The sequence below is a fragment of the Toxotes jaculatrix genome, chromosome 1 (assembly GCF_017976425.1).
Source record: "Toxotes jaculatrix isolate fToxJac2 chromosome 1, fToxJac2.pri, whole genome shotgun sequence".
Classification (NCBI taxonomy): Eukaryota; Metazoa; Chordata; class Actinopteri; family Toxotidae; genus Toxotes; species Toxotes jaculatrix.
The window spans coordinates 5,367,745-5,511,923 of record NC_054394.1 but is presented as its reverse complement, the minus strand read 5'-3'; positions in this window follow the sequence as shown (position 1 = coordinate 5,511,923).

Here is a 144,179-nt window from a genome sequence, read left to right as displayed (position 1 = left end):
AGCAGTGTTACAGGTAAGGGTGCTTGTGCACACACCTCTTGCACTGTATAATTACAGCACACTGCTAGGCCCTTAAATGTGTTGATACTTGACCACAGCAGAGGCAATCTGCGATCAGCCAGCTGAGAGGCTTGACCGACCACTCTATATGTTGATGAATGCATAGACACACAGCGGATGATAGAACACATATAACTCTGTCACAAACCCTCCATTTCTCCCTGCTCCTACTTTTGAAATATTTCCCCTGCTCGCCTCCTTTTCCCGGCGTGTCTCTTATTACAAATTCACGCCTGCTGCACAAGCCCGCCCTCGCTGCCTTCCAAAACTGTGGGCTTTTCCCTCAGCCACAGAGCAAAGGGAACAGGAGTGAAGGGCGGGGGGGAGGAGAGCAAGGAGAGAGAGAGAGATGGGGGAGTTCTCAGGATTGAACAAGGCTTTATAACCTTCAACACCATTTGCATAATTGTATGCATGTCGTGTAGCGTGAGTACACAGTGCCAGCATGGATGATCAGTTCTTATCTCCAAACTGCACCATAAAGATAAGAGAAATACATGCAGATATAAAGTAATCTCACTTCCTACTGCCCATGTCAAATTATTTAGGAGGACTCGACAGACCAGGAGCTACTGCAGCTGCATGAATGGGCACATCATTGCGTCATGATTTCTCAAGGCCGAGAGTCAATAATTCTAATTGAAGTGGGAAGTTTATTGTTGCAAGTTGACTGCTGTGAACATATTGTGCAACAGTTCTGTGTTTTTTTTTTTTTTTGACTTAGTGTTTTTGGTGTATAAACACATTAGAAGTTATGGTTTTACATAACATGTATTAATGAATAATATTTCTACAAGTGTTTATCTGTTGTCATAAAGCTTAAGGTTTTATTAAGCCACACATCAGTGATTCTGTGTGTCTGTATAGTTCCACATTATGCTCACAAAAGGTTCTGGAGAAATTCATGTTGTTTAAAAAAACTACATGACAATAACAAAAAAAAAAGTTAAATAATGCCTGGAGGGTGGAGTCTGGTACTGGTGCTCAACAAAGCCAGAAATTTGCCTCTACTCGAACAAGTTCCCAGCCAGAGGTGCCATTTCTGTTTCAGTCTCACGGCCAATTGAATGGCTCACTCAGCGTTCACACGTCTCACTGTCCCAACTTAGATTTACTCCAAACCTCTGTGAGCATGATTTGATTTACAGGTAGGATCTTTCTTGGAAAGAGATTTGTGGCAATGGACAGTATAAATAAATGAACATGACATAGTTTGACTCCATAACCCGATAGATGCCGTTTTCCAGTGGAAGGTGTGTGATCACAGACACATTACAATTGGTTGAATCATTTCTCTAAACCGAACGTCTAACGTGTATAACACTAGTGAGAGAAAGAGATCAAATAGAGCAGCGTAGCATCACTGCACCACAGTCGGCTTAGCAGTACATTTGTCATGGTTGTTGTAGGAGCATAGGCAGGGAGGCTAATGCAATGAATGAATGTTAATAGAGTAACTGGTGAGGACCAGGCCCACAGACAGACGGATGGACTGACAACAGGCAACTGAATACATGTAGCAGATACATGTATGAGCAGCATAAAGGGAAATACATAGAGACATTAGCAAACAATCTGGAAACAGGGAGCAAACGAGGGAACAGGTATGTCGGTAGGCGGAGACATTCCAGTGATTGGAAACTGGAAAACAGGTGAGCAGGTGAAACTAGACACAGGTGGAGAATCCGGGGACATCTGGTGGGCGGGTGGAGTATGAGAGGAAACCAATAAACAAGGCTGAGGCAGGAATCATGACAACGTTTGTGATGAAAGCAGAAGTTTTGCCGCACGACCAGTTAAAATAAGAGCTAAGACGACAAAGCAACACCGACTACAAACCAGTAACCAACCACATATGCAGTCGAACCGTTGCATTTAAGCTACTCCAAAGAAAGCAGCTATCCCTGAGGCTGATCTGCACGTAACCCTCCTGTCACTCCTTGCCAGCCTCCTGCCAGTCCTCTGCCTCTCTGACAGTGCCCTCTTGTCTCTCCTCGGTCTCTGCCTTGCCATTTTGCTGCTCCAGGCAGGAGAGCAGTGCGTGAAGTGCTGGTCATCATCACCATGATACTGATGATACTGTCAGAGTACAGTGTTTGGTGAGCTGGCTGGCTGCGTGTGTGGAGAAAAAAAAAAGAAGCATACCCTGTTTCAGCTACCAGAGGTGTTTGATTATGGCTGACCTCTAAGTTCTCAGATAATCAAAATGAATGTTGCTTTGTTTATATATGATTGACGATAATAGTAATAATATAATAATAATAATGTATGTATAGCATGTGCAGTGTTTATGGGGACAATTTATTTGCACCACAAATAAAGGAGAAGAAATCAAAAAATGAATTATCTCCATTGGTTAACAGGGTTATACTCCCTTAATTCAGTTAAGACAACCTTATATTATTTTTCCCACAACAATTGCATTATTTTAAGATTTGATTACAATCATTTATTTATTCTGTGTGTTTTCCATGTGTGCCTTATCCAGTGAAGGCCTGCCAGGTGCTTTTTATCTTGGGGAAGCTGGTTCTGGAAGACAGGGTTCACTGGAGAGCACCAAAGCTGAGCGTCATGGGTGAAGCCACTTCACAAAAGGTTCCCTGCCCTTTTATTGGGCAGGATTTATTAAAACAGCCAGCTTCTGACAATTCAATTGAAAATCCACTGCTGGGTCTGTTTTCCCTCTAACTGCAGTGACTCCTACAGAACAGATGTAGGGAGGGGGAGCAGAGGAGAGATGAGGAGGAGTAGCAGGCTTTTGGAGAGCTTGAGATGAGTGGCAGGTAGAACAGACTGACTGATAGGAAAAAGCAGTAGGAATACGAGTCAGCGGTGAGAAATTAGTCCGGTCTGTAAATGCCTGCAGTTCAGAGCAACGTTGTCATATGATGAATAGGTGGCGTTTCAAATAGTAACAGTACTTTCTCAGTGTGTGCGTTTCCCCATAAAGCTGCCTGTTCCCCAGTGGAAAGCAACACGTGTCAAATTTTGCCCTTTTGCCATGTCTGTCACCGTTCCTCTGATGGTATTTGTGTTCGTGGCCAGTTTTCATTTGCCTTTTCTGCTTTGCTCACACACTTTGTGCCAAGCGCTCCAGCATGTGACATTCACAGAGGCTCGCGAAAAGGACAGTGGTCTACACTTTGTCTGGATTCTCCATCCTAAAAACCAATTTGAGCCATGAAGCTTTGGCATAATCCTCATAAAGCTCCCATGTTATTCACAGAATGGTAACCAAGTGAGCCTTAAGCTTTGCCAAACAATGAGCTGAACACAAGCATGGTAGCAAATGCCATATGAAAGTCAAGCACTGTTAGGTCAGCTGGTGCATGGAAGACATTTTTATTGAGTGACTTGCTATTTTAATCCAGTTGTTTACAAAAATAAACAGCATTTTTTAAACATTGGAACAGATGATCAGTATCACTTCCTTGGTGACTCTCCTTTTGTTTTTAGTGTAACAAGGCAAAGATAAACCATCTCAGGTCGGAAAATAATATTTTGTCTGTTTATGTTATTTAACCAAACATCAAATGACAAAATCATCTAACAACACAATGACTGTAAAGGCCTCTGAGTAAGATTTGTGAGTTGGCCTATATAAAAGTCTACTAATATCTATACATGCCAAGACAACACTGGCATATCATTGTTCAAGTTGAATTGGCAAAGTTGTTAGCAACTGATTTAGCAAACCTGTCTCCTAGAAGCTGTACAACTAAAGTGCAACTGCAATTATGTTTTGTAGGAAGCGTAACCACTGTCTGGATTATGTTGAGATGAATGGATTATGTTGTTGTCATTGATAACACTATGGGAACCGTGAGAGTGAATCGAAACAGGAGCTGTGGGCTGTAAAATCCAAAACAATGAGCTGAAAGTCACTATTAAGCTTCACAGAGCTGAGAGGAACTGTAAAGCTGAGTAATCATTTTTCTGTGGGTTCATTACTACAAGTCAGGCCCATTCACATTGTGCAAAGTCATCAGGTCTATTATTAATGTAAAATGATTGATTATAATTTCTTTAAATAGTGGTTTAAGTTGGGCAACTAATGCCACATGGTCATGATACAGTAAGGGAAAGACCACAGGCATTGTTATATAAATAAAAAGAAACAATGACTAGTGTACCATATGACACAGGGCGTGACCCTGAGCTGTGACCTGGAGCCTCCACACACACTGTGATTCCTGCTCTATATGAATATCTCACTGCTTCCAGCAAAGGCACAAGTTGTTGCTACTGGACATAAATCACTGCTGCAGAACAGCTTCATATGAACATTATTCACTGGACACACGTTTGACTAACTTTTATACTATTCACTAAACTGACAAAAGACAGCTATTGAATCAGGGTCTCAGTTTAAGTGGTTTGGTTGTTTTTGTCTACTTTAAGTGGACCAGCTGCAGCAGGTCAGTGCTGTGATTTATTTTTTCTTGTCTAGTTACCAGAGCATTTACATCTGCAAACACCTGCCAAACTAATTTTTTCACCCAGTGAACCACTGTCTCAAAAGCCTAATGAATTTATTTTGGTCTTCATGTTAATGTCAGCTTCATGTGGTCCCTGTTTGTCCATTATCTTTTTGTAGCGCCAGAGTGTCTCAGCTTTGTATTTTTCAGCATGCAGTAGTTCTTTAAATTGCCTTTCACTTCAAGTTAAGGTATGATAGAAAATTGCTCACATTATCTAAGTCTCACATCTACCACGAAGAAAAAAAAAAAAACCCTAGCGTAAGCTATTTCTCTCGTGATCTTTCCAGATACATACTGTGCTTACAAGGCAAGCAAGGAAGCGAAGGCCAAATTGGCCTGCAGATTACCATGCCACCAAATGAACACTCAAGGTGCTGTGATTGCACCAGTGTGTATTTATTCAGGCCAGCTCTCATCCATTCGATGCTGTTTGTACGCTCTCTGGTATGATAGCTCCTCAAGGCCATCGTCTGAGATGCACAGCAGGTCTTGGGGCTCCTGAGAGGAGCAGAGGTGGAGTCAGCGGAGGCCAAGGGGTTCTTGCTCGTGGGTTCATGGTTCAATGGTCTGTTTTTGAATGCTAAAAGTAGAAGTGTCTCTGGGCAGAGTGAGAGAACGGGAGAAGTCAAAGAGCTGCACTTAGTCATACAAGCCTCTCTTTTTGTGAGACTGCTGAGGTTAGCAACCTCTCACACAGTCAACACATCACTAAACATGTGGTCCCATGTTGTGTTACTGAACGGAAATGCCATTACCAGGGCTTTTTCTTTTTTTGCTTCCTCCTGCTTCTCTCTTCAGTTTCCTCATTAATTTAGATCTCCTGCGCCTGCACCATTTCCCACAGCATCCTCACTACTGATGTTCAGGACTCCATTCACTTAGACATTCAGACATATTCATTTGTCCAGAGCTAAAATTCAGCAGAGTGAGCCTGAAGCTCTAAGTTTTCAGTTTTGCTGCGACTGAACTATTCTCAGTGGACCACTTTGTATAGCTATAGCTATAGACTATATAGCTGTATATAGTCTATATAGAAATATCTCACCAGCTATCGGATGCATTGCCATGAAATTTGGTAAATACATTCACCTCTTTTAGATAAACTAGAATAAAACTTCTCCTCCCTGATCCCTTGACTTCTCCTCTACCGCTGTCATTAAGTCAAAATTATAATTTGCCCAATACTTTGGTTTAGGACCAAATATCTGCAAAACAAATTCCCATCAGCCTCAGCTGAACTAATCATAACCACATCCTCTGCTAACCACATTTTATTTAAACCGCACTTTTCAAAACAAAGTTTCAAAGTGATTTACATATAAGACTCTTCTCACCTACATCTTCTCTAAATGTTACGGATTGTTGTGTTATGTTGGTCTTTGGTCGTTGTTTTTGCGCTGTACCCTCATTGCCATTGTTATCCCTATATGTAGTCGATTTCCTGTTTTATTGTTTTATTCTGGTAAAACGTCTTAGCATCAACATGTTAACATTGTCATTGTGAGGATACTAGCATGCTGATGTTAGATTTGACATCTCCTTTCTCTTCTCCTTTCCCCTCTGCTGAACATAGTCAGCCAAGGATTTGTCTCTGATGTCGTAATTTTACATCAAATCAAAACACTTATCATCAGTTGAAGGGAAGGAACGGATTTAAAAAATGAATTGACTTTCTTTTTTTTTTTTGTTACTTTCCACAAGTTAAAGTAAAATAAAAAAAAGAATGTAGTAATTGAGACATAAAAAGATCCACAGCCAAAGAGTCCCATATCTGTTCTCCACAGACAGCACATATTGGTTGTTGACAATTTCACATAGAGATGATGTGAATGTATATTTCAATTCACAGCTCATAATTACTCTGCCATTATGCTTCCTTTACACTGGTGTTTATAATAATGCAGAGCTGCAATAATCTGTTTTAGTGCGATAGAAAGGTTCATTAAAATGGAGAGGACACAGCGGAGTGGTATCATTGCCAGCAAACAGAAGCACGAATATCAAATGTTCTGTTTTCTTGGACTTTGCACTCCCCTGCAATAACCAGCATTAACTCGCTTTGGTTAATATTTTGTTTTATTCAGAAAAGGCTGGTGTGAATTTTCGCCATCGGGTGCAAAGCATCCAGCTCTGATCAAGGTTACTCCCCGATGTTTAACAATTATCAGCGTGTTCATGATCAAAGATTAACCTCCAGTATTTTCTCCCAAAACATAAAAACTAGCTCACACAGTGAATCCATGTCATTAGGTTAAAAATATCTAAACCCCACCAAGGTCACTCTCCATTCTGTCCTTCCTCAAGTACAAAACAGGTATAATTATTCAACACCCTTTAAGTCCTTTATATTTTCTTCCAAAGGTCCATGTGTAGGAAAAAAAAAAAAACCCATTCACCCATTCTCCGTCAGTCTGAGCTAAATAAACAGACTCCATGTCACAAGCAGCACAGTAAGACAGAGTAATGATGGCAGTGTTGAGGAATATGCAATCGGCAAACGTGTCAGCAGACAACAACAGGCAGCCGTGCTTCATCTGGAGCTTTAACCCACAGATATGGTGCAAAAGAGCTGATGTTAAGGCTCTGGGAATGTGCAAGGGGAAAAAAACAGGAGTTAGATGAATATGCCTTTCACTATTGTTGCAATGTTATGACCACTCTAATGAGCTCTATGGAGAGTTGGGCCTCTCATTTCGTTGTATCACCCATACACTCTCCTGCACAAGAAATCCAGTGTGGAATTGTCCTCAGACACATCCACTCAGATGGATGGATGCATTTGCTGATGTTCCAGACAACAGAGCATCATTCAGTGCCCTTTTTTTTTATGGTTTACACATAAACACGCTGGAGTCCTGTGATGACAGCACTTTTTTTGTATTCCCATATGCTGTATAGAAAGAGAAATGTATGATTTCAGTCCTCTAGGAATATAAATGACTTTGTTTTTCCTATATTCATGTAATGCAATAAATCACATCCCCAGACAGTTTTTCTAAAAATCTCATCAAAGTAGGGATGAAATAATACCTGATCTCTCACCTCAGGAAAACCACAGCCTACTCCTCCGTCTCTCTCTACACACATGCAGGTGCACACTTGTCACACAATGCTTTTGCACTTCACTACAATGCAGTGGCCATCTCTCCTCACTCAGAGGCAGCAAAACAATAGAGGAGCTTGACAACAGCACAGCGGCTGCCACCGAGGTCACATCCACAGCGCTACCTGCATATTTGTTAGCAGTTTCATTTTAGCGATGCCAGACCATCTGCTCAGTATTTGTAGATGGCGAGTGAGCAGTGATTAATCAGTCAAACCATTGCTTCCAATACTCCAGCTCTTCATTTCTACTTAAAAAAAAAAAAAAAAAAGGGTGCATTCATTTCCCCTTCATCAGTCATAGGTAAACGAATCACATGGAGGTCTGGTATGGAAATAAAAATCCAGATGATTCTGTGACCTTCTTGGTGGAAAGAAATAAACAGTGGGGTCAAATTCACAGGTCAAATGGAGAAAAAAAAAGAAAAAGAAGTGTAGCCACAAGAAATCACATCCTCGTTTGAAAACTTTAAGGTCTATTAAAATCGGAGCAAAAAAAAAAAATCAGTGGAGCCTCATAGTTTGAAAGCTTGAAAATATCCAGCATGTGAGTTTCCACCACAATTTAAAGTGGCCAAGAAAAGCTACGTACAGTGAGGCCCAGAGCCGCAGCGAAGATTAGTTATTTGCATTTTCCATGTTTTGTATATGTTATTAACATAAATTAACATGAAGTGGTTTTGCCAGCACGTTTTGGAGAAATGATAAAAGCAGTATGGATTATATTCAGAGCAGAGGCGTATTGGTGTGTATGTACGTGTATTTGCTGTATACCCACCTCAGGACAGGGGGCCACAGATACCCATCAATGCAAAAAAATAGTCTTTCACGTAATCTGTGTTGTTAACCGTGGAGACTTTTGTTTGACGTACATTACACCAGCAGCACTGTGGGGATGGATGTGGATTAGGAGTATTCAGATCCTTTACTTCACTAAAAGCAAGCATGAGAACTTCCTTCAGAGAGTCAGAAAAGCGGCACAAAGATTTGGCTTGTGTCTCCCCTGCAGTCGTGGTAAACCACCTTGTGCAGGAACAAAGTCTGGGCAGGTAGAGGACACTTACTTCACCTGGCAGAACACTTAATGCAACCTGAGCCATCACAGACCAGAGAGTCTCACAACACACTGCAGCAGGCTGAGTTTCAGCAGGTTCTGTATATCAGAGCACCCCTTATAGGACTTTACCTGATTTCCCTAATGCAAATTACACACCGGGAAGAACTACCTTGAATTAATTAAAGCACTCATGCACCGTACATAACAATGTCATACTACCACAACTATTATGGCCAATGTGTAATAGGCCTGCCTGTGGGACCTGTACAAGCCAGTACATGTGCTCACATGAGCATATGGCAAATACAGTTACTAGAACCTGAAGTAGCAGTGGTGCAATTTGAAATGCTCTCAAATACAAGTCCTGCAATGAAAATATAGTGTTATTAAGAAAATATACTATGTATATTAAAGTATCAAAAGTAAAAGTTCCCATAATTCAGTGCAATGGCCTGTGTATGGCCACCTGCCAAGACACTGCTACTGTACCTGTTCAAAGGCAAAGTTTAGTTGCTGCCTACCCTGAGGACTGGGGTTCACATCCCATGTCCCCTGTCGACGCCAACAAATAAAATAGTATATTAGCTGTATATGAACATAATTTTTTGTTTAACATAAAGATTTAAATGCTTGGATGAAGCTTTGGTGAGAAATACTGAAAATCAGCATATAACACATCCACCGACTGTGGTTTTTATTGTAGGTAAATTCCCCTCAGGTTTCTAAACCTCCCAAATTACCAGAAAAAGGAACATGACCTCAATATGTTTCCTCACTGGCAGCTACAGGCCTGGTTAGAACATGAGGATATGTGCTTAGCAAAACTGCAGTTGTCAGTCTGCCCGGGCTCAATAACCGTGTCCGCTTAATGTCTTACAGAAGACTGAGTCAATCACTCAAGTTGCACCCCTGATTGCAATGAACTTTCCCACTAGAACTTCCATTCTCCGTGTTTTAATCAGCCCATTCTTCAGATGAAAAGGGGTGCGGGGAATAAAAAGAAGCCTTTCATATTCCGTTCCGAAAAGGAACTCAATTAAGAGGTCCCAAAAGGGCCCTTTAATGGCTTATGAGGAAAGCAGTGATGAAAGAGACAGAGGTTATAAATATTTCAGGTAATTTTGTTATCTATTCATCTCTTCCTCCATATCTAGTCAGCGATCTGTCTCATTATCTCGCAGCCGGATTGTTTTACTTACTTGCTCACATATCTGTTGTTCCACGACACAGTGTGTGTTTCTAGACAATGCTTTTTGTGCAGTCTTTTATTGACATTATTTCACATTTTTGTGTGGCTAATGTAATAATTTCCAATACTTTCTCTTACATAAATGTGGGTTTTGCTCCCCCCTGCCACAGATTGATATCAGAGATTACATGTACGTAACCCGAGCTTGATTTCTTTTGCAGTTCACTGATTTTTCACAGTGGGCCTTAAATGGAAATAGACGCACCTCTAATCAGCTTATTTCTGTGGACTTCATCAGTTGTTACCCATGGCAGGATTTTACCAAATGTCTGTTGAACTCTCAAGAATCTCAAACAGCACCAGAGCAGCCATTTCTGAAGGTTGTTATAGTTATTTCTAAAGCGTGTCATCACTTCATCATGAATGTATTCTACATGCAAACTTCTCAATCATCATCAAAAGGTTAGAAAGGGAATCAGTGGTATTTAGTTAATGGCATTTATATTGAAACAGTTTTAATGGGCTAAAAAAGGAGAAAGGAAAAAAAAGAGGCAACATGAAACAACAAATGCAAACAAAGGCCAGACATACGAGGGGTGATTGATACGTTTTTGGCTGAAGGTAGAAGGAGCTCAGTCATCGCACATCCAATTCAAATCATTGATACAGAAAGTCTGAAGTTATTAACCTCTGTGGTATTTCTGTTGCGGGTAACTGAAACTGCTGCTTCAGGACAGATGATGCTGATGATTTCAATACTTTTGCAGGTAACTGGTCATAAACTAAAGTCATGGATGCATTGAAACTTTGACCTGGTAGTGGCATCAGATGAAGAAGTTCCAGATCCAGATTTATCAGAATTCATCCAGAGAGAAACATGAACGTCTGAGCAAAGCTGTTATTGAAACATTCCACTGAAAACCTCAGTGTGTAGAATCTGCTCCATAAACGCCAGTAACCAACAACATATGGCAGATTAGTTCCTGAAACACTCTGAATGCTGCACAGTGTGGTGTCGATTCTTAAACCCTGCTGGGATTTGTAAGAAGGAGGAGTACTCGTACTTGGAGGGTGGGTGTCTACAGGGGAACGCTCATCCTGCCATCACTCATCTTTCTATCCTCTGCTGTTATCACACCCTCACTCACTCACTACTGAATAATATATAACACAATAATACAACATATGACAATGAGGAAGAGAGTGTGAACATTCCTTAAGAATGATGAAATATACTTAGAGTAATACAAAGTTCAGGCTTTGTGAATGATAGTCATAATCCAGACATACATATTTACATCATGATGTAAAAAAATCTGAAATGCTCATTATCCAGACAGAATCACAGCGACTTCTCTCTCTGCAGTCTTATCAGCATACCACTGCTGCTGCTGGTAAGCCCCTCCTAGCAAAATTACGAGGTGATTTTACAGTGTGTTTGTTATGTAAAACAAATCACAATCTTTCTTCAGCAATTTAAAGTTCTTTATTTTGTTGATTTAAATATTCTACCTCCTCTAGTTGCCATTCAGAGCATGAGACACAGAACAAATAAATAAGCTCCTGCACAGTTATTCTCAGTAGGCAGAGGAAATAGCAAAAGCCTAAAACACTCAGAGAGGAAGCTTGATGTGAATAACACTTTATCTCTGAACATACCCACTGTTTTCAGTTGCCCGTTATGTAATGGCGGTGTTTGTAGCAGGTCAAACCACCTGGAGACTCCGGATATGTGTTGATTTTCTGATTGCCTTATAAGAAGCAACCGGATATGAGCAGCTGTTCTCCCAAAGTAAACAGGCTTTGTCTCAGACCAGCCGTGCTGAATGACAATGAAGCTGTTTAGTTTTATTTATTTATTTATTTAAATTAAATTAAGAAGATAAACTTTCATAAAGCACGTGAAAGTAAACTAGCCAGGACTTTGTATAGAAGTCCTCCAACCTGAACAATCATATACGTCGTTTGTCCCTACCCTCTGACATGGCAAGCATATGGGACCTTCATTGTCGTGGTTACAATAATAAACATGCACTTAAGGTTGTGGAACAGTTATGGATAAAACAAACAACTATTGTTTAAAATTGGAAATAAAACTGTGTCATAGTCCTGTGTTTTGGATGGGTTACATCCATGTCTGATTATGTCTCACTTGACTTCCTCTTTTTTGGGCTCTTCCAAATCCAGTGGTAAATATCTGGCTCTTTAGCTGCTAAATACTCAGTCTTGTTCACTAGCTAATTGCTAAGTTTAGTGCTGGGCAGGTTTAAAGATGCTAACAAGCTAAAGACAGAGCTGAGGGAAACTGTAAAGTTGAATAATAGCTCTCTGTGTGTTTGTCACTATGAAAACCACCTTTCACACACAACATTTGAAACAAAGATGCAGACTAACACTCTAATGTCCACTGCATTTGGAAGGCCTCGACGTTCAGAAAATGAGAATGGAAAATGCACACATCCAACAGGAATCATGAGTAAATCTTTACTTTTGTGATCCCGACACTGTGCCTATGAAACAAATGAGCACTTTTAAACAATGAACCCCTTTATAACAGCTAAAATTGATTGCTCTCATAGAAGAAAAAAAGCCACACTAATTATTGGGAAAAATATGATCACTGAAGGGAGCAGTTATGCTTTGGGCTCTTTTCTGAATTAGTGTGATGCACAGTGGAAAGTATGCTTAATCACTGCTCACAGTGCCAGGCTCCTCAGGAAGGTGAGCCAGGCTAATGGAGGATGGTTCATCACTCAGCACACACCCAGTGACGATGGGGGGAAGGAAGGAAGGAGAAGAGGTTATGAGGCCAAGGAGTGAATAGATAGATAGATAGATCATCGATAAAATGTGTGAGGTACTGACTGAAAGATTTTGACAGAAACCCCATCCAGGAGACAAAGAATGACCCTTTGCTTTTGTGTAATGTGGTTCTTAACATCTCATAATGGAGTGGATTATCCCGCTTATACCCTGGTGACTTGCCAGAAAGTTTACATAAAACCCTTCACTCATTTTGTTGTATATTTTTGGCTGAATTAAAAGATTATGAAGCAAACAACTTCCATCCAAATGCCCATTATGTTCCAAACAGGCATTGTTTAGCCAAAATATGGACAGCAGAGAACTGGATTACGCTGCAGTATTTGCTTGAGAAATTTCAATAGCTGTTTTAATGCCTTTTTTTCCTGCATGAAAAACTTGTTACTATTGTAATCCATTGTAACTGACATTAAAGTAAACAGACCACAAACACGGTTTTATGGAGCAAACTTCAAACTTTTAACATCCACATATTAAGACATCAGGGTGAGAATTGGATACTTGAAAATCACTATTTTTTCCTGTACCTTTTACTTTTAGTTTAATACCAAAACATTTGCTTATTCATGTTTAGTGTATGCTATAACCTGGAGAAGTTGATTAAAACACCTTTTAAAGCTACTTCTACATGCCATTATTGTCTTGTCACATTTTTTTTTTCATTTTTTTGATTCATTATTATGAAAATATATAAAATAGCCGTAAAGAAATTCATTTATTCACTTTGCGTTTACAATAAATTACAGTTATGTTTACATTATGTATTTGATCAGGTTTTCAGTAAACATACAGTATCTGAGTGATTCTTATAGATGTCCTGATTCTTTCTGTCTGGGTCATGTTGTTGTAATATCACAAGTCATTAAACAATTCTTCACAGGCCTTACCCAGCAAAGTGTGAAAAGTAAAACTAATCTGTGTAGAGAATGTTCCTGCTGCTTTCACGTGACATAAATGATGGACATTATGTTTCTGAATGCCACCCACATGCAATGATAAGGCACAATTTTAACAGCAAGCACTTCTGGGAGTCTTGCGATGGTGATGGTGCGGGGTTATGACTATGGAACGGATACAGTACACCACAACAGTTTTGAACTAACTGCTCTGATTTAACGTCCGCTCCTCCGTCTCTCAGCCTCTATTTGATTGATCTTTATGTCTGTCTATGCATACTATGTGACACAGAACTGTATTTACTGGTTAATAAAATCACAATGTCTTCATAAAAATTGGGTGGAGGAAATTGAAAGTAATCTACAAAGGCCATGGTGTGTAAAATTGGATTTTCCATAGGAGCCACAGAGAGGAACAGTTGTCGATAGAGGTGGATGCACACTGGTGTGTTTATCATTTGGCTTTTTTAATGCAGAGGGAAAAAAAGTTCATGAAGAATAATAGTCCTATATACTTTGTCATTTGCATCCATTGTTTGGGGATCATAGTTATTGGGTAACATAGCACCAAGACAATAACCCATTTGTCTGACTCAGCATTTTCCTGCAATTCAAATAGGTGCATTCATTCTGAACAAATGTGGCAGAGTGATGATCACGAAGTAGACCTGTCGCAAATAAGTGTGCATTTCACAGTACATTACCGTTACATTAATGCAACACCTAGTCACTTCCATCTGGAATCAAACACTGCAACACAGTCTCTTCAAATAAATCTGAGATTACATCTGGACATAAATTCTATTAAGACTCAACCACAAATTAGATTGTGACAACAGCAAAAATTGGAAACAGTGTTCAAGTTTTGTCGAGTCAAAAGTTGAGGAAATGGTCAAATTTTGGGCAAAGAACTTTGTTACGCTGTGTCTCCCTCATAAGGATGGTTTTCTATTAAATACTGTACGTCCTCTCTTCTGTGTGCAGATGTTAAAGGTGGAGAGAGTTTCTTTAGTGTGTATGTTGCTGGGCTAAATTACATACTGGGAACTATATGTAAATTCCTGTGAAATCCTGTGTGGATTTAAGGTTTTTTTGTGACAGGTACAGGTTAACAAGTTAACATATGACAGAATTTTTTGCTATAAATTATTTCTTTTTTTTTTGTGTGTAATTGTGTCAAGGCGTCATGGATTCATCAGCCAATCACATCTGAAGCATCTACACACACACACATACACACAAAGCAAAAGCAAACTTGTCGTTTCCACTATAACTCAGCCAAGTGCAAGTTCTCCCACGGGAACCAGTCAGGTAGCTGCATTTCTTTGAACATTTCTTTTTATATACAGTGTTTATAAAAACACCTCAGTTCAACTTTATTTTAGTTAAAGATCACTAAAACATAAAACACCCATTTCTGAATGGAAATTCAAACAATAAAACCAATTAAAAAAACATGCACAAGGATTAATATGTTTTTATAGGAGAAAATATGTTTTCATTTAGACTTTAAACACTTTCTACCATGAAATGTGCTTTATTTGGAACAAGATATCTGTCTATCTATCTTTTTATTGTAACTATGTGTAACACTTCAGCTGACTCTCTTTGCTCTAAACTTTTTACTGGGAACATATACATTTTCTTTGCTCGGTTTATGTTATTGTTTTAAGCTATGCTAGCCACAGGGCACTTGGATCACACGGTTCGTGATGTTGTTCTGTCTGTTGGTCAGTCCACTAACTGTAGTAATGGTGATGATCCCCTGACTTTTCATCAAGCGCGATCATTAGGCCAGACATTTCATTTGTCCAGTTCTTTGGATATGGCAGTGGTTCTTAGGGCGTGTGCCTAAGTACAAACTCAGAGGGCTGATAGCATGGCTGTACTCTGTGCCTTGTTGGTATACAGTGTTTGTGACAAGTGTAAAGTTAATGTAGTGGTATTTTCCAACTTGGAACTAAAGTTTTATTCGTTTTCATGTATCAGTTGGTTGTTAGAGAAGTTTGTTCATAGTTTTACACATGGATATGCCAGATGAATTTATACAGGACAGGCCCTGTGAATTCTTTCTTTCTAAACAGTTTCAGCAGAGCTACAATGGTGCTTGGTGCCTGATGGTCACCTTGCCCTTGTCCAGTGAACACAACTCAGAGTTAGACCCACTACACTTACTTGAATGGTTATTGCTGAAGCCCCACCTGTTGAAAATGTAAACCTCCAATTAACAACGTCAAGTCTCTTAAGTCAAAGGTGTGCTGTGTCAGGACTGCGCTTGTGTATCTGGTCACCAAAAATTAGTTGACTACACCCTTGTAACGTTGTGGCCAGGGTTTGTGTCTGCAGCTTTTGGAAAATTCGACTCAGAGAGATAAATAGCCAAAAGGAGAAAGAGGCAGATGATAAAAGCCTTGTCTCTGGTGTAACTCATCAGTAATTGTGACAGTTTGCTCTGTTACTGACCCTCTACCCTCTCTCCCCACACCCCCAACTGGCCTCTGCTATCACTGATTGGGTCGCCATGCACAGTTTATGAAATGTGAGAGCACGGTCACTGCCTGTCTGCTTGTTCAAACAGATGCCCTTTCAGTCTCATTAAGTTGTAATTGCTGTGACAAAATATCATCCCCACTTTTCCCTTCAAAGTATCATGTCTCTGTTTTTTTGTTTTCAAAAAGGGATACAAATGAGATCTCCTGTACAAAGGAATGAAATGTGGAGACTTAATAGGGCACATGTACGCAGACAGAGGTCCAGCTGGTGCAGGGACCATCTGTCCAGGTTCCCTTTTTCTTGCAAACTAAATCATTTTTCAAGACTGCCCAACACACAGTATGCATAAAATAATGACTTTAATTCTGCCCAGAAAAGACACATTTTGTCTATATTTAAAACCAGCATCTTAATGACTCTGTAGGTCTCCCCACGGAGGGAATTTACTGACTGAAGCTGTTTCAACAAGGTTGATAGAGATTGTTTATGACCCTCTGTTTTATTCATGCAGTAATAATTCAGACACAACCAGAAACTGTATGTGAAAAGTAATGACTTAACATCTGAGCTATTTTTAACTTTTGTTTTTATTCATGAAAATGTGCTATGACACTGGCTGACAGGGTATTTTCATGATCACAAAGGCTTATTTCTTCAACTAGTGGCCTAATTACCCTGTAATCTTTCTCCTTTGTGCCAGGGCAAAGGATCAAACATACCCCATTAAGGCAGACCTCAGTGAGCCATGCCTCCACTTCAGTCCCACAAACAAATGTTCTTCTGGCACACAGTGATAGTAATAACATGTCAGCCTGAATTGCGACAAAAATTATCACTGAGATCTGACACAATCATAACTAAGATGTTTTGAGGTTAGTGAATTTCTACTGTATGACCCTTAAGGCGACATCACAAATCTGTCTTTTCAGTCTCTTAAACTCAAAATGGAGCTCTCAGCGGTGCCTTTTGAATTTCAGTCTTAGCTAAAGAAATTTTCACAACATTTTAACAAAGCCCTTAAAGAACAATTTGAAACAGGAAGCTACTGTGAACATGAGGGCTTTGACCTGATCTTTAACTTATCAAATACTCTCTCGAACATAGTGCATAGAGAAATGGATTTTCCCTTTTTGTTGCCACTTTATTTAGCTGTTACTACAACTGAAGAAATGAATGTTGTAACCAACTTCAGCTAATACTGTTAGTAATGAAAGTGTATTATATTATATATATATATATATATATATATATATATATATATATATATATATATATATATATAAAACTGTGTTTTTCTATTGAATACCATCTATTTTTCAACAATTTCACTCCTGTGCTAGTGGGATCACCACAGCTGAATAATGACTGGGAAATATTCTCACAGGAAACTCCGCAGTATTGATAGACATCACATCTTTGCTGACGCCTGCGATGCCCGAGCCACGTAGTTTGACATTCAGTGCTCTGTGTTGGCAGTATGTTTACGGTCAGTAATAAAACATTAATGTCTTTGTCAACCATTTCTTTGGACACGAAAATTGGGAGCAATGCTAAAACAACACTGTGCAGCAGCTCTTGTCATGCTTAGTTGTTTAGCTAGGAAAGAATTCAGCTAACATCGCAAGAAGGTTATTTATCTTGGCTAGGCACTGCCCCGGGCTGGAAACGGCAAAGCACTTAATAGCAAACAAGTGACATCTTTTTTCAAATGATTCAACAGTCATCTAAAAACAGAGCTGACCAGTGGCCTGTGGCTATTGTTAGTGTCTAGTGTGACTTATAGCATTATGTCACTGCACCCGCAGAGGGGCAAATACGGGCTTAGCATAAATTAAAGTCTCCCAAAATAACAATGTAGAACTTCTTGAAAAACAAAGCAGGCCAAGCAAGACAAACTCTGTCTGCCCAGTATGAAGTGATCTATTTTCATTCTCTGTGCTGATAGTCGTGAACAGATCAATGTAAATCAACAAAATGGGTACAGCACAGCACAGTTTTAAATGAGAAAAATTAATGAGTTTAAATTTTTCTTTCATGGCTTCGTCTGTAATGAGCAATAAGTAGTTCAAATGTTTGATTTAGAATGTATTATTATAAATGAAAACTGCAGCACAATACTCAAATTAAATGTTTAATATATTAACATATATTTGCTCTAAGCTTTGGTCAAATAAAGTGTCCATATTCTTGTGCGTGCGTGTGTGCGTGCGTGCGTGGTGTGGGGGGGTATGTCTCGTGTCTGTGCCTATGACTAACTGTGCTATACTTTATTAATGACTTTCCTCTTTCTATGCATTTTAATACCGTACAATACTGCAGTATGGTGAAAAATTAAACAGGATCTTCCTGGCCAGTTGGTCCAGTGCCTGCTGACACAATCTGCCATTGGGAAGGGGAGCAGCCCATGACCCACTTTATGTTTTAGAACTTCAGTGAAGTCCAGCACAACACAGAAACTGTGATCTAGAACTAAAGGAATAACATTGGTCCTCATTCAGAGAGATATACAGCACTACTTTATTTTATAAAAGGGGTTTCAGACTACAGAATGTACCTCAAAGAAATATACAAAGGATGTGGCGTGTTCTTTTTTCTTTCGGTTTTTCACTGGGCTTCAGTTTTGAGTGTATTGAGGTCTAACTCAGCCACTAAGCAGGGATGCACTGCAGTAAAGAAGACTAAAAAAAGCTGTGGTTGTTGTGAAAAGCCAGATTTTATTTTAGGTTTAGGTTTAGGTTTAGGTTAGGTTTGTGTTGCACAAAACCGTATTCAGTGGATTGGGTTAATTTTAGCCTGGTTTATACAGTCAATATACGTAATTTTAACTGCTTAATAAATATATCACTGACTCAAGACTGAAATTCTCAGAGTTGAGAATTTACAGACTTGAGGAGAAAGCTATGATATTGATGCTGAACAGAAAGAGAAAAACAAACAAAGAAATAAACCCAAAGACAACTAGTCACAACACAAGTTTGCATTTTCTAGTAGACAGAAAAATGTTCCTGTACAAGTATTCAGTGAGTTAAATCTGTAGTTGCAAGATGATTAAGAGATTAGAAAAGCAATTAATATAATAATTAATAATAATTATAATAATAATAATAATTATTCAAGTCATCTAGAGAAAACAAAGAAAACACACATGCAGTCACTGATGAGGGGTCACAAAGTCACACTGGGAATCAGTGAGTTAAATTAGTTTTAATTAATTAATTAGTATTAGTAAACTTAACAGACATTGTTTCAGTTCTTTAATATAATTTAACATACCGAGCATAGTTACTGGGTAATTGATGAAAATAAGAGCTGGCGAACAAACAAGCTGACAAACAACCCTTTGCACCTAAAATGACCAAAAATGATCATAAAACAGAAACATTAATTGCAATTCAATTAAATTTTGCAAATAATGATTTAAAATGTATTTGTCCTGTACATTTAAAAAGGCAAATCTATGGAGCAATATGCTTTCAGAGGTTTTCAATTGACAGAAATGTTCCTTTTTTTAGAAGACGACAGCTAGTTGGGCTTTCTCATATTCACTCAGCTCACAATAACGTTCACAGATTGTAGGTGTGAAAAAGGTAATAAACGCAGAGCAGAGGCAGGCCCTCACATCAACCCAGGGAAAAGTGTAATGAAGCCACTGCAGCATGATAGTCACTCTTATCCTGTGCCAAACCACCACGTAGTTCTTGTAAAGGATGCTCAGTATTCCTGGCAAAGATTCATGAAGACAGATTTTTGTTGAAGCCTGTTGAAATCCAAAGGCCTCCACTGTAGAGATAAGAGACCTCCTGTCACAGCAAGGTGAGCCACTGAGTGAGTTTCACACGCTCTTACTGAAGGAATTATGCATAGAGGCCTGGAGAGGCTGGGTAAAAAAAGAGAAAAGATCTATGCGTGTTTCTGACTGTAGCAATCTGCAAGTCTATGTTATCTGATTGTCTTACTTAAATTTTTATGATCATGTTTAACTTGCATTCATCCATATTTGTCTTTCTGCGTGGAGTGTGTGGACCCGTTGGGGTGCTTGGATGGGTTTTAATATGGATTTTACTGTAGGGCTGAGAAGGGAAAACAAGGTGCAGTGGTGCAGTGAGTAAACGGATGGATACCGTATGTTTGTTCTGATGCAGGAAGCAAAGGGATGAAGGAAAAGTGTGTGTGATAAATGGAACATTTTTCTGCCTTCTTGATCTAAATTGATTTGTATTAAATAGAATCCATTTCCACCACATTTAGGAAAGAAACAAACTCAGGAATCATTTTAATTCCAGTCGCACAGCCACAAGTCCAATATTTCACCTCATGCTTGTGTTAACGTACATTGTTTGAGATTGTATGAGTTTACTGTTGTCTACTCATTGCAATTTCTCATGCTTCAGGTTGGATTCTTAGTTGTTTTTTAATCACTGTGGTGAACACAGAAAATGAGAAAAAAAGAGAAAAAACTACATACTGTGTTACGACTCTACTGTTTTGACTTCCTCAAATTACCATATTATTAGTTGTAGCACCCAGGCAGGCCTGTGTTGGTCAGTCAGACGGTTTGTCTTTCCAAAAATTTTGCAGAGTGAAATATCTCGACAGACTGCTATGAAAATTGGTACGGATATTCTTTGTCCTCAGAGCGCTGACTCCTTGGTTATCCTCTTTTGGTCCAGTGCTGCAGTCTTGTCAAAATTTCCCATTCATCAGCACTTTGGTCCATGTGGTAAAACGTCTTGAAAATTAATGGATCTTAGCTATTTATAACTTGACCTTTTACTCAAGTGCTTCCATTAGGTCAACTGTTACAATCATGCATTAAAAATACCATAATCTAATAGGCAGATTGCCATTAAATGTACTGAGCATATTCATGGTCCCCAGAGGATGTAGTCTGTCCAGCTGGGGCAATTTCTGAGCTTTCGGCTTTCATTCAATATGCAGTATACCATAATCTAAGAAGCTGATTGACATAGAATTTGCTGAGCACATTGTTCTTAATAACTCCTAGATATTTCCTCTGGCACGTCCCCAGAGACGAAGAATAAGAATGTCAGAATATTCTGTATATCTGGTGCTTTAGCCTTTACACTGATTTCTATATATTACATCACTTTGTCCCAAATTGCTATGACTTTATGATGCTGCTGTGATGGTTAATCTGTTGTTATTTCCATCTCAAAAAATGAAATCAAATAATTAAGCAAAAGAAAAAAATGCAAACAAAAGCAGCCTAGAATGAGAAAATTAAGAGGTCAGCATTTTCAGCATGTGTCAGTCTGATTGATGTTGCTTTAACATCTACACTCACTTGTCATTACTTTTTATGTGAGGGTAAGCACCGGAGCCACTGTTGACCCCTGGTGCTGAGGTCTACTGTTCACACATGCTTTATTGCTCAGAGCTGCCATTGTAATTTATGTTGTCAGTTTACACCTTTGCCATACACAACTTTGTGTTCCCAGTCTCCATCACCGCATTGTGTCATATTGCAAATGTTAGGGATTTGCTAATGTTACAAAAATATTTTCCATCAGCTCATCAACGCTCAACTCAAACCACAGAATGAAATTTTTAATGGATTTTAATTACTCTCAGATGCAAACCGAGACCAGAAGAAAATGTTTTTCTAACTTAGCTGTGATTAAAATAATAATTTAATGCATTTTATAAAATGTAACGTGAGTGCTATTGATTTCAAACCAGGCTGTTTTGATGGGGAAGGATTTCATCATCGGGTGTTTCATTCGCCCTGTCTGTCACTTTCAGTTTTCAGTGCCCCCCCCCCCTCAACCCCTGATGTTGGTCGGGACACATTCTGACACCTCGGCTGATGGTGCCGCGGTGCCACTGATTTACACTCTTGTTGAGGGATGTGAGCAGAGTGCCTTTTACCAACAGTTCTGAATCACAGGGGCTTTTCATGTGTTCCTTTCATCTTTGCTGCAGAGCAAAATGTATTCTATTAGATTACCGTGATTTCCATTAGATTACCATTAGATCACTGTGTGGTCTATTGCAGCCTTTTGTAAACACACTCTATAGGGTATGCATAGTGACGTGTAAGCTGTAAGCTACAATGAGTTTCTGCTGAATGTGTGTGGGTTTTAACAACAGCCCAAAATCTGTTGTGCTCACTGTGGATATATGCACTTCAGCTGTTATACAGACTAAAGAATTAAACAAAGTATTGCCACAAAAACTGCATCACACTTCCCACAGTATCATTATTATTGTTTCCACTTTCCCCCCCAGATTGCCCAGTATTATTGGAATTAGCAATGTTGGTACAATTATGATAAACATAACAAAATGATGCATCACTTTTTTCACCAAATATTCCAGCCACTTTTTTATCACTGAACCGGGAGCTGTTCCTGTCACTGCTTCTGACACAGTTCACTTTCTTCAACACGACAATGACAAATGATTTGCTCTCTGAAGAGACAACGTTTAAACACTGAAGACCGCCCCTCCCTCAAAATAGACTTCCCTCCCTTCAGCAAAAGACAAAACAACACATAATCCTTACTTTTTTCTGAACTCCCCCTCCTAACTAATCAGTTTTATTCCTATTGCCTCTTAAAGGCCTCTCTTTATACTCCTGCCTTTACTGTTTTCTACTCATCTCTCCTTTTTACATGTAAAGACAAAACATGTTGCCATTTAAAACAAGCCTGTCCTCTTTTTCCTGCAGCCAGTACGCTGTGTTGCGCTGTCACTGCATTTGAAATTACAAATCACAGGTCCTCACTAAGTGCATGGGCAGGAACTTTGCCACTAGATGTAGCTGAAGTACTCAGGTACCAGCTGCAGAGCTCAGGAAACATGCTTCCCTCGATGCTGGTTTGCAGGTCTTTTTTATTTTACATTCAGAGTGATAAAGCACAGGATCGTTGTCTTTGGGAGGCATGTTAGTGTATTCTTCATTTTTTTCCCTTTCCTTAGCACCTCTCTAACACCTTTTCACTGTTTTCCACTTTAGAAAAATAAATATATTTATGTGGTGAAATATTTATCCTATTCAAGTGTTAGAGCTCGTTCAGATTGAATTCTATTGTTCTGATGCTGAATATCACAGGCTGTTCAGTTTTTGTTCCCTACAATCATTCCTCTGTAAATACAGCTGATAGACATGGGTCCTATATGCAGTATAACTTCAGGCAATGTGTACTTCCTCCAACATGACTTCCTTTCCTTCCCCGTGGCTCCCTCTCTGTCCCATGTTATGTCTGCATTATTCACTCTCTGGCAGATTGCAAAAAAGTCAGTGGGGGTGTGAGGCTAGACTTTAACGCACTGATTATGCCATCTTTTCTTCCTTTCAAATCACCAGCTTCTGCTCTCCAAATGTAACAATCACCATGAGGGTGAGATAGAGATGGCGACATTTGACCTGATTTTGCACAGATCTATGACCGTTAGCTTGGCGCCTGGTTTTTACGCGCTGCATGTAACTTAAAGTGACACTTGCCTGAAGCTCCCTTGGAGGCGCAAAGCTAGGTTGGTGCTCTGAAACCACATATGACAAGCAGGGGAAGGGAGCAAGAGAGCGAGCTTGCCAGGGTGAGGGGTGTTTGTCAGAGAGCTAGCGTGGAAAGGCGGGTGGAAAAAAAAAAAAAAAACCTCTGAGGGAAGTAAAAAGAAATAAATTGTCTCGCTCTCACTTGCTGTCTTGCTATTCCTGTAAGTTGGTTTGTTTGACTGTGTGCCTCTCTTGCTCTTGTGCTGGTTTCGTCACCTCAGCGATGTCCTTGCAGTTAACTCCTTGAGAGTAAGTGGCACTGCAGTGAGAGAACACTGAGAAGGAAAAGAGAGGACACTGAAAGTGAAGCTTGGTCACACAGGTAGCTGCAAAGCTATTATCGCTTCTTTTTGTCGTTGTACCACTTGATATGACGAGCAGCATTTGAACCCACACCAGACAAATGACAAAGAACCAGCTGATTATTAGGGTTATTAATAGAGCAGAGCCTTCAGTTGTACTGATTCATCAGAGGTTCAGCCAAAGTTTTGTGTCATGCTGACTGACTGAGGCTATTTGCTACAATCTTTGTCTCTGAGCCTTTTCAGTAGATTATAAGACAGTCATTGTTGTTTATGTCACGTTAACTAGAAGATTTGACAATTGCCTGTCCACTAACTCCCTCACCCCCCTGCTCAGTGACTGTCCACACATACCATATATAAATAAACAGTATCTAGGCATGGCAGGCTTTGAATGTCTCTACATGTTGAAGTGGTTTGTATGAGGCTCTCATAAGAGTGGCACTCAGTATGTAAAGAGTTTGGAGAGCCATATTTTTATCACCTTTCCTGCTCAGGAAATAAAAGAACAAGACTGTCAAGGATGAATTAAACAAAGTGAGCTACAACCATTATTCTTACTTCTTACAGTAAAAACTTATTGTTGCCTCCAAGGACTAGAAGTACTTAGTGGGGTTACAGGTCATCAGAATCAGATTTATTGGCCAAGTTTGTACATACAAGTTTGTACATACAAACAAGGAATGGTCATGGTCATGTTAAAAACAGACAAACAAACAAGCAAACAAACAAAAAAATGCTCAGCACCTCCACTGTGTTGGAACACAGGGTGGGGAACCAGAACCAGCAGGCCCTCAACAAGCAGACCCTCCTATTTCTGCTCTTTGCTGTAGATCCGACTGCAGTATAAAAGAACTACATTTGAAATGCTATTGTGTATATTGCACCCGTTCTGTTGAGCTTATAAGACGTCATGGTGAGTGGCAGTGCCCAAGCTCGAAATATGCAGTTTCAGTTCACTGACTCTCAGAGGCTTACACTTCAGTGACTGATAGTTGCAGACTGACATGATGAATGGTATGAGGTGGATATTAAAAAAAAACACACACAGAAAGCAAAAGTTTTTTTTTCTTTGCTGCAACACTTAAATGTGAGGGTGATATAATCGAATAAATGAATCTGCACACGTTATAGACACTAAAAAATACAGTAATTACTGCAGTTAATCATCATTTGGGAGGACTTTATGTGGTTCAGTAGGTGTTGAGCGTGTGAGAGCAAAGATGAATATTGTGCGCTTTGAGAGAGGGAGCTCTTCTCCACACACACACACACACACACACACACACACACACACACACACACACACACACACACACACACATACACACAGTCAACCACATCTAGAAGGAAGAGATTTATCTCTTGAAAGTGTGTTCTTATGCAGCGAAGAGCAGCTGAAGGCCTACATGGCTTACTGACCTACAAGGACAACAGGGCGGTTGGATCCTGATTGTTTATCCTTTTACTACACTGTCTGGATCATTTGTCAGGCTCATATCATTAACCACCAAGAAACATAGCCTCTTCTTATATGTGTGTTTGTGTGCATGTGTGTGGGGTTCAATTGCTGCATCTGCTGATTATTCACAGAGACAACATGTCTGACTCCGCCTCTTCTGGCCCTACCTTTGTTGTGTAAACTGGAGATTGATGCTGTTTCATGACTTCCTCCTTCTTCACCGGTCGTGCCTGTATGTCAGCCTTGGAGATGTCTTTAAGTAAAAGCTCTCTGTCTAAGTGAGTGACAGGACACAGTGAAGCAGAGAAAAATGGCTCCTTTAACAGTTATCCTGAGGCTCCTTTTCTAACAAGGACTCTGGCCTCTCACTAAGAATATGCCAGAAGCACAATAAAAGGTGTAAAGGTAATAAATAGTGTTATAAAATTAAAGTTTTGTTTCACTTCATCTGTATCACATTCGCTGTTCCACATATTGTGCCTGTATTATACTTTTTTCTCCCAGTGAATCCCTTCATAACATCTGGTTTGCTTAAATACTATATAAATAAATTTGGTAAATTATAGTTAATTGTGCATCCACTCCAAGGCTCTGGCAGGGCAATGCATGGATTGCAAATGTGGTATTAGTTCTGTTTTCTGAAACATGTTAAATAAGAGACAGGAAAATGGCCTCATGTTGTCAAAAATTGTAGTATTGGCCTAAACTTTATTTAAAATACCAATAGTAAAAATATTATTGAAACATAAAAATAGTATTGATTAGTATTGCTATCATATAATGCTTCTATGTGCAGCACTTTATTGTTGTAGTTGGTTGAGCTGGTGTTACTTTTAATTAATATTGGTTGATTTTTAACAAATGTTTTGATGATCACATGCTTCGTATGCATATTGATCTACAAAGTGCCCTGTATCTATGGCTGTCAAATAAAGTTAAACATGGAGTAAAAACTACAATATTTCCCTCTGAAATGTGGAGTAGAAGTATAAAGTAGCATAAAACGGAAATACACAGGTCAAGTACAAGTACCTAAAACTGTTCTTCAGTACACGCTCAAGTAATTGTACTTAGTAACTTTCCTACTACAACTGCAAAATAATTCAAAATCATAATAATTAAATTAAAATGTTGTTATACCAGCAGGGACATTTTTCTCAGCAGGACCTGAAACTACACAAAATGCCAGAGAGTTTCTGACTCTATAGCCCAGCTTAGTCATGTCTCCTCAAATGATATGTACATTATGTTTGAATTACCTGCCACTGCAAATATACAGTAACTGTTGCTCAAGGCAAGGCAGTGTCTTTTGCAAGCTGTTGGCAGCCGGAGAGATTTTCAGCAGCATTAATGGACTGTTAATATGTTGATCTGCTCATATCCACAAGGCATTTTTCTGCCAGAACAAATAGGCATCAAATACAGAGACTGTTAGAACCCTCAAATGACAAACCCTTGGACTTAAATTTTTTAGCTATAGCCATTTATTCTCAAAGAAAAATAAATGAGCGGGCTTTAATGCTGAAAAGCTCAAACGCACAATGCAGTAACCCCTCTCCAAACGCCCTTCTTTTTTTCTCTTCTCCTGTCTCCACCTTGCCGTTTCCTCCATGCTATTAGGGAAACGTATCAGAGTATCAATGAAGCTTGTCATGAAAATGTAAATTGGATCTGGGAATTTCATTTCCATTTCACAAATTATCTGATGCCTCTAAATATTACTAAATGCTATTGTGATTTAAAGCCAGAAGAACAAACAAACAGCCAAACACTGAAGCCTGTATTGTACAGTATGTAGGGTATATGGCCCTGAGTGCACGTCTGGTGTCAGTAGAGGGGTACACAACCTATTTTACCTTCACTAAATTCAGCGTGTTTCAACACAAGTCGGTGTGCTCTGACACTCCAGGGAACAAAGACAATGAAAATTCATCTTAATCTGGAGGATTCTCACTGGCAGCCTCCCCACTCCCAGCCCCATGGGGGACAATAATTAATCAAGCCGGCATTAAGTAGGTGGGGTGCAGGGGTAATAGATCAATTGACAAGCTGATGATAAGAATCGATGGAGGAGATAACCTTGGCTGAGGTGCAGAGTCTGGAAGATGGGAGGAGAATGTGGGGAAAAAGCAGAGAGGGAGGGATGGCTAAGACCTGATGATTGAGCTCATACTTATGATTGTAAAAAAACAAAATGTGTTAGCCTTACACTTTTTAAAAGATAAAACCACTGCCCCAAATCTAGTAATCCTGACCTCACTCAGACACATACACATAAACTCCCACACATTTACTTTAGAGATTGGCGACATTGGATGCTCAGCATCCATGTGTGGAACAGTGGTTTTCGCTTTATTATCAATAGATTGCAGCTGTGGGTCGGACGGCATCATTACCTTATAGTCAGCCTGCATAGCTGTGGACCAAGGGAATCAATTCCTATAGGAAACTATGGTGGGACCCAGCTGACTTTTTTCACAGATAACTGCGACATTTTGATGTGACAGTAGGAGAAACACAGGTGGAAATAATAAAAGGAATGATGGCTGAATTCAGTTTTGCTGCATCAGTTTCTGGGTCCTGGCTCTGTCACGCTGTCATGGCTCTGTGGGACACTTGAATAAACTGAGCCATTGTTGAAGCAGCAGTTCAACATTTTAGGGGATGTGCTTAATGCTTTTTGTTGACAAGTTTGATGAGGAGGTCACTACCATTCTCATGTCTGAATGCTAAATATAAGCCTCCTGCTAGCGGTCAGTTATCTTAACATAAAGACTGGAAACAGGGGAAACAGTTAGCTTGGCTCTGTTTGACATAGCCAATCCTCCTGCCAGCACCTCTAAATATCACTAATTAACACGTTATATGTTGTTTGTTTAATCTATACAAAAACCAAAGTGTAAAAGCTTCCCCTTGCATCCCGTCTTTATGCTAAACTAAGCTAACCAGCACCATGCTATAGCTTCAGATTTAAAGGAAAGACATTAGAATGGTATTGATCTTTTCATTTAACTCTTGGCAAGAAAGCCGGTAAAGGGTTTTCCATAAATGTTGAACTTTTCAAGTTTTCTTGTGCAAGTCAAATCTCCAGACATGAGGAATTTAAGAATTGTGTCAGGACACTAATGAAATTGCAAGTGCACATTACAAGCACACAATCTGCAGCCACAATCTGCAGTACAGGGTCACAGCACTGAAGCAGCGATAGAACTTGGCAGCCCCTTGAGTAAAGGAGCACCCTCATTAGCTCATTCTGCTCGTTCTCACAGTATATAGTTAAAAAAAAGGTGTTAATAAGGTTGTAGTCATTATGCTGCAGTGGTTAGGCTTTGGGTCAGGTATTTCTTTCGTAAAAGAAAATGTAAAAAGCTGCCATGTTCTTATGTTCTTGTCATGCTTTTGACAAGATTCATTTGTGTAAAAACTTTGTTTTTCTGACTACATAGTTTGTAAATACACTGCTGTTTGGCAGTTTGTTTTTCTTTTCTTTTGACTGGCTCCACAAATGATCACAAATTCTTTAGTTTGTCATAATCAGCTCAGTCCCTATCATCTGTCCGTGTAGTGACAGAGGGTGGAACTGCAGACAAAGTGAAGTTGGCAACTAACCATCTAAAAAGATGGTCGGCTCAGGAGGACAAGCAGGTTGTCCCCCAATCAGACAGTCCGTGGTTCTATCTCTGGCTCCTCCAGTCCACATGTCGAAGTGTCCTTGGGCAAAAAAAAAACTGCTCCCCAAATTGCCCCTAACATATCATCTCGTCTGTGTGTGATTGGGAGAATATGGTTTATAGTGTAAAGGGCTCTGAGTAGCTGATAAGAAAAGAGCTGTTTAAATTCAGTCACATAACATATGTGATAATGATGTGTAACCCCAGTGATCTTTTATGCCTACGCCTACTGATGTGCATCTACTGATCTTCCCTCTACACCTAAGGAACAGAAAGTACATGAAAAAATATAACAAACTTGTTTAATGTCAAGACCGCAGCTTACATTTCAGATCCTAATCACAGCCGATTCGTATCCGTTGACATCAGCTCTCTATGTGCTTTACTTGTAAGTTTTCTCAGTTTGAAGAAAAAAACATTAACAAACAATATTCTGGTTTCTTGAGGATTTATTAGACACATTGTTAAAACATTAAAAAAAACAAGTGTCATACAAGTGTGAGTTGCTTCTCTCTAGAGCTCTTTGTTTATGCTGAGAAGTGAAACTGTTAAAGAGAAATAGAAGTGAAATGGATGTGGAGCCACGGACAAGGTCTTTTTTAGCTTTATTAGGACAATGCTGTGTCTTCCCAGACTCTTGACTGCTGAATTAGGGGAACTGACCATCCTCGCCAACAGTAAACGGAGTATCCTGAGGTGTGTTGTATCTCACTGTCCTCTGTAGACCATCTCACTGAAGCCTTTCCTTCACCATCCCTCTGTATGTGTGTGTATGTATGTATGTATGTGTGTGTGTGTGTGTGTGTGTGTGTGTGCGTGCGTGTGTGTGTGCGTGCGTGCGTGCCTGTGTGTGTGTGTGTGTATATATATCCATTGAATATTGAAATATTGAATCACATATACATATATCATTTTTCTGAACTTGAGTGCTTCACAAAAAATAAAACACTGAAAACTATCTGAAAATAAGTGTGTATGAGATTAGAAAACATTACCTTTTAGGACGTCAGGGGCTCTGTAGGTTTTTGGTGCCACATGTCAAGATTTGTTTCTCTGAATCATAGGTACTCACCATTTAAAGAAGAATAGTTCACGTCTTTCTGAGGTAGATGAGAGGATTAAGAACACTCATGTCTGTACGCTTAATACAGAAACAGAAGGTAGTTAACTTGGTTTAGTCTAAAGACTGGAAACAGGAGTAATACAGGTTGCCTGGCTCTAGCCTCTAAAGCTCACTAATTAACACAGTATATGTTGTTTGTTTAATACAAAGAAGCGAATATAAAACAGGCAATTTAACTAGAAGATATGTGCTGGATATTTTCTGGCCAAGAGCAGCGGCTCCCTTGTCGTCACCATGAAGTCGCCAGACAACCAGCAGAGACTCCAGGAATCCACTGACCTGGCCAAAAAATATTTCCAGTTTTTACCTTTGTACAGAGCTAAGCTAACCATGTGCCCGTGTTATCTTCATATGTAGTGTACAGACATGAGAGTGGTATCAATCTTCTCATCTAACTCTCTGCAAGAAAGTGAATAGGTGTATTTCCCAGAAGGTCAGACTTTTCCTTGGACTGTTTTTTTTTTGGGTTTTTTTTGTAATTGTAGAAGAGGCCGAAGATTTCTTCACTGACAAACCTCAATACAACAGAATGCAATGTAGCAACAAGAAATATGTTTTGAATAGGAGGCACAACTCCTGATTTTTTTCACTTGATGCTCTTGCTGTCATTACTGTCAATACAGTCAGTGTCAGTGTAGCTGTCTGCACAGCCTTCCACACAGAAGGACCAGGAGAAAATGAAAGTATGAAGAGTCAAACAGATGCCTCACAGGAAGAAAAGTGGGAAACACTGTAATAGGCGCAAGGAGGACACTGATGGGCTTTATAAACTGCATGACAGACTGCATCAATTTAGTGTTGACTCCCTCAACTCCTACGAACATGGTTTTTAAAGTACTATTAAATCAACATAAACAAGCCTTCAGGGATGGAAATGTAAACATGTAGAAATGTGCAGAGGGAGCTGATGAGCTTGGAGCTCGGAGAGTAAAGACAATTACAGCAAAAAGACGAAGGGTAATGTAAAACAGATTGATATGATGGGAGAGAGTAGTGGGATGAGTTAGACAAGCAGTGGACTTGAGTGGTAGATGGATAAGGTGGATACACTGGACCTATTCTTCATTAGATTTGACACCTGAACCCACTGCCCTACCCCAGCTCGACTCCAATACACCAGATGGATCCCAGCAGCTGCCTTCCCCTGCACCCTGCCCTCTGTTCGCCCATCACTGGTCCACTGGGCCTATTTCCACCTGGATGAAACTGATGGGAATCACGTGTTCAGCTCCACATGTGGCTTTAAAACCATTCAACCCCTCTGGCTAGGATACTAGCCATGGAGCTGTGTCTGACCTGTTCATACTAAATACTAACCACAAGCAGATAAAATGAAAAAGTAAGTTGAAATATGAAATTCTAATGATATCATTGAGAATTACAGTCATGCATGCTTCTTTACACCAGGGTTTTGCCTGCATTGTGTCCTGGTATCAGTGTTGTCTATAATCCAAACCTTTACAGTGGATGCAAAGCACATAGCATTTGATTGATTGATTGATTGATTGATTGATTGATTGATTGATTCAAGTGGTATAACCTGATCTTAATTCTAATTCAGTTTGCAGAACTTTTATAGTAAAATATGATATAATATACAATACACAACGTTCCAGCGTCGTGGTAATGACAAGATGGAGGCTCCACATAAGTAAGTAAATACCAATAGCAAGCTAACAAGTCACTGACTAAAAGCCTGAAGCTCTCTAAAGAAGTTAAAAATAGTAGCTAGCATTGTAAGAGCTGCATTACACTAATACCAATGTCTCACCTTATTTATGCTCAACATTACCTGGATCTACTGGTAAACTGTCATAGAGTAGCCTGTAACTCAGGAGCAGCTGGTAGACCAGAGGGAAAAATGTGTATGTTTTTCAAGTTTATAAGGCAATATACTTAATATGTTGCAGCTGACATTTCATGTGTCATCACAGAAAAAGCACAGATGCTGTTAATAACAATCACAGTGTTACGTCAGGTGCACACTGGCTCACTGGTATGACTTGCTCTGATCCTTAAATGTAACTGAGCTGAAAAAGGTCTCTGTTACTTGTGTTTTTCTGACCATCTGCCTGATTCTAAGGCCTAACCTGACCCAAGTTCCTCCCTGTAGTACGGCCCATATTTGAATATTCCTAACTCTATATTCCTAACTCTAAATGACGAAAATAATATCTTCTCAAACACTTCAGGTTTTATCTCTTCAGTTTACATTCAGGCCCCAGGAAACTAGACTAAATATTTATAATGCAAAAGCTCAAAGCTTTGAACCTGCATTAATTTATTTTTTTGGCCACTTAAGGGGAGTGTGAAAAAGCTGAACACAACACGGACACATTACCACTTTCTAAGTTGATATGGCAAACTTGTTAGCAAACAGTTGCTTATTTACACACCCAACAGATGCAGAGCAACATAAGCATTCGGTGGTTGGCAGGTAGTGTAAAGTGGAGTTTTAGAGCGTTTTTGACTTAAAACTGCGGCTGGGGGAACAGCAAACCCATGACCCAGAGAGAGTGAGTCTCGTGCTCTACCAACTGAGCTAACCGGGCGGCCACTCAAAGTGATGTTAATCTAAAAATATTTATGACAGCGGCTGCGACACCTCTGTTTCTTTGACTATCTCTGAACCCTTACAGTCACAGTCACTAGCTGTTCCAATGATCTAGCCAGTTGTCAGGTCTGCTGACTCTGTTTTCAGACTCTCTTTTTGACCCATACAAAAGTTTCACCTCTTCTTGGAATGACATGCATGAATTTCCTTTTCCTTTTAAGTGGCACCAAGTACCTTTTTTTGCAAATGTTTTATATTCCTTATTATGTGTTTTGTATAAATGTGTGAATAAAACAAGCTTGCTCTCTGATTCACCTTGACTGGTGTTACTATTTTAAATGGCCAGTTCACTCAGAAAGAGAGAGAGGGAGAGAAATAACAAATCCTTTCACCCCTTATTTTCTGCTAAATGTTTTATTACTTGAGTATAAACCTTCTCTTCATTCACTGAGAAGCAGTGCAGGTAGATCAAAGAAAATATTAGACATTTCTTCTTAGCTTCAACTACAAGGCCTCGTCCTTTGGGCCTCCTCTCTGCCTTCTCCTTATCCTGACAATTATTGTGTAGCTAACACTAAACACTCCAAATTAAAGTTTGCCTGGCAAGGAGCGCCCATTCATCAACGAAGCTTGCTGAAACACGCTGCGCTTTCAAGAGTGAATAATGCCAAAGCAACGATGCTGTAAGTGGATTTTCTGCCTGCTCCCCTGCATGGCACTCACATCAGAGAACCCATTTGAAGTGTTTAGTCTTGGAAACATTAATCCCTGTAATTTCAGGTCTGGTGTGCCTTCTCTGTCAGGTACATTAGGGCTGCATTGGAGAAGCAGTAAAACAGTGAGAAAGCCCCGGTGTTGTCCGCCAGTAATTAGAATGCCATGTGTTCATCCTTACAAGGTAAAAGAGGACTTGTTAAATGAAGGCCTGTCACACTTTAATTGTCTCCACTGAGAAAAAAAGAAGGGAGAGTGGCAGAGACAGAAAGACGGGAAAGAGAGGGAAAAGGAGAGAAATTGGGGGGAATTTGTGTTATAATGTTACAAATGTGGTTACTTAAAGAAGTGAGGAGAGTGCTGGGTAAGAATTACTGTGATGTCTGAAATCCATCATTGTACCGGTCCCTTTGATATGGATCATCACGCTTCTGTTTATTTGCGTAATTGCCTCCGCCAGGGAGGTTGTGTCGTCGGTTCAATTTGTTTTTTTGTCAGTTTGTTTGTTAGTCAAACACTACTTAACAGATTTTAATTGAATTCGCTGGAAAGTTAGGCCGTGGGCCAACGAAGGAACAGGTGATTTGTTGTTGGTGTGGATCCATATCCAGGTGTAGAGCCAGGATTTTTTTTTTTTTAAGTCTTTCTTAATGTTATGAATCTTTCAACATTTTGCTGGGTTCTTATGAGACCACTTGAATTTAAAAGGAAATCTCGCAGGTGTACCTTGGTTGTCACTATGTGTATTTTGATCCAGATCCAGAAGCATACAAACATTTTCTATCTTGGATCTTAGTTATATCAGCATATGTGCACAAGCAACTGATAAAAGGAAATCTCTCCGTAGGGCCTCTGGCTGTACTTTAGAATATGTCTATTTCATTCCTGTCATCAGTGTGATATTTATACTTCTTGATATTTTACACATTTACCTTAATTTACTTTAATTCCTCATATACTATGCGGAGACACACGCTGTCATGGTCATGGTTGTCTGCCATTGCTGCCATTTATCTACACGTCATTAATCTGTTATTACTTAAATGTTTTCTGGTGCAAACTGGACCTATTGTCAGTGTTTGGCCAACAAAGCACCCGAGAGTAGTACATCAGCAGTAGATGGTTTCACTATTTCTAGTCCTTTAGAGTGAGTGTGTCCTTTAGTCATATACAATTGTACACTGCAGGACTTTGATTGACTTCAAGCCTTGTTTCAACATGGATTAATGAGCCCTCTGCTGACTGTGTCAGCACTCACCAAAACAAAGCTCTGTTCTCTAACACAACCCAAGGATCCTTCTGTGGGCCACTGAAAAGAATCAGAGCACTAATAAAGAGAGGGTTAAGGTCTGAAGAGTGACAGATTGTAATGGAGCAGCTTGACAGCGTGAATGTCTTCATTTTCCCTATACCGAAGCTTAAAAAATGGAACCCATCCTTGCCACCTGGGTGTACCTTGAGCTGTCTGAAAAGAAACGATTACCTGCTCAGAGCGTGCCGTGGAGGCCTTGGGGGATTTGATCATCAATTAATCACAAAATCCCAAAAAGGCGCTATTCATCAAAACCTAAGGCTTCTTTTGCTGATGAATAATTTCACTGACTGATATATGCGACCAAAGAATCGCTTCCAGTAACACAGTCCTCAGTGACCGCATCGGCTAACAATGCCACATGAGAAAGACAGTTTCCTGCTAAATAAAAATGGTGGGCTAACCTGCCTTTAAGCTGAGCATAAGTAGATAGAGGACTGTACTGCCATATCAGCTGCACTGGCTAATGCAAGTAAGTCCCAAGCAGCTGGTAACAATGGTATATATCCAATAATGCCAATAATGTTGTAATGTAATGTAATGAGGAATAAAATCACACGTCTAAATCAGGAGTTCCTCAGACATCGACAGTTAAAATGGACTGGTCTCTGGAGAGCCCCGCAGATGTCACATCTTCTCAGTGTACATGTCACACACGTGCCGTGCTGTACAGCAGTGCTCAGACTTTGATAATGAACAGTGATGTAGTCTGAGTGAAGCTTTTTTAATCAAGGATTCTGTCAATGTAATTTGTTGTCACTAAACAACGGGTGTTGCCATAATTATTTATGATAGTGTAGACAGCACCATAATTGCTTTGGCGCTTGGTTAAACTGGTGAACTGGTTGTTTGATATGAAGTCAAGTTTGCTGCAGTTACATAAGTAACACTGGCATCAGTGGTCTGTCTGAATGGGTTAATGCATTTTAGTCTTTACTCCCCTTCTCTCAAACCTCAGTTGGACGTGGGTCTCAGGCTCCCCAGCTTTAGTGAATGGTGCTTTTTATCAGGGATGGAAAATAATTCAATGATACTAACTTTAAAATGTCACTTTATCAAAATAAAAAAATGAAAGAAGAAAAGAAAAGGTAGTGAGAGAATAAGTACAGAGGGAGGAAGGTGAAACTTTTATATTTTGTAGTTATTCAGTGCAATCTGTAATCTGTTGTATTTCTTAGGTTTATCACTGAAGTGTAAGCAAACTTTTGTGTCCACTAACAGTGACAGCTGTGCATCCAACTCAGATGTGTACCTCCTGTGTGAAAGGGCTGTTAGAGGGAGCAGTAATTAGAGATTACATGGAAAGCATAAACTTGGGTCATGTTTTCAAGCCTTTGAAAAATCCTGGATTGAGTTGGTTCACCGGTGAGGACAGTCTCTAGTACGTCAAGGGAGTTGCACACAATGCAGTTCAGTTTTCTTTTGATTGAGGAAAGTGTAAACAGACTCTGACAGTCCACCCATCTGTGATGATCACCACCTTATCTTAATTTCCAGCCCATTTTCTTAAGCTGTGGTCACACAGGCATCTGGCCAAACAAGGTTTCACAAAGGCACTGAGTTACTCTGGTACATTGAACATTGTACTAGGTAGAGATTTTAAATGGTCTGATCTACAAATCACACACCATCAGGGGAAGTGAGTACAGTTGTGGCTGTCTGCCTATAGTCGCTCTTTAATTGCGCCTCTGTGTTTTGCAAGCACAGCAAAATGGTATGTTTGCTAATCACAGTATGGTCTTATAAGACAGTGAAGTGAGCACTAATGTATGCTGTCAAAATGTCTGAAGACCTTCAAGTCATCTACTGTGATGTGTATCATCCAAGTAGTGCGATCAATAAATTGCTAAGTGAACCATCCACCACCTGACTCACTTCATGACCCATAAGCATCCCACCAAACTGTTGCTAGGCAGTACCACACGCTGTACATGTGCACACACACACACACACACACACACACACACACACACACACACAGAGCAAACACTGCTGCTAAACCGGTCAGATCTCTTACCTAGACATCAATACAATTCCTGTCAGTAATTATTGCACTGCAGGTTATGGGTTATTGCTGTGTTACTCTCTTTACATAGATTATTCAGCAATGTAGGACCAACCTAATAGTTTCATATTAACTAAGCGCCTTTATTATTATTATTATTATTATTATTATTATTATTAATAATAATAATAATAATAATAATAATATAATAATAATAATAATAATAATAATAACTTTATATTCATTCATATTTACATACTCACTTTCAATCATATTCAGTTAATATGACCCAATAACACCACTACAGCAGCACCTGTGAGCTAAAGCTGGTGCAGCGGGGAGCAGAGAGTGCTCCACGTGAGAGGACTCGTATTTCCCTGTGCAAGTGCTGCAGACCTGGAGGCTTCTGGAGATTAGATAATCAAGCCACTGGTAGACAGAACCGGGGTTTTTTTTTTTTGATTAGGAGGGTTCCTAACTGAGAGAAATCACCTGGACGAATTTCAGTGGCAGTCATGACAAGAGCTGCTGGAAAGCTAAACTGAAACTGAACTGAAAAGCTAAAAAAATTGCAGTGTTTCTTATCCCCTTAGGCCAAGGTTGTCTTTTACTCACTCTTTACAAAATCTCCTTTTCTTCTTTACTTTGCCATTAAAGGTGGAAGAATACAACTTATTAAAGAGTCAGAGTTTATTTGACTGTTCTGCCCTACTGTACCACTTGAGTTGCAGTCCAGAAAAACCGAGAATAGAGACTCAGCTGACCATTGCCTCTGCAGTGTAAAGTGTTGAGACACTTCGTGCCACAAGAACAGCTTCACTGCATCTTGGCATTGATTCTACAAGTCCCTGGACTACACTGGAGGAATGAACACCATTCTTCCAACAGATATTCCCTCATTTAGTGTTTTGATGATGGTGGTGGAAAGAACTGGCTTACTTGTTGGTTCAAGATCTTCCAAAGGTGGAAGATTTGTTGTGTGTGTGTGTGTAGGTGTGTGTGTGCCCTGTCCTGTTTTAAGGAGGTCAGCATGCTTCCTTATTCATATAATGATTTGCTCTGTAACTTGGAATCACTAACTAGTCTGATTTATACCTTAAGCCTGTTGCTGATCCCCATGCTGTCGTGTACATAGCTGCTAAGCTTAGAAATGTGAAGCATGTCCCTCCAATCAGAGAGTGATGAATGCATGTACCAGTTTTGCTGCTGTCTTATGGTAACAGGGACACAGTGGTGGACAAACCAGCAGATATATTGCCATCCCTCATAGCTAAGCCACTGGTGCACTTTTTTTTTTTTCTGTTCACAGTGAGTTTTATCCAATAACATTATCGCATTCAAACCTAACAAGTGTTTTTCTCAGTGTCCACAGGTGTGCTCGAAAATTAGATACCTAAATTCTAATTCTCTCTATTCCACTCTCTCCATCTATTGTTATTGTGTAATCAGCAGAGAGCCACTTTCTCTCAATCACCATGTAACTGTCTGTGCAGACGAGCATAGGAATTCTGCCGGAGTCGCGGCTGCTGCAGGAAATAGCATGAGAAACAAATCAAAGTGGAAGAAGGGTGAGTGGGGAGAAACTGACCTGGTGTGTCTGAAAAGTTTTAACACAGTGAGGATCCAAAGGCAGTGTGTGGTAGCAGTGGGAAGAACGTTGGCGAGTGCACAAACAGCCATTTTTGAGTGTGAACAGATTTAAATCACGTGCATGAGCTCTTGCGCACAATGAACCGTCCAAGGACAAAACTTCTCTGTGGAGGCTGATGATTTCTATAGTATGTGAGTATTCACTGCAACGCTCTTCAAGATGATGAACATTAAATGAAGTGTAGTAATCATTCTCATGACTTCGTGAATAAGTGTTCCTGGGGACAGTGCAATGAAAAAATATGTAGTTTTTTTTTTGTTTGCTTGTCCTCAAATATATGTGGATACCTCATTAAAGATAAGTATTATTCCTGTAATAAATCTTGTAATTCATTTCACAGTTAAAGCTGTTGATGACTGAGACTCAAGGCATCTTAGCTCAAAGCACTGCTTCTGTCTAATTTGTGCCGGTAAACCCCCGCTCAGAAGTCAGAACCTTCCCCTCTGACATTATCCATCATTACTGGGGAAAACATTTTTAACAGATGTAACTATAGAGACACTGATCATTTGTCCTTTGTAGAGCTGTGTTTATTGCCTCAAGGTGCTTTGAAAAGTCCAATATCAAAGAGCCGATTGCCCAGCCTCTTTTATCACTGAAAAATGCTGCTAATTGGCTTTAAACCTAACGTATCCCTTCTTGGTGGCAGCGATTGCAGCGGTGATGTGGCTTGTAAATCTTTGAAGTCATATGAAGTGTTCATAATATACATGATAGGCACCGACCATGGGCTGCTAATTTAAAATAGATTATAGAGAGGTTGCACCCTTAAGTAGCTACTTAGTTTGTATGTGAAGTAAAACATTAAGATTATTTCTTTTATTTGCAGATGATAGGAAAGAAGCTCATCGTTGAATTAAAGGCTCTAAAAGTCATAATACTTGGTAGATAGTGAAACAGTAAAAATCATGTATAACATATGAAGTAAAAAACAAACTGCTGCTTGAAAGCATTGAAAAGTTGTTAAGAAATAGAGTAAGTCAATATGATCTGAGAGGAATATGCTAAATTTGACATTAAATAGGTTGTGTTTTGTATGTGTAGGCACAATAAGCTGTAGCTTCAGCCAGCCTCTCTTTAATGAGTAAAAGGTCACACTGTTTTCTTCTGTGCTATTTTGTTAGGGGCATGTTTTCACTTTATCCCAAACCTGTGTTAATATGTACAGAACTAAATAAATTTCTAATTTGAATTTAAGAATAAGTTTCACTTGGAAAAAAAAAAAAAATCCCTTACAGTCCATCAGCCGTTCAGGTGTACGAGACATGAAATAGTTTCATCCACTGAGACTTGAGACTTGGACTGTCCTTTTCCACAGCTAAATCCATTTTCATGAAGTGTGAGGTGGGAATGTGTATTGTGATGCAACAGCAGGCTGGAGAAAACAATACAGCCAATTGTCTCCCTCCTGCTTGTCCCATGCGAGCGTATTCATTCTTCAGCCCGGACTTATCACAGCTCTCCTCTGCCGGTGGCTCCTGGGCTTAGAGCCGCTGGAGCCTATAGGCCCGCAGCCGTTGGTGCACCTGATTCCTCTTTATGCCCCTGAAGACCAGAGTCCTCCATTTGTCATTGGTAAACATGCAGAAGAGCTGGTGTGTGCTTCTCATGAAAAAAACAGAGGGTGGAACCGAGGGAAGAAACAAAGAGGACACAAATATCAGCATATTTCCCAGAGATGTGAGAGTTTGTACAAAACCATACACACCTCTGCCAGGAAAAATGTGGCTTTTAATTCTGCTTTTTTTTTTTTCACGGGAGACAATGTAGTATATTTTATAGTATGTCATACCATGTTCTGCAATTTAGTACCTTACGTTTGATTTATTGGACTCACAGAGCTAAAAGAATAACCTATCATGTAGCGAGGAGAGGTGGAGTGATATTTATGACACGACTTTACACAGAGTCATTATAAATCCATTGACCACCGTCGTAGCACAAACCCCTCATGGAATCCCAGCCAATGCATTCTAAAAACAATTTTAAATACCCATGCTCAATGGGAATGTTGATGAATGGCCTGTCTCACGCTTTGGGAAGGTGACAAGGAGGGGGGTGTGGTATAGGAGGAGGTGGAGACGCTAGGTGTGGAAGAGTGGGAGAGAGATCCTGATGAAATTACAGGATGGATTGATTGATCTCCATGGACGCATGTTGCAATGGAGGGAAGCAGTTAAAACTGATGCATCTAGATTAGTGTCAGAGGAGCCGCTGAAGGACAATGGAGGCCGTCGTCGGGAGACGTGACCTTCTCAGCATATGAGGCCCCCAGCACACCAGACTGTGCTTCATGGCAGTAAACCAAGAGCTGGGGAAATTTTGTCACTGCCAGGAGGAAAAAAAGAAAAGGACAATATGAGGCGGGAATGAAATTGCAGATGTTTCAATTCATATTCATTAGCAAGGCTTTCCATTATGGAGTGGAAATGAATGGTTACAAGACAACTGGTAACACAGAGAGGAAGTCGGGTGGTGTGGTTCAGGCTGTGCAGTAACATTCACACATCACACACATCACACACATCACACACACACACATACCCACACACATATTTGGCTTAAATGTTCTCATGTTTTCCAGGAGCCATTACATTTACACCCATGTTAGAATTTTTATTCGCTGGCACAGGGGGCGTTCTATTTTTAGGCCAGCAAATGGTGAATGTCTGAAATAACAAAATCCTCCAGGACACAAACGAGGAACAATGTTAAACGTAGTTATACTACATGTGCACTCACCACCGCTGACAGGACTGTTGTGACTCTGACTACACTGTAGCACATCTAACAACTGGATACGAGGGAAAGTCACTTAAAAAAGAGTCTACACTCATCTGAACTTTATGTTTGTGTTTTTTATGAGGCGGCATCTGTGGTTCTGACTTAACAATGTGCATGTGATTCTACGCTGTCTCTGCCTGCCCTGTAAGCAACCAGTGAACACTAGTTAGCTGTCAGGATATATCAGCACTGATGTCTAACATAACCTGCAGGAGCAGATGATTTATGATGTGGACTTTGACCTCTCTCTGTGAAAATGATTATTAAAGGATGAATTCACAATTTCATGCCCATTTTAAAACAATAGTCAGGTGCCCACATTAACAGTGAACCAGGTTTAGCTTCCTGTAGTTCATACTGGACACAAACAGATTTCTTCCTGGTATTTTCAGTGTAAATGATGGAGGACAGAAAAGTATTGAAATCTTTATTTAAAGCTAATATGAGGCTTCATCTGTCTGAGTTAGACAAACCAAGTGGATATCTTCCAAACTTACTGTCTTTTTACAACAAAATTCCCTCCTTATGTTTCCTCTGACAGCATTTCCTTGTTCAGCTGTGGTGGAGGGAAGTTTAGAAATGTGTTTTTGCTCAGAACAAGGAAACCTCCTTAGAAGGACATCTTTCAGTGGCCATTATGAAAAGGGCAAGTGATTACAACAAGAAAACTCTGTTTCAGCATTCATCTGTGCACCTGACTGTTGTTTTAAGAAAAAAACGTGAACCGACAGTGGATGTCCGTCCTTTAATTAGTATTTGGTACAAACAGTCCATAACTGTATAGGATAATCTGTATTTTATCTCTGAATATGTGTCACACTGACAGCCATGAAGTTGTGCAGATTTTTTATTATTCTTAATAAACAGTGTGCACATGTAAGCCTAAGAGTATTTTACAACAGTCAGGTTTTTGTCTTTCAGTGTTTTGAAGGAAAAAAAAAAATTAGAATCTTGAATTGGTGTCTAAGCGTTGGTCATATTGCCCAGCTCCACATATCTCCCCCAAATTCAGTTTGTGTACTGTATTTCTGCACTAGTGATGATTTGCCCCAAAATACAATTTGCTGCTACAAAACAGATGCATATTAATGTTGTTTGGAAGGGATGAAGTTGTGAAATTGTTGGAATTTCTTTACTGAAATGCATCTACATGGCTGTCTCTCCTCCTGTTTAAGGTCCAAGCAAGGCCTAAAACCACATATTGAAATGATAATTTGTGGAGAAAGGTTAGACATGAAAAACATTTGCACAGGGATTTGTTGGTCTAAAGGGAAAAGGAAAGCAGATTGTATTGACTAGTAACATTGCACCACAAAACATATTACTCTACTGCTACTGTATAGCATGGGTATGCATTTTCATTAGTCTGTAGCTTACAGCCTACTTTCTATTCTGTTCCTTGCACATACTCTTAAGCTGTGTATTTGGAGTATTACTGACAGCTGCCTTACTGTCCCCTGTTATGTGCATTTTGCACTTCATAAATGGAGATATGCCTGTGAAGGAAACTCACTCCACAATTGAGTGAGCATAATATCAACATGTTGGAAGTTGTAGATTTTTATAAACTGGTGTGTGTGCTGGTGTGAAAAGCTTGAGACATCTCACACAGATGTGTCGTAAGTAAACATCTTAGAATTAATACTTGATTGTAAGTTGTGCCAGAAAAAACAAATCTATCATCTACTACAGCTATGAAGAACAGAGATTAATAATTTAGATGATATGCATTATATCAGGGTGCACAGCAGATTCTGCAAACATTCACTCAACCTGCGTGACAGTTTTGTATTCAGTCTCTTTTCAGTACATGGCCTGATATTTGCAAGACTTTTGTTGATTGTGCTGATTGATTTTCTTATTACAAACCATGGCTAATAGCATTATCCTGGATTGAGAAAAATCCTTCCACAAACAAGGAGAATTAAGAACATCACTCAAGGGGTCTTACATTATAGTAATATATAAGCTACTGTAGCCTTTTACAGGAGTTCCCTTTTACCACGCAGCCTGACATTTGGCTTTTTTACTGGACTGGTCACTTATTTAAATTACCACAGAATCCATCCAAGATGAAGGAAACCTTAGATCAGATGCATTTACGAAGCCTGCTTTGTGATGTTCTATTCATGATTCACAAGCGTCACCATGCCATAGCCAAGGACAACTTTCCTAGACATCATATCATAAGCATCCTTGTGTAACAGTCAGGACAACCCCTCGTAGCTTGGAAAATGTAATATTCATTAATGTATTTGCTTGACTGCTGTGAAATGCTTTCAAACCCCGTGGCTCTGTAAGCTTAGGAGAGAATAGTGATTAGTGAGACTGGGGGACAATGTGCTGATTCTGTGCTTTGTAAAAGCTTTTCACTGCCTCATAGTGAAATCCATGGCCACTCCTCTTCACTGTACCCCTGCTGCCAGTGGCCTTACAGAATTTGAACAGCCAATTAGTTTCAGTGGAAGTGGTTGATAAAATCCACAAATACAGCAGGACTAATTATGAGTTGTGGCATTATATTGTGCGACTGTATGTATCGCATTGATGTTTAATCATGTTTGATAATTTCTTAAGTATCCCTTTTGGTGAGTATTAGTAGTTATCCAATTTTAAATTCATGTGAGCAAGGGAATATTATCAAAAATCTTTTAGAAGTATGTTGCATTTGAATATCTTCCTTGTGTGATCCTTTGATCCACTGTATCTCATCAACTAAAAAAAAAAAATAAAAGCAGTTGGACGACCCTTAGCTTACAATCAAAGCAGTCCTTCTGAGAAAACCCATATGACAAAAGATAAGGGCCTGCGGACTACCCAGCCTCCCTTTAAATCTCAGGGCTTACCTATCCGCTCTGTTTGAAGCACGATATTTGACGTACACCTGTTAATCCCTCATTCAACATTAACCAGTGTTTTTTGAGAGTGCTCTCTCTGCCCTCTTCTCGCTTCTCTTGAACATTTCTTCGATCATTTTCTCAGAGATCCCAGGGCTGATGTCTGCCACTGATAAAGCCTGATCTGCAGTAATTACACAGGGTAGGGGAATTGGATCTGTCTCTGGCTCTAAACTGAGATTTCTACTTCGCCTTGTCCCCCGTGCCGCGCCTTTTCTGGTGATGAGACTCATTACAATGCCTAGTGCAGATCCCCTTTTGTCCTAAGCAGCACTGTAATCACCCAGAACGCTCTTACATTTCAACTTCCATTCATATATCAGGGCTGCATTTCATCAGTACTAACTAGTCAGAGACTGAGGCTCTCTCCTCGATAAGAAGTGCTGATGGACAACAACTGAGATAAGCAGAGAAAGAACGTGGGGGGAAAAAAACAAAAGCCTCTCTCCTAAAAATGACAAAATATGTTCTGAGGGAAATGTATTTGTTATTTGTGTTATTTTCGACTGTGAGACGTGCTTAAGTTTTGTTTTATTATTATTATTATTATTTTTTTTTTTTTTTTTTTTACTGCATGTCATTTGCAGAGAAACAAGCTGGTGGGTGTACATAATTAAAGACTTTGGCACATGAGCCTGGGTTTCACCTCCTGATTTTGACATGTAGTTAAGTGTAGTCAACAAAACACTTTGGTTAAGGTTAGGAAAATATTGTGGTCTTGGTTAAATGTGAATTAAGTGAAAACATTGTGTCTAGAGTGTCAACTCAGAGGTGACTTAACCTGTAACCTAACCTTAACCAACCCATCCAATGGATGGATTGCCACAAATGCAAACCTTGGAGTGGCATGAGGTCACCAAAGTCACGAATTCATCCTTCAGGGCTCATGAATGTCTGTACAAAATTTCATTCTAATCCACCCAATGGATGTTAAGATATTTCTGCCTGGACCAAAGTGGTGAACTGACTGACCACCTGACAGACAGTCTTTGGCATCTCTCCATTTTAACTCTCCTTGAGCTCATCACAGCATTTGACACAGTGGACCACAATGTCTCAATAAGCTGTCCCAAAAACTATGCTGGCATCAGCGATATGGCTCTGGATTTATCTCTTATCTAACCAAGAGGTCCCTCTCCATCATTCTTAGGGATGCCTTCTCTTCACATGCTCCTCTCTTTTATGGGGTCTCCCAAGGGTCTACTCTGCATCTATCTCTTTTATTTATAAAACGGGACCCAGAGTATGTACATACATGTGTACATAACTACATTCATGCTACCCATGGGACAAGTCATACGCAGACATAATACTGATTTTCATTGCTATGTGGATGATATGCACTGTATGTCCTGATACCAGTAAAACTAGGTTCCTCTGATTTAAGTTTTGTTATATTCTGCCTCACTGAAATTATGAAATGGATGTCCAAAAACTTCCTGGGTTAAATGACTTTAAATCAGGAATAATTATAATCACCCGTTCTTGCCCCACCACTCGCAGCACCATTAACAATTTCTCATGTAGTCTGGGTGATTTATCTTATAATGCCAAAAAAGAGGCCTGGACCTTACGTGTACCCTTTGATTCAAACATCTTTTGAAGCTCAGGTGTCTGAAGTGGTGCAATACTGCTTTGTCCAACTCAGACATTTAACCAAGCTCAGGACATTCCTTTCATTTGGAGATCTAGAAAAGGTAATCCATGCTTTCATCTCCTTCAGACTCAACTATTGCACCGCTTCTTATTCTGCCATCAACGTATGAAACATCCAAAGTCTTCAGCTTATACAAAATGCTGTTGCAGAGCATTTAAAGTGCTGACTGAAGCAACCACATCACACAAGTTCTTGCTGCCCTTCACTGGTAACCTTAGAGTTTAAGACTTTACTGCTTGTTTTTAAAGCCTTGAATGGTCAAGCTCTCTGTCTGTGGCTAACTTTGGGTACTCACAAAACTACAGTGACAGAAGAGAGAACCATAGAATTGTAGCTAACAAGGAAAGTAAAGCTACCTGGCATAGCATTCTGAATTATGTATCCATCTAAATTATCCCACAAACTTATGTTTTTAGGTCTTTATGGCAATAAAACCCTTTACAATATAGAGCAAACAACAAGGCGGCTAGTAGTGCAACTTACGTTACCTTGGTAGTGGATTACCAAACTGTTGCCACAGTTGCTGCTGCAAAGTTAGCATGCAGAAAGGACCGGATGATTTCCCATGGCCAGCACACCAGGTCCAGACACCAGTACCCACATCTCTCCTCCCTCTGTAGCAAATATTACCAACCTTTTATGCAGAAGCAACCTCCTCATCTGTCTCAAGTCCTCTCAGCTCTTGGAGGTCTCCTCACCATAGTTGGACTGACCATCAGGACAACTTTTAGAAGTAAGACTACTATTCTGGAGAGCCACGTATCAGCAGACCAGTGGACTGTCAAAAAATCCATAAAGTTTTTAAAGTTATTACCACCTCTGTCAGTCTCTTTACCGGCCCCCTGTGCCTGTCATTCGGTATGTGCATGAGAGCACATTGGATGATTCCAGGACTGAATTTCTTTCCCAGTCCAACTGTGAAAGTCTCCACCATTGAAAGTCTCACCACTGTTAACGCGGCTCTTCGCCCTAGCCCAATCATAGCATTTCCTTTTGTTCTCCTGACCTCCTCCTCTTCAGTTGTCTCTCAACCATTTCTCCTTCTTGACAATACAGTTATGCTGTGGATTTACCATCTCTCGCTCCTACTACCCCCTTTCCCTCATCTCCCCCATTTTTCTTCCCTCCCTTGTCCTATGCAAGGGGACAAACTCCACCTGTTGCCTGTTACTGATTGGCTGGTATAGTGTTGTGTGGCTCAGTCCAAGCCACATTGTTTGTTTCCCATTTTCAGAGTCAGGGCTGGGTAGCAACACTGAACTTCTTTTTCAGCGCACACACAGAATGGACAGCTAGCAAGCCCTGAGGATATTTGCTGACACAAAGTGTTTTGGATCAGACTTGCTGACTATTTCTTTCAGGTTTGAAAAATCATGGTCTGGTTTAATACAGAAAAAGTTCACAGTGACTTCAGACACAAGGTGATTATTTACATTTAACAAAAACCACAGTCTTTCTCTGAGCTTAACCACAGAGCCTAAATCCTGTGATCCACCCCAACCACGTCCTGGAGACTCTGCTGCCATTAATAAATGTAGCACTACATTCATTCTAAAAAGATATCGTCTCTGAACATATTATAGCCACCAGTTACGTATCCTACAAAACGTACTTGCAGTTCAACATAACTGGGTTGCATCAAAGGTGAATGGACCTTGGCTGCCTGGGCCCTTTTAAAACTTTGTTTTTTAAACTTCTATATAATTAAAGTTATTATTCCTAGAACATGTTGCTTGTATGGCTAAAAACCGTATACATAAATACAAAATAAGTCAATGTTTTACAGATGCTTTCTATATGTATATTTGCGACTTGAAGAAATATGTTCATTAAAAAGTGTTTACTATTATGTTTCCTTAAAAAAAAACCATCTTCCTAAATGTATTTGCTGTAGTACATAAATGTAATTTCTAGGAGACAGGGAGGAGGATGAAAACTTGGAAAAAGAAAAAGTTAGGTGGAAATCAGGAAAAGAGAGGTGCAAGTGACAGAGAGAGGAGCAAAGACCGATGAATGCAGCTGTAAAGGATTCATGTTAAGGAGATGGAGACTGGCAGAGAAAGCAGACAGATCTTAGTCTAATGGTGTTACAGCCGCAAACATACAAACATACACAAAACATTCTCTGGAAACTTTCTTTTTCATTGAAAGCCTAGAATCTAGAGTCGAGAAATACATTTTTAAGGGTAAATAATGTGGTTATTGGAAACATATTTTCTGCCCATAATTGCAACCACAACACCAAACATGCGACAGTGTGGTGGAACGTCCCAAAACAAGCCTTATTTACACCAGCAACGAGTCTCCAGAGAGAAGATGAACCACAGAGATATCATTTGACATCCACTGCAGCACTGGATCCAAAGTCATTATAATTGGAGAGGCAAGGGAAAGTTTGTCAGAGAGCGCACTCACGAGGGAGGCACTCGTACCCATTGTGTCAATCTTTTACCACGGTGACACTGGTACAAATTTGTCTTTGTATTGAAAGGTTTATTTGTACATGAATTATACATTAATTCCCCTTTTCCTAAGTCACACAGGCAGTGACAGAAGGCAGCGGTAAGTGACAAGTCATACTGTAATTGGTATCCTGGCTATTGTTTATACAATTTGATCCATTTGGTGGATGTGAAATTGTATGTTAGATTCGTACTGTTTGGACAGACATTTGCCTTTCTCCTCTATAATTCCATACACACATATTGACAGTTAACATTAGACTGTCTTGTACTGTCCATTATTGTTAATCAGATTGAAGAGATTTACATTGAAAACTCGCAATGTTCACTGCAGAAAAGCTGCAATTTCCACATCAGAACAGCTTCAAGGCCTGAAGCTCAATTGACAGATCAACTTGACATTTGTTTCTCCCTTTATGAGACCATGCTCTTTTCAGCGCAATGTCAGCCTTGAATATGCAAGTATGAAAGATACCCAGCAAGCACAGGAGAGAAGGGAAAGAAAGGAAACGCTGACTTTAATCTGCTCAGCTGAGCTGCTGTGATTTGAGTGTTGATTAAACCTCTGCCAGATGACCCTGGTTTTCTGTTGGGTGACCAGGGCAGCACTGCAGCTGTTGCTTTTATGCTAAACCCCTCCGTGGAGATGCCGTTGCTTGTGGGATTAGCACACAGGTCTTCTCCCCTGTTCATTTCTTTTACCCCAGCCACGTTTCATGACAGTCCAGTCAGCTTTGGACCTTAGATCTCTTCTTTAGAGATCATTAGGGAATAGTCGATGCAGCGACCTAATCGCTACAAATGCATGCACTTGTCAATGAAGGGGTGGTGAACAGGAGTGTTTCTCTGTCCAGGAAACAGCAAAGTGAAACCATCAAAGCACGTCATCTTTCAGGGCGTGAACACACCTACAGTTTGGTACAAACAGGGTGGAAACAATTTCTTTCTGTCCATACTGCAAGTCAACATGAGCTAATGGACAGAAGTCCGTTACTAAATAACTTTATCTCAGCACAATACTGTGTGAAGACTTTTAACCTCTGCTCTGCCCTTCAAAACCAAAACTGCAACTACATTTTTGGTCAAAATAGAGCTCAGACCAGAATCTGACTTTTTGTTTTTCAGCTGGCAAATATATGATCAAAATTCACTCCTGTTTTTGGTCTCCACGTGCTCCTGGGGGGAATAACCAGCTCTTTAGCAGCTAAATGCCCCCCTATGTGTCTGTCTGCTGTTGGCTTCTGAGGCATGAGAGCTGTGAGAGTGAACCAGAACAATAAAGTTGTGGTTCAGACAGATAAACGAGCTGAAATTCACCACAAAGCTCCATTACGTTGAGCTACAGGTTCAGGTGATAATTCCCTGTATGTTCACCGCCACAAGTGACCCCCTATATCACATTGTTTTCACATTTTCATTTAATACAGTGTTATCATAAAGATATTGATTACAGCCACTTTAATGAACTGATAACTTCATAATTCAGTTATTCAGCACAGCTAAATGAGACAGTAGCTAAATCCTCATGGTGGAGAAAAAGCCCAGCTGTCCTTTCAGCTTTTAAATCACACATTTCAATGTATTTAATTGAAAATGATTTTATATATTTCAGTGTAAATATTGACCCTCCCTGGTTGTGTGGTTGATGTTCTCTGGCTTTGTAGACCAGTCTGGTGGATACCTGGAGGTCATACTTATTTACTTAAAACTGTCTTTGGCATAATAAAAAGCCAATATTTCATCTTACACAGCTTCATACACTGCCATTCACATAAACAAAGACTGTTTGAACCAATCCTATTGTGTCTACTTTATGCAGCTATAACAACTTTTACCAACAGATAAAATGGCCTTCCAAGTTTGTGAATAGATAATGAATGACCTTGTGTAATGCAAATTGGTAACTCCTTTATTAAGCCTAATCTAATTAAGATCCCCCTTCACACATTATTAAGGGAAGCCAATAAACAAATGTGGGGTGTAAGAGATTTGGCATGGGAGCATAATCATAAACACGTCTTTAATTTCACAGCAACACCGCAGCGTTGATTGCCGCCATGCTGCTGGCCAAATGTCCTTGAAAACAGACAGTAACTGAATAATGGTGTACTTATTAGTTTTAAATTCCACGCATAACGTGAGCAATATACAAGTAGTTTCAACAATGTAATAAGCTCGTCAGTAGAAATGGTACACTGATAAGGGGGCAATACTGTTCATTATTTACCACAGTGCAGGAAAAGTGAGTGTCCCTTAAAAACATAAAAAAAAAAATAAAACCTTGCAGACTGGTGTCATAAAAAAATGAAGAGGTGCATAGCAGCGCCTTCCCTCTCCTTCAGACTTTCTCCCTGCCAACCCCACCACCCCCCCACCTTAACTTTGGAGGAGGGCCTCCCCCATGATGCCTCCAGATTGCACTCGTAACAATGTGACTAGGCCCCGATGCAGGGATCCACATTTTCATATCTGAGGCCAATGATAGATGAGGCAATCTGAACAAGTTGTGCTGAGAGATACATCAGGAGGCAGACAGGCCCAGATAAAGGAAAAAGAAGACTGGGCCCCCATTGTCACCCGTCCGCCGTTCCATGGATATATAGTGGCTCCCCGAGGACCAATAACTCACATACATATTCAAAAGGTACAACAGCAGTGTGCCACCCCAGGGACAGATGCTAAAGCAGCTAAACCGAAAAGCTGTCCAGCATACTATTGGCTCCTACTTCCCTCTACCAACCTTCCAACACTGGCTTACAGGCTTAATGACCGGCCCTCCTTAGGCTTACTGTTGACTGAATTATGGCCTGTTGGTGGTTATGTGGCAGTTTATCTAGTAATGTTTTGCTAAACATGCAGCTTTATGAGGAAGCTGATACTGTCATCAACTTACAACCTCCAGTGCAATTTATAAATCCTGAATGCTAGTGATGAATATGAATAATTTATAGCCGTTTAACATAGTCATTTAATGAAGCTATTGGTGATTTGACCTAACAAATTAATCAATGTCTAATCTAATTTATTAAACGCAGGGTCAAAACCCTTTCACCTCTTTATCTTTGTCAGAAAGTGTAAGCACTAAGAAAAAAGAAACCGTTAAGCCCTTTCATGTTGTCTCAGCAGTGTTGAGGAAGCTTTTTTGAAAATGTAGTCAGCTAAGCTACAACTCACTGTACACTGGAAATAATTAACAGCGCAGCTACCACTGAGAGAACAAAATTAACGAACTTCAAACAAGCCTAGGCAAGCCTCGTTCAAATGGACTGACTCATTCTCTTTCCTCCTGAATGTCGGTGAGATGTGGGTCAACATTTCCAGAATACAAGGCACTGCTTTGTGCCCTAGAACACACAGTTGACAGAATCTGGATGGCAGTTTCATCAAGACATACTGCAGTGCGGTGGATGCTGAGCTAGGGGTCAGGACCCCAACATGGGTTCACAAGCTGAGGGGCCATGAGATGAGAGGAACCAGAAAAAAAACAAAACATATTTCTCCCACAGAAAAATCCTGTTTGTTTTTACAGACTTTGGTGAGATCTTTGCCAATTAATCGTTTCTAATGAATTACTGGATCATTTTCCAATTTCAGTGATCTTGTTCTTTAAAATAACAAGAACAAGATCACTTTCTGGTTGCACTACCTGCAAACAGGGATGAAAGGCCTCAAGTAGATATTGATTTATGTTAAGGAGAAAGGAGATTTTAAATGGTGACAAGCCCCAGAAGGGCGAGGACCACTGCTGTGATAGATTCTGTGCAATTCATTGATTGATGCATTTGAATACCAAGAAGTGCAATTATGATAGCAACTGTGCACCAGTCAATCCCCAAGGAGCAGCTGGGACTAATGATGTAGTCAGAGTTGGAACAGTAGGTCATGTGACACTGAGAGAGCGTCACAGACAGTCATAAGGTGTTTGAAGTTACAGTTTGAGCTTTTAAGTCCAGTTCACCGCAGCAGTTAAATCACACATTGTGTGTGTGGGCAGTAAACCATGCTCAGCCAGAAACACACTGATGCCAATGCATTATGGGAAACACCCTGATACCAGTGCATTATGGGCTTCTAAGAAGGAAACATGAGACAGAAGCTTAATGTTTGTAATTCCTTATTAGATTGTAAATGATCTTTGGTTCCTGCAGCTTAATTTGCTTATGCCTCTTGTTTCTCTTTCTGCACTGTCTCGGTGCATTTTCTGTACATTTGTTTGTGTAAAAAGTGAAACTAAGTCAATAACAGCATATGTTCATAATAATATACAAAGTTGTAATAGGTGTGCAGTGAAATGTATAAGGAAGCCAATCACTCTTTTCCAGAGGGACCCACTGCGGTGTCAGACAGAATTTATCAGATCGATTTGTCATGCATTATTGCCTCCAGTTCACAAGAACGCCTCATGTGCATGTGCATCAGTGGGATCTAAGTTAGTATGGCTCATTCAGTGGTCTCAACTAGCAGGCCTGGCAGTCTAAAAGAAGTCCCTAATTAATCTGAAGCTATAGTAACAAACACCTTAAATCTCCAAATCTCTTAACTGGCGGGTTAAACAGAATGAAAGCAGGAACACTTTACTTCACAACAGTTTATCCTGAGCAATACAAATGACCATAAATGACCAAAAAGTAAACTTTTGAACAAAGGTGCTCATTTGCCCCAATAAATAAATAAATAAATAAATAAATAAAAATGAAATAAATAAAATTCTCCAGACTTACAGACTATTTTAAAAATGGAGCTGGGACTTTCAGAACATTTCCTGGTGCATAAAAAATTTGTGAACTTTTCAGTTAACTAATTTTAGCAAGTTCACTGATAAATTCTTTAAACCAGCTCTTAAGATTGAAATGTACTGTTGGAGACTCCCAAGAGCACCAGCACATGCAATAGAGCAGCAGGCTTTTCAAATCAATACGCACTTTAAACTGCATTACCATGCAATGATAATGTAACTCTGACAAAAATGATGGTGACTGTGATGGATTGCCCATCTCGTGCAAGTCTGCAAGATGATGTTCATACAGCTCCGAACAAGGACATGCACAGACGGTTTGAGTCCCCCAGTTGTAAGGCTCCACACTTCTTTTCCTGAGACCACATGCATAGACAATACAAAAAAAGAAGAAAAAAAAAAGAATATTAGAATTTTCAGGTACAAACTAGCCCAGTTTTGGATCTCATAGTACATGTCCAGGCTGCTCCAAGCCATCTATAGATATTCTTCATAAGACCACTTTTGTCAATGAATGTTAAAGGTTTCAAATCTTTTAAATCTTTCAGACATTTCTGTAAAACAATAAATATTTGGCAAATTAGCAACAATGAAACCTGAAGTTTAGAAAAACCTCCATTATTATTTATTGAGAGTGAAACAGTCAAAAACCCAGCTAATGTAATTCATCAGGACTGTGTGGGTGTGGTTGGATCATATTCTGTTGACAGCTGCAAACATAAGAAAACAAACCATAACTGACATCACAATTTAAACTTTAAAGATTTTGATATATAAGTAATCAGAAAAGTTTTTTAAAGAAGTTTGACAGAAACCAGGTGCTAACTGAATATTTAACAGGAATCAAGCTGAAGAACATAAAAAATCTATATTTTTTATTTCTGTGTGTCTTTAAAAATCGGTAAATCCTGACTGGTGGGCAGAAGTTTGTGACATTACCTTTTCCCACATCAAACCAGAGAGAGGAGCACAGAGACAACAGTGCAGACACTAATCTCTTAACTTATCCTGTTCTACATTTGACAGAAAATCATTGTATTCATGTAGGATACCAGTGCAAATGTGAAATTTTTTCTTCAGAGCCATTAAGACTAAAGTTTGAAATACTTCCAAATGTAGACGACATTTCGAGACCAATATTAAACATCACAAAAAAAAACAAAAAACCTAAATAAGAGTCTGGAAAAAGTGGCTCCACACAGGGCTCGGGGCTGAATGGTTTGGTGAATATAAAAGAGCTCTTGAAACTTTTTCAGTGTTTGTGAATCTGCTGTGATTCAAACACAGCTTTCTTAAAGTAAGCTCAGCTTTGTTGCACCACAGCACGAAACCCTCTTCCTTTTGTGCCGCATCTTTCAAACTCTTCCTTTGTATGAAGTTACCCTTGAGTAGTGCAATAGATGAAAACGCTCCCCCTGACCTGTCAGATTGTTCAGTTCGGATGTCGTTAATTGGCACCTTTGAGCACATTCATTTCCTTAAGAATACACTGCGTGTTGGAGTATCGATGTGGGTAGTAAGCTCCTCCAGACTCGCTGCTTTGACAGACAAGGACTGACAGCAAAGAAAAAGCCATCAAATTAGAAAATGAAAAAGCCATCCACCTTAAACGCTTTGGTTCTTCCCCAGTACCTTTTATAGTAATTACAAAATATACAATTGAGTTGCAGCCATCAAACGATTTTTCTGCCAGTGCCATCATGGAATGATATTCCAATTTTATGCTCCAGTACCCTGAAAGACAGCAACAAATAAAAAGAGGTCTTATAACATTCTCTATATGATTATGATATTGTTTTGAGTGGACACTTAAATCACTGAGAGACAATAACAGGAATAATTACATTATATTTAAAGAGAATCGTTCTAAGCATGTTGCATGATGACAGCATCATTATTACGTCAGAAAAGTATGTTCCCAGTGATAGACGATAAGTGGAATACATAATGCACTGTGAATGCATTAAAAGCAGAGATATGGTTTTAGTGGTGTCTGTTTAGCTTTGGAGGTTTCTACAGTCGTAATGTCAGTTTAATTATAAAAGCAAAAATATCAAACAGCTGCCCTACACAAGACCTCAGCTATTTGACTGTGATGTTATCTGGGGCTGCACTTTTACTGGCTTATTTAACACAGCTTTATAGTTTTGTCTGTCAAAGTTAAAACTTCTCTCTTAGTACAGCTGCTGAAGTTATTAAAGTCACACTGGCCACAAAACTCTTCAGAGTGTTGGCAAATTTCTTTCTCGCTTTTAAAACCCATCAAGACTTTCTTTTTTCTTTGATTGGACTCCTGTGGTGTAAAATTTGCCTTGAGTGCCTGAGTTTGCTATCCTGATCCCCTGTGTCTTTCCTTGTGTAACTTGATGTAACTGAGGCATCACTAAAACTGACTAGTTAAGCAACGCCTGGACTCAATATGGTGTCGTCTTGTAGTTTTGAAAGTGTTTTTAAAGTAGGGCTGTGCCACATCGAATAATCACATTTTGTGGCAGGGCTTCTTCTCTACAAACTAAAGTATCACCCCTTACCTGCAGTTGTCCAAGTTATGGACCAAATATAATGTCACCTATGTCCTCTATTGGGCAGTCCCTTCACCTCAATGCAAACCTGTTACTTAGTCATACAGTTGGCTCACTACAGTTGGTTTAAATTCAGCACACTGGAGATCAACAAGTTATTTTATCAGCATTTACCTAGCTTGTTTTCAGAGTGTACTTTTTCATGTTATATGACCAATCTGCCATGACTTCATTCATTATAATATACATATATTACACATCTTAGCATTTATATGTCACACAACTAAAATGATACACACTGAACAGACCATGTTTGCCTTACATTTTAAAGGAATATTTCAATTTCTATATTTCATTTTGGGTAAATTGAAAAAGTTGACACCACTCACTCTCTGTATGTATATGAAGACAGAGGAATAAGGTGATTAAATCGTGATAGCATAGAGACTGGTAACATGGGTAAAAGGCTCGTCTGGATTTGTCAAAGGATAAAAAAAAAACCTCTGCCGACCAGCACCTCTAAATAAGATTAGATTTAGTTTGTTCAATCCATAAAAACGAGAAGCTGCATGTCAGACTACCATAGATTCTCATATCAGAGCCACTATTCAAATAATGTGTTCAATGATAAGACAGGCTGGTGAGAACAAATGAAAGGAAGTTGCTAATAAAGGCTGGGCAAAACAAACAGACGGGGTGAAATTACTCGTAACTATCAGTGGCTCCCATATTAAATTCAGCATGTACAAATTAAAAGTCAGCACTTCTTACTGGTTGTTCACATTAAAAGCCTCCCAACAAAGACTGAAATACTTTTAATGTGAAAAATCTAAATCTATTCTAGTAAAGAGAAACTGAGTATAACATGACTCTGTTGTGGCATTGATACTATTAGAGCTGTGGAAATACATAATATTGGATTTATCAAGACAACAGGTAAACACAGGTTAATGTTTGCATTTGCATTAACTGGGAAGCAGGTGAACCGCCTGTTACTAATATAAGCCTAACACAAACCCAGAAAAGGTTGGTTCTCTTTGCTACTGAGGTGAATAAAGGCAGAAGCCACTATTTGAGAATTTAAGGTATTTCTTGGCCAGGCACAGTCACTTATTTGAGTCCTGTTGTTACTGTGAGGTTGCCAGGCCACCAGTGGCAGGAAGTCACAGCAACAGAGCCCACAACACATAAAATCACAGTCACATAGCCCCGACCGTGAGTGTTCAAGCTGACCCTAGGAGAGGGCGTCGCAAACGTAAAGCCAACAGCAAGCCAAGAGGCAGTACAGAGAGAAACTGGACGGCTTCTACTCTACTGCTGTCTCCAGGTGGATGTGGCAATGTTCTTCAAACTTTGCACATATTATCATTGTTTGTCAAAGATGGATTCAGTATGTATTGGAGGTCAGAGGTCAAGGCCACCGTGATCTTGTGTAAGTTTTGCTTTTGAACACTAAACTTCCCAAACATTGACATTATCGCTACAAAACACCCATAACTTCTACCTCTACAGCTGCTACAAACAGGCACCCAACCACCGCCATGCGGTACTAGTTTGTTCATTGTCATTTCTCTACTTACTAACCCCTAACCTTCTCCCTCCCTCAGATGGCACCCAAAAACCATTTTAAATGTCTGCGAAGATTCTCAGTTGTCTAGGTCATGGTATTTCTAAGTAGTATAGCATTTAGAAAAAAAACTGTGTTAAATGACACGCAAAAAGCTTATGATGCATGGACATGACAATCAAAATGTCCTGAAAGCAGTGTGCTATTTAAACACAATCCCATGAGATCACATTACATAACCAGGTAATTGGTTGAATTTAGAGGTGCTTGTAGGGGGATTTTGTTACTGTTGGACAGAGCCACATTAGCAGTCTCCCACCTGTTTCCAGTCTTTGTGCTAGACTAAGCTGACTGGCTGCTGGCTGTATCAGAACAAACAGGTATTGTGTGAGAAAGGTATGATTCTTTTCTGACTCTTAGCAAGAAAATGACAAAGCATATTTGCCAAAATGTCAAACTACTCCTTTAAGCCACTGAACTTCTCACCCCCACCTTACCTGTTAAAGTTCTGGCGAATCCCTCGTGAGTGTAGCAGGGAACAACTGGGAGGGACAGTCAGAGAGCGCAGGGTTCAAATAGATATACTGTGACCTGGAAGGGGAGGAAAATTGTATCACAACAGCCAATATTTATTTAAATTACAGCGTAATAATAGTAATTATGATGATGAAAGATCTGCATTGTTTTTTCCAGTGATGACATTATTCCAAACTGATCAGAGTAAAACTGTAAACAATGAGTCATCCTGTCCACATCTTTGTAGGAGCCCTGGAATGCTGACCACACTGTGCTGTTTCAGCTGAGTTTAGAGTGATACATTAACCTACACACACCCCGTGGACAAACTATTATGGACCCTTGTTATGGCCATGAAGTAGACAGATGAAGTGAAAATGCTAAAAGCCATATCCCTTACGGATTGCCCTTATTAAATCTATTTCAGTCACAAAGGAGGAGATGGAGAGCAACAGACAGTTACAGAAGGATTTTTTTTTTAAGCTCTGAGACAAATCTGACGTGGTGTGCAAAATGGTTTTCAACTGAAGATACAGGGTTGCAGCTGTCTTTCCAGATCCATTTGTGCACTTACTGTGAATTGGAATAATTTTATTATCTGTAATATATTCAAAGTATTCCTCAAAAATATTCCACAAGTTCCATTTACATAAAGATTTAGTTGAACAATATTTACATTTTTCCCCGTAGTGCTACGACAAAGCAAGGCATTTCTGTAGTTTTATATTTGACTCAAACCATTTTAAATTTGAGTTTTTCTTTTAATATGGTTTCCAATATGTTACTGCGTCTGGCCTGGGGTTTGATCATTTCACTAACCTTTAAAGTAAATGAAGTCTTTCCTGCTGACAGGAAATAAGCCACAGTCAAACTTGACATGTCAAGTTTTGGATGGCATTTGTGTCAGCCCTCTGCTGCTGCTGTTTTAAAAAGATCAGTGCAGGGTTTTCAGGTTATTACTCTTGCTTTCAGCTGCCATACTGTTTTGCAATAACAGATTCCTGTTCATAATCAGCTTCTAATAGCAGTCCTGCAGATGCTCTTTCTTGTTTGAATAATTCACACCAACGGTTGTTTCCAAGCTACTTTTTCCAAGTCCGTCTCATCTGTACTGAGTTTTTGGGCAGTTTTTCATTATTTTTACAATCAGCAACTTTACTGTAACTACTACAAAAAAACTTGATAATTGCCTAGCACATAGATCAAGTTAGCAGCTTAAGAAACAGATATTCCCTTCAGAGTGAAGATTAGAGAAGGTGGATACAAACAGAACTCCTACTGAATTCCAATATTTCTCTGTGTCTGTGTAAAGAAGCAACTGTTTGCTAACATTGTATTTATAGCTTGTTTCTGCTGGTGAAGTGTCCAAAAAATTAGGTTATTGTAGGTTAATTAGGTGTTTTAGTGTCCAACCTTTAACCCAGATTAACCACAGTCCTTCCCTAACATTAACCATGACCGTAACCACATATCAGCTGTAGGACACAGCTCTGAAGTCGCTTCAAGTTTTACTGTTGCAGTTTATTTTAGCCTGGCTGGTTTCTCACTATTATGAGTTGAATCCTTTACTGAGTCCATGTGATGCAACAATTCATTGTTTTTGGTTTTTTTAGCACAGTCCCATTTAAATCACTGACTGCATAATCATTTGCTACACGTATTCAGCTATTCCTTGGTTTTTCAAAGAGATTTTTTTCCTGCTCTCTACACCTTTCTTGTGCCTTTCTGTACATGCCTCACAGACACACTTGTTTTAGCTCTTAATTGTCTTATCTTGTCTTTGACTGCTTTAAATCTAGCTTCCATTTGTTCTGTTATTGAAAGTAAATACTGCACCTCCAATGACATTTGAAATGGCAGAGATCCAGGTAATGTCCACATTAGAACCCTCAATGAGTATTCCTGTAAGACTAATTAAATATAAATTCACATGTGTTTACTGTCTCTCTTGCTTTTAAAGCAGAGACACCTCCTGGAGCACAGCTCAGGTTCAAATGAGGGGGAAAAAGGCACAGGGAGGAAACAGTACAGGGGAGAAGTGTGAACCTTTAGCTCCGGTTGCAGCCCAGTCTGAGAGGCTGCCAATGTGAAAAGGCCTGACTGTGAATTCCCCACTGGGATGGGCTTGGTGCACAGGGAATGCAAGCCAATCTCCAGCCTGCTCTCCTACCTGGGAACAGCTGCAGCCTCCATCTGCCAGCTCTTCATGGTGGCTACCTGAGGGAAACGCGCTCCACCCCTCTATTGCAAGAGAGAGGCTCCTTTGTTATGACAGAGAGGGATTTCAGGGTTTGATGAAATCAGTAGGACTCCTTCCCCAGTTGTCTGTAAATATGCGTGCATGTCTTTTCCAGTAAAACGCACACTGACATGGGGAAAAACATCGACACAGCACATTGTGCCATCCCCTTCAGACACGATCTTAATCCAGATAAGGTCATAATTGGAGTAAGAAGAGCCCAGATTTCAGCCTAATCTTTCCAGTTAATGGGGCATGTGAACACCTCAGTCAGATTTCTTCAGGCTTTTTCAAACAGCGTGTGTTGGTCAACAGATGCAGTAAACCGGATGTCATGTTTACGAAGCAAACACCATGGTGCAGTAAAGTGGAGAGGCAAGGGGTAGACAGGTTACTCACCCAGTCCAAGAACATGTTCCTTTCAACACTGAAGTTAAAATATTGCCTTAGGCTTGTTCCTCCCACTCAGTACTGTAATACGTGCTTAGCTGACTTAATGCATATTTAAGCCATTGTTTGCAGCTCATATCAAACAAATCAGGTGTATAGTGCTGCCTGTAACCTAGTACCTATGTACTAGGTACCTACCATGTCCTTGCTTGCCATTCATCTTGATTTTCACACCACTTTTCATGAAAACACTTGTGCTTCTTCTGTCAATGTTCCAATATCTTGATTATACAAAATCAGCTTATTCATTGTATTTGTTAATATTTTCTTTAACACCAATAAATATAGGCTCTATAATGCTACTGTTTGTTTACGCCACAGATGAAGGCTCTGCTGTTCTATGCTGTGCATATGTCAGTGCAGGTCAGGGCAAATCATTCATAAAACTACTTGAAAAATTCTGCAAGTCTTTTGCAACTTTGGCAGTGTAATTAAAAGAGGTAATTATGTGTGGAATAATTATGTGTGTTTGAACATTTCGGACAAATAAATACTGATTTAGCATGGCTCTAGGCATGGCAGTGCCATTTAGGCTGTCAATATACATTATAATAGATATTAGAAAATGTGTTTATATATTTAAAAGAACTATTTAATGGCAGGACATTCATTCTGACTTTCACTCTAATTCCAAGTTAGTTAACCTGACCTGCTTAACATCAGCATGTTAGCATTGTCATTGAGAACAGGTTAGCATGCTGCGCCTCAGTACACCCTCACAGAGCAGCTGCAGTCTTGTTCCAATATATTTCAGACGTTCGGCAACAGCAGTGGCTCGTGCAGTGCCTGTAGAAAGCCATGCTGAGAAAATGACACCCCGCTAGCCTAATAGGGTCAGTGCTTAAAAACACAAATGTCAGTTAGTCACATATCTTGTTGATGATGGCCCAAACACTGTCATTATTTTGGACATGTTGTAGTCACCAGTCAGGATGAAGATCCGTGGAATGAAAAGGAGCAAAAATATGAGGAAAAAAAATGTCCAAATTATTTGGCACCTAACCAAGTATGATGAAAAGGCGGATAACACAAGGTCAAGGACAACACAAGATTTTCAAAAGCGCTGATTATTATCAGAAAAAGCAGACAAGACAAGCATGACGAGAGTGGGTGATACAGACATCCTACCAGTTTATTAATCCTGTCACTCACATGTGTAGCTTATGTACTTTTTGGCTTCTTAGAGTGCTAAATATGGCATAGTACTAAAATAAACTGAACTTTTAAAGTCCTTTTTTTTAACCCTTATTCCAAAATTGAACCATCAAAGCCTTCAAGGAGCAGGCTAAAAGGTGCCCATTTCTCCTGACAGTCCAAACTTCAGTTCTATAGTACATTTGTCCACAGCCACTTAAACACACAGTAAACACAAGTTTTCAGTGTGGTGATTCTCATTATCCCCAGTGTCTAAAATGTCTTATTGCTTTGTAATCCTTTTCTCTCTGAATATCAATTGCCTGCTCCCCTGAGACAAAGAAAGCCCGACTCTTGTCTTTGATTAGATTGCCATTCATCAGAGTTTGTGGTGACATTACTTACCCAAATGAGTCACCGCTAATTGCAGTGAATTACCCCTGTGTTTGATACATTAGTGCAGCCTCGGTGCACACAGGCAGTTCTGCATTATATTATGCTGACCACCCTTGAGGGACTGAAGAACAAAGTTAGGTATATTTTTATTGCTCTGATGTAACATTCACATGTTTAGTGTCCGGTGCACACATACACATGCACAGGATGGAACTGCATAACATACACAATTTATTATTTAACTGTTAAGTTATATCTTCTGAGAATTAAGTCCCTATTAAAAATCCCTGATCCAGGACCATTATACTTTGTGCCACAGCCCTGAAACCCAAACATTTCAGTCACCAAGACAATTGCATAATTTTTAATAATGCAACATATGCTGGATAAAAACTAACAAAGCTTTTCCCTCTGATGCACATGAAGCGTCATTTTCAACCTTGGAAAACAGCTGTTTGACAACAAATTCTTATCGCAAGGTCCAATAATATGGTTTTTCCTGAGCTTTTAGCCCCTTGTTGTGAACTTCTTCATTTCATGGAGTTTCTAATTGCCTTATGGGGTTGCTTGAATTTGATCACATGATAACAGATGTTCATATTCCGCACATATTTGCGTCATCAGACCATTGTCATCATCACTACGCTGTATAGTTCAGGGACAAGGACTACATCTACAAACACAGTAGTGGAGCACGATGTGCATACAGGGCGATACATTGCTAATACAGACAATGAAATAGTTACTCTTGAATAATATTACAGCAAAGGCCTCCAGCCTCTTGGACTGAGTGTTTACAATAATACAGACCCAGTTCTCTTCCCTTTGAATAATAAATGTTCCCTCCCCTGGTTAAGAGAGGCACCTGTTCAATATCTGAGTGACTCACTTGCATGGAGCAGACAGCATCATGGGAGATTTCATCTTTATATGAAGCTGCACGACAATGTTTTGCATTTTCACTTGTCATTTTATTTCCTGACATATCCCTTCCCACAACAACAAGTTAATAAATGTGTTACTGCTTTTGTTGTGCATGCGTCAACGCCTGTGATTCAATTTAAAGTTACCCTTGAAAGTATTTGGCCCTTGTGGTACTGGCTTGTAAGAACAGTATGTGCATGTGTATCATAATACATACATTAATAAAGTCTATTGGCATTTTGGAAGGAACAGGATGTAAATCTGAGTTAAAGCCATATTTAAACTTTAAGATAGGAGATGTTTGCAGTGAAATGTATGTCTTTATTAGGCACTTATGAGCTCAAAACAGTATGTGTACTGCTAAAAACAATAGGGCTAAGAATTCTATGGTGTGACATTTAAATAAGTCTTGAAAGCACTATTTGAACCATGAGACGCCAAGTCTCCTTCATCAAGACAGTCCCCCAGACGCCAGGGGTTGATGACTCAAGATCAGCTTTCTGCTAACAGCAGGGCCTCATTGATTGCTAATCGTTTAATACCACAAACAGCAGTGGGACAGTTGTGAACAACAACAGGATGGATAATGAAACTATGACCAACCCACTGGGGGAAGGAAAACAACCTTCTGTCACACCCACAGTGCAAGCTGAGGCACAGGAAGACACCTCCAGGAAGAGAACCGAGTCCCAGAGGGTAGGCAGCAAGAGATGCCACACCATCAGACAGCTGTAAACAGATCCAGTAAAATCCCATTGTCAAAACCAGATTATTTAGGAGTAAAAGGTCAGCTCCATCACAACTGTCCATTCCACTGCATGTGTAAACAAGTAGTTATGGTGAGATGAGGTCCAAGTTAAGCCACAAAGCAGCTCTGAAAAATTTACTAGATGATAACAGACAATAACCTGTAGCACAGATAATCACATTCAAGTGAGGAGTTTACACAATATGTAGATAATAAAGATGCTTAAGAATCCATCAGACTAGCTTACTGTTTATACTGTAGTGCCTGGATGTTTGAGTGTTTTGTTGTGTTTTTTTTTTTTTTTGGTATGTGTTGGGTACAGACCTCTAAATGTACTGTAAGTGATTTGAGTATCGTTTTCCAGTAATTGATGCTGTGCACCTTTCAGGCCACTGCAGGGCACAGTGTAATATGTAGATATCGAGTGGAAATTAAACATCATGCTTCAGTATCTTCCCAGAATATTTAGCTGCAGGCTACATAAAGCTGGTAACTTATGAAATGAAGAAGTGCATTTACCAAATTTACTTTGGTAGTTGTGTTGATGCTTCATGTGCATTTTTAAAGTAAATAAACAAAACTACTGAACTTGTATTTATGTTATATTGTGACAAGTAGCTGGGAGAATGTGGAAGCTTTTGTTGGTGTTGGACTTGGAGTGTAGGCATGTGACTATTTCCTAGAGGCACCATGTACCAGTGTAAATTCAATAATCAAAAAATACAGAAATACCAGCAGAGAAGATGAGTTTATTCATGCTGGGCCAGCATTATTATGTTGTTACTAATCTTGTTAGTAAAAATATTAAAAAATGATATCTGATTCTTAATTATTTCATTGTGTCATGTTCATACCCAGGAATGCTGAAGGCAATAGAAGTAGGGCAGTTAATTAAGCCACACCCTCCTAAGTTACTGTAGCCACACCTGTTCAGCTTCCTGTTTTAGGATGGTGTGTATGTAGTTTGCAGGGAAAACTGTGGCAGATTTACAACTTGTACATTTGGAACAGTGGGCCTTACTTTCACACAGAAGTAAACAAAGGCAGATTTCTCATTTCTAGCTGACAGTCATTAGTTTTTCAGACTGACATCTCAACTGTCTTTGGCAGATTTTCTCAGCTGTAGCTAGCTGGCTGATTAAGCTAATAGTAGCTCCATCAGCTGGTTGAAAGTGCAGTCTCTGGCTGACTTTATTCTTTCCAGCCGACTAGTTTTAAAATATACTGTATAAATGTAGGAATTCCCCCCTCTGGGAATCAGTACAGGCTTATCTTGTCTTAAATGGGCCTTTAAATACTGATGGCTACATTCTGTATATGATGTTACACTAAAAGACGTCCCAAAAGTCAGCATCCTCACCAGCTGATGATAATCTTATTAGTGCCCCATGGACATCACTTCATCCTGTTAAGAATTCCAAAGATTGACAGACCTACCATGACCATATTTTACAGTTACTATGCTTTGATTGGACAGTTGCTGTTCAGGGTTTTTTTAGTAAGCCTTCTTAAGTTTTTCAGAGTCAGTTGTACCAGTATATTATATAGCAAGTTTTTAGATTAAGTCCATAAATTAGTTTATTCATAATTAAGTTAATTTGTTGCTCATCTTCTTCCTGTAAGTAACAGATATAATTACTAACAGAGACATCAGATGTCATTGCAACAGGTAAAATATGCTAAATCAGCCTGAAGTTTCCATATGTTGGTTAATTCAGGATGATGAGCATGCACTGTACAATAAATACATATTTTTATACAGAATATGACAGATCTTTGGTGACACATTTTAATTTATAATTATGAGTTTGGTTCAGCTATATGTACTTCTAATTTGCTTTTGTCACAGAATAACGGTTGTCAATTAATATTTTCATCACTGTTTTCTGTTGCTCTTAGTTTTAGTCCAAAGCTTCAGTGAAAAGCTGAAGCTTTTCAGTTGACTAGGTCCCATATAAGCACCAAACCAAACCAGACTAAATGGTGAGGTGTCCTTCAGTAACTACACCGGCCTCCCTCAGCTTCTATCTTAGCCTTCGCGGTGGAGGTCGGGGAGCTGTACTCGACGTTGAAACATTCTTCTAATTTACGTCTGCCAGCACCAGGAAATTGAAGTCAAAGGTTCACTGCATCTTGTGCCACAAAAAAATGATCTGCTCAGGACCAATGTGTAACGGAGAGAGGGCAAATTAACCTGGACACTTATAAATGGGACACAAAGGGGTGAGAGAGGGTTTAAAAATGTATGAAACACGATGAAGTTGGTGGCAAAGCGGCTGCAAGTGAGGACAATAGATTAATACCCACTGATTTCTCATGTACTTTGGTGTGTTTATCTGTTTTGTGAAAGTGAAATTAACATGATTAATTTGTTTACAATTTATTCTTTGTTTCGTCGTTTAGTCATTTTGATAGTAGGTAGGTGTGTTGGGTAACTGAAGAAAGTGAAAACTTTCTTACAATCCAGGTGTTCTGCACTGAGGCTTCTTTTCCTTGTAACTGTACCTGTGTTCTGCCTGATAGGTTATATTAGCGAGTGTCCAGCTTGTGGACAGTTCATGGCTTTTTCCCTGTTGGTTAATATGAGGCTGCGGTCAATCATGTTCTAGTCTATTGTCTCTGGAAAATCTATAAAAGGTGAGATTTTGTTTTTCCTCCTTGAGACACATCCTTTCCACTCCTATAAGGTATCTGGCTCCTATTGTACAATTATTTTCTAATCCTGAACCCAACAGAGTTTTGTGTGCTAGTGTGGTTCAGAGTGTTTACAGGTAATTTCCGTAACAGTTTCTATATGCTTTCCTGGTCTGAGTTTGTCAGCTGTCAACCTGCAGCTTTTCCTGCTCCCCTGAGAACGTATATATACACCGCAGGTATACTGAGAATTACTCCAACTCTATGAAATGATACTTGTCAACAAGAAAATCATCAGAGGACGTTGTAAGACAAACAAGTCACATTTGATCTGCTTTGTTTGTACGATGTTGTTTACGTTCTAGACTGAATGCAGTTAATGAAAAGCACTTACTGTAAAACCAAAACAGACGCTGCTTTTGGTTGCATGTTCAAGAACTCCTCAGGCAATGTGAGTGCTGACAGTTCTACTGAAATTCTGAAATTCTATTTAAGATAGAAATCTGAACAAAATCTGATGCGTTAAGTGCAGTGACAGAAGTAGGACTGCAACTAATAATATTCTCATTATTGATTAATCTGCTGATTGTTTTCTTGATGAATCAATAATACGGTTCTCACTGTAGTTTCACTGTCCAGGCTGAATCTGAACATGTCACAGGCATGGAAAATATATGTTTTTAATGAGTTTAGCAATTGCATGTTATTAGAAATGGAAGTCACAGGGCTGGCAGTGATTGCTCCTCAGCAGGCACACTGGCGGTGTGAACACACACGCGTGGGGTAGGTAGTGTGACTCAGGCGTAAAAAAGTGGGACTGAAAGTTAAGTGTTACCCTAAAGTCTCTCTGCACAGTGTCCTCTTACTATCGGGCCACCAAAATCCAATGATAGAAGAGAGGAATTGATTTTGGATAAAAATGATGATACACTCATCTGAGTTGCCCACAGCAATAAGGAGAAATGAGTGCTTTGTGGATTTGTTTTTCCCCGAGTTTTGTCTCTCGATTTATAAACAGGCTGCTTTATCTCTCTTTTAAAAAAAAAATCATTTAGGAGTCGGCAATTAATTATAATTAAAAAATAAAAATTCAATATAGTTGTAATAAACTGAAATGAAGTTTAGTGTTGTCGGCCATCAGTTATCAATCACTGTCGTGCTGAGCCTACTAAACTTAGTGCCCTGTCAATCCAGCTATCTAAGGAGGGGAGGGGCTGATTTATTGGAGCTTAATTCCTGACTCTACCCAAATGGTATAAAACGTAGCCTAACTTTTAACAAGCCGGCCAAAACTATTTTTGCCTGCCCAGTAAAATAAAACTAGGCACAAAACCACCTGAGCTGGCAACACTGAGTCTAAGAGGAAGACTGCAGGCATTTCTTGGGGCTAAAAAAAAAAACAAAAAAAACAAAACACTTTTACATTCTCCAGATTTTTATTTTCATTTACAGTTAATATTCATTAATAGCATCAATAACACAGTAAAGCCTATCAGGTTTTTATCAAGGAAACTAAAATAAAGACAAGTAGGCCTAGAGCATTACATTAACTATATATACACAAAAGACTTTTATTAATTATACATATACAAAAAACTTCCATTGTATCTTTTTGACATGAATAATAAAATCTGTAATTTTCAGTCATACTTTTTTTCTTGACAGCAATTTTCTACATGAGCCACACAAGACTGGGCTACTAAATGTGTTTTGTCACATATATGTGAACACATTTCTCCTCTGTCTTGCAGGATATTGAGCATTTTTGACTTTACCTGCCTTAATTTTCCCTCCCTCTGTCTGCCTCTCTGGCTTGGCCAGTGGCCCAAAAGTGGCTTGTAATCCTTGATCTCTGAGGTTCAGTGAATTACCACACACCGAAAAACAGCCGACTCAATAACCAGGAGATTATCAGGACTTCTGACGATGTCAGCAGCAACAGCAGCTGCGGCAGCTTGGGGATGGAGGCCAATCACTGAATTCCACAGCTTGAACACTTACCAAAGGCCCCTTCCACTACATCAAACCGTTCACAGAGAGCAGCCAGGGACAATGATGATGCTCTGGAAGGTGGCATTAAGGCAGCACAGCAACAAAGTCAAAACTGTTCATAACTGAAATCCAGTTCAGCCCAGCACTGCAGAGTTATGTGTGTTTACACTCTTTGATTTTTAACCAGCCAAGAGATGATTGACAGGTGCTCTCCTTCCTTTGAAACTGCGCCCTCCCTTCACCTGAATGGGCGGACTCACAACTGTGCTGTGCTTAGGTTGGTCTTAGGTTTTCGCTTCAGCATTTAAACTGGAAAAAAAAAAAAGTGTTGTTCTGAAACTGTGTCAGGTTTGGAGTTGAGATGCTGCTAATTGATTCTTCATTCAAATTCAAAATGCAGAATTGCTCACCATCATCATCACCTTATCGACTTTCTGGTTTCCTGATTGGTCCGCCTTTGATTTCCAGGCTCAGTCGATACACAGTGAGTGATTTCCAGGCAAATATCTAAGCTTGCAAAAAGACTGAGCTTCCCAGACGTAGCCTTTTTTTTGCGAGGCTAGATGTTTGCACAAAGCTGGAATCAAAGGCAGTGAACCAGAAAAAGAAATAACAGCCTTTTACCCAAGCCAGCCTCACTGGGCTGAAGACAGACAGCAGGCCTGTTCACAATATTCACACTGCAAAGTCCAACACCAGTGCAGAGGTTTGCTCCCTTCAACCAAAAAAAAAACGTCTCCCTTAGGTTCATACAAACCAACAGAAACTACAGTTTCCAAAGCACAGTCACACCTCACGTTAGCTGCATCGTCACAGTAAAGAACAAATAAAATTATATTGTCTTTGTACTATCATTTCACTGCTGTTTAATCTAACATCTGTCTTTACCTGCTGTGAGGCTACGCATCAACAGCATATTAGCATCAGTCCATCACAGTACTGCTACGGTCTGTTAGACAGAGCACGAAGCACCACACTACACATATTCTTACATGTGCAAGTAGAAAATAAAATGTGGAAAAAAAATGTTCATGCTCACAGTTATAATTAAAACAGTGACTGCACTGGTTAAAATAGAAGCTCCTGTTTTGTCAGTCAGAATACAGATGAAATACACAAAGTGTCTAATTTGATTTGTAAATAAGTTTTTGCAGTAAAAATGGTCAACAGAGTGATCTTTGTTAAAATAAATGCTGTGTAGGCATCGAGATCAGACTGCATTTTACCACAGTGTGCTGTGTGTGTCTGTGTATGCATGTGTGCGTGTGCTAGTGTGAGTATGAGACAATCTGCTCCAAGTAATCACCTGAGTACTTTCCTCAGCAACAGAATGATTAAGAATCATTTTGTCAGCCACTTGAGATGTAGCCTCCAGATTCATGGGTAAAACTGCTTTCTTTCTGGTTCTGCAATTTTGAAATTTAACTTCACTCCTCTCCAAAATAGTAGACTCTTGACTTTATGCAGCACATAAATCTCCAGTCCCCTTTTCTTATTGGACCCTCAGGTCTACACAGACCATGGAGACCTGCTAGGAAGAGAAAAATGTTCTAAAAAGTGCAGCTGGTATTTTATGAAACTGACTTTTAAAAATTGTTGACTACTAGAGACAGAACTGTATTCAAAATAACTTTATTTTTTGAGAGATTATCCTTAGTTTACACTAATGACATTACTAACAATGATCTCAGTGACGTCCTGTCCACGTTGTTACCCTAATCTAAACCACATCAAACTTATCACTTACTTTTTTTTTTTTTTTTTAGCACCACTACAGATAAAATATTTGGTTTAGAAATGAAATGTCTCAACAGCTATTGGGTAAATAAATAAATAAATCCAATAATGTCCAATTATTTGGTTTATGACCAAATAGCTACAGGAGTAATGACAACTCCATCAGCCTGATCTGTGTTTAGTGCCTATTAGTTAATGTTAGCATGATACCGCGCTAAACTGACTGTGGCAAACATTTTATACATCTACATGTCCAGCATTGTCATTGTGAGCATGGTGCTGCTGCTAGCCCTTAGCTCAAAGCACTGTAGCGCAGCCTCACAGAGATGACTCTGTGGCTCTGTACTCTTGGTCTTTTTACTAATGGACCCGACTGAAATATTTACTATTGGATGCATCAGAAAAAAAAATCTGATTTTCATCTTGTACCACCATGATGTTTCCATTTTTAGTTTTGGTTTAAATATTTTGAAAATGACTGGATATTCAAGATCCCCAGAGGCTGAATCTCAATCACTTTGATTGAAATAAGAAAGAAAAAACCTTTTCCTTTTCTTGTCATAACAAAATAAATTGGTGCTTTTACACAAGACCTGCATGTGCTGTCATAACAAAAAATAATGGTATAGTCGATGTCTAATGAGAGGATACTGCAAAGTGTCACAGAATTTGACGATGACTCATTTGCAGAAGTTGATAAAGTTTTCTTTCATGCTTTCTTTCATTTTCTAAGTGACCACAGTAAGTGGCACCATCTTGACGTGATCCACCTTGAAGTGATACCTTTAATACATGAAACACTCAGCCCCTGTTGCTTGAAAAGTGGCTGTAAAAATATTATAGTTTGCTCCTTTGTGGAGAACAGCAGCTGTATCCTTATTTGGTCAGCAAATGGAAGAATACCAGAGCTTCTGGCAGAGTAAGACACATGCATTGATATTCAGCACATTTTCTAATATCTCAAAGATATTCAGACTGTAAGGTCCTTTATCGTGGTCCTTACAGTTCAGCATCAGGAGGAAAAGAAAAGTTTATGCATCAATCATATTTAAAGTATTTTGCTATTTTGTGGCCTCTGATTTCCTGACAGGTCTTGCGATTCACTTTCTTTTATATACTTTCTTAAACTGAGCCTCTTTTTGAGCATTCAGTTAACAATGGACATAGAAATAAAATGAATTGATCCAGTGAACAGTGTAAGGCTGCTCACAAGAGGAAATACAGGCTTGTAAGGCAGCGGTTTTGTTGCTAAAGAGTGTGCTGCTGATTGTCAGTCAGTGCGTCGGTGTCAGTTCTTTAAACGGCACCATACACATCTCAATCTTACTGTTCATGTTTGTGTGTTCAGTCCTCAACAAGCAGCCTGACAGCATCATCTCTTCTTATTTCCCTCAGTGGGTCCTGGCTCTGCCCGCTTGAAGAATCACCTTACACTGTGAAAACAGTAACCTGGGTGAACTTGTCTGTCAGTCAGAAAAACAGACTCTTAGGAGATACTACGCTTCTATACCTGGCTGCTCATTGACTTGGAGCTGTCAGTCTGGATCCAGCTGCTTCGCATTTCATTCCAATTTATCACAGAAGCACTCACCCGTCCTCTCACACGAATCGGCTGTTCTTCTCTTAACTGATAGAGACAAGGAGATGATTATATCTGCGTATTTACTGCAAGATTAAAAAGATTCGCTGGGTAAAAATCATTAAATATGCCTGCTGTTTCTCTGCAGCCATGCACCACTTTAATGTGCTGCAGTGAAAAAGGTGAAAAAGTGGGAACATGAAGCTATATGTGGGGCTCTGTGTGATGGTTGGATCATATGTATTTACTGTTTATTTTTATAAAATTACAGTGCACAGGCATGTTTTTTGGAACGTACTGCACCAACTGTAAATCAGTGGAAGGATTCAACGATTCAAGGGCTTTTTTGTCACATACACAAATAATATTTCTGTTGAAATGCACTGTGGCTTGCTCTTGGTTGATTAGGAGAAATATATATAAAGAATACAAATTTGAGATTATAAAAAATATATAATACATGCAAAAAAAAAAGGTCAAATATATAAATATCACAAGAGCAGAAATGCAATCAGAATGAACCTGACCAACATCATATACCACCTATCTAATGATGGTCAATCTTCGAGGTAAACGCCAGTTTCATTTACACTAGGTGATTTGATGTGCAGGCCTACATGGCAAAGCATAAGATATTTTCAGCCATTCATCAGTCTGTTCCAGATATTTAAAGTACTTCATCTTTTTCCTCTTGATATTTTTTTCCTTGCACGTACTACATATTAACATTGCTGCTGTCAGCAGGAATATATATTGTGTCAACTGCATGCTGGGTCAAAGTCCCCAGGAACAGCAATAGTCCAGTTGGCGGCTTTGGCATAGTGGCCATAATTAGAATTGCAGGTCAAATGACCTATAACTGCCTTTTTCCAGTACACAATTCACTTGCAAAACAGTGAATAAGTTTCTTGTTGCATTACAAACACGTCAACATAAGCCTTTAGGTCCAATGAAACTTAAAAAGTCTCAGAGAGCTTTATCAGTAAATTATTTTGGGTCCAAATAATCTGTGTGGAGAGTAAGCAGGAAGTCTGTTGACTCAGCAAGAAAACAACTCTAATGCCCGTCTTTTATTGGTCACAAAATTGCAGAAGGCTGAAGAAACCTGAAAACCTTTGACACGTGTCCAGTGAGCAACTTTCATTGGAATAAATGGGACACAGTAAGGTCATCAGTAGCCCGTACGTGCATAAGTGGAACTTTCTAATCAACAGACTCCTCACCGTGCCACTAGAGTTAAAAAACTGCTAGTACCTTTAACTACATGTGATACAGTGTGAGCATACTTTGTCAGTTCTACATTTCCTGTTTATAAGTCCAACTCCCATTTATTTGTTCAGTGGCCAGTAGGACTTCTGTTCTACCTCTGTACACAGGCACATACAGATACAGGAAGGCTAAAGCTAAAGCTCATTTTATCTGACTGGACTAATACTGGAGGCTGAGCCTTTTCGTAATGTCTGACAAAGTTAGATGGTGTTACTGGAGTCTATTCAGAAGTTATATATCTTTTTTGAAAGAAACCTCTCTGACTCACTTTTGCATATCCATGCATAACTCAGATATTCTGCTAGCAGACACAACAGATGGAGCAGGGCAGAAACAACACCTATCCAAATCTGTATGGAGGTAAATATTTAGTTCAGCCATTCTCTTTGGTACAGAAGCACTGCTGCTAAGCCACTTTTGTTTGTCTTTTGTTTTGTATTGTTTTTTTAAGATCTTTTTAAGCAAACCAAAATTCACTCACTCCAACCATGAACACAGACATACAGTATTTTACACTGGAGATTATCCAGGTATAAACCATGAAAGTGACCTTCTAAATGAAAAGGAAGTTGAAAGAAAGTCTGAATAACATTTAAAAAAAAAAAAAAAAAAAGTCTATAATCGAGGAATAAGGAAAGAAAAACAAACAAAAAACAGATGTATGGCTGGTCCTTCCATAGAGCTAATGGAACTGGAAAAGTCAGACTTCCATATGATTATTTTTTTCTTCCTTTCTTTCATAATGTTTGAAAAAAATCTCAAATTCAAGCCCTGTGTTCGCAACTGAAAAATAAATGCAATTATGTTCTTGTTTTTGTTAACTTTTACTTTTTCCTCTTTTGGCTTTTTTTTATTTATTTATAAAATACATAACTTTTTTTTCCAGGTAAAGAGCTGGTAGAGAGTATTTAGAACAGCAAATGCACAGTAATGCCTTAATGCTTTACAGCAATATAGTTGCTAATGCTATATAGTTTCAGGCAGTCTGTATCAGTAAGAGTAGGAAAATTCATATTGACATACATGCATACATTACATGAAAATCTTGCAAATTAAAGGTGCCCTGTGGTTTGTTTACAAGAAAACCACAGGGCACCTGTGGTGTTTACATCACTGTTTCTCACTAAAAGGGATCTAACAAACACTGAATGCATGTTCTTCCTCATTAAACATGTGCAAAGTCGATTTTTTAAAATACCTGAAATCCTGCATTGGGTGGCACAGTGGTGCAATGGTTAGCACTGTCGCTTCACAGAGAGAAGGTTCTGGGTTTGAATCCACCAGCCGGGTCACCTCTGTGTGGAGTTTGCATGTTCTCTCTCCCACAGTCCAAAGGCATGTATAGTAGGTTTACTGGTGAAATTGTTCATTGGTGTGAATGTGAGCGTAAACAGTTGTTTGTCTCTATATGTCAGCTCTGTGGTAGACTGGAGACCTGTTCAGGGTGTAGTTGGCTGGGATTGGCCTCAGCCCCCTCAGCTTAAGAGGAGAGTTGGTATGGATAACGTATGGATGGATGGATTGTTAATGCTAGCTAGCAGTCTTTATCTTTGTTAGTCTATTGCTGCATTTTTTTTTCACATTACCACCACAAAGCTTGAAATCAACCACAGGATGTGAAATGTGTTGCTCGAGTGCTCAGCAAGAGCAGGATACATCAAAATCAGAGATTCACTCATAAAAGCACAGCTCCATGACGCTGCTGGTGTTCTACTGCAGTCAGACACAAGGCAGCTGACACATTTTCTGTGGCCAAACTTTGTGTCCAAATTGTGTATATTATATTAAATGTGTTGTTCATTCAGACAGATTTTTAATCACAGTATCTCAGTGAACAATAGCTGATTGTCTTTCCTTGATTAACACTAACTTGCTTTGATTTCACTTCAGTTTAATTACCTTTGGCCAACAACACTATGAGATAAAAAGAAACAAATGTGAAGTCTGAACATTTGCTGCTGCCTTCCTAAGTGGACAGTGTTGAAGTTCCCACACTGAATCCCAAGGAGTTCTCCTGATAGTATAAAAGGTCTGTGTGTGGTCAGATCAATAGATAGCCTCTTACGGGACTAATATTACCTAACTGTGAAAATTGAGTAATATTACCAGCTCTGCTATAGAAAAGCTCTATTGATTGTGTGGTCAATATCAAAGAGCAAATATCAAAGGGTTCACATGAAGCTCCTCAATGATGGACTATCCTGTTTTTACCAACCATTTAAAAGGGGAGAAAATTCGATAGCAATCTAAGACTAGTATCAATTTCCGGCAGTTGATGTGTTTTGTTGTTGCTGCACAAACGTGCCCTTGCTTAAGTATTAGGTTTCAGCTGCACTTAATGTAAAAATATAATCATGGACATCTATTTTTGAACGCAGAACTTTTCCAGTATGAATAAAAATCCTCGTGTTACAGTGAAGAGCTACAGTACATCACGTGCTGATGCTTCCACCTTTGTTTGTTACACCTGTTAAACTTTATGTCAGTGCTTTGGTTGTGATTGAAAATTTGAATTCGGCACATTCTGACAACATGACAGATGTCTGAATTTCAAAGCTCACCAAAGCTGCTGCAGAAGTGCCCACTCTGTAGCGCTGAGTGACAGACTCCAGCGCAGAGGAACTAAGTTTAGAAGCCTGTGGGCAGGAGCACTGAGAGGGGAAGAACCACTTGAGTTTGAATTCATAGACTATTAGCATACAATATCTTGGACACAGGCACAGACAGTCTGCTGTACTATGCATCCTCTCCTGTTTCACATCATCATCATTATGTTTTCTTATACATGTAGGTCTGATTAAGCAATATTACTGCAAAGTTCTGTACAGTGAAAGTCTGGCGAACTTACAGTAATTTACTTGTAGATGCAAAGTGTTTCTCAGTGGTTCTCTCCTGGCAAAATGGCATTTTATGGAACTGTTACAGTTTAAGAAATCACTTGGTCCCTCTCAGTAAATGGCTCCTTGCTGCTTTTTTGGTTTCCATTTTTTTTGCTCCCTCTAGACCCTAACGGGACTACATTCATTCGACTGTTAAGTTTAAATAGCAAACTTAACAGCGACCTATTGTGAAGACCTAATAGCTGTTTAAAGCACTGTCATTTCTACATTAAAGAGGGTCCTCTCAGCCATGTTCGTCCAGCTCCTCGGTCCTCTTCACGTTTCTTACATCTTCACACTACAGGCTAGAACTGACAGATGAACGCTCAAGCTTAAAAATCTGATCTAGTCAGTGTGAAATTTAAAATTGATTTTGGATAATGATCTTGCAAAGTGACTGGCTATGCCTTTACTAATCTGCTCTTATATTGAGCTTATCACTTTTTTTGAAGGCTTGGCCAAAGACAGTCACCCTTTGTTAACAGCTTCCGCTTGCTTGCACATTGAGCTTGATTTAATTTTTTAAATACTTCCATCAGCTTATCTGTTGACAAAATTGACAAAAATGACTTTGACATGACTTTGGAAATGACAGTAATTGTTAAAAAGCCACTTCTGAGAGGCTGCATCTGTTTTAAAGTCAGACAAGGCACTCTTTGTTAAAAGATCCTTGCTGACACGTTACTGTGGCATAGAAAAACACAGGCTGTAGTAAAGGGTACACATACTATAACCATGCTTTTCACACCACAGAAGCTGTATTTTCTGCTCAGTAAATTATTTGAACTTTAGGGACATGCGCTGGAATTGTTCATGAAAAAACATGCAGAAACAAAGCCTCATAAGTACTTCTCTTGTGAGCCTGTCAATTGCCTGGGAAGGTTTCTGTGCTTTTTTTCTTTCTCAAAATGACAGCAGTGTCCAGTCACCTGTGAATCCGACAGTCCATTTACACATAGAGTGGCTGATTTCATGCCACCCTGGCCTTGCAGTGCACAGGCATGTTTAGATGCTCTCAAGGGTTAGATGATGTGTTGTTTCCTGGCCCACAAGGGCTTGAAAAAGACAGTTCACTGCTGCTTTCAAAAGATATACAGATAACCTTTGACATATCCCAGTGTCTGTGTTTTTTTTCCCCCCCCTTTCCATTGTATAATGCTTGATGTCTTATTTTGACATGTTATCTTTTTTGCTGGAGCTGCTCAAAGACATGTTTTGGCAGCAATAAGCATATTTATTTTTGTGGAGGTGCAACCTTAAGATCTGAGTTATCCTTGGATGCTCACTCTCTCGGAAGCAGTTTGCTTTTCAGTCTTGCTTGGGAGCCTTCAGTAAACAACAGAGGTTGCTTCCTCACGCTGGACTTATATAGTCCAGGCACAGCCAGTAAGTAAATGAGAGTATGTTCAATGTTCAGTGTTAAAGTAACTTAAGCCATCATATTAGTAAGCTAGTGTGATGCATAGATTGTCCAAAATACTGAATGAGCTCACTGCAGTTAAAGAAATAAATCGAGTTTGGAACAACTCAAGTTTTATTTTTATACTTGTATCCATCTTTTGGAATCACAGAAGAAATTGTGGACATATAGAAACACAGCAACATCACCATGATGAAACCACAAGCACTTTACCTGGAGGTAAAACCAAAAGTAAGCACACACAAAATGTGACAATCCCTCATTACATAGTTAAACTGTTTACATGTACAATTATGGCAGGTGTTGAAGATGAGGCAGAAAAAAAAAAGAAAAACCTTGTTGCTTCAGGAGTTCTCAAAAAGCAGAAACTCTTTCATCAAATTTTTATATATAACCAAATGTTATAAATGGTCACTTCCTTGACATAAGTGACTTTTACTGAACTGTATGTAGGGGTTATTGACTGTCCAGCCCTCTTAGCATTACATTATGTTAAACACTGAGGAGGAAAATGTTCTGTGCCACTCTGCTGTTCAGTCAGGACAGGAGAGGTGGAGCCTTCCCTGTGGAACCTTCAGCTACAAAAATGGAGGAAGTGTTCTTGATGCCACCAGGAGCTCTTTGATATAGCAAACAAAATGAGGGCAAAAATGTAGTAATTTATTTTTGTTTTTTATTCTCTAGCCTGAAAATGGTCAAAATTAAAGACATTTATTATTGGCGTAAAAATGACTTCAGTCTAATGCCAACACATAACACTAAAACGCAAGAAGATTGTATATGACAAAATGATATATTACAAGAAACCACTGGGTTTTTGAAATAATCTTAGCGGCGACGACCCGCAGTCACTACTCCTGATTCTGAGTATCGATTATCTCTTGAAACCTCTATATGTGCTTTTGATGGCAATCTCTGTGAAAGAAAGGTCTGCTGTCGTGTTGCCTATTTCCTCCCAGGATAAAACTGACCCAATTTCACAATGTAATAATACCTCAATTACCTTACAATAGAGAGCTAAGACGTCAGAGCTTCCAAGCCATTACTGGTAGAAATGACATCTTAGAATGTCATCTTTCACTCTGCTATTTATTGCACTCTGAAGATGGTGAGTACTTTTCAGTTTTCTTTACTGAAAGTGTAAGATGATAGAACTGAGCAAGGGCCAAAGTTTCTGAAGTCGGCACTGCCATTCCACCTTCACTGTGCAGACCGTGCTGTGAATATTGTTCAGCTGTCAAACTGCAAATTGACAGAGAACATTTAGAAATGATGTATCTTCTGTACTACAGGCAGTGAATAAATGATGTATTTACAAAGATTACAAGCTCTAATATAGTGTAACGTGATGAAAGTATTGAGCTTCCTGGTTGTGGATATGGAGTGTGCAGTTGTGTCCACGTGCTGTCAGTGGCACCACACTCAGCCTTGGAGATAAAACCCCTAATCGGACCATAATTAGGCACGGTCTTTTCATTGAAACCATAGGAAAGAAGCATCGCCGGCTAATGTCAATAACTGTGTCACTGCTTCCAAGGTTCTGTCTTGCCAAATTACATAACATTAATAATGTGTAATTACAGGGAAAAGATTGAAGTGTCACTGTGCCGAAAGGAGAAATTAAATGCTTCCCAGCAAGAGGGGATGTAATCCTGGGACGCGCTCTCAATGAGGGATGGCTTCATCTGCCTGCATTATGGAGCTTTGCTAAGTCACTCCTGACTGTGTGTAGTTGCTCAGCTGTTGAATTTCTTGATTGTTTGCTTGACTGATACTGTTACACCGGTAGTTGTAGGCTGTCAACAAAATTTACATTAGGTGCAGACATTATTAATGTGCACGACAAGGTTCATCCAACCTGCCAGAGAGATGTGTTGATGATTCAGTCCAGTAATTTTTAATTAATGCTAACAACACCTTAGAGTACGTTACATAAATTGTAAAGTGAAACATATAGCAGCTGCACATGTTTGATGTGCTTTTAAGAATGTGAACTGAGAATCTGTGAAGGCCTCATTACAGAGCTTTCAGGCTGCCATGTTGGAGGCTCTTATCTCTAAAAGCAACTGTATATATTTACCTGAACACTTAACTCTGAGCTGTTCCTAACTTCAACTAAACCTTGAATGATACTGAGACTTGTTCTTTACATTGTGAACAGTTAAGAATATGTGTCCTGCAGTAGAAACCTTCCAGACTGAAATATCTCAACAAAATCTGGATGGACTGCCATGAAGAGATGACATTCATGATGTCCAGCAGATGAATCCTAACAACTTTAAATGGCTCCCTGACTTTTCCTGTAGTGCAACATGTGGTTCACATCTGTGGTTTTAAGTGAAAAACCTCAATAACTATGGGATGGGCTGCCGTACAAGCTGGTACAGACACTGAAGTTCCCTGCAGGATGAACTGTAATTTTTGGTGATCCCTCACCATGTCCTATAGCACCATCATAAGGTATTCATTTTCCAATATGTTGGTTTTGGACTAAATACCTGTAAAACTAATGACAATCACATCAGCTGTAGCTGTACTTTGCTTTTAGTACTCATAAGCAAATGTTAGCCTGCTAACACACTAAACTGTGAGCAAGTTAACATGCTTTTGGAAGCATTTAGCTAAAATCACCACAGGGCCTAACTATAGACATTAGCAGATTCCATTTCAAAGCTAACATAAACTAGTGCTGCACACTGTTGGCGCTGTAGGGGAGTGAAAGAGAGGCACCGCGGCAAGGCACTCTGGAATCTGTCCACAGGCTGTTATAGGCAACCAAGAAAATTGGTGACGGCCTCATTTTTAAATTTACCTTTCATTTTATTCGCACAATAGAAAAGCGATTAATACACGTAAATTGCTTCACATTCATACATATGGTACCTTTAATGGAAACTCTAGACTCAAGACTAATTGGTCTGTCAGTGAATTTGTTATCTAACTGAGCTCCATGAACAGGTTAGACATTTGTTGGAGATTTCTGCTCATTAAGGTGAATTTTTTGCTGGATCACAATTTTAAGTGTATCAAATTAGAAGGCAATAACGACAACACAGTATTAGTTGTTTTTTTTTTATTGACTGGGTCCTCTCTATGTGGAGTTGTCATGTTCTCCTCTTACCTGTGTGGGTTTCCTCTGGGTGGCCCAATTTATGCTTTCCACAAATGTGTAGTTAAGTTGAAACTAAATTGCCTTTAGGTGTAAATGTGTTTTTCTGTCTGTTTGTGTGTGTTAGCCCAGTGACAGACTGGAGATATCCAGGCCTGCCTGTCACCCACTGCATGCTGGGACATAATTCAGTCCTCTGCCACCCTGAGAAGGATAGGTAGTTCAGTTTAGTTTAGTTTATCTGCTAATCATTGGCAACTGGCTTGTTGTAATACAGTAAACTGACCAATCGGTGTATTAGCTAAGCCGCAAATCTCAAAGACTACTGCTCAAACCTCAAAAAACTACACCTGTGCATTGGTGTAGAGTTTAGGCCAAGAAGGACAAAAACTAAAGACAAAGATAGCGAGTCACAATAATCAACTGTGAAACAAACCAGCCTCATCTGTTGACTATTACTTCTAACTTCACTGAATGAGCTACATTTTCTAGATAAAATGGGTTGCTATGACATCTGTATTGCAACTGCAAAGCCTCTGCAGCTCAAACTAAAGATCTGTCTGTTGTCTTAAACACACACACACACACACACACACACACGTGCCTATATAATTTCTTGCTCCCCTAATTACTTGCAGTGGGTAAAGGCTGTGACCTCATGGTTATCATTAAGGTGCAGAAAGTGGTGCACAATTTGGTCTAGTACATGCAAGGGCAGCATAACGAACACAAAATTCACAAAGGTCAAACATTTATAATATATGAACCATAATAAAAAGCCTTTAAATTAAGTAATTCTAAAAACAAGTTACACACAGTTGGAGTCACGCGTATAATATCGACTGACCATCGCTGATGTGGCTGCAGCTCTCTGCATTCTATTTATACTCTCACACACACGTCTGCTGTTTTCCAGTTATCTATCTCTCATTTTGTGTTTTTGACAATGCTATCAAAGCTATAATTCAAAGCCCCTATGTGGCAAAAGTACACCTGCTCCCTGAGAAAGAGCTGCACCACACCATCCTCGGAGAGCTGCTCCGCCACAGAGAAAGCTCCTCAGAGGGCCAGCACTGATAAATCTCACACATTTCCTCTGTGATGTGAGAGAGACCTAAAGAGGAAGGCACTTCATCACTGGGGAAAGGCTCTGTCCGATCTGCCTTCAGCATCTCTTGCCTTAATACAGAAGAGGAAATGGCACTAATAATGTTTTCGGGCATGTTTGGTTTTGGGGAAATGGTTTCATACATCAGTTTCATGGGAGATGGGGGATGGAGCCGTTGATGTGGATGTCTGGTTACAGCAGGAAGTGCTCTGCTGAAGAATTTCCCTTTTTTTCTCTTGTTGGATTATTTTATTACACACCGCACTATGAAATTTCACTTGTCTCCTTTGTTTGCTTTTTTACGCCTTTTATTCATGACAATATCATAAAACATTCCCATACAATGGGATTTTGAGAGGATTGCCAGTATTTGTGACACGTCTGCTCTAAAATAGCTCTTTTCAAACATCATGTGCCACACACTGATTTGGCGAATGCTCATGTTAACTTTACTGCACTGTTTATTTTTGAGTCAGATGGCACTCCGGTAAGCTTCTCCTGTACTCATAAGAATTCATCGAATGTATGTGGTGTGATCTTTCTCATTATGTGACTTTGCTGTGGTGCAGAAACTCCAGGAGGAGAAGTCTTTGTCAGGAGTTTTGTTTCTCATTACCCAGAGGGCTTCGGCGCTCCATATTTCTTCTGCAGCAAGTCCCCAGGTTATACCAGTGTTATCTCTTTATTGCCTTCCCCTCCCTCCCAACTAAAAGACACCGTTGGCATTGATTAAGGTGCGCTAAGAACCTGCTTATGTGTTTAAATTATCTGTGCCTAATGCTCGGGGCAAGCGTTTGCAGCGGTGCCCTGGGACCGCATTATTCCTGTGATGGAAATTCTTTGAGGATCACAGCTTTGCATCCTATTTGGTTGCATAGCCTTGAGAGATGCCACAGGGCTTGAAGGCCATTATAAATACATTGATTAATTCTTAAGCTCTGATAGATGGGGTAAAGTTAAGGGAGATCAAGAGCAACAAAAGAACTCCTGAAAACATCACTCACATTGTTCAGACCTACAAGCTTTAAGCTCTAATTATAATACAGTCGCTGTTGAATTTGAAAGAGCCCTAAACAACAACAGTACATAAGAACTCCATTGTTTCATATTAAACAGTCTGTGTCGGCGAAGAGAAGGACAATCTCCCCTGTGCTATTTTACATTTCCGTGTCTCTGAATGTATCACAGTGGGGACAGATTTGTCTGTGTCAGTGTTTTTTCTGAGTCCCTCTTGTGAGAGTATTTGTCTTATAGATTTGAGCAAAGCTTTTGGTTTTGGTTTCTTTTGTTGCGCCGTGCACTCTGAACTTTTGGGTCTATCGATTGTGTTGAATGTGTGATACTGAACTTTACTGCACCCGAACAGGCGACAGCAATGGTGATGCTTATTGAATGCAAAACTATATTTCTGGTTGGGATGGGAGCACGGGGTATGTCCCACCTATGTCCTACTAAGGTTTACCCCTTAGAATGAAGTTGAAAGACTTAACAGTAGACTAATGCAAATTAGACCTCTCGCTTTATATATACATATTTCTTAATAAGGTGATGTGATTCACATCATTTTCATACTCATCAAACCATTCAGTGACCCCTCAAGCCCTGTGGATGGAGGCATTGTCATTCTGGAGGAGACCACTCCCATTAGCATAAAAATGTGTCACCATAGGATGAAGGTGATCACTCAGAACAACTTTGTATTAATGTGCAGTGACTCTTCCATCAAAGGGGACACGTGGACCCAAACCATGCCAGCAAAATGTCCCCCTCAGCATAACAGAGCCACTGGATCCCCTCACTATAGGTGTCAAGCATTCAGGCCTGTATTGTTCTCTTGCTGTATGCCACACATGAACTCCCCCACCTGTGGAGAATATGGTGAAAGTTGGCTCATCTAACCATATCACTGTTCTCCACATCTCTGCAGACCGGTGTCTCTGTTTTTTTCACCACTGATCTTTCAAATATGTCTCCATTTTGTAATTGCTCTGCAACCCAACTATAATATCCCTCTGTATGTAATTGACGGACTGTTCTTACTGACACAGTCTGATCACATCCTGCACTGACACTCTCAGTCACCAGAAGAGAAGTTCTGTTTTTCCTCACACATCTCACACTGGTGTATGAACATCATGGTGGTCAAAAGTGCGCTGTCGACCACAGTTTCCGACGTTTTCCCCATAGATCTAAATGCAGATGTCACTTTCATTGTTCCTATTGAATCAGTAGCCAGCTGAACAGTCTTTGTGGCTCCTGCCATCTGTGCTTCAACAATGAACAGTCTTTCAAAGTCACTTAGATCTTTTCCTCTTGCCATTGTGATACAAGATCAGAATCAGCTGGGTCTGCTCAGCATTGTTATACATGCCACAGTGCATGATGGGATGTTATATATCCAATGTAGACTAACTACACACAATGCAGAGTAGGTTGATGGAAAAGGTGTAAGTGGGAGCATTTCTGCCATGATGACCCCCTGGAAGGTGATCCCAGCCCTGCTCCCCTGCCCTCTGTCTTCCTCTTCCTCACCTGCCACCAACCAGAACCCGCTTATAGTGCCAAAGAAGAAATCAGCTATACCCTGTTATTTGCATGGGACACCACATTAAACAGCAAAGCTGTATAATACAAAGGGTATAATATCCAGAGCTTGTGTTTATTAATTAATTTACATTTTGCATGACATTTAACTAATCTATTCGATGAGAAAAAAAGCCAGGGTAGCAGTTATTAAAAATTCTTGCCAGGGGTGAAATAATAGCGAAAATTCATTTACAGGCCCAGAGAGCATTGGTCAGGTTTTTGCGGTAATTGTCTTGTTGAATTGCACCTCTCTGCACCACCTGAGCCCTGACTCTGAGCTGCTGGGAAAAAAAAAATAAATAAAACTCAAAATTACTGGACATATGTGGCAAGGATCTTCCCACAGATTATTTTATGAAACACCTGTAATGGTAGAATCATACCTCTGTCTGATGATACTGTGGGTACAGAATACCGCTGTACCTCAGTGTTGCTGCCAAGTCCATTTTTTCGTCATCACTTTCTCTCTAACTTGAAAATAAAGTATAATATTTACTTTCCATTTCAGAAACTAAATTAAAATCATTAAGTGCACTCCAATAATTGGATTAAAAGAAGCCCAAGGGACAGGAACTAAATCAATTAGCTGGCCTTGACTTATTTTCACACATCACATCTTAAGACAAGTGAGGTGCGATAATTCACTCCAGGGACATATCCAGACACACATGCCAAGAAGGAGCCTAACATGTACAAAAGCGAAACAGTCAAAGTCAAAAATGCTTTTGAACAGTGCAACTGTGCATTCCTAGTGCTTCTGCCATAAGCCAAACATTCAGATCTCATAGGGATGCTGAAGAGATGTTTCTACCCACAGGGCACACTTGATCCCTCCCATCAAACAAGCGTTTGTTCATTGAAGAGGGGGAAAGTAAAATGGTTTCACATCTTTTTAGCTCTGAGGACTACATAAAGGTGAGCTGTAAAGGCAGTTTTCAATGAATGTCGAACATTGGGGGATTATTGTCTATATTTGCTCGATGTGCGTCTTTGATTTATTCATAAATGATGCCCAGTTAAAGAATATTTCCAAATAAAACAGACCATGTGTGTATTTTTGCTCTTTGTTGGTGCAAAATAGCACATTTTTAAAACATTTAAAGATATTCCCATGCATGGGTGAACAGTACATGAAGCCTGCAAAGTAAGCTACTCTTTATCCTTCACAACAGTTTAACTCGGTGTTAACTCTCCTTAGTCACCGTTGCTGCAGCTGTCGTGCTTTGTGTTCTACCCCTCCACATGTGCAGTTAATAGTGATAAAGGTGGCAAATGCTTGAACTGTCATTGACAGTATCTTACCAGTTAATTAAGCCAACTTTAGCTCTATGAGCTGGATGAAAACTCTGTTTTCATTGTATTTCATTGATATTGTGTTAAAGAAGTGACGCTAATAGGTCCCACGCAAAGAGTCATCCTCACCAGTTGATAAGCTCTGCAGAGGACACATAAGTAAAGAAATACCAAACTCGTATTGCAATGTTGAGCTTGTTAATCCTCCTAAGGACTAGTAAGGAAAAATATACAACTGGACTCATATTTAAGTTTAACAAAACCTTGTTTGACTACTTGGTTTTTTTTATAACAGAACCAACACGAGAGAGCTTATATGTCTGCTGTATTGTTTACATTTCCAAATGAAATTTCTGACTTAGGCCTATAGTAGTAACATCTAACACCACCTCCACCACCACACAGTTTGGAAATACTATATAGTATATGTACTATTGCTCATGTTTCTTTTTTTAGCATAACCTCACAAAATATCAACCTAGCTAATGAAGTGCTTCTTGGCCTCTGAAGTAATGGTGAGTTTGGTTACAAGCGTAGGTAGTAAGCTTGTCAGCGGGGCACGCTAATGATTGTAGCATTTGTTAGAGCAGATATAAATAGTGTTAATCCATTCGTGACATCTTTGCTCAGGTCTTTGGTTTTTGGAATTAAAAAAGACACCGTTCTCCAAACTCCTCAGATGCAGAATAAGAAATCCAAAGCTTGACAGGCCGATCGCACTCAGTTCCCGTTGCTAAGCTATGACTGGGCAATCACTGAATGGCCAGTCCCCATTAGGCAGATTTCCTGTGTGTAGTTTGTTAACAAATTCCACATTATCATCATGCCTGAAGGTTCAATTTCTTTGAGGCTGCCATTTGAAATCTTATATTTCAATAGGTGTATAGAGGTTTTGTGCTGATTATGTAATGAGGTACATAATAGCTTGTGCATGTTAGTATTATTAAACATTAATGTGCCATGTTATAAAGTACAATGTCATAGATTAAAATGCATTCTTTCACAAAGCAGCTTGTCAGTATATAATGTTCTATTACCTACTGTACAGTAGTGCACCCCTGGTTTCTGTCAAGGGCATATGTTGCCTGTGTGAGCTTGAGTGTGAAGACAATGTTGGCAAGTCCTTGAAACCCACTCTTAATAAGCTATAAAATAAATGAATAAATAACCCCCCCGCCTTTTGTCTCAGCCATTCGGCTACTATTAACGTGATTTTCAACCTTTCCCTCTAGGTGCTGCCTCAGAAAAATGTGAGTGCAATATTAAGACCGATGCGACAGCTACTGTGAAACCAAAGACAGGATGTGTGGAGTGAGGGACAGAGGCACAGAAAGAGAGAGAGGGAGAGAGAGGGAGAGGAAGAGGGGGAGAGAGGGACTGTGGGACAGAGACTTCTTCCAGAACATAATTTGTATGCATGGCGACTGATACGGCAGTCAGCAGGCCTCAGCTACAAATTTTCCCACATTTGTTCACATTTATGGTCAAATAGGTTGCATTTGCATCCAGATTAGACAATGAAGACAGTGGAGGGACAGTTGTTTAGTGCTGAGTGTTGTGTGCACAAATAAATACCAATCGCAAATTAAGGGCTAAGGGAGAAAAAAAAAAAAGACAATTAAATAGCAAAACAGACAGAATATTTTATCTGACTATTCCAGAGTGTACTTGAATTAAACTAAGAATAGATTACAGACTGGTCAGTGTAGACAGCTGACCCCAGATCATTCTCTATAGGTCATACAGATTTTGATTTAATTAATCACAATGTTTTGTTTGGGAATATGCACCAGTACATTACAATATTAACTTAATTGATATGGACCTTGAGGCAGGTCCTACATTATTACCTCACCTTGAGGCCCTTCCTTTATTACCACAGCGCTTAAATATCAACTAAAATAGCAAAGGTTCTATTTAAAGTTATTACATGGTGCATGTTCCTAAATAAGTTGGTGTTTAATTAAATTACCGGAAACTAACTGACACACAGCAAACCTGGGGCCAGGTGGAATTCCAGCATAAAGGTAATGGATTATTTCTGGGGTTTTAGGCAACACATAATTAAGTTTCCATGTGTAGACTGCTGTGCCCACTGCATTTGATGGGCGCTTGAAGGTGTCCAGAACGTGGGGTCAATGGGGCCCCACGGCTCATTTTCGCCCCAGGGCCCCCTAAAGGGTTAATGTGGCCATGAATACAGCTACTTCTCTGTCACTGAACTCTACACATTACCATATTAATAATTAGTTGTGCCATTAAATGTGGCCCCTCCTTTCCATGCACCCAGAGAGACCCATTGTGGAACTCAGCAGTGCTTAACATCAGCTCTATAACCATTGTTGGGCTTCTGAGATACGGTGTTATTTTCTGTCAACACTTCTTCTTCCTCAGCCCCTCCTTTAATGTGAATCAGCTAGTGAAGTGGAACGTGCTATTTTGGTCTTGCTCATGGAATTTGTTTGCACAGCAAATCAATGGCCACACATCCAAACAAACATGATCGCTAAGCAAATATTTGAGCATGCAGAAAGACTGTATGTAGGTCTGCGGCTCCGAGCATACAATCCCTAAAACCCAGGAATAATTAGCTTACTGTGCTGTTTACCTTTTGATTTATTGCGAGCCCAAAAGTACCACCTGTCACATCAGTTGAGGGATGAAATGCTTTGAAGCTGCAAATCCTTGCTTACAATTTAAATAAGAGATATCAATTTAGTTACTGGCATTGTGTCCCCTTAAATTCTGCTGGACCTCTTCATGGGTCTTCTTTCATAAAGTTGGTGTTGTGTGGCTGAGCATTTTTTTTAGACACACCAATGTTTCCAAAGGTCTCAGTGTTTCCAAAGAGACCGCTGATGTTAGGATGTTTTACACTGGAATGTGTACAAAGTCAGGCACCAGAACATGGCACTAGGTGTAAACGTTAATTAACTTCAGTTGAGCACAGGAACAAACACATACTGAATGTGATATTTTCATAAAGAGTGGAAAAAGATTTTTTCCAAAGTTCAAGAAAGCTAAGGGTAAATTTAAGAGGAAAATCAAGAGCCTGCTCTGAAAGATTCAGTGCGTGTTCAGCCCACTTCTTCACTGAGTTCAGTCTGGGTCAGTTTGCTGATTGTCACTATTCGGCATTCATGACCCTTCATGTGATTGGTGCTAAGTACCCTGGTTTCGTGATAGCGGGCAGCATGTGGTGAATGTGCTCAAAAATATTCACAGCCTTCTAGATTGGCTCCTACTGTGAGTGGGCTCGAGGGGGTAAAGGCCCGGGATTGATTACAATTGTTAATCAAGAATCAGTTCGATACACTCACAATAAGAGCACTTAATCGGAGAGCCAGTGCTCCATCAGCTCCTGGACTTCATCCACAACATGGGGATGAAGCTGATCACTCTCAAGTAAATTTCTGTTAACTATTTATAGGTTCAATAATGGCAACCAATATGATATTTACCACTTTTATTCCTACATTAAAGCAATGGATCGTGAAATATATCAACTAGGAGCTTCAGTAAATAATTCAGTGGGCTCGCTACTGTGTGACTCTTTAACTGTATTATTCACTTATTATTGTTTACGTTTATTTAAGTCTTGTAGTTAAAGATAAGCCCTCTTCACATAACCACTAGTGTACCTACCTATTTTATACACTATTAGTACAGCTGTTACTGCCATTCATTTACTCTAAAGGTTTAACCCTAACATAGCAGGAGCACAGCAGGCAGTGAGGAAAAACTAAGACTCTATTAAATGGGTGCATGTTGCTAATCAATACCACTGATATGAAACGGTCAACCCAAAGATAAAACAATCTGCCTACCAGCACATCAAAAGCACACAAATTAATATGTTATGTCTCTGTACAAAAACCTTACAAGTTTATGTGCGAGACTGTTCCTTGACAGGGTGCAGTGACCTCCTGGAGTCTAAGTTGATATAACAGATACAACCCCCCTATAGGATCTGAAGATCTGAGGCTTGCACAATCAAAAACACCTTTGAAATCACTTCCATCCATCCATCCATCAGCTTTTCTGCTTATCGTTTTCTTTGAGGGTTGCTGGAGCCAGTCCCAGCTGATGTTGGGCGAGAGATGGGGTACAACCTGAACAGGCTGCCAGTCTATCACAGGGCTGACAAACAGAGACAAACAACCTTTCACACTCCCATTCACACCTATGGGCAATTTAGAGTCGCCAATTAACCTGCATGTCTTTGGACTGTGGGAGGAAACCCACACAGGCAAACTCCACAAAGAGAGGCTCAGGCAGGCAGGTCCGGACCCAGAGCCCTCTTGCTGTGAGGGGACAGTGCTAATCACTGCACCAATATGCTGTCCTTGAGATAACTTCTTATAACTTAAATCTTTAGTATTGCTAAAGTTTTCTTTTTCCAGTTCTGCTATGTTTGATGTGTTTTATTGGTTTATTTTACTGTTTTTGTCTGATTGTATTTTGCTGGATTTGATTTAATTTAATTGTGGTGTAAAGTAGTTTGTTAAAGAAAGGCAGAAATAAAAGTGTAGATTGTTGATTTTACTTTTCTGTTTTTATATGACTTAAACAAACACCATATAACATGTTAATTAGTGAGCGTTGGACGTGCTGGTAGGTGGATTTTGTTTCCTTTGGACAGAGCCAGAGGTTTTTCTCCCTCTTTCCAGTCTTTATGCTTAGCTAATGAGAATGACAGTAGTAATGATCTTCTCATCTAACTCAGCAAGAAAGCAAGTAAGCGTATTTTCTTTATTCCTTTAAAGTTTCCTATACTGGAGGCAGTTTGCTAATTTTCAGTATAAATTCTTTAGCTGTTATTCAGTGTAATAACACCAGGGCAGACTCCTGTACAGAGGTTTAGGAAACAAGTTGTTTCAATAAACAAAACTTTAGTGGCTGACCTTTATTTGATTAGCTCCTGACAGTAATGAATGCTTAATCAAAATACTGATTCCCCTTTTGTTTCACGACCTACCTCCTCTCTGTGTGGACACACTCAGAGTGCACTAAATGGAAATATCTGCAACTCTCCTAACATGAGAGCACTAACCATCCTGTGCTTTGCATTGACAAGCAGGTTTGACAACAGGAGCAACTGTAACAAGTGGGAGATGCCACTGGTGAAGCCTTACCCGTACAATTACTGATATGTTACCAAGCCTCACCCACGTCTATTAGGTGTAAAGTCAGTGGACACATCTGTCTGCTGCACCCATATGCGAAACATGCATAAACATGATGCTCACATAGGAGAAAAAAAAGCGACAGGGAAAACAACAGTAATCTACAGGCAGACTTGGATCAGTGATTTTCCTGCACCATTCTAATTTTGTCTTGGCATCAATCTGTGCAGCTACAGAATGGTGTTCAAACATGTCTGGAAAACAGATAATCACTAAAAGTTTCATTGCTTTAGCTAACTCATTAAAAACCAAATAACTGTGCCAGTCCACGTAAAAAAGGCAAGTGATGAGGGAAAAAGGAAAGAAAAAAGAAGTTATTTCCAAATGCAGCTGTAGTTGTACATTGTATGTTCTGTTCAAAACTTCTGAATGTGGAAGAAATAAAAAAAAAAAAAATCTCACAAGTGATGGCAGTCCTATTAAATGCAGATGACATCAACAAATCTACAAAGTAATGCAGAAAATGCTAAGACACCACACAACTAGACTAAGAATCCTCAGCCACACTAGTGGCCATGTTCATCATCTCCGTTTAGTGTGTTAGCATGCAAACATTTGCTAATTAGAATGAAATGAAAAGTGTAGTTTAGGCTGTTGGGAATTTTAATGCTTTTGCAGATATTTGTGATATAAATTAAAATTCTTAGCTAATGATGGAGATGTATGGAGAGTTCAGTCATTAAGAAAATACAACAACTCATCCTATGGGGGCCATGAATGTCTGCAGTATTGTGGCAATCCATCCAGTAATTGTGATATTATAGCCTGAAAGTAGCGGAATGACTGTCCAAAAAGCCATCATTTCCATCCTTAGCCCCACACTGCTAGTGTGGCTTAAAACAAATGCATAGTTACTGCTTAAGTGTGATTTTTGGCTGGACTGTTATACTGAGGCCAACCCTATAAACTCAAATGTCTGTTGCTGACTGACAGACTGAGTGATGAAGTTACACCACTAGTCGGCCGGCCAACTGTCGAAGTTTCCCCATTGGTCGTTGCTGCACAAACAGTTTCTATTACATCATCGGGGGGCGTTCACAGGCAGTGTTGGAAATGGCTTGGAAGCAGCTGCTGGTCAACATGTCATCTTAATGGGCCATGTTTCAGTCACTGTAATGTAGAAAAACGTGTACAGTCATGGCCATTTATCGGCACCCTTGTAACTCTGTCAGAAAATGCAACACTTCTCCCAGAAGATTGTTGCATTTGCAAATGTTTTAGTATTCACATGTTTATTTCTTTTGTTTGCATTGGAACAACACAAAAAAAAGAAACTGAGGACTGGCCAAAATTATTGGCACCTCGTCAAAATTGTAAGAAATAACTAAGCATGTGATGCTCCTGTAATTTGTATTTAGATGCAACTGTGGCAAGCAACAGGTGTGGGCAATATAGTAATCACACTTGCAACCAGATAAAATAGAAAAAACTTGACTCAACCTTTGTGTTGTGTGTTATACTGAGCATGGAGAAAAGAAAGAAGAGTAAAGAGTTGTCTGTGGATTTGAGAGACAAAATTGTGGAAAAACATGGACAATCTCAAGGCTACAAGTCCATCTCCAGAGATCTTAATGTTCCTGTGTCCAGTGTGCGTGCAGCCCATGACACTGCAGATAACCTCCCTGGACGTGGACTGAAGAGCAAAAACTAATTACAACAAAGGATTGCTTGAATGGTGGATAAAGAATCTTGATCAGCTTCCAAACAAATTCAACCTGACCTGCAGAAACAGGGTACAATAGTGTCAGCTCGCACTCGCCATCTGAATGAAAAGGGATTCTATGGCAGGAGACCCAGGGCACCACTGCTGACACAGACATAAAAAAGCCAGACTGGAGTTTGCCAAAACTTATGTGACGAAGCCACAATCCTTCTGGGGGAACGTACTGTGGACAGATGAAACAAAAGTAGAGCTTTTTGTTAAAGCACATCATGGCACTGTTTGCAGAAAATGAAATGAGGCCTTCAAAGAAAAGAACACAGTCCCTCCAGTCAAACATGCTGGAGGTTCAAAGATATTTTGGAGTTGCTTTGCTGCCTCTGGCACTGAATGCCTTGACTGTGTGAACGGCATCATGAAATCTGATGATTATCAAATAATTTTGGGGCGCAACATAGTGCCCAGTGTCAGAAAGCTGTGTCTCCTCCAGAGGTCAGGGGACTTCCAGCAGGACAATGACCCAAAACACACTTCAAAAAGCACTCAGAAATGGTTACAAACAAAGTGCTGGAGAGTTCTGAAATGGCCAACAGTGAGTCCAGATCTGAATCCCAAAGAACACTTGTGGAGAGATCTCAAAACAGCAGTTGGGAGAAGTCAAATCTAAAAGACCTGCAGCAGTTTGCAAAAGAAGAATGGTCCAAAATTCCAGCAGAGAGGTGTAAGAAGCTCATTCATGGTTACAGGAGGCGACTGATTTTAGTTATTTTTTCCTAAAGGGTTTGCTACCAAATATTAAGTTAAGAGTGCCAATATATTTGTCCAGTGCATTTTTTTAGTTCTGTGTGGAATTGTATCACGTTTGACTTTATTCTCAGTTTTTTTGTGTTGTTCCAATGCAAATAAAAGAAATAAATATGTGAATACCGAAACATTTGCAATTGCAACAATTTTTTGGGACAAATCGTATATTATCTGACTGAATTGCAAGGGTGCTGATATTTTTGGCCATGACTGTAAATGAGAACAGCTTTATTAGGAATCCGGTTTTATTAAATTACTGTATATGTGAGCCCTGGATAAATTACAAATGTGTGTGTAACAAGAGGCTTGGAATGTGTGTAGTTGAAAATTCCCCTTGTTTCGTACAAACATGCATCTGGTCTGGTCTGCATTAGAGCATGCTCCTACTGTTGCAACACTCAACTTTACAGCTCCATTGCCAAGTCAGCATTTTCCTAATATTACTAGCTAATTAATATAGTTGTTAGTTACACAGTGAAAGCAACACTGAGGGATGAGCAGAGTCCATGTTTGGAAACTTGTGATGTAACAGTTTGAAACTCATATCACTGGGAGTAAAGAATGAAAATTTCAGGGAACAGCAGAAAACACTGATTGGTGTCCTTTTTATGTTTTCTCTAGTTTAGAACGACCAGCTCCTATTACCGTGTGTGCTTCTTCTGATACACATGACGTCACCAGTCACTACCTTTTTGAACTGCCAGCAACAACCTTCGCCAACAGGGTGAAGACATGGGAACTGAGCCCATGTCTTCACAGTGGTGGACAAGGTTTTTTCCTTGTGGCATGGCATTTTTAGCAGTCAGTGCCAAAGCTAGATTTTCAGTTAACTTTAAATTATCTAATGTTGTGAATGGCGATTCCTCCAGCTTCCTGCTGTATAAACAGGAAGCTATGGCACTCTAAGTCATCCTGCCCAAGCTTATTTCTATGGCAACGGGTCCTGACACAGTAGACAACAGCAGTTACAGCAACAATAACATCCAGGTGCTATGTGATACAGTGAATCTCATCACAAACTGTCTGATTAGCTGGCCATCATGAAACATGGACATCTACCTGCAAATGTACAGAGCTAATCTATTATAATTCACGCTCTCCCCTTCTCTTTTTCCCAACAGCTCTGTCTTCTTAGCAGCATTTTTTCACAGGCCATAGCAGGTTGAATGGCCATTCATAAAAAGACCTGCTGATATTTTTCCTTGAAGATGGATTTGTAAGCTGCTAAAGCACTTACACCATGATAAAGCAAAAGAGTGCAGTCTTTTGCAGTCATCCTGACTGGCAGCAACTAATTGTGGATGTTTGGGGTGCAGGGAGAAGCAGGCCTTCACCTGAAAACCACACAATTAGAGCACATCAGTCCTCTTTGTTAGCTAAATAAAGACAGGCAGTAATACTGTGTTCTGCATTCATGAGTTAGAGAAGATCTTCATCATTCTTGTCTGACCTGCACGTCTAAATAATTTATATACTGATCAATAGCATATTAAAGTGATAAGTGGGATAAAGTGGGGCATCTTGTTTTCTTGGCTTTCAGCATCTGTAGCAAAAAGGAGCTACATTAGCTAGTAACTGATATTGACTATATTAATAGTTTTCAATGATAACACTGGAAGAGTTATGAGAAAAAGAAAAAAGAAACTACCCTGCAATTTTTTTTAAATAAGAAAATTTCCCCCTCCACATGGTGGCTGTATGAGCACAAACTCATCTGCATAGTAGTGGCGTCATGAAGTAATTACTGTATTTTCTTATAAAAAAAATTTAAAAACAAAGTGAAAAAAAGATTATATTAAATGCAACTGACTCTAGCTATCTTTATCAATAGTTGCTGTAATTTTTTTCAAGTTGCTAGTGAGTTGTCAGTGATTGGTCACTAGATACGCATATTCCCAAGTCATTCGTGTTTCTGACTGGCTGCTCATTGGTCGGTTGAACATGCTGCTGCTCCCCCTTCACTCTGTCATTGAACACAGTCAGCCCAGAGAGGCACAGCCATACAAGAGCACACTTACTGAGAAATGTTCGTGACTCTGCACAAGAAAAGGAGTCTCTACATTTGTTAGAAAAAAATTGTAAAATTAGTCTTAAAACTCACCAAATATAGCAAGAAAATTGCTAATTTGGCAACAGTGAATCCAAAGCTTGATGGGCCTGCCACGCCTAGTTACAGCTGCTAAGCTATGATTGGACAGTCACTGTCTGGGGGAGGGCTTAGTGAATGGTGAATTAGTTGATGTAATGGCAGAGTCACAGTACAGTTATTACATACTGACATGAACACCCCACCACCACATACACACGCACACACACTTAAACACACACACACTCAAACACACACACACCAGGTGGCCTTGCAGAAGGGATGAGCTACCCATGTGGGGGTAAAAGGAACCACCCAGGAAATGAATTTGCATTGTTTGTGAAGTCATTAAGTTCCTTTAATTCCTAATGATTCTGAAAGCGCTCTCACCGGTCCAACGGCAGGTGTCTGTATCCCAGCAGTGCCATATGTTTTTCCTGGCACATCGCTCGCCTCCTCCGGACTCTCCAAACATGCACTCATAAACAAACCAAAAAACCGGTCAAGGTCTCAGAAGAGAAGGAATATGGGGAGAAGCTGCAGGGGATGTTCACACACACATGCATCTGGTCCACCACACACACACGCACACACCCTGCAGGATCAGTTTTAGTGTAGACGCAGCAAGGAGAGAATACAAACTGTGAGAAGAGCCTTTTACTGGGCGCAGGTGGGCCTTGGAGTGTCCGAACATCATTAAAAGATAGATTGGGTCATAGGTGATTGAATCGTTCCCTCAGGTGGCAGGGAGGGACAGTGATAGAGAGAAAGCAAGGAGACTGATGGGGGGTTCTGTGGTGCAGTAACAGGCTGCTGTGGGGGGCAAGGTCCTGCTGACCGGGTTGAGAAAGGGCACAGCGGTGCCTCGGACTGGAAGAGAGTGGTAGGAGCGAGCCGTCAGGGAACTTGGAGATGGGCTCAGCAGGTAGCACATGGTGACTGAACAAGCAGGACCTCAGATGTGCAGACAACAGATACTGGCTCATTTTGAAGGGTTCTGAGACAGGATTCAATTTTCCTCCGTTTTCCAGACAGAAATGTTGAGTATATGGTGTTTTATATATATATATACTGCAAATATTATTGTTACCTCCCACCAAAGCATCACAACTAGACTCAGTCTTTAAGTGATTAGTTAATCTTTCCATTTAATCACGTTTACAGTACTTGAAGTGAGACATACATCAGTCATGCCTCACTGGAATTAAAGGAGCTGATCTGTCAGCTGGAGTCAGTCTGTGACTTTTCAAATTCAGTAATTAAATAGCCTTTTGAGTGAACTGATTTTATTTCTAAAACATCTGGTAAAATGTTATTACCCTCCTAGATAGTATATTAGAAACTAACATCATGAACGCTCACTAAGACCTAAATGGCAGAATAGGTTGGTAGTCACTGCTTCCACAATGACATACACAGCTGGTCCAAAAAAGGCTCTGTCACTGCCGCTCTGCATCTACAGCTCAGGTCTGGTTAAATTTTCACTAACTGCGCTCTGTGGTTATGGATAGAAAGATGTTGTAGAAGACATGAGCCACTATCCATTCCGACCTCCTGCCTCAGACTCTCTGTTGTAGTATAACACTGTTACACTACATTACATTACATTACATTAGATTAGATTCAGCCTTATTGTCGTGACACACAGCACAATGAAATACAGTTTAGTATCTAACTAGACAGTGTGGTACAGTTACAAAAGTGCATGTAGTGACATACAGAGATAAATGAATGTACAGGATGACCAGTGGTGTACTGATGGTAAGAAAGGGTGTATGTGTCACAGAGAAAACAACATATCAAATGTAAATCACAACTAGAGACACAACTAAATAAAACAAAAACAAAAGTGAGATGATTTGATCCTTTGTGCTTATTGCTACACTGCTCCAACTACTTATGTATAAACTGGGCAACATCACAGTATTACAGCCAAAATGTACTTCAGGTATCTAAAAAATAAAAGAATGGCCCCTGGCCAATATCTGGGGTGGATGCCCAATTGGTCCTGACCATCATCCCAGACATACAGGAGTGTTGTTTTATTTTACAGTGTGTGTGAGTCCTACACCACTTCCCTTGGGTGCCCCCCAGATTTAGGGTTGGCTGTGGCTCCTCTTCAAGTTGATTAATAGCTCCTCTATCTCAGTGGCTGTGCACATCCTGTTTAAGTTATTTTTATATACTTGGCATTAGTGTCTTAAAACAGTTTATTTTGAACCTTGGTGAGGATTTGTGTTTTATATTGATTTTTCTTTTACTTTGTAAAATGAACTATTTTATTCTGTAAGAAAACAAAACCCTGATTTTTCTTGTAGACCTGTGTTTGTGGGAATCCCATGTTTGCTTAGTCACCATGAACCGTTGAGGTTTAACTGAAAAGTGTGGGTATGTACTCACACAGACACAGACACAGACACACACACACACACACTTTCCAATACTGATTTCAGTATAGCGGTATGACTAAAGTAACTAGTACTGTGGTGCTGTAGAATAGTGTTTATATTATATAAATATAATATTGTATTTATTTTAAACCTGGGGCTTCTATGTGATTCAGACAGCTCAGCACAACTTCATTTCCTTTTCCATCTCCCTGCACAGGTTCTGTACTGTAGGATAATGCAGAAGTGCCCCGGGTTACGGCATCTGTGGCAGAAAACACATCTATGGGATCAATTTTATCCTATTTTCAACCAATCTTGTTGTGCTCACTATTATTTGTAGTAATGACAGAAATTTGTGGCAGATCCTGAGCTGTAGACATGACTTGGAGTGATGATCCAATGCAAAAGCTGTACTATCCTTCTCTTTTGTGCCAAGTGGTGCTGTTTAGGAATTTATGTGCATTGTACACTTCACAGTCTCCAAAACATCTTGCTGCTGCTGCTGCTTGAAGCAAAAACAAACAAAATGAGCTGCTTGAGGTTCTAGTTGTGAAACTTTGGATGAAACACTTCATGGTTCACATCCCATGACTAATGTGTTGAGAGCGCGTTACTTTGCACCCCGTGAGTGACAGCCAGACAAAGTAAGAGAAAAAAACAGACAAATCAAGAGTAGCACACATCAAAGGAGAGAAAAATGAGATGACAAAAGAGGGAAAACATCCATAAAGTTGTTCTCAAACTCTTTATTGAGGTTATATTAGTGCAATCTATCAGTGATGTACTGGAAAATCCATAACCCTACAGAGGAATTTCACCCCTGTGTGCTGTTCCCCTTTATGAAGTGCAATCTCATAGCAGGACTGCATGCCTCTGCGGAGCTCATTTTTCAAGCAGTGTGACGTGGAATGGCCATGTCAGAAACATAGAGGCGTTGACTGGAGGGGGCCCCATTCTTATGCTATTTATCAATCAGAATGTCTTGTGACAGTCGAATCGCCCCCACACCGTTAAATAAGAATCTGTACCATCACAAATTCAATTTGTGATTGATTAAGTGAGTCTGCTTGGAGGCAAAGCCTGTTTATCACACATATTTACAGTGAGAAAAACCCAGCCTAGATTAAGATCTTTGATTTGTTCTTAAACACTGTTGTTGATGAGTCCTTTGTATCTTGCTAAGTGTGTATTATGTGAGCGTTCACATCTGTAGCGCGTATTCCAAAGGAATACTTGGAGATTTTTGTAGATATTCATAATCATGTTCTTGCCAAGAGTTAGATATGAACATCCACCCTGAGCTCAAAGCATAAATATGTACAGATACCTCTAGATACGTGAGTGGCATCAATCTTCTCATCTAATTTTTGGCAACTCAGCGAACAAGTCTGTTACCCAAAATGTCAAACTATTCCTTAAGTCTGCTCGGAGAACTTGGTTGCAGGGGCTCGCCAGTAAGAAAATAAAATGAATGACAGTAAAATAAAAGCAACTGTGCATCTCTTTCTTTATCTCTGTGACTGATACTTTACCCAAACTGTGTGACCTTGACAGGTCCATGTTAGAGGTCGTTACCCTGCTTTAACACGTCACGCTGTCACCAGTGATGCTGAACAATGAAAGCTCTGACTAATCTAGCTTTAGAGAAAGTTACCTGCCTCCCCCGCCTCATCCCTCCTTCCACGTCATGTACATCTCCCCGTCTTCAGAGTCCCACTGTGTGCCTTCTAAACCGTGGCTCGTCTTAACAGGGACGTGCTGGCTTTGAAGCCCCCGTACAAGACAAAAAGAGCTTTCTGAAGAAATAATGGCTGTTTATATGGAATGTGATGTGAGGAGCTGTCAGGCTCTGCCTTTAAGTTGATTTGCAGGAGTGTCAGAGAAGAGTGGGGGAGTCGAGGAGGTGAATCATGGATTGTCAGAAATCAATTCTCTGGGCTGCTCTCTGGGGAGCGCTCCAGTCATCGTCAACAATAGGCAAGATGAATAAACCAAATCTCCTGGAGAGCATGTAATAATCCCCAACATAATGGCGTTGCCATATAGGATAATTCAATCTGAGCTTGGAAAAGGCAACTGTTGATCAGTGCTAAATTGAATATTTCAGATGTGTGCTTTTGTGAAAATCCCTGAGCTCTCCCCCACCTGATACGCCTCGTCTTCTCTCTGCCACCGCTCTGCCCCCGTCCACCCTGTGCCACTCGTCAATCAGCTTTCTCATTGCAGCTCAGAGGAGCTGTTAGAAATCCACGAGGTTGAACAGCTGATGGATCACACAGTCTGTTTCATCTTCCCCTGCTTTACATTTTCTCCAGGCTCATTACTGTGCCAGTATAGGCTTTCGGCTCCTGGTTGGCAGTGGAAGTTGTTTGCCTCATATGCATCGCGCGGCACCTCTGTGTCAACAAGCTCAGCAGCTAAACACTTCAAACAATGCAAGTTTAATAAGCAACAAAGCAACAATGTACCTGAGGGTATGGCATTTTTCTCCATTCTCATCGTCTCGACTGCCGCTCTAATTCTGTTGTCTGAGAGTTGCTTGTCTTCCCCTCTCCTTGCTCTAATGTGACATTGTATGTGTTTGCATATTTTGTCATGGTGATTAGTTCAAAATCTGTTGGCATGGAACCTGCTTTGATTTCACAGGCACTCGATGGAGTCAGGGTATTGGACGAAAGTAAAACAAAAAGCTCCCTTGTTAATTTAATTTCTGGGGACAGTTTTTTGTTCAGCTGCTGCAGACACAGAGGAAGTGTCAAACTCGTGCACAATGGATTTACAACAACTATGGAACTTTGTTAAATAATTATAACTACATTAGCAATATCATTGTATAATAATTACTACCGTTGTGCTATTAGCAGTGTAACTTTTTCATTCCTGGGGTAGTGTTGTTCAGTCTTCCTTTATTTCCAGGCTCTAGCCATCACTGAAAGCCAGTCATGTCACACTTTGACTTTCAGAACATGTTATGCTGCTCAGAAATGCAATCATTTTTCAACTCAAACTGAATGAGCCATTTTGGTAGGACGTACCTTATTTCTGTCACAAAAATGCATTGATAATATAAAACGGTGTTGTAAATAGTCAGTGCTTTTCTTGGTGACTCCATTTGATGTTTTTGGCGCTGCAAGTCCCATCATGCTTTAGGCAATGTAAACACAAAGCTAGGAAGTCACTGAACTGGTTAACTACGTACACCAGAGATCTGTTTTTCTTTTCTTCTTTTTTTTTGGACACCTGATATTTTTACATCTCCATTGCAGTTCAATAGTGAGTTTGCGCATTGAATATAAATTTGAAGTTAATTTAACTGCGTTAACAGAGATTTTGTGGCTGTACTTCATCTGATTTATTATATACCGTACATCCACATACACCATTTTATTCACAGTGGACATTGCCACACCAGATTGAATGGCAGCAGATCACTGGACGCTTTGAGCGTGACACATTCACACCCTGTGGAAATCAGAGTGTAGCCACTTGCAGTTCCTATCATAAGATAAATCTGATGGAGATGATTAATGGGAGAAAAGACAAAGCTACAAAGTAGTGCTACACTTTGATCTCTTTGGGCCTCAAACAGTTATTTAAATCAACTGCTATCAGCCGCTGATTGGAGCCCAATCAGATGAGGTCACAAGCCAAATGGTTGGGAACCACTGGTTTGATGTTAACAATGTGCTGTATTTGATGTTTATTGGATCCCTCCGGAGGATTTTGAAAACTTTGCTAGGGAAAGGGACGTCGGACTACCTCGCTTAGCCTGCTGCCACTGTGACCCAGGCTTGCATACTGCAAATGATACATGGATGGGTCATCCAGTATTTTTTAAAAATATATATAAAATCTCAATTTCCAAAGTAACTAGCATCTGTATATGTGTCAAATAAATACAGTGGAGACATCTTTCAAATCCTTCTGAAATGTAGAGCAAAGCAGTAAAGGTATAAATTAACAAAAAAGACTAAATTATGTTGAATTAGACGTGTATGATTTATGATATCCGTGTTTGATTTTTGATGCAAAACGGATCATTTGACTGCTACGGGTTAGAGACAGCAGACATACAGTGTTCATCCATCATTTTTACCAATACGCTGGCTGAAAGAACCTTCCAGAAAGGGTTTGTTATCTGTGGCTTTTGTGTATTGTTGTGTTGCCATACATTTTTAAATATATGTACACCTGTCAGTATGTATGGATTGCAGCAAGCAGAGCTTAGAGCACTTTGTGGAGTTTGGAAACTCCTGAGCTTACAGTACTAACCAGCCTGACGAGAGCAACTGTGTCTTTCTTACTGAGGTTCAAAGTAAAACTCAACCACTTATCACAGGGGGAAATATCAAAGATCAATTTTTGGGAGGCTGCCTGGTGAGGGAACATCTCAAATTATAGAGACCCGGACATGGAGGATCCTGCCTTCTCCCCACCAGGGCCTCACTGCTGAACTGAAGACTCCCACCTTGCTTCTGAAATTTTGCTTCCCTCTGCCTCTGTAGCTGCTCAGCTGAGGGGCTGGGTGGTCTCACTGCTGAACTATCCTGCAGGTCTGCATGCTCAAAGCCACAGAGTGAACCTTGGATCATACCAGACTCATCATGTACATTTACCATACGAAACATATTTAGCGGCTATAAATTGTTATTATAGATTTGACGTCTTTGTTATATTTGGGGTTTTTTTCTGCCCAAGAGGCTGTAGCTAACATTCAGCCATGCTAATCAGCTGTGTTCCTAATCTCCTATCAAGTAACTTCTATGTTGCAGACCAAAATAACTTCACTTTGTTGTCCTCAGGTTTCTGGTTACTGCACAGATTTGAACTTCAGCAGGCATTTCATAACGTTAACAGCAGCTGGGCTTATTTCTCAGTTCTCATATCAAAGGCCTAACCAAAAGCAACGAGGATCTTACAGTAGTTAGAACCGGAGCTTGAAGCAACATCATTAGCAGGTCACTGGCAGTGTTTACGCAGAATTTAGTAATCTGTTATTAGCAGCAGTGAAATGCAAATGGACAGGCGTAAACATCCTCAATTGTACAATTCCCACCCTCTATTGTGTGATTCACAGCTCTCAAGTCAACTGAAAGGGACTCATAATTCCTGAATGTATTTTCTATGCTAATATTTTCTAAGAAATCAAATAAAAGAGCAGGGATTCATGTTTGTCAATGTCATATGATTGGTCAAAGGTCCAGAATATTGATTTAGTGGCAAAATTAGATTTTCAGTCTTCCCCAAATGAAAACCTGCTCAAATTAAATCTCTCTGTCTGTCTGTCTGTCTGTCTGTCTGTCTGTGTCTCACTCTTCGCTCTCTGCTTTTTTTTCTCCTCTCACATTGTGTGTGGACCTCTGAACAATAATGTTGAAACGAAATAGAGACAATACCGGTATTCAGAAATGGCACACACATTCTCTCTCTCTTGCATGCACACACCATTGTCAGCCTTCAGCAGCGCTGTAGGTGATGAATGACACTCCAGTTGGTGATCAAAGCAGGTGAGTGAAGCCGGGTAGCAGAGCGGTGGTTCCTTCTACTGTTACACTGCAACACAGTGCTGCTCCTGTAGCCCTCTGGCTCCAGCTCGGCTGTTCCAGGTACAGCACAGCCTTGTCTTCTTCTTCTTCTTCCTCTTCCTCTTCTTCTTTTCCTCTGTTATTTGTCCCAGTATTGCTCACTCAAGCATAGCAAAAACCCTGCATTCTTATTACCAACATTGCCTCCTTTCCACTGTTGTGTTTAATAAATAGATGCAAGTGCAAAAAGAATACATTCATATGTTTTCAATACATGCAGGTGGAGGTGGAATTGGAAACTACTCTTTATTGTGTTGTTTTTGCAGGAGGCTTTTTGTGCTCCTGAGCTCCTGATTCTCATCCATTGTAATTGCCTTGGGCTGAGAGAGGAGTCATGACTATAGGAGCTGAAGGCGAGTTGCTTACACGCCTGTGCTAGAGCTCAATATTTCAAGCTCTGAGCAGCCGTCCTTTCCTCCCCTGTGGTCTGAGAGTGGCTGTCATACTTTCCTGCAACACAGGTGCTTTTATTACTTAAGGCGTACACACTTGCACGCACACATGCATGCTCACATACATGAACACACTCTACATCCACACACACATGAAAACACACACAGCCATCATAAAAGTTCTCTTTTTTTTGATCCGGCATCTGCTTTTTTTGGTGAACTTTTGTCCCTCAGTTTTTAATTTTACAAAAGAAAGTCTGAATTGCAAAATGAATGTAGTTTTCATTGAGCATCCTACCATCACATTCTTCAACTTTTTCCAGCTCATTTTCCAAACAGCTTCTCTGACTATGACAAAAAAACAAGATGAATTTTTTCATGGTCTCATGGCGCCAAAGTTGGTGTTCTCCGAGCCATGAGCACTGGTCAACCTCATCTAACTCTTCTTGTGGAATCTCATCTTTTTTTTTTGGCTTTTGGTTTAATAACAATCAACATGCTATATATAGCATATAGGCACAACCAAAGTATTTGTAAGGGGAGGGAGGGAGAGTGGACAGATTTTTGTCTGTTGTGAACTGCCTTACACAATAACAACTTCCATAGAAACAGGGAAAGTATAATTGTTAGATCATTGTGATAAAATAACTATGAATTGTACCATAGTGTACAGCACCTCTGCTTTTTGGGGATGAGGAGACAAACAGCCTCTGGATAAAGCAGGCTTCCCTTTGCTCATTTCACATACAGTTTGTTATTTTTGCCTGTTCCCACTATACTGTCACACTAGTAGTTAATTTTGCGAAGATGTGTTTCCTTGCATTGTTTTCAAGTCTGACTGGTTGCCTCCAAGTTGTTCTCCTTTGCGTTCTAGTCCCAGTTAATGATGGCCTGTTGGACATGGTAGTGTTTGTGTGTTGTAAATGCAAGTGCTATTACTGAACAATACATTTCAACCTTTTAGAAGAAGGAGGGAAATTAAAAATGATTACCCAGGTGAGTGGAGTCCTGTCAAATCACGTGTCCCTTTCTCCAAAGCCTTGTGTTGTAAATTTCTGCAAAGTGCTGTGGATTCTGGCCTTTGGTTTTGAAGGGTAAATTGATTCTGCTGTCAAAAACTGATCCTCCCACCACAAAACAAATGTCAAGCTGCACTGTGTACTGTATCGTACAGTACTGTAATCTTAACATTGTGCCTACAGTCTGTAAAATAAGAAACATTATCATAAAATATGTTTTTGGCACCACAGGCTTTGCTAATATTATGTAACATTAAAAGCTACTTCCAACGCACACTGACCTGAGTTCCTCCCTGCTGAAGGCAAAAATTAAAACCATAAGATATTTTATTATCAAGGACATGTGCCCATCTAACATTGTTGAAATTCCAAATTTAGATGAATGTCACTGAGCCAAAAACAGAGGTGAACAGCACACTGTCTGCAGCATTGTAGTGAAAAAATCTTGGTGAGGCAGCGTCTCAGACTCTTCTGAGAAAAGCTTCCTCACTGCTCAGGCTTTCTATTGTTGATGTAGCAGCAGACATACATTTCTGGACAATTTCTGTCTATGTACATGAAATAAATGGCAAGTAAGTGAGTAAATACTGAGTAAATAAACTGATGAAATATGATTGTATTTTTAATTCATTTACTGTGAGGAAAGCCTCTGTTAAAATTTATGTTTATTGTTTTTTTTTTTTTTTTGGATAATGGAACCATGCACTTAATCCTCTTCAGAGCGGCATGTACACACCCCTACCCATTGAACAGTGATAAGTAAAAGACCATTTAGCATGACAGTAACTTTTCATGTTTCCTTTATAATTAATATTATTTTATTTATTTTGACTTATTACTCACTACTTGACTTCTGATTTTCACTGTCTGAACAAATGCACCTTACATGCTGACTTGGGTGCATTTTGATGTTGAGAAAAAAAAACAACTGCATATTACTACAGGGATCATAATTTTTTTTTTTTCACCATGTATTAGATATAACCTTCTCCTGCTCACTCAGAGAGTGTGGGAAGCTGGTGGGCGTAACGTTTCATACTCACAGGCGGATGTTTCTATCTGTGCAGGAGAGTATTTTGTCAGCTGGTTTAGTCATGTCAACAGGGAGCATTAATCACAGGGTATCAAAGAGTCATGTAAACGGCTTAACCTGAACACGACAGCACAAACATTCCAGATATTAGCTGTTTTTATCAAATTACCTTTAACATGTTAATTGAGGAGTAGTATTCAAATGTGGTACTGTCATCTGCACAGTTAGATTAGAGCACATTAAAGAATCAGGCCAACAATATTCTATATTTTACTTATTGTAAACAAATCCCATGAGAAGAAAAGACCAAAACCAACACTGAATTGATCCTATTAACTGAGTAAGCTTGAAATATCTTGTTCCTCTTGTGCCATCGAGCTTCATTGTTGTCCCAAAACTATTAATGTGTATTAATCCGCAGCTAGAAATAGTCCCCAGCAAAAGCATTGTTTACTAATATTTGAGCAACATCGGCTAAAAAGTACAAATACTAAACCATCATTTTTTTATATGAAACTATATATTTGTTATCCACTATCAAAGATTTAGGTCCTCAGGAACACATGGGCTTGTGGCTGAGTTTGACAGACAGGGTAGGGAAGTCAGTAAGAACACAGAATTATACATAATTTCACAAATTCCGCCATCTTGGATTTTGAGGAATGTGATGTAGGTTGCAGGATGGTTTGTGGGATAGTTTGGGAACATCACAGCTACAACTGACCGTCCAAGACAGTGAGGCTAACAGAGGGATGGGATATAAATAAATGGAAAGCAGAAAGGCAGCGCTGAGAGCTGGATAGTTGAAGGATTAAGAAGGTGTGGAGGAAAACAGCGTCTGAGAGAAGGCCATAGTTCTGCATGCAGCAGCTTCAGACTCTCACAAGTAGAGCTTTACAGCACATGTGCACATGTGTAGTAAAGCACTCAAGAGTGCTGAAATACACCATATATTTGTGTAGTGAGTCAAATTAATCTCCTCTTTCGTGTAATAGGTTGGGTTTCTCCCACAGGCGAGTTCTGGCTTGGCAGAGCTGGCCTTAGTTAATGGACTGGTAGTCGGCTCTGGTCTGTGGTGCTTTGGCAAGGCGGGAGAGAGCTGCTCCTGAAATGCAGGGAGATTAGCTCAGAGTGCAGGTGATAACCTCACTGTCTGAGGCAGGCTTCCTCACTACTAATACCAATTACCCCTTGCCACATGCACTCCCTCACAGGGATACACTTACATGTATGCACACATATACTCACATCCACATCTGCACGTTCACAGGTACACACACTCGACTGCTGCATCACCCTGATTTGACTGTTTTTCGCTTCAGGCCTGGATGGTTCAGTCTGTGTGACCCAGTGATTCCGCCTGGGGTTTCTTTAATCCCTTAGGTTTCTCCCAAAATGCCTCAGCCCCCTTCAATGGTAAGCAGAGGATCTCTAAACAATTACCTCAAAGTCCTCCTCTATCTCCTGGGGTAAGCCTCTATTTACATGTCCAAGAAGAAAGAGCTCTGATGCTGCCGAGCACTGTTTATACCAGCTTCTACGAGCTGTCCCTGGAGCCTCCACCTGCGTTTACCCCAACCACCGCAAACTGCTCAACTATCTCCCTTTTTTCTTCAATGTCCAGATGAATCTAACAGTTCATATTTACTCTTTCCTCAAAAAGACACTGGGTCATAGGTGTTATCATAAGCTTTCACCCTCCTTGTTACCTTATCGCCCTCAGAAGTGTGTAGAGCAGAAGAAATTTCCTGGAATAAGCCTTAAAGCGGGAAGGAGGTGACCAGAGAAATGAAAGATGAGCCACTCTGACAGAGTAATTGTGCAGTGGAAAGTATCAGTAACCTAATTAACACTGCACTGTAGCCTTTGCCGCATTCAGATCCTGCTCTGATATGTTTCGTGATGCGTTCTGACACTGTAGTTAGGGGAATCATTTCCTAGTGCATGGTGGTATGAACAATTTAATTGCACTTTAGGGCTTAGAGTTATTGCATTATGTAAATGACTTCAGAGTCATGTGGAGGATAACTTAATGATGTCCCTAACCAGTTGTACTTAACATGACAGAAAGCCGGGTTTCAGGTTTTGTTGATAAGAAATATTATTTTTGTCGTAAGCATTGCAAAGAGGAAAAATGCTTAAAGACCCCGAAAACATATTTTCTCAGTCAGCTTCTTACTCTGACCAGAAGAGTCCTATATGAACACATATTTACCATCACCAAACAGAGTTTATTTAGGGCTTCACCTGTTTGTCCCTTTTAAATAGAAAATATGCACATACACAGAAACACAATCATAGACTGTACATTTTTTTTAGGCCTGACAAAGAGACATGTTACATTCTGTGGAAACCGTACACATGCAGTTTTACCTTAATTCACGTGTGGCCCTGTTCCCTTTGTTTGAAAAATGAAATATGTCTCCAAGAGCAAAACAAGTCACAGAGGTTCCACTGGAAATTGTACAAATTTAAAGGAGTCACAGGTAAGATCAGATAGAATTCCTCATATCCTGAAAAGGTGACAGTGCATGTATCTTTGAAATCTACATCATCCTTATTTCATTATCTAGAATTCGGCGAACGGGACAAGTGAACCTGGCTCTGCAGCCTAATAGAGGTTATGCTGATGAACTTTGGCATTTCAGACACACATAAGAGGAGCGCAGTATGCCTTCCCCCTAATCTTGGTCCTTGGGTATTACAGCTGCTCCATGGCAGACCCTCAGTCTAAATTTACATCAAAATCTTTCTGATCAGAGCAGCTGCTCTCAGCAATGGTCAATTCAAGGTTTTGTGTGTCTGCTGGGGTCCTTATGCTGGCTGGCAGATGTTCATTAGCCAGCTAGCCTTTCATCTCAGTATGGAGAACAATGGTCTGGCACTCTGTCCTGCTCTTTCATGAGCTAATAAGGCATCATATCTGACCTCAAACCAGGCAATAATCCATTTGGCGCTGAGCACCTGGGATTGAGCCGAAGTTCATCGTTCAAGTTGCCAAGAACTTGACCAACTTCTGTGAGCAGCCACAGTTTTGCCTTCTAAGATTGCTGTTTGTTTATGTGAATGAGTTTAATGTGTCTCACAATCTAATTTATGTCCGACCTCCCTCTGGTTCATCATCTGTTTCTGTAGTGTTATGCCTTGCAGTTTTTGATGTATACATGCAGTAGAGCCCTGTGTTACTAACAAACTAAACAGATCGATTTATTTCTGAAAGAACAGTTTCACATTTTGGGGAAATAAGATCATTTGCTTTCTTGCCAAGAATTAGATGAGAAGATCAATACCACTCTTGTGTCTGTACAGTAAATGTGAAGCTACAGCCAGCAGCTGTTTAGCTTAGCACAAAGACTGTAAGGAAGATCCACTTACCAGCACCTCTGAAGCTCAGTTATTAACACATTTGTCTAATTTGTTTAATCCGAATAAAAACTGAGGAGTAAGAATGACAGGAGGTATTTTCAGACTGGTTTTTCTGCAGAGCTGCCTCGACCTGTTCACTTTCTCATTTAATAAAATCCATTGGGAGCTGATGGGTAACCCATGGAACTAAACTTGTTAAAGTAAAACAAGAGCATATGTCAGAAATAAGTAACAGTGACTCCACTTATACACACACACACGCACACGCACACACACACACACACACACAGACAGACACACACCTCATTGTCCAGTGTTATTTCCACCGTGGCCTCCGGAGCGGCCCAGTCGGCTGGGCTGAGCTAACTCAAGGGTTGCAGGGTAACTGTGGTCATCAGCCTGTCACCAGCAGGGACACATTATATGACAATGATATGTGGTGTGAAGCATCAACATGTCATCTTTGACTAGAGCATGAGAGGTCTTGGCATGGGTGCCTCAGTTTGTGCCACAGCTGCATGTGTCCTCTGGAAGGGAAGAGTAGCCGTTAGGTGGGAATGACTTGTTTACTAGAGTCAACCCCTAGGATCTGCCCTGTCCACTTATACATATGCATGTCCACTGCACCACCGTCACACACTTGGAGAGGACGTGGTATTGTAAGCTAACATTAAATGTGAACCCCCAATTTAAACCAGGATCCTAAAAGCAGGCCTCTTTTGAAAACCAAAATGTCTTTGTCACTAATGTGTTTAAACTCTTAACAAGCATCCTTGAAAATGACACATTCAAAATAAAATGGCTGCTGTTCTTGAACCCATTGGATTACTGTCATGATCTTGGGTAAGAGTTTTTCTTTTTTTTTTTTTTTTTAAATCAAAAAGATAAAAAAAAGATATTATTAAATTATTAACTATTATTGGAGATATTATTATTTAAAACTAGAATGTTGAACTTTTTCCTGATAATTTTTCATTGAAATAGGCCCAAAAACATCTCTTTATGTGGAGAGGTGCTGTCAAAAGCGTCTGTGACCAGATCAGGGCTGCCAGCTCTCACACGTTGAGCATGAGACACATGCAGTTGACACAGATCTCACACCACACATTCACTCTTCTCACACTAACTTTTCTTCCTGGCTTCTTCCAATGTAAAATTTGTGATTTTTTTAAGCACTGTGTGCAACAGCAAATCATTGGGATGCACCTTCTGGTGCGTCTGCCAGTAGCAATGATTTTGTGAGCATTCATGGAGCAAGATTGGAAGGTGGCAGACCCATTATATTGAGATAAAGGGAAAAATCAGCCTGGTGGAGCTGTTAACAACTGAAATGTGACCCTGAATATGCACTGTTTTTTGTTTTTTTTTTGTTTTTTTTAAATGTCAGAAGCCGAAAAGGTTGGAACCCACTGGTTTAATCTGTGTTGTATTTATAATGTGTTGTATTTTAAAAGCACATTATATCATCCATAGAGTAAAATCTTTATCTATCTTAAAAGTGACCAAAGCTGTCAAATAAATAGTAGTAGTAGAATAGCATAGAATGCATAGAATGGAAAATACTCAAAATTGTACTTAAGTACAGTGCAGTACTTGAGTGAATGTACTCACCACTGAATACGTTTAAGGAAAATCTGTTCAGAAGTGAGATGTTTTGACATTCTTAATAAATGTAAGGGAACACTGAACATTTCTTATTGTACAAGGTTTTTTTGGCCTTTGATACCTATAACACAAAGACATTCCCATCATTCCTGAGCTGTAGTATAGTGTTTAGTGTTAAAAAGCAAATATTAGCATGTTAAATGCTTATCGAAGATGTTCAAAATGGTGAACATTTTTATTGTCGCTGGGAATATTTTGCAATGCGGACATTAATATTTGGTTCAATGTATCATTGTGCTTAAACAGAACCACTAGTGTGAGTTTTACCATTTGATTTTATGTGTGCATGTCACAAACTAACCAGCAGTGATATTAAAAGGGTTTACGCAGATATAATCATGAGGCTTTGCGTTTTCAAACTGTGTATAGTTTGTGGTCAAAATGTAGTGTCTCATTCTGTGTCTTTACATTTTACATATGGGATTCTTATACCACATAGGTTTGATCTTGGCAGGATGATCACAGAGGATCAATAGTAATTCTACTGGTATCACATTTGATCAGGTTTCACAGCAGAAGGCATAAATGCTTTTTCAGCTGAAGACTGTGACTGTGTGCTGCATATAGAACATAGCTCTCCCTGCTCAGCCTATAAAGAACATGCATTTTATCTTTTCATTCGCAGCATATTTACATGTTTAACTGAAATGTGTAGGTACCAGTACATGATTGTTTAGACAGTTGTAGATAATCACAGCCAGTTTAAGGTCTCGTCTTCAGCGTGTCTAACCTGGTTGTTTTACTGGGGGAAAAAAAAAATAACAGACATAATGTCAGCTGAGGAAATTAATTTGAAGAGTAGCGAGGTGATTGCCTCCACTTTCCGTTAGTGCACTGTGCTGTGCTCTGACATACACTAAGAAAAAACATAACCATGTCATTTTCTTCAGTTATCAGGTATTTCACATCTCACACTTTTGTCAACACGTTTTTATATGCTGTCCATGCTCTTAAAACAATTTTCTTTTCCCGCAACACTTCAATGAAAGACCAACGTGATAGTTTTTAAATGGCAACATCTCCGAGCTGACATGTTTGTAGCCCAAGGTGACTACAGGGTGTGATTGAAAGGCTGTGATTGCTCTTAAGAGGACTGAAGGGTGTACTATTGCAAATCCATACAAAGCCATGAGCTGATTGATTCCAAATATTACAAAGGCAAACACTGGGGTCAGATTTAATTGATTTTTCCAAGACAGTTTGCTGAATAAAATTTAAACCACACGGCCAAGCATGAGAGTTGGAAAAAAAAAAAAAAAGACATAACAATTGCTTGATCAAAACAATTTATTTTGCTTTTACATCACTTTGATTTGCTGGAAATCATTTCTGAATAGATTATTTGATGTATTTTGTAAAGAATGGCTCACAATTTAGATTTTTTTCTTTTTCAAAATATCGACATTTAAACATTTCAAACAATCTTAGTTGAAACAAGTAAATTGTCCATTCTACTTTTTTTCCCTTTCTGAAGCAAAGCAATAGTCTTTAATGATGGAAGCAATACAGCTGAAAACACACTGAAACCAACTGTATTTTGTTGCTTTAGGAGTGCCTGACGTGAATCATAATGTCTGTGCCCATTCTATATTTAAATTCATATATTTGAAGCTTTTGCTGCATGCCCCTCTGCAACGTCTTTTTGACAGACACCTGAAAAAGCTGTATCTGTAAGCGGGCATCCATGGGAATAAGCTTTGAAGCGATTACATTTGATAGCAATCTTCAATGGGACCTTGAATGACAGCTATGCATCTGTTTGGAGACAAATGCAAAACAAAATGCTGCCACTCAACTACAGCTTTCACACTTTTCCCTTGTCTATAAGTATCAACACAGAAATTTCACCTAGAAAACAGTGGAACAGAAAGACATCTCAGAATGCCTGGGCTGTCGCTCAGTGCCCGGTAGACAAAGTGTGAAGTGACAAACATTGCACTGTCACACAGCCACGTCCCACCACTTACTTTTGACAGACTGTGATGCTTCTGAAATCTGTCTGATCAGACACAAAGTAAAAATACTTGTTCATACAGAGATGGTCAAGAAATTATGAGATGTCAGACATAACTCCATCGGATGACTTTGACACGCGCATTCCACACGTTTTTACGGCTGAAACTGTCTTATTCATGTCAAGCTTTGCTGTGCTTTGGTGCTTTGTCTGTTCTGAACAGGGTGCTGTGATGAGTGGGGGCACAATTGCTTTAGTGTGCCGTCCCTTCCTCCCATCCTTCATGAAAAAAGCATCATGGTTGACACGTCTTTGATACCGTTCATTTATTTTGTCTCTGGACGATGCATTTCAAAGAGGGCCAAGATGCCAGTGTTGCCAAATGTGTCCCAAATAAATGATATCCCAGCCAGAATGGGAGCTCCTTGGAGAGTGTCCTAGCCAAAGGCAGTAAATCAATGGACCTGTGCCAGCATCCCAGCAGCCTCCGTGCAGGAACACACAGTAGGGGGACCAACGGCCTCAGTTGACTTGGCAGCTCAAAGGGCCTCTGACCGTGAGCCAGCAGGATCCTCAGGGAACTAGAAGCACCTCTTGGGCCACTAAGTGAGGGAAGATAGAAACCAAGCTGGGGAAGAATTACAATGAGGCCTGCGAGAGGCAGACAGTGAAAGAAGAGGGATGGGGAGTAAGGGAGTTTTACCAAATGCACAATACAAAAAAAGGGGGGGGGTAGGGTTTCAGGCATTGTGTTGATACTTTTATCAGAAGCACACTATGTCAGAAAAGGTCCTTCTGACACTTCAGAGGTGAAGCGTTAAGAAAAGAATATCCTCTCTTTGAAAGAATAACAAACTACCAGAGCACTTGAAGATCCGCATTTATGCCTCTTCTTCCTTTTGACAGATAGGTGGAACAAAACGTCCTTGAGATGTGTGAGATTGGGTATAATATGCATCCGTTTAGTCACAGAAAACAAAGAGACTGGATAAACCCATTCATAGTCTCTGGTAGCCCATATCCTCTAGCTTCCATATCTCCCAACTCTCAACATCAATTAATGTGTGTAGCGCTTAAAAGTAATCTCTATCATTTAAATGAATCTAAAGCCCCTCGGCAGAACGTGGGAAGCCCCATATCAACTCACCAGCTGCTACCTTTAAAGTCCCATATAGTCTGAGTCGGGCTCCGGTGGCTAGTTGGGATATTGATGTGGTGCCGTCTGCTAGTTTGCCTCTTCCTGCTGGCCGCTAGCCAGACTTTAGCAGAGACATTAGTGGGAAAAGTCATAACCCACCGGCAGCTCTGTTACTCTCTGCCCAAACAAAGAAGTGAGGCGGCCATTTTCAAGAGTTTACGCTCAGAGTCATGTTTGCATACATCGACATCCAACGAGGCGATGTGTTACATCACACACACCTGCATCAACAGCAGTAACCTGCAGCAACATTAGTCATCCCCTTATGCTAATATGTCTCTCATCTACATTATTCAGAGGCTTTACCTCCATGTCAAACAAAGGCAAATATTCAGAAGTAACAAATAGCACATGATTGGTCTAACAAGGAATGAAAATAAAGGTGTACTGTATATCGCAGCAGTAACAGTGCCTGGTGAATATAGTCATGTGACTATAACAATTTTCTTAAAGGGATGTTTCACCTAAATCACTATGTGGTGGAACCATGCAGATAGTGTGTTTTAAGATATCTGTCTCTGGAAAGCTAGTAGAATTTTGTTTGTTTGTAGATTCCATTAGATGTAAGATTATGTTTTATATAATTTGGGAGAACCAATCCAACTGAAATGATAATTAGTCATCCCATTTTTCTGTGAACAGTATCAAGTCATTTTGAATGTATTGTTTTTAGTTTTTATTAATGAAACTGAGCAGAAAAGGTTTTTGGAGAGGGGGCGTATCAGTGTCTGTGTTTCATTGACAGCAGCTTGCAGACTAAGTCCAAGCAGGGGAACATGGGAAATGTAGATTTTGTCAGCAGTGGTTTTGATGAGTAAGGACCATACCAGCATCTAAACCGACCAAAGTGACATTCATTGGAAATTTTTTAATCTGTCTGGTTTGTTTAGCTAATTAGCTAACTAGCCTTCAAACTTACATTAGCTGTGTGTTACAAGACATGTACATGTTTGTATGTTACAGTAGGAGACTTTAGCAGGAAGGTTAATGTAGTTTGTTGTTCCAAGTGCATGGCTAATGGTGGGTTGTGTCTCAGGCTGCTGGCTGGCTGCAGTGAAGTGATGGCACTGCTTAATGCAAACAGAGATTAACCACTGACTGTATGGAGACATAGTTCCCCATACAGACAGTTCTTCATCTATGTAGATGGTGAAATAATGACATTCTGATTACTGCAAAGATAAGTGATACAATGAAATGCAAGTTTTTTTCTCCCTTTTTTCCCTTTTGTGTTATGATTTTGTTATTTTATTTTTTATAAATTTTTATTTATTTATTCATTTATTTATTTATTTTAAATAAGCACTCAGGGCATGTAATTCACAGAGCAGAAATAGATATTGTATTTCATAACAAAACAACAAACATGATGGAAATCATGACATGGTCTTGATAATTTTGGATCCTTTTGCTTCTGATGTGTGTCAAAATATTCCAGGGACACATGCCAGTTTTACACATCAAGTTCAGTTCACCCATCACAGAGAGCACTATTCAGCCTGTAGCTCTGGAGGCTGCCTTCGTGTCTTTCATATAACCCTAATGATGTCATCAGGGTAATCGCAGCATGAGCTTCGATATCTCAGGTTATGTTGATTCAAGTTACATTAAAGACATTTAAAAAAAAAAAAAAGAATGTCTCTTGAGTTCCCCTTTAAATTGTATATGATATTAAAATAAAATAAATCATTTCTCAGTGGTTTTCAGCACCAAAACACTCCTCATGGCTTTACAGTGCTGAGTTCACAGTTTGGAACGGGTACACCCCCGCGGTGTTGCTGCTGTTCAGCAATTAGCTTTATACATCAGTGGCCAGGCAATGGCTCTTTCATATTTTTAATGACAGTCTTGACTGGGACAACGTAACACTGAGAATTTATGTCGAGCAAACTTTTCACAATACACTCACACAACAAATGGTCAAAACAATATGAGAAAGAGAGCAAAGTGGTCAAACAGTCATCTGATATTCTAAGAAATCTGCTATAACTACTGCATATTTCACTGAGCTTTACTTGCTTTACAGTTTAAATGAGTGAGCCTGTAAATCGGCCTGTGGTTTAGACAATATCTCAACCAGTTACCAGTGATAAGAGTTACAGGCTTCACTGCTCAGGCAGTGGAAGCTCAGTGTATCCTGTACATGCAACGTACAGAACATGTTGCTTTTGCCTGGAAAATGTCTGACTTCTAAATGAGTAGATATGTGGAGATGATCAGATAACCAAAATGGACCATCGTATCTCAGCTTACATAGGTGGCAAACAAATACACTTTCAAAGGAGTATTTCTGGAGACATGAATTAATCCCTTCGACCCTCTTTCATTTCCCAGCACTTTTAGACCACATCTTGTCCTGCAAAGTGCTTGCGTATGTGTACTTCTGTGTGCACGCATCTATGTGTGCCTGTGTGTAGGCCATTTCAGCGTTGCTATTTTAAATGCTATAAAAACCTGCAGAGGAAAATGACTGGGATTGAATTACTCCAATGAGCACAGCGATCAATCTTTGCTTTTTTACTTCCATCCTCCCACCAAGTTCATTTTACTTTGTTGAAACACGCAGAGAAAACCACATATTGGATAACATAGACCTATTTAGAAAGCAATTTAAGGTACTACACAGATTCCTGGGCCAGTGATGGAGTGTTACCTCTTAATTATACTGTATCACCATTGCAGTAAAGCTCTCCGATATGACTTGTTGCTGTTACTGTTGGTAGCAGGAGATGCTGAAAGGGAAAAGTCAGACATAATGATAGATCAGGATGATGAACTCAAGCAAATATTCTCTTAGAGGACAAATTATAACTTTTTTTTCCTTCACAAAATACAGAAAACAGGGATATGGTGTATTTATTCACATTTTCAGAGGTAAAATCTAGTTGATGGAATTCACTTTACAGCCTCAGCCAAATGTTTTACATGACAAAATGGCACTTCAGTAGCACCACTTAGCAAAAGATTATTGTTTAGAATATATTATTACTTCTGTTGTTACGGTTTGAAAGGAAGAACTAGTTACTTCTGGTTAGCATTAAACTGGAATCAGTTAGAGACAGCTAGACTGACTCTGTCCAAAGGTAACAAAATCCACCTACCATCATCTCTAAAGCCCGATTAACAAGCAAACAATTAACATGATACATGTGAGTTAAATTGATACAAAAACCAAGGTGTGAAAATGACAATTTGCTATTTTACAAGGTTAACGATTGTTCCGATTGATGTAACCATCGGCATATTTTGTCACCTTTAGACAGTCCAGCTAGCTTGTTTGTTTTCATTCATTTATGTTAAGCTTCATATTTACTCCACAGACATGTCAATCAAATCTGTGTTTTTATCTAACTCTGGGAAGGAAAGTGTAAAAAAGAAATATTTTCCAAAATATCAAACTATGTTCCTGTGATTCACACGCTCTTCTTATCAGAAAAGAGACACACATGTGCTTTGGGTCAGTGCAATTTAATCCTGTTAAATTTGCACTTCATATGTGCTGGGAACATTTCCACCACATTGTCAGCAGAAATTATTTTGGGCAAATCTAAAATCTCAGTGACTGAGGATGCAACCCCGCTATGATTTAGACTGACGAGGCAGGTGTGTTGTTATATAACAGTCTTGCACAGTGCTGCTATTCAGTTGCCATCAGAAACACTAGAAAGCTGCACAGGGAGATTTTCTTGGAATCAGACATTCAGGCAGAACGGCTGGAAAATGAAAATATGAGCCGGTATCGTGGTGCGTGTGGTGTCACAGTTCACACTCATGTTTATACAACTAATTCCCAGCAGGTGAAAAAAGACACTACTCTTTATCCAGGTCATGACTCACTTGCTGTCCACTTGAAGCTTATTTGCACTTACGATTCTGCTGATGAGGATAAACAGACAACACCTCTTGCAACTCTGAACTCCTCACCTCTGTCTTTTCAGAAACCATTTGCTGTGTTTGTGCTTTGTCAATTATAGGTACTGTTTTTCCAGATCAATAAGCCATATAAAAATCATGTCAAGCACACAGTGGCTAAATATAAAGATTTTAAATTTGCTCTCAGTGGCAACCTGACTCTGAGCTGTGATCAATCTGTGCAGTCAGTCCTGCTTTTGACATTGCTAGTGGTTGTTCCTACATGTCAGCTGTGTGTTGGTACACATCCCCTTCACATGAAGCGTTTCCGAAAATGAGGTGATTCAACAGCCTCCCACCAGGAGGAAATACTCTCAATCTGTTTTAGTCCTAACACAGAATTTAATTTTAATTAAATGGTTAATGAGCCATGGGATTAATGCCAATGACTTTTTAAAGCAAACATCTATAAATCATTAAGGCCCCATTTGAAAGGGAGAGCGAGCAGGGCTAACGAGTGTACGTGCCTCCAGCTGCCCACTGCCAGCACCTCTCTCTCTCGCTCTATCTCTCTCACTCGTACTCTGGGTCCACATCAGCCTTATCAATGGTCAGATTAACAGCACACAGACAGACTGATATGTGATGTGCAGTAGTCGATAAGATGAAAATGCAGATGCAGATATTTCTACAAATTCTACTTTTGCTCTTTATTTTTGTCATTGGGTTGAAGTGATTTCCATCTATGGTGCCAGGTCACTGACAATCAAAACCAACCAAACCACACCTCAGGTAATTTGCTTTGTTCTGACAAAGCAAATTAACTGAGGTTTTGAGTGTTTTTTTTTTTTTTTAATAAATTACAACTCAGATTGTTTCTCTGGACTTTAAGTTTGATTGTTGACTCAAGCATATTTTACGTTTTAGGGAAACAGTGAAACCAAAGTTGCAGGGGCTTTAAACATGATAACGAGTAAAGAAAAGAGAAATAGCCAGTTTTACAGTTGTGGAGATGCTTCAAGTCAGTCAAAAACCCAAAGTCACACTCTATAATACGATATGAAGGTTCATTCAAAACTATCAGATATAAGCACGGAGTCAAGGGCTGCAGTGTGAATTGAGCCTCTGTGTCTGGGATATTAAATCTTCTCTTCACTGGCAGCTGCCTAAATTGATGAGTTTGGACCCTTGCAGCAAACTGTGAACGTTCATATCAGCCCTGGATGAGAGAGTCACAACAGCTCAAACCTCTGTGTCTTTGTGTCCTCTCGTTGCAAACTGCCTGGATTTACACTTTAAATAGATTTACTGCTTAGTATTTGTCACTGAGGCTATGATTAGAGGTGATTCTTAATTCCTTTCACTATATTGGAATGTAGTGGCAAAGTAATGAAAAAGTGAATTGCAAATTAACAGGTTTTGGGTGTTGTTTTTCACCCTAGAATCCTAGTAAATATGTCCACATTGGACAATGCAGCATATGACACTTTATGTAGAGGCCATGTTCAGTCACAAACCAGCAGCTGACATATGCCTTTCTATCAACCGTAACCACAATCTTTCCCTAACCTTCACCAGGCCTTTTAGTTGGCAGAATCCAGCTAACCAGATTTATTTGCCATAACCACAGTCTTTGCCGAATCTTGGCCAAACTGTAGCTCCCCCCCCCCAAAAATGGTTGTCATTGGGTTTTGCAGACTCTCACCAAAAGCATGTCCAATGCAAAGTTTGATCTGACACATCTTTTATAATAAATTTTCCACACACCCACTTGTAGCAATCCACCAATATGCTCAGTATTATCCACCTGTCTCACTTTATAGAAGAATCCTTTAATGCATCAAAATGACTCCTTTTCGTTACGCCATGTGGAGGTGAGCAACTTTTGAATACTAACTATTTAATTTGACAAAGTCAGTGACTGAGGACTCAACTGGCCACCTGTAGATGATTTATTTGACTTTCCCCTTCACTCCAATGTCTATTGTATGATGAAAAAAGAGAATTGGATGTAAAATCCCCAGTGGCCTGTGCTAAATTTACCTTAAACCAAATCACTAAAGCCTACTGGTGCTTGACAGTCTGGGCAGGTGTGCAGACTCCTCAGCAATATCCAAGGGAGACCCACTAGCACTGCTCACCCTTTATGCATTCTTATTTATTAATCTGACTCGCTCTCTCCTCTGTTGAAGGCTCAAGCCACTGAAAGTCAAACAATGCTCGGCCAAAAATGCTCTCTTGTTGCTATCTGCTGTTTAAAAGCCTCTGTTACTGAGAAGTAAGGTGTGGAGTTGGATTGGAGCTGTTCATGTAATGGTTGACTTTGTTTGCACTGTGAAACCAGTGCCACTCCTTTAATGACATACCACAGCCGCTCCTATAAATATAGATTTCAAATACTTATAAGATGTGGACTTCGCGGCTTTAAAAAAAGCATAGCGTTGCCAAGGTGTTTTGTGTTGACATTGACACACAACACAATCACTGTGTGAGCACTTTTACCAGCGGTGCTGTCTACTGAAGTGTTAACTGCCCTGACACTGCTGGTTTCACCGTGTGTCTTGACATGTCTTCCTGCAAGTCACCACCCCAACGCATATTTTTCTGTTAAATAAATAAAAAGCCTGAGCGGGGAATAAACACAGATTTTAAATAGGAGCTGACAGCACCACCGGTTTGGAGACGGAAGCTTCAGTGGAGTTTGTTTTTCTTTTTCTTTTTTTCTTTTTTTTCTGCTGACAATTGCAGGCAGAGAGGGCGACAGATAAGAGATCTGTTTTTTTGGTGTCACAGCGTTCCTGTCTAGCACTGCAAGAGTCAGTAGAAGGCCTCGTCCCTTGAGGTTAAAGAATGCTTATTAAATGGCAGCACAAAGACAGCAAGCCACTCATGCGGACAGGGCATCTTCAGCATGAAGAAGGTGAAGGGGTTTAAGAGCAGAGATGGATGCTTTAAATAATAATGATGTCCTTTTGGAGGTGGAGGTTATTGTTGTTTTGTGTGTTACAGTATGTGTTTGATCAGGCATAATGGCACACTTCCAAGGGAAGTGTGCCATTATTATTATTCACTATTTATATATATTTTTTTATTTTGGATTTTTGGCAGTGTGTCTTAGCTGATACGGTAGAAATCTGTATGTATAAACCGAGGGCTTTTTGTCTTCCAGCACTATAGATGCCGGTGAGGAAACAGTCATAAGAAACAGCATGCTGAGCCTGGGGAACAGATGGGGTTTTTAGCTCTGATTTTACATCTAAAGAACAAAACCACAGCGCTGTGGTTTCACTCAGCTGTCAAAAACTGAGTGGCACCGCATTACATGGATGATTACCAATAATTCCCTTGCCGGGAGTCAACTGAAAAGCAGACAACGATGTAATTACAGTCCCCTTTGGCAAACTGCTTTGTCATACAATAGAATAATGATATGCTCTTTTGACACCAAACCAGTGTCTCCGGATCGCTTGGTAATGGCCCTGTAAATCAAAAATGCTACTTTTATAGAATCACACCTGGAGTCCGGACATGTGAGGTAGTCAGGAAGTCCTGAAAATCAAAGGATTGTAAAATAATGCTTGTGCTCTGAGGCTATAACGCTCATAATATGAACTATGAGATCTTTGACAGCTGTAGTGTAGTACAGTAGGGCACTCAAAAATACGCTTAACAATGTGTAATGTTACACAGCTGCTGTATAGTCTTTAATTACCGTACAGTACACACACTCAAGAGGCAATTAGTAAGATTTTCAATGCCCCATAGCATAAAATTACCATAATATATCTGTGGGGGGCTGACAAGGATGTTGATTAGTACCAAATGGCTTGAATGTTCTTTGGCCAGTGGATGAGGATTTTACACTTAGAAAACTCCCATCCTTTCTCAGTAATTGTGCTCAGCTCAAATACGACCACGCTTTTGTGCAACTATTATGTATTTTACACTCCTGACAAGATGTATGTAATCCACAATGTCTACATTAAAGTCACTAAGTGCAGTATTTTATCATGATTATAGCAGCTTCCTCTCAGTTTTGTGGTGGATCATTTCAAAATCCCAGGCCACCTCAAAGGTTTTGTCATATTCTAGCAAATGTATCACTGCTTGCTGTGATATCACTCCAACCCACGGGCTTTGATGTGCAGATGAAACATAGAGAAATCTAAATTCAAAATTTCTAACTTTGACAAATACATCAAGAGTGGACAGCAACACCAAGTTCACTCGTCAGGAAGTACAGACCAAAAACCTGAAGTCTATCAAAAAACAAACACTAAACAGCATCTGCTGTTTGATTTCTGCCACAAACTGGGGAATAAGCTACAGGTGTACGTAGTACCACTGGGCACAAAATATACCAACCAGTACAGAGTCCAAGGATAAGGAGCGTAAACATCTATCTAGCTATCTATCTATCTACTGGATCATATAGCTATGCATAATGTGAAACTCATAGTGGCGCACCCACAGATAATTATCTGCTGTACCTCTCTGTTCGACAGCATTTTTGTCTCTTTTAGCTCATTGTTTTGGTTTTTAATAACCTGCAACATCACTGTTTTTGGTTCGGTCTGAACATTCTCATTAACCTTATTTCTACCTCGTTTCTAGCTGCAGCAGGCAGCTGTTTTCAATAAAAACATAAAGCTCTGATAAGCTCTCTTCGCAGCACCAAATGACAGACAGACAGTTAGTCACTAGCTGGTGGAGCAGTTTGCAGCTGAAGCAGCAGATATTTCCCTCAGGAGTTAGTGGAGACAAAAACAGATCTAAAAAGAGGGTGAATATTGGATTTACTCATCAAGTAGCCATTAACCCGACTTTTGGCTACTTGACTTCTGGCTGCTTGATGACTGATGAATGCTAATGTTGCTCTGCACAGTAGTAGCTGGATGTGTAAATAGGCAAGTGTTTTCTACCATGTTCCCCAGCAGCTTTAAAAGGTGATAATATGCCATTGTTTGAGGCTTGTTGTGCTGTCCCCAAGAGACCAAAAAAAAGTTAATGCAGGGTTAAACATTTTTCTGGAATTTTTTGCCTTTATTGTTGATTGTGGTCAACAAAGGTGACAGGGAATGATTGAAGAAAGAGGAGGCAAGATATGCAACAATGGTTCAAAACTTAGACTCAAACCAGGGACACAGCAATTACATATTCCATGTTATAAACCCCTAGGACATTTAGAGACACACATCTGAAGAGAGAATTGTTTTGACAAAGGAAACCAATGATTTGAAGGACCTTTATTTATGTCAGGGTGGAACAAGAATCCCTGAACACAGTGGGACAACTGCCTGACATCAATTGTCCACTACCCACGGCACTGTCAGGATATCTGTACCCCTGTAGTTTGACATCAATTCACACCTTGTCCCAAGACTCTAATGACTCTCGCATAAGCATATGTCTCTACAATATGGATTTTCCAGCCCTTAGGGAATCTAAACCTTCCAGTCACACTGATGAAGCCTCTCGGATGCATATTGAGCATTGTATGTCTTCCGTGTCAGTTGTTTGAAACCACAGAGTCATGTTATCTGAAAATGTACACGTGGTTCAAGTCATATCAGCTGAAAGAGTGTCGTGAGTAAGAGCTTAATTACTTCAGGCAAACACACCTATCTGTGCTGGAAAAAAGTCAAACATATGCAGGGGGGTTGTTTGTGGGTGGCATGAGCTGTGGCTTCTGTGATGTTCATCGAATTGCCTTTCCTTCTGTCTTCTACTTAATATCATTGTTACTATCTGGTCATCAGAAACAACTTAACCCCATAATGTTTATGTGTTGTCACAATTCACATGCAGTCATGTTTTGCAAAGAACAAATTAGTCAGTGTCTCTCACCATGATCTCTGGCTTTGATGGCAGTGAGAGGTTCATAAGCTCTCTTTCTTTTCCTCTTTCTCCCTCTTTCTTTCTCTTTCTCATCTCGTCTGCCGCTCTTATAGTGTGGACAGCGGCAGCAAAATTGTTCACTAAGGTACCATCTATTGTGTTGAGATAATTGCCCATGAGTAGAAGCTCATCAAGAGGAGAGATTGAAATTATTTCCTCGTACTCAGGGACGGTGAACCGTGGAGTATAAAAGATGATGAATCTCTATATTTCCATGGGGATCTGCATACGACAGAGGTAGACTTGATTAGGTTGAACGGCAACAAAATTACACACAAGAATTCTTCCTGTGTGCCTCTTCCTACTGCAGCCGCTCTTCTTCTGTTGGTTTTTCCCATCCAAGAGTTAAAGGTTGGGTTATGTTGCTTGTGCAGCGCAAACAAATACAGATTAGTTTCCTCCAATCAATCACAACGACCTCTTCTTCCCACAAGCATGCAGTGTATTTCTCACTGCCTCTGGATTCAATTTTCCAAACACAAAATTAAACATCTTGTAAATTATGTTTATTGTCCTGTGTATTTCCCTCCTGCAATCAAATGCCAGCAGTCATTGCTCATGTGCTAATTGAAGTTGTTTTTTTCTGTTATGTAAATTTCTAGAATGCTTAATTGGGGTATATATCACAGTTAGCATGCATTATTCTACTGCCTTATTCTACTCTCCATGTAGACACAATGTTTGCACTGCAGGCTTGTTCTGACGTATGTTTGCTGTTGGGCACATTATGTAGATTCCTTCTGATGAAGAGAAAAAGAAACCCCTCCCTTCTCCTCAAGTCAGACACACACATATATATATATATATATATATATTACATAGATATATTACATAGATACAGCAGGACTCACAGAAGACAAGCCCACTGGTTTCTTAGACGACAGTAAAAATGCTGGATTAGCACTACAAGAAAAAAAAATCCTTAGTGACTTTAAATTGATATATTTATAAATTAAATGAATAATAATAACTATGTGTAAATTGGCCGCCTGTGTAAAGTGAAAGGGGCAGCTCAAAGTGACGAACCCACAGCAGAGACTCATCACCCAGCTCCAAATGAGAGCTAAAGTTGCTCTGTGTCAGCTGAATATGTAAATATTGACCACTTTTTGTAGTCATAAAGTTTGCCATATTAGCTTTAAAGGTGGTAATATCAATGTTGTCTTCACAGCTTGTCACAGAAAAATACACGTATACAAAATAAAAGGAATGATGGCTAAATTTCATGTAGGGTTACGGTTGTGTGCTTCAGTTTCAGGGCCTTAGTTGTGTTCCTGCTGGCTCCTTTTCACACTCTCATACTTGAATAAAATCCAGCCATCCCTAATGTTATTAGTAACACCTGTTTTTTTCCCAGGTGACAATTCAAAGTGTGCTGGGAAAATCATATTTTTTACCCTTGTTCTTTCAAGAAAGACATGAGCTTTACTGAATTTGTATTTATTTATTTTTAATAGGTTCCACCTTCTTTTGCTCAAGCAACATGATGCTACAAACTCCAAACACATACAGTTTTCTTATTCCTTTTATCACTTGATAACGTATAGACGAGGTGAGAGGAAAATATGAAGATTCTATGGTAGGTGCAAGGTTGAGAAAAAGCACAAATGAGCCATAGAGCCAGTCTTTATGAAGAGCCATTAGGCTTGAAACAGTCTTTGATAAACAAGTACCAGAGCAGAACAATCTGAGAGACAATACGGGCTGTTGGACATCTTGTCTTTCACATGACCAGCAGGTGTGAAGTGTGACCAGCTGCTTAAAGCTTATGTCTATGGAATCAGCATCTTGTACCAAATTTCAACATTTATCCATAGAAACTGCTGACTCCAAGAGCCAGGAAGCAGCCATCACACAGGTTGTGTTCAAAAGTTGTAGGTCTCACCTTTTCCTGACAGATAACTAATCACAAAATTGAAAACCACACTGAACACAGAGTAAGAACTTGAACCTATCTGAGTGTAAGTTCTGTGCTCAAGGAAACAATGATAAGTAGTGACTGAGGGGAGAAGAGTTACTGATATACCACTTCAAGATTTCTCCATATTCAAAATGATGGCAAGTCTCTGACCACTGAATGTGTTTCTGTGCCAAATACATTTTTAATGTAAATTCACTTTTGATGTACTGTAAACCAAAGGTCAAGCAATTTTTGCAGCATATTATAGTTATGAGCTTTCACCCAGTGATGCTTTCATTCTGTCTTCTCATGCAGAAAGCTTCACCTTATAGTAAACATCATATTATATACTATACATATTACAGGCTACACTCTAATAGTGCATACAAACCCCCCATTTGCAGGTTGAATTCATCAAGTTGACAAAACTGAGATCCTTTTATTACAGTCAACATGTGTGAGGACAACAGTTCATAACCTCATCATTTCTAACCCTCTACTTAAAAATGACAGATCACAGACAGATTACTGTGAAGTGTATTTCAATGACCACATTTGACAGACCGTTTTCCCCTCGTAATTTATCAGAACACTATATCTAAATTTATATTAAATATTTGGTGTTAAACAAAAGCAACAGCAAGAAACATTTTTCTGGACAATTTCATAAACATGTCTAAAGACAATATAGTATATATTGAGCACAGGTATTATTTTTATAGTTTGTGGTCTTACCTGCTAAAGATAGAAACGCATGATGAATGTGAATACTAAAAAGAAACTAAAGTGTATGTTATGCAAATTTGCTACAGTTTAAAAGTATTAACATATAACAAATGTAAACACATTTCAGAGACATGTTCTTTATGCCCAAATGAACTGCCATCTAACAATTACCCCAAGCTTTGTTCCAAGTATGTTCCATTTTCCTAAAGCCATTAAATGTATTTACAGTCATTAGTTGAATCTACATATAGTCACTTGATTAGTCAGTGGTGGAGCTGCACCCACGCTCGATTCATATATGTGCAAAGATAATCTATGGGGAAGGACGCATGTGCATATGTGACCAAATTTCGTAGACAAAACACGATGCATGTGCTCATTGTACATTGTGCACAGAAGTCATGTAATGATGTGATAAGGAATTGTTGAACAGCCAGTCTGGGCATTTTGCTACAGCGATTTATAGAGAAGAAATCAAATTTTCAGGTACATGAGTTGTTTTTTTTTCTGATAGAGAGAAAAGTTCCTTTTGTGTCCCTAGGGATCGCTAAACACGTCAATTTGAACAGAACTATGGGACCAGTATTATTAAGATGTCCTTAACCAGAACTGATATCTCAAGGATGATAACTTTAAAGAGTTATTATAACATACATGGTATGTTCTGTGGTTCTGTTTCGTAAAGCTTCAGAGAATCTTGTGAGGCTGCAATGCACATTTGTAAATCTTATTTTTCATTTGTACATTTGTGCCCATTTTGAGTCTAATTTCTCTCCATAACTTAGGGGCTCAGGCTTTTGTCTTCTCACCGTCCTGTTAGTATCACAGTGGGAAGTGGCTGGAAATCACTTCCGAGGCTGTTTGAAATATGACATTTGTGGATGACATCTGTGGAATCTGAGCACCTCTTCACCCAAGGGCATATCCCCGTGTGAGAGCAAGAGACACAGCTGAGAAATGAGCTGGCACGATCAGTCCTGCTGACTGCTCAGGATTTCGCTAGAGCTCTTTGCCGACTGGCGTCGCATTACTTCTCATTAATTTTGCTTTTGTAGCTCGCTTAATATGCTATTGACTGTGTTAGTGAAGAGATTAATGTGTTGTTAAATTATGTTGGCTCATGGTGCTGTCCTGTGTTTAGATATACTGCCTCGTCAGCTGCTCTAAGGATTATTTTCCATGTACAGAAGCTCATAGGAATCTAATGCAGGGCACATTCAGCAACCGGGTCTATAGACTCAGACGGGCAATCCTCTGCCAGGCAAGATGTGAGGGAATTACTGCTAGATAATGCTGCAGACACGTCATCCTCAAAGTCTGCCCTTAATTTAAATTTTGTTTAGACAGAAATATAAGATGTGGTAGTAGTAGCAACAGTCAGCATCAAAACAATCAAAATTAATAATAATAATAATAATAATAATAATATGGACTCTGTGGCTACAAGTGACAATTACTGTTTAGCATTTAACTAAAATGGACTAGAGGTATGAAGTCAACAAACTATGGATTTAAAGTTACATTAGACACCATACGCCTCTGGTTATGCCAGATCAATAAATTACTTTTATTCATTTTATTGCCTACCACCTCATCTTTTCATTTCTAAGAAGTGTGTTATTTCCTCTCTGTAGTGCAAGTTAAAGTAATTCTGACCAACCCTTGAAGCGCTTTCCTCACAGTAGCCGAGATACACTGCAGACAGACTCGCTGTCATCCAAACCTTCTGTTGTAATCCTCTACACTTGACAAGACCTAAGAGATACTGACGGCACACACTTTACAAGCAGAAGACACTTCACAGATTTAGTCACAACATGGTATCCACAAGAGGTTGTGATGTGTACAACTAGACAGAATAATCTAGATTTAGTAAGTGAGTGGGCTTTTGGGTCGCCTTATTTTGATCGGCAAAGTTAAAAACTGCTTTGGTGCCTTTACCACCGGCTCTCTTGGCCAGACATTAAACACAAACTATTTATTTGCCAATGCAAATTAGAAGCCCTGTTCATTTCCAGTAATCCCTTTTCCTTTTTGTATTGAGGTTTGCAGGTGTGTGTTTTCCTGAACACTGAGATGTTTTGATTATGATAGGATTTGAGTGGTGTGATGCCAAATCTAAGGTGTATTTTTTTTCTTTTTTTTTCACAATGTACCAAGGCCATTCACAGATGAATCAGAGTGGGTAGATTCACAGAGTGGTTTAGCCCTTTCTCTCATGCCTCTTTCTCTTTTTTTCTTATAAAAAGCTCCTGGAACACTTTTTCCTTCTAATGCTCTGTCTTTGGTGGCCATCACCTACAGAGGCTTCACACTGCAAGACAGAGAGGTGCCACAAGCAAAACCTAGAACAAAACTGCAACTACTGCAGTGCAAAACTGTTGGCTTGATTTGAAATGACTGGTGAGAAACAACAAAGGACGGGATACTGCACGAAAGAAGAAAAAAGTTTTGCGTCTATCTTTAAACACTCATTGCCAAGGACTCGGTTATTTTGACTCTTTTAAGCCTTGTTCTTTGTACACTGGTTAACTATTCAAGGCCAATAATGCCAGTCAACTCAATCAGTCGAGGGTGTTCTTCAAATAGGTAGGTAGGTAGCGTAGAATGAATTTTTAGCCAATTTAGTACCGTGAATCTACGAATGACAACGCTGGTCTGTGGGTTGGTCCACCTGGGTTCAGACTGAAATATTTGTATATTTGTATATGTGTGTGTGTGTGTATATATATATATATATATATATATATATATATATATATATATATATATATATATATATACACCTCAAATATTTCTCCAGTACTTTGGTTTTGGAGCTAATACCTGCAAAGGTCTCAGATTAACCTCCATTTATTTATTTTTCTTTTTGGTGCTAATTAGCAAATGTAACACGCATGTTAGCACTGTTATTGGAAGCATGTTATAATGCCGATGTTAATGTTTAGTTCAAAGCACCTCTATGCCAAAGTGTAGCCTCACAGAGCTGTTATCATAGCCACACACTTGTTTAATCTTTGCTGAAGTTATCTTTAATAACATTAGATGTATATGAGTGAAGATTAAGAGCCATGATAAGTTCTCATGATTGGCTGGCAAAGTGCCTTCAGCTTTATACTTCATTTGAAGCTGAAAAACATCTCAGTAATATAATAAATATTCTAATATAGAGTGAAACCTAACACTTGAACTCTTGAAAACCTCATAACACATTAAAGACACAAAAGAGACGTGCAGTTGCATTGTAATGTTTATTGGCTCAATGGTAAAGAATTGTTGAATTGAAACATAATTTGTAAGAGACAGGGTTCACCTGGTGAAGGACACTCACAATGTGGTGCTTGAAGGAAAAAGAAACAAGAAATAAAGCACCACAACAAGTGGTACGGCTAAATTACTCTTACAATATAAGAAGCGCAAAGTTACCACTTAAAGAGCAAAGTTAAAAACTAATGTTTTTTTTTAAAGCATGAGCATGTTTCACAGTACAAAAGTATCTCATTTATTTTTGATGAACTTTGGATTTTGGACTTTGGCAAATAATATCTGGAAATAAGCAGCATGACTGTGTGTTTTCCTGAGATAAAGATGACAAAATGGTCCGTGGAATAGTTAAATATGTTTACTCCATTTGTGATAAAGTTTGAGCTCCTTCAGAAAAAGTGTCATTATTGCTTACTGACTATAAACTGCATCACCCACATTAGAGATAAATGCATCACAACAACAGATTCAAATCAGCTCTCTGCCTGTTTTATAATATCATATACAAACCAGACCAGTGGGTTTAATTGGGCCTCTTTCCTGCTCATACAGGCTTGTATCAGTTTCTTCATTGGCTGTAAAAATTTACCATACAGCACGCCGTCTTGTCACCATCGTGCTTACTTGAGTTTACTGCGGGTGTGGAAGGCATCTTGACAATCATCAGATCAAGCATTTATCAGGGGAAGTAAACATCAGTTACAAATGTAAATTACCTGCTGTAATATAGGATATTTTATCATACAAATGTAACCCATTTTGTTTCCTGTCAGCTAATGCCTGTAAACCATCAAGGAAAATCCTTGCAAAATAAAAATTTGTGACATATGTGGAGGCAGCAACCAAATGATTATTTTAAGATGCACAGGGGAGCGAGCTGAAACAACTTTCTGACAGTTTCATCATGTATTACTACACAGCAGTTCCTCCCAAAATTGACATTGTTGGCTTTGATCAAAGCCCAAACAGGGCTGTGACATTCTGAAAGAAGTGTTTCAAATGATTTCTGTGACAGAGAGCATAGTTTCGAAACACTGACGCCGCTTCAAAGGATATAATGTCTAAGTGAGTCTGTGTGTAGGTGCATGCATACAGTATGAGAGCAAGCCGTGGCGCATGCTTGCTGACAGTGGGTTGCTTATATTAACATATGTGATTCTAATGCCATACAAAAGGAAAGCGCTCTTTACGATTCGTTTTTAGATGTCATCGCTGCATTTTTTTCCTGCATAATCTACCTTATCACGTCGCACATTAAAATGAAATGACTTGCAGTGCTGATGTGTATATTTCATCATGCCTGTTGTTTAGTTTTTTTCCCCCTCTGTGATGAATCTGAGCCGTGCCCTTGTTGAGGCATTGTCTGCGGGTAGCGCAGTGAGTCTGACTGATTGATGGCAGACAGTGGCTGTCACCCCTGGAGAGTAAGCATTTCTGTGTCGTCTCCCCACTGAAGGTCCTGTTGAGCTTGTTAAGGGAGAAAACACTTTTTGTTTATAGCCACTCTGACGGCAGCGGCTGACAGCTCCTGCTGAAGAGGAGATAGACTCCCTCTGGCACGCTGCTCCCTCTCTCTCTCCTCCGTCTCTGTCTCACCTTCCTTTCTCTCTCTCTTGCTCTCCCTCTCTGTCCTCTGTCCTTCCTCCTCTGTCTTGTTAAGGTGTTCTGAAATGAGCATGATGATTCCAAATTCAAATGTGTAGTCTCAGTATAAGAAAAGTCAGACAAATCAGCTTTACCCATGAAACACAGCCAGAGATAAGATTTTCCATCATCCTCAACAAACTTGGTTCAATTCCCAAGTCATGGAAATAACAAGTTTTCTACTGTGAGTCTCACTTTCTCACTTTTTTTTTTTACCATGACCAAAACATTACCTAAAACAAAATGTTACGGTTACATGACTGTCTTTGTTGCACAGTAAAATCAAAGAGGCTGATTTTTGTTTTTATGGATCAAAAATACTTATATTTGGTAGCTCCTTTAAATAAATTTGATAAGACTACTGCCATTATTCTATATTATTCATACTGAGGTTCACTGATGTAAGTAAGGTTTTGTTTTTTTTGGGGGGGCGTGGGGGTTAGTATGATCTAAGTCATACAGAGAAATAAAACTATATCTGGCTTTGGCTACACGGACCCTTTTTCTTTCAGGTTTACTCCGTGTTGTTTATAAAATTGTTTTTAAAAAAATATTTTTGTTAAAATTGCCATAATCTCACATAAGCTGATTCATGTCAAGAGTCTACAACATGTGATCTGCATGTTGAAGTTTGTGCTTGTTTCTCCAAATTGCTGTGCATGGTCATTTCTTCTTCTTCTTCTTCTTCTTCTTCTTCTTTACCCCCCCCCCCCTCGGTAGCAAAAAAAGTATCCGGATGTCTTCGTGTTGGAAAACACAAGCACGTTTGTATGTAACTGTCTGAACACAGAGAGCCTTTTTGCTGTTTTCCAAGTGAACAAACTCAGATCGCTGGATCCAGAATCACAGTCAGATGAAATTATCCCTCAGCAGCTCAGCCACTAGTGAAAAATGGAAATATGTACCCAGGCAATAAGCTCTCTTCTGGGAAAGCTTAAAGGAGGGGAATAAACAACATCTAAAATTAACGAAGGTGAAAGTGCCCAACGCATTTTCTCCTCCATTTTCTGAAGACCCCCCCTCCTTCTCCTTCCTCCATCTATTTATGTAGTCACCTCGACTGGGAAACACTTCAAGCGAGACCTCTTTTCACTCCCAGATGGGCTCACCAGAGAGAGCTGTGTGTGTGCCTTTGTCTGTGTTTGTGTACGAGTGTGTGTTTGAAGGGGGAATGTGGGAGTGCAAGGACGGTTGGTGTGATCTGTGTTTATGTGCCATTTGAAGTTGTAAAGCCAAGCGTCTAAACATGGCCCGACACTGAGTCATCTCCTTTTTGATCAAACTGTACCTAATGTGAATTTCATCTGTGCCACTCAAAGAGCGAGAGGGACGCCTGCACGCCTCGACCCTCTCCGTCTCCCTGCGTCGCTCCCTCTCTTCTCCTCCGCCCACACCAGACGCCTCCATGCGTCCCCTTTTGGGCTCTCAGGATGAGGGTTTTGGTGTCCCCCGAGCAGCCTGTGGTGGGATGGCAGGCTGGGGGGTGGGGTTTCATTGATATGGAAGCTCCCCCTGAGCCGTGAGCAGGTGAAGGCTTCAGGTTCCTGGTGTTGTACAAACATTGCCATTTAAAATAAAAGAAACATGAAAGCTTGTTTGATGTTCAAGGGGTTCACCTTGTTCTCGACAGCAACACAAACACAAGCACCAAGTGACAGAGTGGAGTGGCTGAGTCTTTGTGGACTGGCGTTTGTGAAAGCCTGGGACAAAATGCCACATGGACGCCCTCAAAGGGACAACCTGTTTTCGGATCGTGATCGTCTCATCTGTCCAGTAATTACACTTGTTTCAGTTAAAATGCTCCGTAACAATGACAGTTTTCTTTTGACACGCTTACACAGTACTCATCCCGCAATATTGTTTGTCATTGTTTACCCCAGTGTAGCATCATGCAATATTTATCCCGATGGCAGTAGTCTACCCACATACAGCCGTCACTGTCATACAGCTAGCTACTGAAAGCTTTTCAGTTCACCAGTTTAACAGCTCTGGGAGTTTTCACACCCTGCCCTTACTTTGGTACTCTTAAGGCATCTATCCAAAACTACCAAAATTCTCACTGCGTAGGCGACGGTGTGCGCTTCAGAGGGTTGTAAAACCAGGTTTTGTGAACAGCAACAGGATACTGCTGGACAGCTTGTGTAGATGCAGCATGTCCACCACTTGTCTGACAGACTGAGAGAATGTCAGAGAAAACGTAGCAAACAGGGATCAGAGCACGTTCAGCTGGGATTCTGGACAGAACAGTACTGAGCAGGAAAATAAAGCAATTCCCTTCTTTCATTCCTTACTTATCAGATGTCACTACAAAGTGCACATGAGGAAATGTCAGCATGTATGTGTGGTTGTGCGTGTGAGGAAGAAATCAAGAGTGTGTGTGTGTGTGTGTGTGTGTGTGTGGGAGAGAGAGAGAGAGAGAAGGGGAGACAATGTGGGAGCAGGAGCATGGCGGTAGAGCCAGCATTGTAGCAGACGTGATTACGTGCCTTGATCTTTCCTATGGCAAGAACAAGACCTCAATCTCTCACTATCTCCCCTTTAATCAAATCCCTACCTTTTTTGCTTCCCTGCCACAAAACTGTCACAGGCTGAAAATAAGCCCTTTCCTTATCAAAGAGCCAAAGGTTCAATTGATTTCCAGGCAGGGAGAATTTTTATTCAGAAACTTTGAAGCACCAAAAAAAAAAGGATAAATAAATAAATAAAAAAGATAGAGAAAACACCTGCATCCCCCCATCAGGCAAATTACTTCTGACTTTTAATTTATTTCGGCAGGAAATGGAAAGCTACATCCTAACCACAGTCAATAGGGGAACTGGGGAGGAGAGGTGTAATCAGGCGGCTCACCAACTCCAAGGCCTCCATCCTGTCACTTTTAATAGCCACTCAGACCACACAATCTGCTCGGCCTGATATGCTCACGCCATTCCCATAGCCGCAGCCGTAGCCATCTCCACAGCCTCTTCCTCCTGCTCCTCCTTCCCTGTGTCCTTCCTAATAACAACTGAACATTTCCACACTTCCCTGGTGCCTCACATGAAACAAATCACAGCCAAAGCACTTTCTACTTTCCTTCTAATGCTGCGGGTGGTGGATTTAAAATAGGGATGCGAAGAGATTGGCGTGTTTCATTTACATCGAGAGTGCCACTCCTGGCTTTGATACAAGGAGAGATTGGATTTAAAGTAGCCAACTTGGCTTCTCCTCCAGTTTTTGGTTTGAGCCTTGAGTCTTGGCAATGTGTCGTGTATTAATTTATAGCTTTTCTGTTCTGGTGGCATGGCTCTATGGATGGCAAAGTGGAAGTATGGATTAGTCCACCATGTTGGTCCAAGCTGAAGTACCTAAACAGCTACTCTATAAATTGTTATATCTATGAAATATGTTGACCATTGAATGGTTTGTTGTGAAATATTCTGCAGATATTCATGATCCCTAGAGGATCAAAACTAATGACACTGGTGATCCTCTGCCTTTTCATACACGCATGTGAAACGGATTTTGCACAGCTGTCAATCACTTCCTGTCAGTTCATGAACCATGTCACAAATGTAGCTTCCCTTTGTTTGCAAATTTTTGTCCAATTCGTAGCACAGGTGATCTGTAGAAAAAAATCCACAAATGTGAGGTGCAGTAAGTTGTAATTTTTTGTGTTTTTATGGGATTTCAATAGTGGTAAACCAAAGACTACAGTCCACAAATGTGTACCCTAATCCACAAACATGTCACTATCCATAAACATATATATATATATTTTTTTAATTTGTGTTGTGTAAAATGGACTTTTATTCATATCCACAAAACCTTGGAATGATTTGCATACGCATAAATTTGCGGATTCTTTTGTGAATGTGAAATGGGTTTTCTACATTTGTGGGTCGCTTCCTTTCAGTTATGTGTATTTGTAAATCACTCCATCGTTTTGTGGATATGAATAAAAGTCCACTAAAAACTTCCATATACTTTGTATTTAGTGCTAATTGGCAAACATTAGTATGCTAACATTCTCATCCACGAGGTTAAACAAAATACCTGCCAAACATCAGCATCTTAACACTGTCATTGTGAAGCAGTTTGCTTGCTGACGTTAGCATTTAGCTCAAAGCACTACTCAATCTTTGTAAAGCCTCATAGAGCTGCTGGTATGGCTGTAGATTTTTATGCCAAAGGCATTATGTTTTTGGAGTTTGGACGTCAAAGTCAAAGGGCAAAGTCACTATGACCATATTTATGTTTTGCATGATAATGCGCTATCGTAAGAACCGTTTGAGGGATGGCTTTCAAACTTTGCACAAATGTCAACTGCGTAGATTTTTGAGGTCAAAGGTCAAGGTCACTATGACAGTTTTTACATTTTGCTTGGTAATTTGAAGGATTGTCTTCAGACTTTGCACATTTGCACATTTTATGTCTGGATGGTCTTAAAACTTTGCACAAATATTGACTGTGGCTCAAGGATGAACTGATTAGATTGTGGAGGTCAGAGGTCAAAGGTCAAGGTTGCTGTGACCTTAACACAGTCCTTCTCAAATAGCGGGGAGGGTGACCCTGGCATCGCACCGCTGAGACAGAGATAATGAGACAAACAAAAGTCACCCGAAAGCTGAGATGAGGAAATATGACGGAGCGTATGTAGCGCTTGGCTTCATTGTGACTACAGTGGGAGACGAGCAAAGACCGGTGTGTTTATTATCTATCGCGGGGGGCGAAATGTCTTCTCCTTCCTAGGGGGGGGGGCGTAACAGAAAATAATTGAAAAGCACTGCCTTAATGCAGATGTTGTGCTTCAGAATGTGTTATCTCTACAATGCTTTGAGTGATGTTCTTCAAACTTTGCACATATTATCACTGCTTGTCAAAGATGGAGTCAATATGTATTGGAGGTCAGAGGTCAAAGGTCAAGGCAACTGTGATCTTGTGTAAGTTTTGCTTGTGCATACCCAACACTAACCTTCACAAACATTGCCATTATCACTACAAAACACCCATAACCTCTAAATCTGCTACAAACAGGCACCCAACCACGCGGAGGCATACCACCGCCATGCGGTACTTCTAGTTAGTTTTATGTTATGTATATTCAGCATCACATTCTGTAATAATTGCTAAATACTGATGGATTTCTAATCCTGCTTTGCTGCAGAATTTGAAAAAAATGCATTACAATAATGCACTAAAATGAAAAAGAACAAAAACCCTCTGATCTGTGACAGAGCACTCATGTGACAGAAAATTGGACTGGTGCTTGTGCCATTTGGGCCAGCATGTGAATAAAGATTGGCTTGTCCTGAGTGTCCCTGGCTTACAGATCAAGTTTTATCTACAAGTCGTTTGCTCTTCCAGCGCCTAATGAAGCTCTCTGAAAGGAGATTAAATGGCAGAGAGGGACAAACAATAACCATTACCAGTCACCTTCATTTTGCTTCAGCTGTTAACATACTAGGCATCTGCTGCTATGCGGCAGCCACCGCTCACAATGCCTTCCACACCTTAATGTAAAAAAGCAGGGGGTGAACATGCACTTATGATTGCAACTGTCATGGATATAACACATCAAAGATACTCTGCAGTGAACCATGAGTTTGGTCCTTATTATTTACTCAATATAAGACACTGAGACAAAAGCTCTAAGTAAGACATGTTGTTAGTGAGGCATACTGTTGCTGCCAATTCAAATGCACAGCAAACATGCTGCAAGAGGGTTTAGTTAGATTTATTAACTGTTTCTATGAGGGATGTCAGGACATGATGCATCATCAATCATGGTGCCGTGCTGGCTGATGTTCAGGGAAAAATATCATGCTCTTCTCTTTCCATTTTAAACATTCATGTGATCATGTGGTTCTTCTGTACTTTGCTTTTACAGCCTCACATCATCTTTCTTTGTCCCTCAGATCAGCAAAGACTTTAACCTTGTGTGAAGACTATTTTTTTCATTCAACGCCCAAGTGTCATCCCGTTTCAATCAATTGGCTCTTTTTACAAAGAGATCTCAAACAGCTTTTAACTGGGTTCCAAATAGAACACACTGATACTGGATCCAGTCTGCTGGCAGAACTGGCTCTGAAATTTAAGATGTTAAGATCTCCACTGAAAAATGTGTGAACTCATCAGTCTCTCAATGGTTTTCTTCCTCTCCTTTGAATATGGTGGGTTGGGATCGATCATCCATTATTCTTGAATTTCATTATGTGGGAAGAGCAGTATCAGTAAACAACATAACACAAAGTTAACAGTACAACAGGGGAATGTGAATGAAAATGCCACCTGAATGCTAGTCTGTTTCTCATAAACATCCGATCAGATTGCATTCATTATAACTACTACTATTTTATAACTAACGTTTTCAAGAGAAATCGATCTCAGTGAGACCTGTTTAAAAAAAACAATTGAATGTAATACAAAATAAATAGATAAATAAATATTAATACCTAACATTCTATTATTGTTATTATTATTTTTAAGTTATAACATGTTAATCTCGTTTCTTATTGAGTCATCTTTATCTTATTTATTGCTTTAATGTTATGCAGGTAGCATGTAGTCAGGTAATAGCAGGTGACATTGTGTGTTACGGTTTACTGATCTCTAGCTGTGCTACTTCAGTAGCAGGTCTCCACTAACCCTAAGGAACATTTAGAGGAACATTTGCCATCACGCCCATGCATTTAATGGTTAACAAATATGAAGTTTGAGGAAAATTCTGGTACTTTCACAAATATATAGCTTATTCTCAGTTTCCTTTTGAGTTACAAAAGCACAAAGTGTTTCGAGTGCAAAATAAATTTCTGCACTTTAAGTGTAACTGGAGAACATGATTGGAGATTGTGTGTCCCTCATTTTTAATGCAAAATCTGTAAATCAGCTGCTATGTTCAAAATCTTTCATGAGCTGATGAAAACTGGGTAGCTCTCACATGGTTTGTGTGTGTGTGTGTGTGTGAGGTCAGAGTGCAGGGTTTCCTTGCAGCACAGCTCAGATACACACTGTCAGTGTAGTGTAGTTGAGGGGGGGCTCAGAACTGGACCCTGCAATCAGGCAGGACACATACACACATGCAATTTCACTAAAAAACAGAAAAATGACTAATGAAAAATCCTTTTGAAAATGCTTGGGCAAACAGAGGCACGCTGTGTCTGCTTTAATAGACACAAACATGAGTGAGGTTTCATGCAAGCTTTGGATAATTGGGGTTCTCCCACTGGTGAATAAGCACCACACATACTGCTGATTTATTGTTCTCTCCTTTGTGTTATTTTCTGCTAGTTAGTGTTTGATGGATGAAGCCTTTACGTTTGTGTAAACATGATATTTCAAAAGGAAAATGTCTGATAATGACACCGAATGACTCTATACATCTGAAACGGCTCGCTTTCCCTCATTGGCGTCATTAGTGAGAAAAATATTCCAGACAATTCAGACCACTTTTGCTCATATATTAGGTAAGTAATTACACTGTTGCTAGTCATTTTCATGAGCAGGGTTATTTACACATCTATTTTGTTGATGTGGAGTTTGATTATAAAGTATTATGCTAGCCTAGATTAGGATCCTTCAATTACCGGTACATTGTCAAATAACAACTGTTTAAAGCTCTAATTTAGTTGTAAATCGAATAAAGTGTTTTTTTTAAACACCTTAGCATTTCATTTTCATGTCTTACAGTGTGTACATAGGTTTAGAGATTTACAGTAGTGGTATTAACAGGAGTTACAGGCACGAACATGTACCTGTGATTTAGTATTTCTATTTGAGCCTGCTTTGGCTCAGTTGAATGCATATGAACAAGAAAATAATAATAAATAAATGGCAAATTTAAATATGAAAATGGGAAATGTGTGAAAATCACATCTGCCTCTACATGAGAATATGTAATATATTGATATATTTATGTTCATTGTATGTGAAGGGGTATTTAACGTGATAAACCGCACATATGTGTAAATTCAATTATCACGTGAAGTATTTTTCAGATATTTCACATACTAAATCTAATCACTTAAATCTTATATTTGAGATTTATCATCATGTGTTGAATGTCCAAACAGTATATATACCTATGTGTAATACATGTGTAAATATATCTTATATATTTAATTGACTAATATATATTTTAAATAGCTATATGCAAATTTGACATATTTTCAAATTCCCCTTTTACATGTGTTAAACCACTATATGTCTGTGAGGTAAATCATCAGATGTAAAATGTATTTCATGTTTCATGTGTAGCATCTTACATGCCATGTGTGATTTTCAGACATTTACCTATGTGGAGAATAGGGAATTGATGGAGTAACCTCAGGGAGAGGGTTATATACAGAGGATGTGGGACCTATGGATACTTCAATACGCAACATTCAGACTAACAAGAAAACAACTAGTGCTTCAGTGTTCCAACATCCACAAATGGCAACTGCTATTGCAATTAGAGATCGATGAGGTACAACATAAATGCTACAGCCAAGGGGGAACCAGGACGACAGGTCAGAGGGGAGATATCATTCAGAGGGGAGATAGCATAGACTGAGTACCAAGCCCCAGTAACAAGCCCTTACAACCACCTCCGAAGATGGTGGCGAATGACCAAGTTAAGATCCTGTGGGACTTCCAGATACAGACTGACAAAATGGTAATGGTTAACCAACCAGACATAGTAGTGGTGGACAAACAGCAGAAGAAGGCTGTAGTGACAGATATAGCAATCCCAAGCAATACCAACATCAGGAAGAAGGAACATGAGAAGCTTGAGAAATACCAAGGGCTGAAAGAAGAGCTAGAAAAGATGTGGAAAGTGAAGGCAACAGTGGTCCCAGTGGTAATTGTAGTATTCAGGGCTGTGACCCCCAAAAATATGAGAGTGGCTCCAGCAGATCCCAGGAACAACATCCGAGATCTCTGTCCAGAAGGATGCAGTCGTAGGAACAGTTAAGATACGGCGCAGGACCCTCAAGCTCTCAGGCCTCTGGTAGAGGACCCAAGCTTGTGTGTGTCTGTGTGTGTGACGCATTTGAAATGTGTTTCACGGGATGTACACTTCACATTAATATTCACATGTATAAATATGTTCTTATATAGTTTGAAAACCATGTGTGTCTATTTATTGATCACATTAAGAACATATATATATCATGTCTTCACATTTGCTTTTAACTGAGGGAATAACCAAATAAATAAAGGTTCTCATATCTTAAACTCACACCTACTTATGAAAGTGTGTTGCCATTTTGAGAACATCCTGCTCTCAGCCCTCCAAGCGTCAGCATGACAGTGAGACTAACCACAGTCATTACACTCTATGTTCACATGATGCACTCCAATACATATTAAACACATTATAGCACTGACACCAACGGGGTGCCATGTTTTTGTACATTAATAATAACATCATCTACAGCAGCACACTACAGAGGAGAGATGACAGAGCTGCCTTGTTTCATATAGAACCAAGGTTTTACCCCCTGTTGAGCTGTCCTATCATCTCCGTGTTATCTATTTATTTTTTCTTTCTCTCTCTGTCACTTTCCAACTCTTGCTCTCTCTCTCTCTCCGTGTGTGTGGTTGGTATGATGTTTCTGTTTTTCTCTGTCAGAAGTGGTCTCTGGAGTTCAGAGATGGAGAGTGTATCAGGAGTTTGCGTCTCATTACTGACGGCAGATGAAAGTAAAAACAACGAGATCAAAACATCTGTTAATTGTGTAAAAGGAAGACAAACAGTGGTATTTATTAGAGGCAGTAGCAGGTAGCAGTGCTCTCTTGTATTTATACCCCCTAACCCTGCTGTCAACAGCATACAAGTAAATACTGCACTTTTTTTCCCCTCTCTATTGTTTACTTGTTAACTTGTCTTGTTTGTTTCTTTGATTCTCCAGAATGTAGCATGAATGAATTTCTCTATAGCTGCTCTGTGGGAAAAGGAAAGTTTATATGTGAAGTTTATATGTGTGAACATAAAAAAATTATCAAAATGACAATTTAATCCAAATGAGTCAGTTAGTATCCAAGCCTTTGACATGTAAATTGATTGTGTGTGGTCATTTGTTCAGTCTTTAGTAACAATTAAATTTAACCCTCTGTATTTCATATTTAAAAGCAGTATATAACCAATCAAATTAAAACATTAAATATAATTTCAGCTGTATTTTATTGTGTTACATCAAGCACTCACTAGTTGTTTACTGTTCACCAGTCATGGCTGTTTCATAGGTGGACACTGAGCAAAGATGTGTTTCTGTTTGCTGATGACTACATTATTGTGAGGGTCAGAGTTCATGCTTCACCTTGGAAACAGCAGTTGAAAAAACAATTTCCTCACAACTGACTGTCCTTTAACTGGCTGTTCTGCAGACTTCAATCATATCACATGATTTTCATCATTAAATGGAGCTTGCTCGGTTGTTGTGGATGTTCAGATTTCAGTTTCATCACAAGGTCTATTTAGTGGCTTTTCTGAAGCTTTCAGTCATATCGTATAGTCCTTTTTTTTGCTTCTTTTGCTTCTGCTGAGGAAGGTCATGTAAATGACACATGGACATTAGGGTGATATTGTTTTCTGTTTTCTTGTAAGTGTTTGGATCAGGCTCCTGAACATTAAATCAGGGGTTAAAATCAAGTGTTAATTAATTTTTTCATGTACGTTTTTGGTGTCTGTATTCTGATCGACGTAGTCCCCCCAAAGTCTCTGAAGCATAAAAATATTTAAGTATCAATTTAATAAACATGATTTCATTGCTTGGGTAATAATGGCTGCTCCTGCACAAATACTGTTTTCTCCATCATCCATTATTATCTACTAACATAATTGACATTTTATAGCTGCATGAACTAAATATCCAGCACTAAGTGACTGAAAGGCATTTTCAGGGCTTACCATTTTTTCTGGCTCCTGTATTCTAAATGCATGACTGCTACAGAAGTCTGTTCTGAACGCTCTGATTTAAACCTCGTTTCATGGTCACAGTATTCAACAAGCCATAACTTCTTCATTTTCTTTCTCTGATTGAAGTGTGAGATAAACCATTTTGCAAATTTAAACTTGTTTCTTTTTTTAAAATGTGAAAATCCACAAGTCTTTGCTTCAGCTGGCAGTCACTTGCAACTCTGTCACAAACACAGTGTTATTAGCATTATAGTGATTATTTTATACACACACACACATATATATGATGTATATTTAATCATGCTGGTTCTGATCATTGTAGGTTGGACTCCAGCTGTGTTCATACTGTAAGTGTAATACCTCTTAATATATTATGTTATTGCTATGCAAAATATCAGTGCTACTTCAGTTCATAAAGCAGAGCAGACTCACACATTTGTTTTGCAGAATGTCACCAGTTGTATCTGCTGCTCTCTTTGTTGTTCTGCAAACTGCTCTGAGACGAACATGGCGCTCTAAAAATAAATGTGATGTGACTTGACCTTAGCTACAGCTTGTCCCAGGGTCAGTCACAGGCTTTATTTGGCCTGAGTCACTGGCACAGAGTTCTGATGATGATATGCAGTAAAGTGTGTTAATGCATATTCATAACTCATTTTCTGCCTGGGAACATTTCAGCTGTGCAACAGACATGCAAACAGACATGCACAATCATACACACGTGCTTGCACATACACGTATATGCTAATATACGCAGATACATGGTTGTGTTTATTTACAAACGTGCACAAATGCACGCCACATGCCTACACACACACACAGACACCCAAAAGCACCCAACTCTTTTGAACATGTTTCTTTTCTAGTAAAACCACAGGTATCAATAAATGATACGGTCATGTCTTGTGTTTTCTGTTCCAGTTTTGATTACAGGGTGTAAAATTACTTCTATTTCAACAAGACAAGTGACCTATGTTTTAAAGAACATTAATTAAATCTCCCCGTGCTGTTATGTTCCATGCAGGAGATGCTTTATAATAAATTGTGGGGTTTTACTTAATTACTTAATCTAATTTCTTGACCACTTTCCTGCCACCTTCTCCTGCTTCTCTTATTGATTTCCTACATTTCCCAGAATGCCTTTCCTCAGCTACCAAAGAATGGATGGTGAAACTTTGAAGATTTTCAGTAATCCAGGTCATGGTTATCCAAGAGTCTCTTCAATTCAGAGAAAGAGACTTGAAGGTGACAAAGATCTTGAAGGTGAAACATCTTCAAGATCTACAACCACCTCCAGTTGTCCTCGAATTCAACTCTTCAATTCAACTTTTATTTTTTATTTATTTGGATTGTTTGTGGTTGTGGCTTCTGTACATTCAAGACTATTCTGAAAGTGAGGCTGTCATTTTGTTTTCACTTCAGTTTTCAGGCTAACAATGAGTTCATTTTTTCTAACTTTTTATTGAGAGGGAGATTTATTTTGCACCAACCAAAAGGCAGTGAGATATGTATCTGTACTGCTTAAGGCATTTACAGTCAATGCAGACAGTAGGCATTGCACAGAGCAGTTAACTTTTGTGATGTCAACAAGGGAAATTGTTGTCAAAGAGCACAAGAATCTACAACATGCCAGCAGCTCTGTAAAGCTGTGCTTAGACAGAGCAGTGTTTTGAGCTAAATATCATCAGCACGATAGCATGCTGACGATGACAATGCTAACATGCTCATTCTTAGCAGTTGCAATGCTCACCATCATTGTTTAGCATTCTGGCATGCTAACATTATAAAATTACCTCTGTACTTAATGTATAGCTGAGTTTACCTGATAGTGGTGCAAGTTGAAATACAATCTCTGGGAGATATGAATATCATAGAAAACCATCCAATAGACATTTTACTGAAAACCACAAATGTCAACCTCATGGTGGCTCCAGAGGAAGAGTCAAGGGATCACCACAGTCGTTAGGATTTAGCACCTTGGCACCATGGATATCTGTGCCAAATTTCAGGCCAATCCAATAAAATAAATAGTTGTTTAGACATTTCAGTCTTGACCGCAGTGATGGACCAACTGACTGGCTGACATTGCCATCCCTGGAGCGAATGCCATAAGGATGGTTAAAAGTCACAGATGTGGGCAAAGTCTCAGAGATGTGAAACCAGGAATTATCCAAACCAAACATGTCTAGTGCTTGTACAAGTGACCTCTGTGAAACTATAAGTGATCTCATGGGATTACGTTTAAATAGCAGGCTACTTTCAGGATGCATTTTAAGCTTCTCACGTGTCATTTTGGGGTTGGGGTTAGGGAGAGGGCGGGGGTTAAGGATTAGTAAGTAGAGAAATGACGTGGCGTAAAATGACATGAGAAAAGCAACATGTAGCATTAACACGCCAAATGACTTTTGAAATTTGTGTTATTCATAGGCCATTTGGTGAGGCTGTTATGAGTAACCCCTTGGTCTTAGATAATGATGGATCGGCCTCCAAACCTGACATTTACCACTGATGACATAATATGTCTCCAGAGTCCTGCAGAAGATAAACAGGTATAGAAAACTGATAGATGGATTTAGAACATGTTTTTTGTCATCTATCCATGTTTGGGGTAAATCTTCCTGTCAGAA